The sequence below is a fragment of the Phocoena phocoena genome, chromosome 4, assembly GCF_963924675.1.
Source record: "Phocoena phocoena chromosome 4, mPhoPho1.1, whole genome shotgun sequence".
NCBI lineage: Eukaryota > Metazoa > Chordata > Mammalia > Artiodactyla > Phocoenidae > Phocoena > Phocoena phocoena.
The window spans coordinates 62,418,597-62,532,643 of NC_089222.1; the positions used below are offsets into that span (position 1 = coordinate 62,418,597).

At 39.3% G+C, this 114,047-nt stretch overlaps 1 protein-coding gene and 1 pseudogene across 2 annotated transcripts; both read left to right on the forward strand.

Annotated features, from left to right (window-relative positions):
- The first annotated feature begins 23,566 nt into the window (after positions 1-23,566).
- LOC136122763 (large ribosomal subunit protein eL29 pseudogene) lies at positions 23,567-24,044 on the forward strand (annotated as a pseudogene).
- A 4,153-nt stretch (positions 24,045-28,197) lies between these two features.
- YEATS2 (YEATS domain containing 2) lies at positions 28,198-109,617 on the forward strand. 2 transcript variants are annotated; one of them, XM_065876484.1, is made up of 30 exons: positions 28,198-28,297; positions 32,467-32,564; positions 33,085-33,177; positions 36,883-37,128; positions 38,696-38,811; positions 51,190-51,351; positions 60,197-60,308; positions 63,974-64,018; positions 66,497-66,677; positions 67,657-67,899; positions 69,383-69,541; positions 71,083-71,186; positions 72,536-72,643; positions 73,113-73,295; positions 80,671-80,929; positions 83,080-83,241; positions 85,188-85,333; positions 86,109-86,267; positions 89,089-89,265; positions 90,344-90,527; positions 95,731-95,859; positions 96,351-96,449; positions 100,880-100,982; positions 102,141-102,214; positions 103,283-103,362; positions 104,311-104,512; positions 106,167-106,393; positions 107,278-107,352; positions 108,051-108,124; positions 109,509-109,617. In XM_065876484.1, exons 1-30 carry the CDS (start codon positions 28,198-28,200, stop codon positions 109,615-109,617), a joined length of 4,209 nt encoding a protein of 1,402 aa, XP_065732556.1. The 2 variants fall into 2 exon arrangements, with proteins under 2 accessions (XP_065732556.1, XP_065732557.1); XM_065876485.1 differs by having other exon boundaries at positions 67,660-67,899.
- The last annotated feature ends 4,430 nt before the right edge of the window (positions 109,618-114,047 follow it).

Here is a 114,047-nt window from a genome sequence, read left to right on the forward strand (position 1 = left end):
CCCATGTTACTTTCTGCTTGCCTGGCAGAAGGCATAAGAGAGGTCTGGGTTTCTGGCACACCATCTGAAAATTGTGGAGACCCAGCAGCACTATCTCAGATTCCTCTTTCTCACTAATGCTGCTGTCTGCTCCTAAGCCCTGATCAATGTGAGACTTCTGCCAGAATTGGGCAGCCTTCCAAGCTGGGCCAGGAGAAGTGGGCTTCTAGCCTCCTCCACACTCAGCTGGATATTTCTAAGCCCCTGCCTCAGGGTTAGACCCCCAAAGTAGGAGAATACAGACATGCCCATGCTGACCACTTACCCTACCTCTTTCTCCATGAAATTTATTTTTATCTCCGCGATTCCCATTCTCTCTTTGGGTTTTAGCTTAAAGCTAAGAGAGTCCTTTCCTGGCCTTTCAGATTAGATTGACGGTAAATTTCACAAGGGCAGAAACTGTTTTGTTCATTTCTGATCCTCAGTATCTAACATAGTGCTGGGCACACAGTGCCAGGACATAGAATGGAAACACGCAAAAAATTTGTTGAACAAATATTGTTAATCTGCCTTTACCCTTAATAGACATTAAGGTCAGGAGGCCAACAGTGACATTTTATAAATCCCTCTATTCCCTTATCATGCAGGGCTTTGGAGTAAGTTCCTGGCCCTACTATTCATTTATTCAACAAATACTTCTTGAGTGCATACTATGTGCAATGCACTGGGCTTGCAATTGGAGATATACGAGTAAATCCTTTAAAACATTTTTATTAAACACACCCAAAAAATTGATAACATATACGTAAAGTGAAAAACAAATTATAAAGTGAACCCCCTCTAGACCTTGGTAATTCCAATGGTAAATCTTTACGTAGTGAGGAAAACAGATTGGAGAGGGACAGAAACAGATACCTGGAGACCACATGGGAGGCTACAGTGTCCTTGGGCAGAGAGATGATGGGGTCTACTCTAGGGTGGTACAGGGAGAAGGAAAGGGAAGGTTGGGCTCAAGAGATATTTAGGTGGAAAACAGTACTTGAGGGGTTGTTACTCACTAGTTGTATGACCTAGATAACCTTTCCGAGCCCCAGTTTCTGCATCTGTAAAATAGGTTAGTAATAACTATAGTTATTTGTATCCCTAGCACAGAGCACAAAGCTTGGTACAAGATGACACATACAAAAATCATAGCTACTGTGGTCCTTGCTGTAGAAGCTTCATAAATGCCGGCAGAATGAATATTCTGTCTTTGGGCTGGAACTCGCCATCTTTCTCTAAGGAGGAAAATAATATATGATGGTGCCTTTACCAGAACCGGCGCCCATGCTCCCCAGGTAGCGGGGCAGTGCTGGGCAGTGCGGGCCAGCGCGTCCCGGCCCGGGGTGAGAGTCTAGGACAGCCTCAACCCCGCCCCGGCCCCGCCCACAACCTTGCGAACTCCGCCCCCGGAACCGCGCGCGTCGCCACCGCCCTTGCTGGTGACGTCCGGGCCGGACGGGTCGGGCGGGCTCTGCCGAGCAGTGTGCTTCCGCGGGCTCCGGGGTCGCTGGGGCCTCGTGGCGGGGCGGCTCCACGGGGCTTGGCCCGCTGCCTCCCCTCCCCCGTACCCTCTCGCGGCGCCCGGCGGGGCCTGCGCTTCAGCCGGAGACCCGGAAAAAGGGTGAGTGTTGGCGGGAGCGGGATGGGACCGCCGGGCGCGCGCTCCGTTCTCCGGGCATTGTCTGGGCGGGGGCGGCGCGGGCACGTGCGCGCCCTTCCCCCACCCCGCCGGACGCGCTGGCACCCTGGCTGAGGGGAGGGAGGGAGGGGGCGGGTGACTGACGAGAGGAGAGGATCCGAAGGAGGAGGCTGTGTCCGGGGTGAGTGTGTGTGCCGGGGGAGTCTCCGCAGCGGGAACCCGGAATTTGGGTGTGTGAGGGGTGTCATTTTTTAAGGGACACCGCGCTCTCTGAGGGGATGGGGGTCCCCTGGGCCCCACTGGCGGGAGCTTTTAGCACGTTAAACCTGGTGGCCTGCGATGGGATTGGAGACGAGATTTGGCCCCAGCACCGGCAAGTTGTGGATTTATCAGCAAGAATCCTGGAATCTTTCTCCAACCTGTCGGCTTCCCTACTGTCTCCTTCCACCGTGAAGGATGAGTAGGATTTAGAAAGGTTGGAGGATACTTTAGAGATGGTGCCCCGAGTTAGAGCACCAGAGGTGTGAGACAGTGCGGGGTGGGAGTGAAAGGCTGCTTTGGTGGGTTGCGGCCAGATTGCAGAAGACAATGAGGTTTATCTCATAACCTTTTTTTTTTTTTCTATTGTGAATGTAATTATGTTGCGGGAAAATATCACCAGTAATTCTACAGCCCTGACACCTCATTCTTAGAATTTTGATATTTGTTTGCTACTGTTTTCTTTTAAGCTTGTAACAGTTACGGAGTTGTAACTACAATTTTCCATTCCCTTTTCTACTTAACATGTAAGAATATAATATTATGTAGTATTCAGCAATATAATTTCCTCTTTCTTAATAAGCAAGTAGTAGGTATTCATCATAGAAAAATTTAAAAATACAAGAAAAATGAGGAAAAGTACCCATAGTTTTACTGTCCAGAGATATTATCATGGAGTGTATATTTTTGGTTTTGTATGTTCTTTCAAAGATAGGAGCAGGTGAAGCCATTCTTAGGAATTTAGTTTTTTTTGTTTTTTTGCGGTACGCGGGCCTCTCACTGTTGTGGCCTCTCCCGTTGCGGGGCACAGGCTAAGGACGCGCAGGCTCAGTGGCCATGGCTCACGGGTCCAGCCGCTCCGCGGCATGTGGGATCTTCCCGGGCCGGGGCACGAACCCGTGTTCCCTGCATTGGCAGGCGGACTCTCAACCACTGCGCCACCAGGGAAGCCTGGAATTTAGTTTTTATGAGAACTCTTTTGAAGGCTGTAAGAAGGAAAGTAGCATAATCTGGGCGGAGGAAGAGGGCAAGAGCGGAAGCTAGAAGATCGGTTAGTTTACAGTACCTTGGACTAGGTCCATGATTGTGGAGATGGAGAAGAGTAAGTAGAAAGATTAACAAATATTTTGGGGGTAGAATGAACAAGACTTGGAAATGGATTGGTGAAAGGGAGAACTCTTTGTTTTTTGATACTTGTTTTGAGCAACTTTGAGTAGATGGCAGCATTCGCTGAGAAGAATGGAAGAGAGAAATTTGAGGTGGGAAAAATCATGAGTTCTGTTTTGGGTGTATTAAATTTGAAATGTATATTAGATATGAAGTTGGTATGTTGAGGAAGCAGTTGGATGTACAGGTTTGGAGCTTCCAGAAGAGAAGCTAGAGCTGGAGATAAAAATTTGGGAGTACTCAGTATATAGATGATATTCAAAGTTATAGGACTCCCTGTGATCACTTAGGGAAAGAGTGTAGATAAGTGAAAATTGAGTGAGCCTCAGGCACTATAATGCTTGGAAATCTTATAGAGGAAAAAGATTGGGCACAGGACAGAAGAAACAGCCAGCGAGGTAAGAGAAAAAAGCAGGAGACTGGTGTCATGGAAACCACAAGAGAGAAGTTTCTGGATGATGGAGGCTTGGTCCGTCAGTGCTTCTGAGATGTTTAATGAGTTGCTTACTTGGATTTGGCAACGCAGAGGTTATTAGTTTGGTCATTGGTATTATTATCCAGAGTACTAGAAGTAGGAGGTAGAAACAGATGGGAGTAATTGAATGGGAGTGGGGAAGTGAAGACAATGAGTGTGAATTAGAAACAAGTGCCCCTTGTTCAAGACACCCAATTTTCATCTCCCCCCAAACTAAATTTAATAGATGAAAAATTGTGTCTTTAATGTTTCATTTCTTGATTACTAGCATGTTTGAATATTTTTTCACATTTATTGGCCATTTGTGAATTTCTTTTCCTGCCCTTTGTGCGTCTTTTTATTTGTGTTTGTCTTTTCCTGATTGACTTTCTAATTGTCAAGAATTATGTAGATACTAAAAATATGTAGCCTGATACAAGCTTACAGAATTTTCCCCCTTATGTGTGTCGCCATTCCCCACCCCCTGGGAATAAATTGAGTTTATTACCTGTGCTCCATCAGGAAGGGCATAGTTAATAATGGAAAAAGCATACTTACCATTTAACTCCTATGTATACTTTTTTTCAGGTGTAGTAAAATACGCATAACGTAAAATTTACCACTGTGACCATTTTTAAGTGTACAGTTCAGTGGTATTAAATACATTTATATCATCGTGCAGCCATCACCACGATCCGTCTCCACAACTCTTTTCATCTTGTAAAACAGAAACTCTAAACTTCTCATTTTCCCTTACCCACAGCTATTGGCAATCACCATTCTGCTTTCTGTCTCTATGATTTTGACTAGTTTGAGTACCTCATATAAGTGGATTCAGTCAGCAGTTGTCTTTTTGTGACTGGTTTATTTTACTTAGCATAATGTACTGAAGGTTCATCCATGTTGTAGCATATGTCTCAATTTCCTTCCTTTTTAAAGGCTGGATAATATTCCAGTGTATGTATATATCACATTTTATCTTTTCATTCATCTGTTGATGAAAAATTGAGTTGTTTCCATCTTTTGGCTCATGTGAATAATGCTCCTAGGAATGTGGGTGCCCAGATATCGGTTTGAGTCCCAGCTTTCAGTTCTTTGGGGGTATTTACCCAGAAGTGGAATTGCTGGATCATACAGTAATTCTATTTTTAATTTTTTGAGGAAGTGCCACACTGTTTTCCATAGTGGCTGCACCATTTTATATTCCCACCACCAATGCACGAGGGTTCCAGTTTCTTCAGTCCTTGCCAACACTTTTCTGCTTTCTGTTTTTTCTAAAGTAGCCATGCTAATGGCTGTGAGATGATATCTCATTGTGTTTTTGATTTGTACTTCCCTAATATTAGTGATGTTGAATATCTCTTCATGTGCTTATTGACCATTTGTATATCTTTGGAGAAATATCAATTCAAATCCTTTGCCCATTTTGAATCGAGTTCTAAGTTTTGTGTTTAGGTCTTTGATCCATTTTGAGTTAATTTTTGTACCTGGCATTAGTTAAGGGTCCAAATTCATTTTTTTGCACATAGATATCCAGTTTTTCTAGCACTATTTGTTGAAAAGACTGTTTTTTTCCCCATTAAATGGTCTTGGCACCCTTGCCAAAGATCATTTGAGCATATATGCAAGAGTTAATTTTTGGGCTATTTTATTCCATTGGTCTATATATCTGTGTTATGCCGGTACCATGCTGTTTTGATTACTGTAGCTTCTAGTAAGTTTTGAAATCAGGAAGTGTGAGTACTCCAGTTTTGTTCTTTTTCAAGATTGTTTTGGTTATTCAGGGTCCCTTGAGATTCTATATGAATTTTGGGATGGGTTTTTCTTTTTCTGCAAAAAATGTCATTGAGATTTCAGTCAATTTGCATTGACTTTGTAGATGGCTTCGGGTACTATTGACTTTTTAACAGTATTAGGTCTTCCAGTCCATGAAAACGGGATGTGTTACCATTTATTGGTCTTCTTTAATTTCTTTCAGCAATATTTTGTAGTTTTCATTGTATATATCTTTTACCTTCTTGGTTAGTTCCTAAGTATTTTATTCTTTTTGATGCTATTATAAATGGAAATATTTTTGTAATTTCCTTTTCAGATTGTTCATTGTTTGTGTATAGAAATGTAACTGATTTTTATGTGATGACTTGGTATCCTGCTACTTTGCTGAATTAATTTATTCTACCAGTTTTTTGGTGGAATCTTTAGGGTTTTCTACATATCTTCCCATATTAAAATTCCTTTATAGTCATTCAATGGATACACTGTAATTTGCTATGGACTATTTCCAGTTTTTTATTATGAAGTTTTTTATTCTAAATATATAGAAAGTGGAGAACTAATATTTAAGTTGTAGATCTGTTAAGTACAACCCATATATGATGTATATCACCAGTCTTGAGAGTATTTCCTTAGTATAGATTCCAAGAAATACTTGATCCTCCTCTCTTCTCATTTGCTCATGCAGAATAGAATTCTTCATTGCCATCTCCTTAAATTGGCCCCCACCTCCTTGCTTTTAACTAAACCTGCCCCCCTTTCAGTCTGTTTTCTACACTGCCACTGAATGGAGGGTGAGGGTCAGCATTGGTGCACTTTTCCCTCATAGAAAACAAGACTTATGAAGCAGATTGTTTCTATAGCATCTGTTCTGTGGGAGTTAGAAAAAAAATTTTTGAAGGCTGGGGTGCACTTCATGGATGAATTGGGATTTATTTTGATTCTTGAAGGATGAATAGCATTTCAGTAAGCAGAGAGAAGTTAGGGATGAAATGTGAACCCGTTGGAAGGTAATTAGGAGAAGTTCAAGCATGTGAACTTTGATGACTGTAGGCAGGGAGAGGTAGAAGAACTAGTTCTCCTAACCAAGGATTGTTTATTCTGTTTATCTGAAGAGTGAGCTTGGGGTAAGTGTGGGGTGAGACCTGTTATGTGGTGGTAATGAAGGCTGGTGGTGACCAGAATGCCAGGGAGCAGGAGCTTCAACTTTATTCATAATGTTTTTACTTACAGAGTTGTGGATATGTTGGTGATTGTTATTTATTTTGTTTTTTTAAACTAATTTAGTTTATTTGAGTGTATACTTATTCGTTGAGACATAATTCACATAAGACAGAATTCACCATTTTAAAGTGTATATAATTCAGTGTTTTTTTTAGTATATTCACAAGGTTGTACAACCATTACTACCATCTAATTCCATAACATTTTCATGATTCCAGAAAGAAACCCCATACATATTTGCAGTCAGTCCCAGTTCCCTCCTCCCCTCATCCCCTGGCAGCCACTTTCTGTGTCTATGGATTTGCCTGTTTCTGGACATTTCATAGAAATATAATCATGTAACATGTGGCCTTTTGTGTCTGGCTTCTTTCACTTAATTAGTATGATATATTCAAAGTTGATCGGTGTTGTAGCATGTGTTGGTACTTTATTCTTTTTATTGCTTAATAATACGTTGTATGATTATATCACATTTTGTTTATCCAATCATCAATTGACATTTGAGTTGCTTCCATTTTTTTCACTATTGTGAATAATGTTGTTATGAACATTCACATACATACAAGTTTTTTTGTGGACATATGTTTTTAGTTCTTTTGAATGTATACCTAGGTGTGGAATTGCTAGGTCACATAGTAATTCTGTGTTTAACTTTTTGAGGAACTGCCAAACTGTTTTCCACAGCAGTTGCACCATTTTACATTTCCACCAACAATGTGTGAGGGCTCCAATTGTGTATTCTTTTTATATTTTTAAATTTATTTTATTTATATATTTTTGGCTGCATTGGGTCTTCGTTGCTGCACACGGGCTTCCTCTAGTTGGGACGAGCGGGGGCTACTCTTCATTGTGGTACCTGGGCTTCTCATCGTGGTGGCTTCTCTTGTTGCGGAGCAAGGGCTCTAGGCCTATAGGCTCAGTAGTTGTGGCTCGCGGTCTCTAGAGCACAGGCTCAGTAGTTGTGGCGTACTGGCTTAGTTGCTCCGTGGCATGTGGGAGCTTCCCAGATGAGGGCTCAAACCCATGTGCCCTGCATTGGCAGGCGGATTCTTAACCACAGCGCCACCAGGGGAGCCCACCATTGTGTATTCTTTATACATTTTTTGACAGTCTGTATTTAATAGCTGTGTGTGTTTAAATTGCTTCATTGAGGTACAATTGGCATACCACAATCTGCACATATATAAAGTGTATAATTTGATAAGTTTTGACATATTTATGTATCTGAAAACATCACCACAATCAAGATAGTAAACATATGCATCATCCCCCCAATTTTTCTAATGCCCCTTTGTGATCCTTCTCTCTCCCTTCCCCATCGTTGCCCCATACCACAACAACCACTGATCAGGTTTCTGTCACTATAGACTAGTTTGCATTTTGTATAAATGTTACCATTGTAGTATATACTTTTTTCTTAAGCTGGCTTCTTTCACTCAGCATCATTTTGAAATTAATTCATGTTGCTGCATGTATTGGTTAATTCTTTTTTATTTTATTTTTTAAGTTTATTTATTTATTTATTTATGGCTGCCTTGGGTCTTTGTTGCTACGCGCGGGCTTTCTCTAATTGCGTTGAGCGGGGCTACTCTTTGCTGCAGTGCACGGGCTTCTTAATGCAGTGGCTTCTCTTGTTGTGGAGCACGGGCTTCAGTAGTTGTGGCACGTGGGCTCAGTAGTTGTGGCACACAGGCTTCAGTAGTTGTGGCTCGCAGGCTCTAGAGCGCAGGCTCAGTAGTTGTGGTTCACGGGCTTTGTTACTCTGTGGCGTGTGGGATCTTCCCGCACCAGGGCTTGAACCCATCTCCCCTGCATTGGCAGGCAGATTCTTAACCACTGTACCACCAGGGAAGTCCCTGGTTAATTCTTTTTTATTGAAGAGTATGTTCTATTGTATGGATATATCGCAATTTGTTTATCCATTTGCCTACTAATGGACATTTGGGTTGTTTTTAGTTTTTGACTATTACAAATAACATTGCTGTGAACATTTGTGTTTCTGTATGGACATAGGCTTTTTTTTTTTTTTTAAACCATCTTTATTGGGGTATAATTGCTCTACAATGGTATGTTAGTTTCTGCTTTATAACAAAGTGAATCAGCTATACATATACATATGTTCCCAAATGTCTTCCCTCTTGCGTCTCCCTCCCTCCCACTCTCCCCATCCCACCCCTCCAGGCTGTCCCAAAGCCCCGAGCTAATATCCCTGTGCCTTGCGGCTGCTTCCCCCTAGCTATCTACCTTACTACGTTTGTTAGTGTGTATATGGACGTAGGCTTTTATTTCTCTTGGGTAATACCTAGGAGTGGAATGGCTGGGTCATATGGTAGGGAATGTTTAATTTTTTTTAAGAAACTCCCAAGCTGTTTTCCAAAGTGGTTGTACCATTTTGCATTCCCACCACCAATGCATGAAAGTTCCAGTTGTTTCACATTCTCTGTAGTTGTGTCTTTTAAACATATAGAGAAGTAAGAAGAAAACAGAAAGAGACATAAACCCTTTTGGCATTTTCCTCCCCCAAATAATGCATGTACATGGTTAGAAAATTCAAACATTGTAGTCAGGAATAAAATGAAATGCAAAACCACTACCCAGAGGCAACTGTTGTTAAATCATTTTTTATCCTTTCTTCCAGAAAAACCTACACAGGCATCTACGCTCATATTTTTGGGTTTCTCTGCTCTTTCCCCTAGTTTACACAGAAAGAATCAAAGTATACACACCATCTGCACCTTGGCTTTTGTTCACTTTACGATTTATTTTAGAGGTATTTCCATATCAACACATTCTTTTTAATGGCTACATTGCAGAACATTTTTGCTATATGAAAACATGAATATGTTCCAGTGCAATTGATATAATAGGGAACTATTTTGAGTATAACGTGAATTTCACATTCGCTCATGCGTGATTTCATCTGCAAGAAATGCTAGGTGAATGCAGAAAACGGCACCTGCTGAATTGAGCCATGGCAAAAATACACAAGCCACATGCAGGCACACACCTCAGACATCCTCTAGCAACCTCAGTTTGCTGTGTTATGAGCCACACCCATCCACATCTGGTGTTAAACTTTTCTGTTGATTTCAGATTAGCCTCATTACCACTTCAAGGTAACTCAACAAGCTGTAACTTTTCAATGCCCACTTCCACAAGCAAACTTGAGATCTTTTTCAAGGCAAACTGCCAAGTTTATTGTCGCACGTAGGTATTTCTTAACCATTTAATGTGTAGAACTGTGCTGCCATTTTTACAATATTAGATTCCTTTTTTTATTTGATTCCCTTTTTTTCTTAATGTCACTGATAAAATTTTTGAGTGTTGGGCCCAAACCCATTTTTCCTATAAGCCTTGTGGTTTTTGTTATGCAATTTTATACAGCGTGGTGATTTTTAGGAATGCATATGTCACATTACAGTGGAACTGATTTATTCCATACTATGAATGTACATAATTTCTTTTTTGTTTTAAAAAATTATGAATTACATCATATGTATATTAAAGAGCACATATAATAAGGAGGTATGTTTTAAAGAATAATAATAAAGTAACAAATACCTACTTAGCTATCACCCAGCTTAAGACATAAATCAGTCGGACTTCGCTGGTGGTACAGTGGTTAGGAATCTGCCTGCCGACACAGGGGACATGGGTTTCGAGCCCTGGTCCGGGAATATCCCACATGTTGCCGAGCAACTAAGCCAGTGCGTCACAATGAAGTGTAGACCCCGCTCTCCACAACTAGAGAAAGCCTGTGCGCAGCAACGAAGACACAACACAGCCATAAATAAATAAATGAATTAGTTAATTAATTAAAAGGAGATCACTAATACTTTTGAACCTCCTTGTGTTCCTCTCGCTGATCATTTTATACCTTTTTTGAATATCTGAAACATTTGATTAGAAAACTAAATTAGGAAGTGTTAACAGTCCGTGCCTCTGGTCTTCCAAATGTTGATTAGGAACTGGTCTTCCTAAGGTTGATTCCCCAGGTGACTGCCTTGCCCTCCTGCAAGTGTACACATAGCATGTACACGCATACTTGGGGAAGGATAATCTGTAAATAGATTTCTGTTTAAGGTTAATGTATAGTGGGTTTGTCATTGTTATTATTTATAATGCCTTTACTAAGTTCTAATTCACATACCATAAAATTCACTCCTTTAAGCTCATGCAGCTCAATATCAAAAAAAACAAGCAACCCAATCCAAAAATGGGCAGAAGACCTAAATAGACATTTCTCCAAAGAAGATATACAGATGGCCATCAAACACATGAAAGAATGCTCAACATCATTAATCATTAGAGAAATGCAAATCACAACTACAATGAGGTATCACCTCACACCAGTCAGAATGGCCATCATCAAAAAATCTACAAACAACAAATGCTGGAGAGGGTGTGGAGAAAAGGGAACCCTTTTGCACTATTGGTGGGAATGTAAGTTGATGCAGCCAATATGGAGAACAGATGAAGTTTCCTTAAAAAACTAAAAATAGAACTACCGTACGACCCAGCAATCCCACTACTGGGCATATACCCTGAGAAAACCATAATTCAAAAAGAGTCAGGTACCACAATGTTCATTGCAGCTTTGTTTACAATACCCAGGACATGGAAGCAACTGAAGTGCCCATCAACAGATGAATGGATAAAGAAGATGTGGCACATATATACAATGGAATATTACTCAGTCATAAAAAGAAACAAAATTGAGTTATTTGTAGTGAGGTGGGTGGTCCTAGAGTCTGTCATACAGAGTGAAGTAAGTCAAAGAGAAAAACAAATACCGTATGCTAACACATATATATGGAATCTAAAAAAAAAAAAAGGTTCTGCAGAACCTAGGGGCAGGACAGGAATAAAGACACAGATGTAGAGAACAGACTTGAGGACACGGGGAGGGGGAAGGGTAAGCTGGGACGAAGTGAGAGAGTGACGTGGACATATATACACTACCAAATGTAAAATAGATAGCTAGTGGGAAGCAGCTGCATAGCACATGGAGGTCAGCTCAGTGCTTTGTGACCACCTAGAGGGGTGGGATAGGGAGGGTGGAAGGGAGACGGAAGAGGGAGGAGATATGGGGATATATGTATATGTATAGCTGATTCACTTTGTTATACAGCAGAAACTAACACACCATTGTAAAGCAATTATATTACAATAAAGATGTTAAAAAATAAATAAATAGAGTAAACAATGTAAAAAACCAATTCACTCCTTTAGAGTGTAATACTTGGGGGGTTTTTTGGTTTGTTGTTTTTAGTATATTTACAAAGTTGCACAACCATCACTGTGTCTAATTCCAGAAAAATTTCATCAATAGGTAGATTTTTGTAAATAGGTAGATTTTCTAGATTAGGCAGTGCTAAAGAAAAACCAATTTTCTGAAAAATGTCTTATGTTTTAAGGTACTTGTTTTCTTTCTAGAATCTCAGCTCTTAATAGAAAGGCATGAGACTTATCCCCATAGGATTGACTGTCAGTTTGAAAGCTCCAGTGAAAAAATCCCTATTTAGTGAAGTGTGCAAAATTTGGCTTAATTTGTATATTCTCAGTGACTGTGGCCAAGAGTTTGACACAATCTTGATCTGGTCCAGTTCCTTTCTTTCCTTTTCAGCCCTTATTTGTAGACAAGTCTTTTTTTTTTTTTCCTCTTTTTGCTTCTCTTGGAAAGAAAACTTTTATGGCTTCACAACTGAAACAACAAGATTGTCATATGAGTCAGAATTGTCACTTTAGATAATTCCAGTGATTTTTGTCTGAAAGTGGCTCTAAGGAAGTTACTGGAATGTTATATGGCCTACCTTCTGTCAACTTAAGAAGAATTTACCGTAAATATATCAAAACCTGTAAACTTCCCAGATAGCTCAGTCTGTCTACAAAGAGTATGTTTAAGAGGTCGGGTAAAGGAAGGGTAAACCTACCTAAAGCCAGCTCTCCAGTTGTTGCACTAATGGATAGAAGCAGGGCGTTCATAATTTAGAAGAGCTGTTTGATCCTAAACTCTTTTTCTTGTTACTTTGTAAGACTGGAGACAGAATACTGTCCTGAATGGATCCTGGGACAGACCTTATATAGCAACTTTTGTAGTCTTAAGCAGTTTTATTTATAATAGGAAAGTAGGTGTTTTTGACCTGGAGATATATAATACTTAAATAATGAAACAATTTTTTTGAGCTCAGCTGTCTAACTGTCCCATTTTGCTCACCTCTTAACATGTCACACTGGGGACGGCTAGATCAACCGAGTGGATCACATCAGTTTGATGCAAATGACCAACGTCTATCAGCTTCCCACCATTCTGGTCCAGTGTAAAATTGTGGCTATTTTTATTTAAAAGACCTATTTTTTCCCATACCAGGTGAGTTGAAGAAACAGTGATTGTGTTGGCCGACACAGGGCTCAAACCTGTGTCCCCTGCATTGGCAGGTGGATTCTTAGCCACTGCGCTGCCAGGGAAGTCCCAGCATACAGTATTTGTTTTTCTCTTTCTGAGTTACTTCACTCTGTATGACAGACTCTAGCCCTATGCATCTCACTACAAATAACTCAACTTTGTTTCTTTTTATGGCTAAGTAATACTCCATTGTATATATGTGCCACATCTTCTTTATCCATTCATCTGTCGATGGACACTTAGGTTGCTTCCATGTCCTGGCTATTGTAAATAGTGCTGCAGTGAACATTGTACATGTCTCTTTTTGAATTATGGTTTTCTCAGGGTATATGCCCAGTAGCGGGATTGCTGGGTCATATGGTAGTTCTATTTTTAGTTTTTTAAGGAACCTCCTTACTGTTCTCGTAATGGCTGTATCAATTTACATTCCCACCAGCAGTGCAAGAGGGTTCTCTTTTCTCCACACCCTCTCTAGCATTTATTGTTTGTAAATTTTTTGATGATGGCCATTTTCTGACCAGTGAGAGGTGATACCTCATTGTAGTTTCGATTTGCACTTCTCTAATGATTAGTGACATTGAGTATCTTTTCATGAGTTTGTTGGCAATCTGTGTATCTTCTTTGGAGAAATGTTTAGGTTTTCTGCCCATTTTTGGATTGGGTTGTTTTTCTGGTATTGAGCTGCTTGTAAATTTTGGAGATTAATCCCTTGTCAGTTGCTTAGTTGGCAAATATTGTCTCCCATTCTGAGGGTTGTCTTTTCGTCTTGTTTATGGTTTCCTTTGCTGTGCAAAAGCTTTTAAATTTCATTAGGTCTCATTTGTTTGTTTTTATTTCCATTTCTCTAGGAGGTGGGTCAAAAAGGATGTTTCTGTGATTTATGTCATAGAGTGTTCTGCCTATGTTTTCCTCTAAGAGTTTTATAGTGTCTGGCCTTACACTTATAGTGTCTTGTCTTTAATCCATTTTGAGTTTATTTTTGTGTATGGTGTTAGGGAGCTAATTTCATTCTTTTACATGTAGCTGTCCAGTTTTCCCAGTCCCACTTACTGAAGAGGCTGTCTTTTCTCTATTGTATATTCTTGCCTCCTTTATTAAAGATAAGGTGACAATATGTGGGTGGGTTTATCTTTGGGCTTTCCATCCTGTTCCATTGATCTGTCTTTCTGTTTTCGTGCCAGTACCATACTGTCTTGATTACTGTAGGTTTGTAGTATAGTCTGAAGTCCGAGAGCCTGATTCCTCCAGCTCCGTTTTTCTTTCTCAAGGTTGTTTTGGCTATTTGGGGCCTTTTGTGTTTCCATACAAATTGTGAAATTTTTTGTTCTAGTTCTGTGAAAAATGCCATTGGTAGTTTGTTGGGGGTTACATTGAATTTGTAGATTGCTTTGGGTAGTAGAGTCATTTTCACAGTGTTGATTTTTTCAATCCAAGAACATAGTATCTCTCTCCATCAGTTTGTATCATCTTTAATTTTTTTCATCAGTGTCCTATAGTTTTCCGCATACAGGTCTTTTGTCTCCTAAAGTAGGTTTATTCCTAGATATTTTATTCTTTTTGCTGCAGTGGTAAATGGGAGTGTTTCCTTAATTTCTCTTTCAGATTTGTCATCATTAGTGTATATGAATGCAAGAGATTGCTGTGCATTTTGTATCCTGCTACTCTACCAAATTCATTGATTAGCTCTAGCAGTTTTCTGGTAGCATCTTTAGGATTCTCTATGTATAGTATCATGTCATCTGCAAACAGTGACAGTTTTACTCCTTTACCTATTTGGATTCTTCTTATTTCTTTTTCTTCTCTGATTGCTGTGGCTAAAACTTCCAAAACTATGTTGAATAATAGTGGTGAGAGTGGGCAACCTTGTCTTGTTCCTGATCTTAGAAGAAATGGTTTCATGTTTTCACCATTGAGAATGATGTTAGCTGTGGGTTTGTCATATATGGCCTTTATTATGTTGAGGTAGTTTCCCTCTATGCCTACTTTCTGGAGAGATTTTATCATAAATGGGTATTGATTTTTGTTAAAAGCTTTTTCTGCATCTATTGAGATTATCATATGGTTTTTATCCTTCAATTTGTTAATATGGTGTATCACATTGATTGATTTGCATATATTGAAGAATCTTGCATTACTGGGATAAATCCCACTTCATCGTGGTGTATGATCCTTTTAATGTGCTGTTGGATTCTGCTTGCTAGTATTTTGTTGAGGATTTTTGCATCTATATTCATCAGAGATATTGGCCTATAGTTTTTTTGTGACATCTTTGTCTGGTTTTGGTATCAGGATGATGGTGGCCTCGTAGAATGAGTTTGGGAGTATTCCTCCCTCTGCTGTATTTTGGAAGAGTTTGAGAAGGATAGGTGTTAGCTCTTCTCTGAATGTTTGATAGAATTCGCCTGTGAAGCCATCTGGTCCTGGGCTTTTGTTTGTTGGAAGATTTTTAATCACAGTTTCAATTTCAGTGCTTGTGATTGGTCTGTTTATATTTTCTATTTTTTCCTGGTTCAGTCTTGGAAGGTTGTGCTTTTCTAAGAATTTGTCCATTTTTTCCAGGTTGTCCATTTTATAGGCATAGAGTTGCTTGTAGTAATCTCTCATGATCCTTTGTATTTCTGCAGTGTCAGTTTACTTCTTTTTCATTTTTAATTCTGTTGATTTATGTCTTCTCCCTTTTTCTCTTGATGAGTCTGGCTAATGGTGTATCAATTTTGTTTATCTTCTCAAAGAACCAGCTTTTCGTTTTATTGATCTTTGCTATTGTTTCTTTCATTTCTTTTTCATTTATTTTTGATCTATCTTTATGATTTCTTTCCTTCTGCTAACTTTGGGGTTTTTTTTGTTCTTTCTCTAATTGCTTTAGGTGTAAGGTTAGGTTGTTTATTTGAGATGTTTCTTGTTTCTTGAGGTAGGATTGTATTGCTATAAACTTCCCTCTTAGAACTGCTTTTGCTGCATCCCATAGATTTTGGGTCATCGTGTTTTCCTTGTCATTTGTTTCTAGGTATTTTTTGCTTTCCTCTTTGATTTCTTCAGTGATCTCTTAGTTATTTAGTAGCGTATTATCTAGCCTCCATGTATTTGTATTTTTTACTGTGTTTTTCCTGTAATTGATATTTAGTCTCACAGCGGTTTGGTCTGAAAAGATACTTGCTATGATTTCAGTTTTCTTAAATTTACCAAGCCTTGATTTGTGACCCAAGATATGGTCTGTCCTGGAAAATGTTCCATGAGCACTTGAGAAGAAAGTGTATTCTGTTGTTTTTGGATGGAATGTCCTATAATATCAATTAAGTCCATCTTGTTTAGTGTGTCATTTAAAGCTTGTGTTTCCTTATTTATTTTCATTTTGGATGATCTGTCCTTTGGTGAAAGTGGGGTGTTAAAGTCCCCTACTATTATTGTGTTACTGTCGATTTCCCCTTTTATGGCTGTTAGCATTTGCCTTATGTATTGAGGTGCTCCTATGTTGGGTGCCTAAATATTTACAGTTGTTTTATCTCCTTCGTGTATTGATCGCTTGATCATTACATAGTGTCCTTCTTTGTCTCTTATAATAGTCTTTATTTTAAAGTCTATTTTGTCTGATATTAGAATTGCTACTCCAGCTTTCTTTTGATTTCTATTTGCATGGAATATATTTTTCCATCCCCTCACTTTCAATCTGTATGTGTCCCTAGCTAGGTCTGAAGTGGGTCTCTTGTAGACAGCATGTGTATGGATCTTGTTTTTGTATCTGTTCAGCCAGTCTACGTCTTTTGGTTGGAGCATTTAACCCATTTACATTTAAGGAAATTATTGATATGTGTGTTCCTATTACCGTTTTCTAATTGTTTTTGGTTTGTTTTTGTAGGTCTTTTCCTTCTCATGTGTTTCCTACCTAGAGAAGTTCCTTTAGCATTTGCTGTAAAGCTGGTTTGGTGGTGCTGAATTCTCTTAACTTTTGCTTATCTGTAAAGATTTTAATTTCTCCATCAGATCTGAATGAGATCCTTGCTGGGTAGAGTAATCTTGGTTGTAGGTTTTTCCCATTCAGCACTTTAAATATGTCCTGCCACTCCCTTCTGGCTTGCAGAGTTTCTGCTGAAAAATCAGCTGTGAACCTTATGGATATTCCCTTACATGTTATTTGTTGCTTTTCCTTTGCTGCTCTTAATATTTTTTCTTTGTATTTAATTTTTGATAGCTTGATTAATATGTGTCTTGGTGTGTTTCTTTTTGAGTTTATCCTGTATGGGACTCTCTGTGTTTTCTGGTCTTGACTGACTGTTTCCTTTCCCATGTTAGGGAAGTTTTCAACTGTAATCTCTTCAAATATTTTCTCACACCCCTTCTTTTTCTCTTCTTCTGGGACCCCTATAATTCGAATGTTGTTGCATTTAATATTGTCACAGAGGTCTCTGAGACTGTCCTCAATTCTTTTCATTCGTTTTTCTTTATTCTGCTCCCTGGCAGTTATTTCCACCATTTTATCTTCCAGCTCACTTACCTGTTCTTCTGCCCCAGTTATTCTGTTATTCTTTCTAGAGTATTTTTAATTTCGGTAATTGTGTTGTTCATCACTGTTTGCTCTTTAGTTCTTCTAGATCCTTGTTAAATGTTTCTTGTATTTTCTCTGTTCTGTTTCCGAGATTTTGGATCATCTTTACTATCATTACTTTGAATTCTTTTTCGGGTATGTTGCCTATTTTGTCTTCATTTATTTGGTCTCGTAGGTTTTTATCTTCTTCGTCTGTAATGTGTTTTTTTGTTTCATGTTTTTTTTTTTTTTTGTTGGGTGGTGCTGTATTCCTGTCTACTGGTCATTTGGCCTGAGTCGTCCAGCCCTGGAGTTTGCAGGCAGTTGGATAGAGCTGGGTCTTGGTGCTGAGGTGAGGACCTCTGGGAGGGCTCACTCCGATTGATATTCCCTGGGGTCTGAGGTTCTCTGTTAGTCCAGCGGTTTGGACTCAGAACTCCCACCACAGGAGCTCAGGCCCGACTTCCAGACTGGGAACCAAGATCCCACAAGCTTTGTGGCATGGTTAAAAAAAAAAAGGGAAGAGAGAAAGAAGAAGAGGAGCAGTACAATATCAAGAATAAAAAACAAAATAAAATTCAAAAGATAAAAAATGTATTAGTAGAAATAAAACTATAATTGAGACAACTGCAACAAGGTAAAAGAAAACCACAACAGAAAAAAGAAAAGGGGGGGAACAAGTCAAAAGGAGGGATCACTAACAAAATATAAAGAATAAAATAAAGTCAGAGAAATAAAAGATTTATTAGGAAAAATAAAACTATAAAAGGATCAAGAACAATGAATCAACAAGGTAAAACAGAAACCCAATCTAAAAGAGGAAAACAGAAAAGAAAACAGAAAAAAAAAAGAAAAAAAGCCTTGGCTTTGGGGGCGGAGTTTAGGTGGGGGTGGAACTTAGGCAGGGGCAGGGTTTAGGGTGGGGCGGGACCTAGGCCAGTGGGGCGGTGACATTTGAGCGTGGGGCGGGGCCTAGGCAAGGCACCGTTCAAGCCTGGGTCCAGTTCTCTGCTCAGGACCTGTGCAGAAGGGGAGAGGCAGCTCGTGGAAAGAAGGGCCTCTGGAATGTGGAGTTCCCTGGAGTTTGGAGGTAGGGCACTGAGTGAGGGTGTGTGGGTGGGATTTAGGCCCCGAGTGTTGGAGAGGGACTCCGAGTGTAGAGGTGGGGTCCAGGGTGGGGGTGTGGGGTGGGGCTTGGGTTCTGCACAGCGGGAAGGAGGCTCTGAGGACAGAGGATTAGGCCCAGGAGCCCAACAGGCTTCCTGGTGCCTAAGTGGACAGGGAAAGCACTGGCCCCGTTCCCTTCTGTTCCTCCGTGCCCCTCCCCAACCCTCTCCCCCAGGGCCTCCCCTGTCACTGCTGGCCCCCTAACTGTGGGTGGGTCCCGCTGGGTGTAGGAACTCCTCCCCTATCCCAGCCGCTTCTCAGGGGTGCCAGTCCTGGAGGTCTGGCCTTACCTTTGCTCCCCTTTCCGTCCCTCCCACTCCCTCAGGACCTGCACGGCTGGAGGGGGCCTAGGTGGGCAGAGGATCAGGCCCAGGATCTCAACAGGTTCCTGGGGGTCCAAGTGGACAGGGGAAACCTGGCCACACTCCCTTTTGATCCTCTGCCCTTCCAGTACTTCCCCAATTTCCCCCTTCTGGCGTGGGATCCCTTCCCCTCCCCTAGCCTCCCCTCTGGGGAGCCAGTCCGCTCCTGCCTCCATTTCTCCTCTCCCTTCACTCCCCCCCCCATGCCACATGTCCTACCCGGTTGCTGGGGGTTCCTCCTGTCCCCTTTGGTGTCTGTGGTCCCCCACTGGTGCCTGGTAGGTGCCCTAGTTGTGAGGAGGCAGGCATTCTGCGTCCTCCTAGTACACCATCTTGACTCCACCTCTCCTGATCTCTTTTTTAAAATTTATTTTATTGAAGTTTAGTTGATTTGCAAGTTGTGTTAATTTCTGCTGTACAGCAAATTGATTCAGTTATACGTATATATACATTCTTCTTTTTCATATTCTTTTCCGTTATGATTTATCACAGGATATTGAATATAGTTCGCTGTGCTATACAGTAGGACCTTGTTGTTTATCCAGACAAAAGTTTTAAATTTCTCACCATTCTGAGTTAACATGATGAAATCTTGTGCCATCCCAGTTCTGTCCCACCTGGGATGTGAATCATCCCTTTGTCCTGTGTATTCTGCCCATTAGTCACTTAGTAGCCATCTTGGTATCACATCAACTGTTGAGGTATCAGTGCTCATGTTCAAGTCATCCTTATTTTACTTAATAATGGCACCACAGTGAAAGAGTGGTTATGCTGGCAATTCAGATATGCCAAAGAGAAGCCGTAAAGTGCTTCCTTTAGGTGAAAAGGTGAAAGTTAATAAGGAAAGAAAAAAGTTGTATGCTGAGGTTGCTAAGATCTGCCTTACAAATGAATCTTCCATCTGTGAAATTGTCAAGAAGGAAAAACAAATTCGTGCTAGTTTTTTTTTTTTCACACCTCATATTGCAAAATTTATGGCTACAGTGTGTGAAGAGTACCTAGTTAAGATGGAAAAGGCATTAAATTTGTGGTGAAAGAGATGAACAGAAGACAAGGTTCATTACTGTTCTTTGTTTCAGGCATCCACTGGGGTCTTGGAACGTATCCCCCACAGATAAGGGGGTGACTATGGTAGACTGGGTTTTGTGTATAAGACCTGGCTTAGAATAACTAGGATGGAGTTGTTTTTTTTTTTTTTAACATCTTTATTGGAGTATAATTGCTTTACAATGGTGTGTTAGTTTCTGCTTCATAACAAAGTGAATCAGCTATACATATATCCCCATATCTCTTCCCTCCTGCATCTCCCTCCCTCCCACCCTCCCTATCCCACCCCTCTAGGTGGTCACAAAGCACCGAGCTGATCTCCCTGTGCTATGCGGCTGCTTCCCACTAGCTTTCTATTTTACATTTGGTAGTGTATATATGTCCATGCCACTCTCTCACTTCGTCCCAGCTTACCCTTCCCCCTCCCCGTGTCCTCAAGTCCATTCTCTACATCTGTGTCTTTATTCCTGCCTGCCCCTAGGTTCTTCAGGACCACTTTTTTTTTTTTTTTTTTTAAGATTCCTTATATATGTGTTAGCATACGGTATTTGTTTTTCTCTTTCTGACTTACTTCACTCTGTATGACAGAGTCTAGGTCCATCCACTTCATTACGAATAACTCAGTTTCATTTAGGATAGAGTTTTTGTTGCTACCAACCTAAATGAAAATCAGAACAAAATCTTCTCTTCTCCCTTTTAGATTTCCCTTGATCTGAGTCTTTCCTATAAATAGGCTACTTCAGATTGCTTGTATTGTGAAAAATAAGCATAATTTTGGGAAGAAGATTTTCAGTTATCAGTATCAATGGGAGATGACAGCTCTATGAGTAATCTTCAAATAGAGGAAAAATTTAAATTGACACTGAAATATATATTTTGATTTTTTTGAAAGGACTTCTTCATGCCTAATGATTTTTGTCAGTATGATATTAAAATGGTTATTCTTTCTCAGCATGCACATTGGGCAGTCTTTGAGAAGCCTGGATGGTGTTGGAGTAAAAGCTGCTGCTATTTTTAGTTTGCAAGGTAAGGTATAATTCATGAAATGGATCATATGTATTTGGATTACTGAAAGTCAGTCGCATTTATGTATTTCTAAAGGTCCAATGTTAGACCTATGCAGTTCAAATCACCTTGCTTCTGGAGCTCCCCAATGCTTTATTTATTGCTGGTAATAAAACCTTCTAGTCACGATGCATAGTTCTTTTAATACCCTGCTGGACTGGATTTGTATCTGCTTATATTCACAAATGAAAACTGGTTTCTCGTTTTCCTCTGAGGATGCCTTTTGACCACATCTCCATAGGTTTAGATATATTGTTTCCTTTTTGCTGATTTTTTTTTCTTTTTTTTTTTTTTTGTTGTGTGTGGGCCTCTCACTGTTGTGGCCTCTCCCGTTGCGGAGCACAGGCTCCGGACGCACAGGCTCAGCGGCCATGGGTCACGGGCCCAGCCGCTCTGCGGCATGTGGGATCTTACTGGACCGGGGCACGAACCTGTGTCGCCTGCATCAGCAGGCGGACTCTCAACCACTGCGCCACCAGGGAAGCCCTGCTGATAATTTTTAAATAGTCTTATTGAAATTTCCTTCTTTCGTATCATAGTGAGTTTTTGTTAATAATTTCATATTTAATTTTATCAAAATCAGAGAATAAAGCTGTAACATTTCCTAATTTTGCAGTAATTGAGACTTTCTTCATATAACTTATATAATTTAATTTAATGAATTTTTCTAGCTATTTAAAATATTTTTTGTTGGGTTCAGAGTTGTATGTATATATTAAATCTGGCTTGTAAATTATATTATCTATATCATCTGTATTTTAATCTGTTGTCTTCTTGATCTTTTAAATTTCTGAGAGACATATGTTCAAATTCTTCTCTTATGATTTTCTTAAATTCTTGTAGTTCTGGTTTTGTGTTTTGTATGTCTTGACATGATGCTGTTTGATTTATAGTTTATGACATATCTTTATGATTGTGTCTTTTAATAGTAACAAACTTTTTTGTATTAAATGGTTTTTGCCTTAAATTATTCTCTCTGCCAATAATCTTGCCATGTGTGCTTTTTGTTTGCATGTGTCTGTGTGTAATTTCTTTGCATATCCCTTTATCTTAAACATTTAGCTATAATACCTTTGAAGGTATAGCAATATCAACAAATAGATTTGTAAGTATTATAGGAAGAATGATGAAAGCTAGTAGTTCCCTGTGGGTATTTATATTTTGGCATGTATTTTAGTTATCCCTTCACTTATTTATTCAGTAAATAATTTATTGAGACCTTCCAGGAACTTTGGAGAGGGAATATGGGGAGAGCTGTGTTCGGTAGTATGATCAGGGAAGGCCTTCTCTGATAAGGTGGGCATTTGAGCTAGCATCTGGTAAAGCTAACCTGGGGGAAGAGCATTCCAGGCAGAAGGAACCATAAGTCCAAAAACCCTAGGGAATGATTGAGGTGTTTTTGAGGAATAGAAGGAAAACCAAGGCTTACTTGATGGTGCAGTAGTTAAGAATCTGCCTGCCAATGCAGGGGACACGGGTTCGAGCCCTGGTCTGGGAAGATCCCACATGCCGTGGAACAACTAAGCCCCTGTGCCACAACTACTGAGCCTGAGCTCTAGAGCCCGCGAGCCACAACTGCTGAGCCCACGTGCCACAGCTACTGAAGCCAGCACGCCTAGAGCCCGTGCTCTGCAACAAGAGAAGCCACTGTGATGAGAAGCCCGTGCACCGCAACGAAGAGTAGCCCCCGCTCACAGCAGCTAGAGAAAGCCCACACACAGCAAAAAAGACCCAATGCAGCCAAAAATAAATAAATGAAATAAATAAATTTTAAAAAGAACAAAAATAAAAAACATTTAAAAAAGAAAGAAAATCAGTGTGTCTGGATCTTAATGATTAAGGATGGAGAAGCAGGCAGGGCCCAATTCATATAACATTTTGTAGGTCATGTTAGGGAGTATGATTTTATTCTAAGAGATATGGGAAGCCACTGGAAGATTTCATGCAGGAGAGGGCATGTTCAGATACATTTGTATAGTCCTTTTCTGAGATGAGCTACAGTTTACATACAGTGAAATACACAGATTTTAAGTGTACAGTTGGAATGAGTTTTTAACGATTACATGTACCCGTGTAACCCACACCTTTAAGACAAAAAATGTTTCGGGGCTTCCCTGGTGGCTCAGTGGTTAAGAATCCGCCTGCCAGTGCAGGGGACATGGGTTCAGGCCCTGGCCCAGGAAGATCCCACATGCTGTGGAACAACTAAGCCCCTGTGCCACAACTACTGAGCCTGAGCTCTAGAGCCTGCAAGCCACAACTACTGAGCCTGCATGCCACAACTACTAAAGCCTGCACGCCTAGAGCCCGTGCTCTGCAACAAGAGAAGCCACGACAATGAGAAGCCCGCACACTGCAACAAAGAGTAGCCCCTGCTCACCGCAACTAGAGGAAGCCCGAGCACAGCAACGAAGACCCAACACAGCCAAAAAAAAAAAATTTGGTGGGCCCCGGTGCAGACATGGCCAAGTCCGAAAACCACACCATGCACAACCAGTCCTGAAAATGGCACAGAAATGGCATCAAGAAACCCCAATCACAATGATATGAATCTCTTAAGGGGGTGGACCCCAAGATCCTGAAAAATATGTGTTTTGCCAAGAAGCACAAGAAGGGCCTAAAGAAGATGCACGCTAACAACACCAAGGTCATGAGTGCACATGCTGAGGCTATCAAGGCCCTCGTAAAGCCCAAGGAGGTCAAGCCCAAGATCCCAAAGGGCAGCAGCCACAACCTCAGTCAGCTTGCCTACATCGCTCACCCCGAGTTTGGGAAACAGGCTTGTGCCCGTATTGCTAAGGGTCTAAAGCTTTAAGGCTCTGCTGGCCAAAGGCCAAGGCCAAGGCCAAGGCCGCAGTTGCAGGTACAGCTGCAGCTCCAACTCTAGTCCAGCTCAGGCTCCCAAAGCTGCCTAGGCCCCCACAAAGGCTCCAGAGTAGAGGCCTTTATCTACCAATGTGAGGACAGAAGGACTGGTGTGACCCCTGGGCTGCTGTCTGCATGGGACTGGTGTCCTCCTGTGCTATTTGTACAAATAAATAGGGGGAAAAAAGATATAAAATATTTCTGTCACCCCAGAAAGTCTTTATTCCTCTTCTCAGTCCGTCTCCACTGCCAGCACCCCAACTACTATTCTGTTTTCTTTCACCATAGATTAATTTGTGTGTTCTTGAACTTCATGTAAATAGGATCATTCAGTATGTGCTCCTATTATGTGTCTGGCTTCTTTTACTTACCATAATGAAGATTTATTCCTGTTGTTGGTTGGATCAGGAGTTCATTGGTTATACTACAATTTGTTTACCCATTCTCCTGTTTTGTTTTTTGTAGACATTTTTGAAATGTCTATCTGGCTAATAGAGGAGAATGGATTCTCTATTTCACATGTTTAATAATGGAGCACTAGTTGTCTTATTTATAGAGGGGAAAATATTTTGTTTGAAATGAAAATTACAGAAAGGACAGGGCTAAAGAATTATAAAATCATTATTAACATGTTAGGAGCATCTGTCTGTATGGAAGCAGATGGAAAATGATTGTACTGTTGCTCCCCATCCCCCTTCTTAAATCAGATAGGAAAAGTCATCTTGAGTGAAAGCGCGAAATACAGTGGTTCTGGTGAGATTCAAATGCCATGAGGATCACAGAATTTTATATTGAGAAGGTACCTCACTTAGTAAAGTTTCCAGGAACCTTATTTATCAGATTTTATTCCTTTACCCAAGAGTTGGCCATATCTTGTATGATGTGGTGTTTGCAAGACAGGTTCCAGGACTAGATTCTAGAGATTCTAGGTCTTCTCTAACATGAGAACTAAGACCTTTTACTAATAATTTCTAGTGACTATATTACATAATTTTTGGTTTAAACTGTACAATTTTCCTTTAAAAATTATTTTTCTTTTCAAAGTATAAGAGCATTAAAAAGTTTTGTTTTTGGTATTTAACCTTTCTCAAAAACTTAGACTTGTTTATGTTATTTGAATGGGTGTGATACAGGGTGGTTTTGCTTTCTTACATTGTATTACAGTACATGGGGGGAGGAGAATGTGTCTTTTTAAAGTTTAAATTGCCAGTGTTTACTTTTTATAAAGAAGCTATTTCAATGAGAGAAAAATTTTAAATTAGAGGAATCAGCATTACATACATTTCTGTATTTGGATTTGGTCCCATGGTATGGAGAAAATCCTTTCTCACAGACAAATTATGAACAGTAACTGATTTTCTTTTTTAACAGTTTACCACATCAGTATTCTTTTCAATTTCATTTGATTCAAACCCTTAAGAGGATTAGTAGGACATTTTGTTTCAAAGTTGAACCTGACAATATCTAACAACTGTTCATATTTCCTTTTCATAAATCTCAAAGACAGACAAGAAGAATCCAAAACTTACTATTACATGGATCATTTGTTACACATTCCACATACTTATTACATCATGGTGAGAGCATGCCTTGGCAGATGTGCCTAGCCTTAGGTAGCATATACTTGAATGTGGCATGTATGTCCTTTAGTATTGTTCTTGGTAGAACAGAAGCAGACCTCAATTACTAAAAATGCTCAGTACAGACCTAAATCTTCCTCAGCATGTTTATCGGGAGGAGCTCAAACCTATGCCCAAAGATGACAGGAAAGACTTTATTACAGGGGCTGCATGAAAATGTGAATTACTTTGGCAGCATAAGTTAATTCATTGGTGGTTTCTTCCTTACCCACCCCACCTCCTTGCACCTCCAAAATCTTCTCTTTTTTCCCTTCTATTCTCTCAGTTTTAGAGCAGAAGTCAAAAGAGAATTTTGCTTTATCCCTTAAGTGAGGGTAAAACAAAATACTGTTTTCTTCAAGAATCCCCAACGTTTTGGGGGGAGGAGCCACCGTTACTCCTGAGAGTACTCGGGGAGAGAGGGGGTGTGGGAGGAGAATATGGAGATTATGAAGTCCGCTGAATGGATGAGTGAAGGTGATGCTGGACTCACTCATTTTTACAGATAATCCAGTAAGAGTCTTGGTAAACTGTAGAAGACAGGTGGTCACTGAGGAAATGGTATGGTGCAAAACAGATTGGAGATCTGCTGTGATGTATCTACTTCTGATACCAGGTTTATCTTGATAGTAGGAGGTTTTGTTGTTCTTCTTTTTCTATCTGCATTAGGGAAAAAGGAGTGAGGTTTATTGATTTTTAAGAAAGTATTATTTATGTAATTGCCCAAGATTTTTTCAGGTTGTCTATAACTAGTTGCCGACCAAATGGAGAAGGCTAAAAGAACAATACCCTACTCTCACTTTTTATAAGCTTTAAAAACAGAAAATAATAGTTGGATTCAGGACTTCTCCAAAAATATTCATTTATATTCTAAATTAGAGCAGGTAGGTAATGATTGTGAACAAACATTAAATGGCTTGATTTAGAATGTTTATAAATGCTTGGGGGGGGGTGGGCAGGTAGGACATTTTAAAGTTTAGGGCCATTATACAAAATAACAATTATAGGAAAAATGTTCTAGATCCAGGATTTACATACATATCATTACATAATGAGTCTCTCCCAGCTGAATCAAGTGAGTCTACCTCAGAGATTGGTGAAAGAACTGGACTAAGAGCTGAGAGGCTTTTAAATTGTTATTTCTGTCTTAACTTTGAGTGAACAAAAAAATAATTATTTTTGAGTTATATTTTATTTTCATTAATTTTATTTTAAAACTGTTTATTACCTCAATAAATACATTTTGTGTATTTTTGCCTTTGGTTAGGTAAATAATCTCCATCAGTGGTAGAGGAGAGGTTTGGAAATTAGGGAGCTCTTCTTGCCTTTTCTGTCATAGATCAGTCTTCTAAGGGGCAACTCATCTAACCTCCCTGGACCTGTTTTCTTATCTGTCAGTAGACCCTCGCTGCCCAGTAAGGGACCCACCAGCCACAGGTTGTTATTGAACCTTTGTAATGTGGCTAGTCCAAATTAAGGTGTACTCTAGGTGTAAAAGACTTAGTACAAAGGTAAGAATGTAGAATATCTTATTGTTAATATGTTTATATTGATTATATCATTGGAATGATAATATTTTGGGTACATAGGTTAAATAAAATATATTATTAAAATTAATTTCACGCATTTCTTTTTCCTTTTTTAAATGTGGGCACTAGAAAATGTTTATTTCCATTTGTGGCTCACATTATGTTTCTTCTGGATAGTGCTGATCTGTACAGCATTTCCTAAACTGACTCATGAAATAATAAGTGCTCAGTGAAACACAGTTTGGAAGAGGAGCAGTGTCCAGTGGAACTTTCTGCAGTGATAAAATGGTCTGCATCTCTGTTGTCCAATTTAGTAGCTACTGGCCCTGATGGCTATTGAGCACTTGAAATATGGCTAGTGTTCTGAAATATAGGAAAAGGAACTGAATTTTAACTATTATTTAATTTTAATTAACTTTAAGGAGCCACATATGGCTAGTGGCTAATGTATTGGGACAGTGCAGATCTAAAGATTTATGGGATGGTTTTATTTAAAGCCTTGTATACCTAGGACGTGTTTACCATATTGCAAGCTTGTTAGTTTAATATAAGTCTACACAGTTTCTGTTTATTATGAATACTAATAAATGTTCAGTAACAATATTTATTAAGTACTTGTTATATAGCATGTACTATGTAAGTACCAGAGGGAGGATTTGTATAATAAATTATTTACTGAGCTATATTCTGTAATATATTTGATGCCTTGTGGTTTCCAGGATATTGTGGGCTTACCATGTTTTCATGAAAATTTGGTTTTCTTTTCTTTCTATATGAGGTCCCTTCTGTTGAAAGCCTGGCTCCTTTTGGAAGGTCTGAACAGTGTGCTGCCTTGTTAAAGGATTTTCTTTTGAAAGGGAGACACATGCTTTGTAACAGATGATGATTTTTTTAAGTGAACTTTTGAAGTTAGTTATGTTTTTAGCTTTAAAGGGGATGTGTGTGTGTATTTACACAGACTTATAAATATCAGTATTATATAATATTCCTTTTGTATGTGTGTACACATATATGTATTGATATCAAGCAGTGTTATTAATTAATGTATTATTGCTTCACAGTGAAGAACGAATGTCATCATGTCTGGAATCAAGCGAACAGTCAAAGAAACTGACCCTGATTATGAGGATGTATCTGTGGCCCTTCCAAATAAGCGGCATAAAGCAATTGAGAATTCAGGTAGAAATTCACTTGCCTTAGGAAATTATTTCTTTGTTGACATATGCCTCCCTATAAGATTTATAGGAACTAAAATGAAATGCATGTCCACTATTGTGTATATTTTGAAGAGGTTTGTGAGAGGGATTAGCTAAGTGCTCTGTTTAATAGTAATATACCATGTGTGGCATAAAAGGCTGGAACATAATCAGGTAGACTGTGAAAGCATCAGTAATGAGACAGGCTCTAAGTTTTAGCTATCATTGTGTGTTAGGTGTAATCATAAAGTCTTAGCAATGTGTGTACTACAATGTGGTATCATGTGAGATGATTATAGGTAGTACATGAATTAAAGTTTTTTATTTTAATCATTAATGTTAATGTCTATAGAAAAGAATGGTCTTATCAGACTTGCAGTTTCATGGCTACTGCTTAGGATAAGGCTTTTTTTTTTTTTAATTTTAATTCTATTGGAGTATAGTTGATTTACAATGTTGTGTTAGTTTCAGGTGTACAGCAAAGTGATTCAGTTATACACATACATATATTCATTCTTTTTTAGATTCTTTTCTCATATAGGTTATCACAGAATGTCGAGTAGAGTTCCCTGTGCTATACATATATGTCCTTGTTGGTTATCTATCTTATGTATAGGAGTGTGTATATCTTCATCCCAAGTGTGTGTATCTTCATCCCAAGCTCCTTATTTATCCCTCCCCCCAAGGGCTAACACTTTTTAAAAATACTATTTAATGGCGTTAATTAGATGTTTCACATGGTTCTCAGATGTGGTAGGTAACTTGAAGGTGGTATATGAATGATGGAAATTGGGGAAACACTGATCTCTGCACTTAGCTGGTGGTGGCTTAGTTAAGGCTCAGAGGCATTAAATTACTTGCCCAAGATCATTTAATTAGTTGAAGACCAGATCATCTGTAGTTACCCAGAATGTTTTAAGCTGTCTCAAAAAAAGTGGCTGTATTTGAGTTTCTAAATCAAAATACTGCTAAAATTCATTACTGTTTATTTAAAAAATAAATCTATGTAAGTTATTACAGCTAGATGAAGAAGGTCTCAAAGTCATCGATAAGGTGCTGCAGCTCCACAGAGATCAGGCCTCCAAGGTTTAGTGGTGAAGGAAATTCCTGTCTGTGTCAGTGCAGTCAAGTCATATGCACCCCACAAAAGTCTCTGTGTACCGGAAGTGATTAAATCCAGTTCCAAACAATATAAACATTTCACTGCAACTTTTCTCTCCATTCAGTTGTAATTTTATTTACAAGGATACGTCATTTGCTTTCAATAACAAGCCAGATAAATATGAAAGTATCATGAAACTTAAATTCATTATTCAAATGCATCACATGGCATATCTTTTTTGTAATAAAAATAAGAAAAGGGAAAACTTATTGTTTTAGGAAACATCGTAATTTCAATTTAAATCTAATGTAAGTTCGCAAATACATAGCCTAAGCAGGGACAGTTTTTTGTTACTAAGTGCCAGTTTGCTGTTCTTCTTGGTGGCCATTCTCAACCTAGTTCCTAATAAAGATTTTATTTTTATTCTTCAGAATTTTTCTCAAAGTAGGTTTGGTAGGATGCTTCCCTTTTTTTTTAAATATAAATTTATTTGTCCATCCACCTCACTGCAAATAACTCAGTTTTGTTTCTTTCTATGGCTGAGTAATATTCCATTGTATATATGTGCCACATCTTCTTTATCCATTCATCTGTCGATGGACACTTAGGTTGCTTCCATGTCCTGACTATTGTAAATAGAGCTGCAGTGAACATTGTGGTACATGTCTCTTTTTGAATTATGGTTTTCTCAGAGTATATATCCAGTATTGGTATTGCTGGGTCATATGGTAGTTCTCTTTTTAGGTTTTTAAGGAACCACTATACTGTTCTCCATAGTGGCTGTATTAATTACATTCCCACCAACAGTGTAAGAGGGTTCCCTTTTCTCCACGCCCTCTCCAGCATTTATTGTTTGTAGATTTTTTGATGATGGCCATTCTAGTGGTGTGAGGTGATACCTCATTGTGGTTTTTTTTTTTTTTTTTTTTTTTTTTTTTTTATGCGTTACGCGGGCCTCTCACTGTTGTGGCCTCTCCCGTTGCGGAGGACAGGCTCCGGACACGCAGGCTCAGCGGCCATGGCTCACGGGCCCAGCCGCTCCGCGGCATGTGGGATCTTCCCAGACCGGGGCACGAACCCGTGTCCCCTGCATCGGCAGGCGGACTCTCAACCACTGCGCCACCAGGGAAGCCCCTCATTGTGGTTTTGATTTGCATTTCTCTAATGATTAGTGAAGTTGAGCATCATTTCATGTGTTTGTTGGCAACCTGTATATCTTCTTTGGAGAAATGTCTGTTTAGGTCTTCTGCCCATTCTTGGACTGGGCTGTTTGTTTTTTTGATATTGAGCTGCATGAGCTGCTTGTAAATTTTGGAGATTAACCCTTTGTAAATTGCTTCATTTGCAAATATTTTCTCCCATTCTGAGGGTTGTCTTTTTGTCTTGTTTATGTTTTCCTTTGCTGTGCAAAAGCTTTTAAGTTTCATTAGGTCCCATTTGTTTATTTTTATTTCCATTTCTCTAGGAGGTGGGTCAAAAAGGATGTTGCTGCGATTTATGTCGTAGACTGTTCTGCCTATGTTTTCCTCTAAGAGTTTTATAGTGTTTGGCCTTACATTTAGGTCTTTAATCCATTTTGAGTTTATTTTTGTGTATGGTGTTAGGGAGTGTTCTAATTTTATTCTTTTACGTGTAGCTGTCCAGTTTTCCCAGCACCATTTATTGAAGAGGCTGTTTTTTCTCCATTGTATATTCTTGCCTCCATTATCAAAAATAAGGTGACCATATGTCAGCACTAGTTTTAAATTGGCAGTCTAGTGGCATATTTTACGGGGAGAAAATGACATGGGTGATTAAGGGTCCAAATTTTGTCTGCAATTTTTTTACACCCCAAAGCATGGGTGGTGATTTTTTCATATTACAAACAGAGGATCATTATGCAAAATCCCAGGTTTTTCAAGCAGTCATTCGACTCTTCTTTTTTTATTCTCTTGTAATCAAACTACATTTCATATCTGATGTTTTTAACTCTTTGAATTGCATATTACTTTGAGTAGTCATTATCTGAATTGAATTGCCTTCAGAGACATTTTCTGTCCTTTTGAATTCTTTCTTTGCTGGTTCCTTCAGGTAGTTGTAATCAGAAACTGCTGAATTGCATGCTAGATCCTAACTTCCTGCCTTCTTATGAACTGCTCTTGTGTCACAGACTACCTCTTCCTCTAGCTAATTCTTTACTTTCTTTTTCCTTGGGGTTATGGTTTTTCAGAAGTCACCACGTATTTCTCTCGGAATCTTCATGGGTTTCTTTTTCTTTTTTGGTAATTTTATTTTGATGTGATTTCAAACAGAAAAATTGCAAGGAGAATTTATATGTCTTTTGTCCAGATTAATTCACCGATTATTTACATTTTGTCTCATTTGGTTTATCATTCTTTTCCCCCATCCCCAATCCACACACACACATACTACACAAATGCATGTATGCATGCAGGTATATATGCACATCATTTTTTCAGAATCATCAGAAGATACATTAGACACTTGTAAACACGTGTATTTCCTAAGGACAAATTTCTTATGTAACCACAGTACAATTATCAGAAGCAGGAAATTTTAACATGTTACATTACATTATCTAATCTGCTGTCCATATTCAAGTTTTACCAGTTGTCCCAGTATTTTATGACTATTCCCCCTCTCCAGGATCACACAATGCATTTAGTTGTTATATCTCTTTAGTCTCTTTTAATCTCCTCAACTTTTCTTTGTCTTTCTTGATTTTAGTATTTGAATGTATAGGCCAGTTATTTTGTACAGTGTCCTTCAATTTAGGTTTGTCTGATGTTCGCTGTGATTAGATTCAGCGTTTTTAGCAGGAATGCCACAGAGTGGTGGAGTCTTTATCAGTACATCATATCAGAAAACATGCGAGGTCAGTTTGCTTGAATATTTGGTGATGTTAACGTTTCATTATTGATTAAGGTGATGACCATTAGGTTTCTCCACTTCAGAGTTACTGTTCCTGGGTTTCTTTTGTTGCTTGCTGACTTGAATCAAGGCGGCAGCTGATTAATTAGACCTTGGATTATTGTATGTTCTTTGTGCAGCTCGAGATGCTGCTGTGCAGAAGATTGAGACTATTATCAAGGAACAATTTGCACTTGAAATGAAGAATAAGGAACATGAAATTGAGGTCATTGACCAGGTATAATGATGTTAAATTAAAAATAAAGGAACAGAACTATTGAAAAAAACTATGTATGATGAATTGTTTTAAATCTGTTGAGATGGAATTATGGTATATTTTTCCCCTTTGCTGTTCTTTTAAAAGTAGCTTTCTCGTTTTTGGAAAAAAAGACCTGCGCCTTTTTTTTTTCTTTAAATGACATTGCAGAAAAAGATAAAGAAAAAAATCACTTGAAATTCCATCCCAAAAGATAATTCCTCTTTGCTTTTGTGCTCAATATCTTTGTGGACATTTCTCAATGAATATGCATATATACATACAAATACATATTAATATGTCTATATACTCTTGCAAACATCGTATTTTGTCATTTTTTAAAATATTTTGCCAATCTGATAGGTGGAAAATGGTCATTTCTATTTGTCTTTCTTTGATTATTAGACAAATTGAACCTTTGGGTTCATTTACATTTCTTATAAATTGTATATCTCTTCTGTCATTTCCATTTTTTTAAGTAATTAAGTAATATTTATTTTAGCGACTAATTGAGGCAAGAAGGATGATGGATAAACTTCGTGCCTGCATTGTCGCAAACTACTATGCTTCTGCAGGACTTCTGAAAGTTTCTGAGGTAAGTTTTCCTCATATGCAGTCATTTCTGACCACCCATATTGTTCTGTGAAGAGAAATTAGTCTTGATGTGAAATCCCTGCCTTCAAAACATTTCTTATATTGACCTTTCGAATTCAAGAAGCCTAGCCTGCCTTCCTGGGAATATACATAAATTTATCATTGTGTTCAACCATATCCTTTAATTATACTCTCTACATTGTTATTAATCGTTAAGTAACATTTTTTTCTTTTTACTTAATTGTTCTGTAACTAATAGTTATCACTGTTGCTAGGCTTTGCAGATACAAAGATGAGTGTGACCCTGTTCTAACTTGCCTTATTCCTCTTCATTTGATTATGGATGGCTTTGGAATAAATTATAGATCGATTGATTTTTCTCTGACCTTTTACTGCTATTGAATGGCAATTGTTAGTTTCAGTAGATTTATTCTATTCAAGAAGCCCTGATATTTCCCCCTACTTTTTGTGAAAATTTTCAAATATATAGAGAAGGTGAAATAAGCACTTGTTTATGCATCACTTTGCTTCAACAGTTTTAACGTTTTGCCATGTTTGCTTTATCTATCTTATTTTTGTCTAAAACATTAAAAAGTTAAGTTCCAAGCATCGTGACGCTTCATCCCTAAGTATTTAATCCTAAACGTTCGTCTTCTGTGTAGTCACAATACCTAAGAGAATGAGTTTCTAATATTATTTGATAACTAGTCCATATTCAGATTTTCCCAGTTGTCCCCAAAATATCTTTAAAGTTGGGTTTTTTGTTTTTTTTTGGACAGGATCCAATCAGGGTTCATGGGTTACATTTGGCTGTTTTGTTTCTCTTGTCTCATTTTATCTAGAACAGTTCTCCCACCTTTTTTTCCCCGGTGATATTGACTTATTTGAAGAGACCAGGCCATTTATGTTGTAGAATGTCCCACATTTTGGACTTTTTTCCCCTTGGGTTGTTCCTTCATTCTTTCTATTTTTCTGTAAAATAAGAGTCAAGTCTAAAGATTTGATTAGATTAAGGTTGAGTCTTTTTGGAGATAGTACTTCATAGGTAATGTTGTATACTTCATATTGTATCACATTAGGAGACATAGTATCAGGTTGTGCTACTGTTAGTGATACTAAGTTTAGTCATGGTTAATGTGATTACCACTAGATTGCTCCAGTTATAAAGGATGGGGATAGGATTGAACTGATACAGAAGTATTTCTTCTTGTTTGACGTTTTGATAATTTCTGCGTAAGTTTTGTTTTTTCTTAAGTTTTTTCCAGTTAGAATTAGATAATTCTCCTCTTGGACAGTACTGGCTCAATGAGAATAGTGGAAGGGCTGCAGGGAGCATAGTAGCATGCTGCTTTGCATCATTCCCTGTGGTTTTTACAGATAAGAGGTACCTGCCATGTATAGGCTTTTGTGTTATCCTGTGGAGCTTTAAGGTATTAGGTATTGGTGATACTCCTGATGTTATCTTAGAGAAATCTGAAGCATTATTTGAGTTTAATCTTAGATGGTAGATAGTTGTTTCTTCTACTGCAGTAGTTTCCATATTACATTTTAGAGTCTGAATTACTTTGCTCAAGCTACCATAACAAATTACCACAAGCTTGGTGGCTTAAAACAACAGGAATTTGGGACTTCTTGGTGGCGCAGTGGATAAGACTCTGCGCTCCCAATGCAGGGGGCCCAGGTTCGATCCCTGGTCAGGGAACTATATCCCACATGCATGATGCAACTAAGAGTTTGCGCATGCCACAACTAAGGAGCCCATGAGCCACAACTAAGGAGCCCGTGTTCTGCAACTAAGGAGCCCACCTGCCGCAACTAAGACCCTGCGCAACCAAATAAATTAAAAAAAATAAATAAATAAAGGAACCAGACTTTAAAAACAAAACAAAACAGGAATTTATTATTTCATGATTCTAGAGGCTAGCAGTCCAAAACCAAGTATGTTGGTGGCTAGGCCATGCTCCCTCTGAAGACTCTAGGGAAGAATTCTTCCTTGTCTTCTCCTAGCTTCTGGTGGTTGCTAGCAGTACTTGGCATTCCTTGGCTTGTAGCTGTATCGCTCCAATTTCTGCCTTTAACTTCACATGGACTTTTCCCTTTGTGTGTCTTCTCTGTTTCTTTCTGTATGCAACTTTACCTCTTTTAAGAATACTAGTCAATTGAAGTAAGGCCTACCCAAATCCAGTATGACATCATCTTAACTTGATTACATCTGAAAAGACTGTATTTTCAAGTAGCCACATTCATAGGTCTAGGTGGACATGAATTTTTGGGAGACAGTGTTAACCCAGGGCAGATTCTAAAGTCATCTGTCATATGGCTTGATATTAGACTCTACAAGATGGACATTGTGAGCTAGCAGCTGCCTGACATAGGACTGTAGCTACTCTGAAGAGCTGGTTATTCATTTAATGTTTTGATGCCTTTTTTTTTTAAACCATTAGCAGTACTGAACTGTGCTATTTGATAGTCTAGAAATGTACTGGTTTTTATCTTGTATATTCTGATTGGGATTTATTTAAGGATATTTAGGTATATTTTTATCTTTTAGGATCTGCCAATTAATTATTTTTAGTTTGCTCTAACAAAATACATTTATAGCTCTAAAATAAACCTTTATTATTGAAATACAACAGCTCTGTTGCTTTGACTCTGAAACACTAGTCTCTGGCTCCCTTTTACTTGCTAAAACAATTATTTTAAATTTCAATTAAGCAATTTCTAAAGCTGGGCTTCCTAGGAAGTAACTACATTATAACAACACAGTATTTTATATGCAAGTAACAAAACACAGAAAAATACCCTAGGCAGCCTTCAGTACTGGACTGAGGGCAAACTATATATCATTATTAATCATTTTAAACCATTCTATGCTACATTTTATTCCTACGTGGGAGCTATTTTACATACACATTTTTAAAAATCTTTATATTTCTTACAGGAATGTTTTATTTAGAGCAGTTGATGTATTTGTATCAAGCAATGTGAGGTTTATTTTTTTTAAGTCAAATCTGACTTTCCATGTGTTACTGTATATATATATATATATATATATATATATATATATATATATATATATATTTAAAATTTTTTTAATTAATTTATTTTTGGCTGTGTTGGGTCTTCGTTGCTCCCATGGGCTTTCTCTAGTTGCAGCGAGTGGAGGCTACTCTTCGTTGCGGTGCTTGGGCTTTTTATCTCAGTGGCTTCTCTTGTTGCAGAGCATGGGCTCTAGGCGTGTGGGCTTCAGTAGTTGTGGCACATGGGCTCAGTAGTTGTGGCTCACGGGCTCTAGAGCGCAGGCTCAGGAGTTGTGGCGCATGGGCTTAGTTGCTCCATGGCATGTGGGATCTTCCTGGACCAGGGCTCGAACCCATGTCCCCTGCATTGGCAGGCGGATTCTTAACCACTGTGCCACCAGGGAAGTCCCTATATATTTATCTTTACTTTTCACTTACCTTCTGAGGACTTGCATCTTTAGCTTTTAGTGTTAGGACCTTTGCATAATTATTTATCATTCTCTAGTTTTTGTTTTGTTGATTTGGGCCACATTAAGGAGTTTGGACTTCATTTTATGGGAGTGGGGTGATTTTGAAGGATTTTAAGCATGACTGGAAATAGATAAGCGTTTTTGGGAAGATCAGACTTTTGCCTACTTTTGGTGGATGTGATTAAAAGTTTGTTTTGCTTACCCTCATTTTTGCAGGGATCAAAGACATGTGATACAATGGTTTTTAATCATCCTGCTGTCAAGAAATTTTTGGAATCACCATCTAGGTCATCATCTCCTGCCAATCAGAGATCAGAAACACCATCAGCCAATCATTCAGAAAGTGATTCTTTATCTCAACACAATGACTTCTTATCTGACAAAGACACTAACAGCAATGTGGACATAGAGGAAAGACTCTCAGGCAACGCAGAGCAGAGACCAAGCCGAAATACTGGAAGGGTATAGTTGGATGGATGGGAGGGAGCCAAAAGAGAAGGGAACCAGTATTTATTAAGAATGCACATATTATTTCATTTAACCTTCATAGGAACCATAGGATATAAGTTAATTATATCCCTTTTAGAGATGGAGAAACTGAGTCTCTATGAGGTTTAAGTTATATTTGTTCACAGGTATCAGAACTGAGAATTAAACTTTTGTCTTTTTATATTTGTCCACAGTATCAGAACTGAGAATCAAACCTGTGTCTTTTTGATTTTACAGTTCAAGGCTCCTGTGTACCGCACAACTCCTAGATGCCATTCATGTAGATTTGAAAGAAACTTAGAGGAGTTGGCAGTACTGTGTCCACTCTATCATGTTTATTCTCTCAAGAGCAGTGGCTCTTCTTCAGTTTCCTCTTTGAAATTTTATGTTCTAAGATGCTTTAATAACTGGAGGAAATTTGAAAAACAATAAGTAGAATTGAAAACTGTTTATCGCTCTTTGATCCTGTCAGTTTGTAATTTGAATTCCCATCTCAAGCTGCTCTGATCTTCTTGGTGTAATACTTGGCTATAGAATCCTTACTGGATAAGACCAGTGGTTTTTCTCAGCCAGATGTTCTGTGATAGAGGAAATTCCCAGGCTGCTTTCCACATACTCAGACATCAAGGATTTGATTATTTTGATAAAATTAAAAATGTTTCTGATTATAAATTCGTATATGTTCATTTTTGAAAATTAAACTGCAGAAAAATAAGAGAGAGTAGAAAAGTCATTCATAATGCCACCACCCAAAATCAGAACTCTTAGTGTTTGGATTTAGTTGTCTCCTTCTCATGTACTTTCTGGGGAAATACTGCATATGTTTTTCTTTTTTTAATTAAAATGAATTTAGGTCACACTAGTCATAGGATTTAGAAACCTACTATCTTTTATGTAATATGCATGCTCATGTTTATGTAACAGATATTTAGTGTTTACTGTGTACCAAGCATTTTTCCAAAAACTGTACAAAACCATCATCTGAGATAGATACTATTATCATCCTTATATTATAGATGAGGAAATAGAGACAGAAAAGTTAAGTAATTACCCAAGCTGACACATCTAGTAAATGTAAGGGCCAAGGCTTAAACACTGGCTGTCTATCTCCATAGTCAAACTTTAAATTAATCATTATGTTTATGTTACATCTTATTGAAAAATTTGTAATAGTACAGAAGATTGAAAAGGAAGTAAATTCCATTGACCCCTTCCCCCATTTCCATATCCCAGAGGTAACTGTTGTAGTAGTTTCTTGTGTATCCTTCCACATCCTATTTGCATATACAAAGCAGCTGTTTATGACGATTATAAACACACACACATATGTGGAATTACAGTGTACAAACTTTTTCTATAAACTAATGCAAAAATTATAGTAAAATTATTCTTTCATGCTCTGAGAGCAGCCACAAAGCCAGAGAATTTTGTAATTGAAAAAAAATTGAGTTAGTCCATCCATACCTTTTATGATTTTGTGGTTTCTGCCTATTGAAAATTGTCTAAATTGAAAATGAAACTTGATTATGATTTTTTCTAGGACACTTCTGGTATTACTGGCTCCCATAAAACAGAGCAGCGGAATACTGATCTTACAGGAGATGAGACTTCACGACTTTTTGTAAAGAAAACAATAGTAGTGGGCAATGTGTCCAAGTGAGTATTCAGTTGAATTGTCTCATTTTCAGTCATCCATTTTTGGTAATACTCTGGCATACTCTTATTATCACAGTATTACAGTAAGTATAGGCCTCAAGGATTCTTTTTCCCAAACTCTTAGTTGTTTTAAAAGTGAATGAAAGTCCAGAGACTTGAGACTGCTCCAGTGTGTCTGCTAATCTTTGATGTAGGATAAAATTGTGCTTGGTAAAAATTTTGTAGATGTGAACTTTTATGCAAATGGTGTGTTTTATTAAGCATGTAACTGTGGATAACTTTGGAGGAACTTTTGACTTCTTCTGACCTAGTTCTATCCTTAGGGGCCTTACCTATTCCTAAAAATGTTTATTTGGTTGCCCAAATTGAAATGTTTTAAATATATAACAAAAGGTTGTAGCTCAGGTCTTGAAGACAGAATTCCTTCAAGCTAAAGGGCTATCTCTTTAACAGTATTATCTCATGCTGTCTTGTGGTAACATCATCATTTTTGCCGAGTATCTAGGAATGGATAAAGACATCATAAATCTTCAAACAGCATAAGAATGTTATTTCCTCACAAAGCCTTATTTGCCCTTCTCCTCACTAGGCATATTTATTTCCTCTATGCTCTCTTGCCATTTTTATCATATAGTTATTTCCTATTTTCATATATTTTTTCAAATCAGGCTGAATCTCTTTTGGGTAGACAGTATATCTTGTTTGTTTTTGTATCTTGTAGTAGTTGGTGTTCAGTAAATATTTGACTGATGAATGAATCAGTATATTTATGAAAATTGTAATTAGATTCAATTACTGAAAATAAAGGATTCAGAATTACAGTAAATATCTGGGGAGGGGGAGTCAGATCTCGGGGGAGTCTTCCAAGTCCCAATTGATGGACCACTGATAACAAATAACAAGTACATTAAAAATCTCAGGATAATAAAAACAAAGATTCTCAATGGTCTGTGTCGTAGTATTTAAATAGAAGCATGAAATATGACTAAGGCAATTAGGTTTCTGTTTCATGGATTATTTTATTTTATTTTTATTTGTTTTGCGGTACGTGGGCCTCTCACTGTTGTGGCCTCTCCCGTTGCGGAGCACAGGCTCCGAACGCACAGGCTCAGCAGCCATGGCTCATGGGCCCAGCCGCTCCGTAGCATGTGGGATCTTCCCGGACTGGGGCATGAACCCGTGTCCCCTGTATCGGCAGGCGGACTCTCAACCACTGCACCACCAGGGAAGCCCCTCACGGATTATTTTAGAATTAGCATGCATTCAGCTAAGGGGACTAATATGAAGTGTTGAGGTCTCAACTATAGTACAAGACAGGTCAGCCCAGAAAAGGCCAAAACTAGAAATTCATGAGGACTCACCAGGCCACCAGAAGATTGGGGAGAAACAGTTACTGACATTTTTAAACAATTATGTCTGATTTGTAGGTTTTGGGGTTTAAGACCAGCTAGAACTTAAAATACTGGTTAACCATGAATTTTAAGTAGAGAGGAATGATTGGCATGAGAATTATAAAGTCCTTGTTTGTTCTGGAAGAGGATAAAAATATCGATTTACTTTGGACTTTGTTAAGAATGCTCATTGACATATCTAAGATAACAGTGAAAAGAACAGACATAGAGATTTAAACTTTAAAGGTAGTAAGGGGTTGGACTTCCCTGGTGGTGCAGTGGTTAAGAATCTGCCTGCTGATGCAGGGGACATGGGTTCGTGCCCCGGTCCGGGAGGATCCAACATGCCATAGAGCGGCTGGGCCTGTGAGCCATGGCCGCTAAGCCTGCGTGTCCGGAGCCTGTGCTCTGCAATGGGAGAGGCCACAACAGTGAGAGGCCCACGTACTGTAAAAAAAAAAAAAAAAAAAAAATCCGCCTGCCAAATCAGGGGACAGGGGTTCGAGCCCTGGTCCAGGAAGATCCCACATACTGTGTGCCACAACTACAGAGCCTGTGCTCTAGAGTCCGTGAGCTGCCCACAAGCCACAACTACTGAAGCCCGCGTGCTGTAACTACTGAACCCCGCGCACCTAGAGCGCGTGCTCCGCAACAGGAGAAGCCACCACAATGAGAAGCCTGCGCACCGCAACGAAGAGTAGCTCCTGCTTGCTGCAGCTAGAGAAAGCCTGCGTGCAGCAATGAAGACTCAACGTAGCCAAAAAGAAAAATGTAGTAAGGTGTGAGGAGAATTGAATGAAGAAAAGGGGAAAACCCCCCTGATTCCAAAGGAAGGCAAGCAGGAGCAGGAGAAGGGATGTGGAAAAGAAGAAAAAAAGAAAAAGACAAATAGTATAAAATAATTTAGTAGCAATAAATCTAAATGTATCAACAATCATAAAAAATGCATATGGATTTAATTATCTAATGAAAACAAATAGTTATACTGAGATAAAATAACATCTTTATGCTAATGCATTTGAAAATTTAGATGAAATAGAGAATTCCTAGAAAAACACAACTTAAAATGACTCAAAAAAGGAAAAACCTTGAATAGTTTTAGAACTACTAAGTAAGTTTAATTATTGATTTTTAAAACATTTTCTTCATAAAACCAAATTAAACCATGAGGCTTAGATTGCTTTAAAGGCTGAGTGAACAGCTAATTCCAATTGTGTAGAAAATCTTATGGGGAAAAAGAGAACATTTGTCAGTTTACATTATGAAGATAGCATAAGTTTGTTAACAGAGCCAAACAGGGAGTTCATAAGAAAAGGAAAATTATAGGACATCGACACTGATAAATATAGAGGTGAAAGGGCTGAACAAAATCGTTAGCAAACTGAAGTCAGTAACTATAGAAATGATAGTACTTCATGATCAGGAAATGCAAGTTTGGATTAACATTAGAAATTAATAAATATGATAAAGGGCATAAAACATGACCACCTCAAAAGATGCAGAAACATTTGACAAAATTCAAGTCTATTTGTGGTGAATCCTCATGGCAGACTTGGAGTTTAGTTAATCAGATAAAAAATATCTCAAAACACCTTCAACAAATATACTCAATGGTAAACAATTAAACACCTTCCCCTTTAGGTTCAGAACAAGACAAGAGATGCTCAGTATTACTACTCCTATTCACCACTGCACTTGGAGATACTAATAGAGTCATAATACATTAGTAAATATGAGGATTAGAAAAGAAGAAACAAAGTGTCATTATTAATAGATGATATAATTGTCTACACAGAAAAATCTAAAACAATTCTTGATAGTTTTAGAGTTACTAAGAGAGCTTGGCAAGACTATTGAATTACAGTATCAATACACAGAAGTTGATTGTGTTTCTGTATGACAGACTTAGAAAACAGTTCTAAAAAGATGCATTTACGGGTTTCCCTGGTGGCGCAGTGGTTGAGAGTCCGCCTGCTGATGCAGGGGACACGGGTTCGTGCCCTGGTCCGGGAAGATCCCACATGCTGCGGAGTGGCTGGGCTCGTAAGCCATGGCCGCTGATCCTGCACGTCTGGAGCCTGTGCTCCGCAACAGGAGAAAAGATGCATTTACTATAGCAATAAAAAATACAACATAAATCAAACAAAAGATATGCTAGCCTTTCATGAAAATGAATAAAATTTTATTAAAACACATCTGAAAGAACTAAGTAATTAGGAACTTCTCTGGTGGTCCAGTGGTTAAGACTCCATGTTCTCAATGCAGGGGGCACAGGTTCAATTCCTGGTCAGGGAACTAGGGTCCCACATGCCACAGGGTGTGATCAATCAATAAATAAATAGATCACTATACCATGTTCAGGATAGGAAGGCTCAATATTGTAAAAGATACCACTTCCCCCTAAGTTGATATGTAAATATTCTGATTAAAATCCCAGTAGCGTTCAGGAAATTCACAGGCTGGCTTTTATTTGTGAAAAACCAAAGGGTCAAGGTGGGACATGAATACTCCTAAAGAAAAACTAGATTAGGCAACTTGGCCCACTGCATTGCTAAGGATAACCTAGACATAGATGAAAGTATAGAAGTCCATGACCATATTTTACAACAAAATGTAATAAGGGGGCCTTGTGAAATAAAGACAGAGCTTCAAAAGGGAGGGCTAAGGATTCTAGTTTTACCATGGTCAGGACTTCAGGGAATGGCTTGTTTTGGCTTTTAAAAGGCAAGAGACCAGTTGCATCCTTCTTGGCAGCAATGGGTAGGAAACTGAAGAGTTCAAAGTTCTAGCACTTTGAAACCTGAATGAAATCAACCCAAAGGCTAGAGGTTTCCTAACCCAGGAATAAAGTATGCCAGTTTATTTCTACCTAATGTACCCACTTAGCAGGAAAAGCAAGATTGATTTTTTTTAATTGCATGGTGATAATCAGAAAACAAAACAAACTTTAAGGGAATGCCCCTTAGGCCAAAAAAAAAAGTTTAAAAGAAAAGGGTTAACTGCAAAGATTCACTTTGGTTAGCTGATATAGCTGTTAAATATTGAATGAATTTCAGGGTTTTTTTAAATTGAAAAGTTTCTCCCACCCTTATCCCCTGGCAACCATTTTTCTACTCTGCTTCTATGAGTTCGACTTTTTTTTAGATTCCACATCAAAGTGATACCAAGCAGTATTTGTGTTTGTCTGACTTATGTCACTTAGCATAATGCCTTCAGGCTCCATCCATTTTGTCACAAATGGCAGGATTTACCTTTTATCTCAGAACTGAATATTCCCGTGTGTGTGTGTGTGTGTGTGTGTGTGTGTGTGTGTGTAGTGTGTATGGTGTGTGTATGTGGTCATATCTTTATCCATCCCTTTTAAAACATTTTTTTAAACTGAAGTATAATTGACCTAACAACATTATATTAGTTTTAGGTATGCAACATAGTGATTTGATATTTTTATACATTGCAAAATGATCACCACGATAAGTCTAGTTACCATCTGTCACCATAGCTATACATTATCTGTATATTACATGACTTATTTATTTTATAACTGGAAGTTTATGTCTCTTTATCTCCCTCATCTATTTCCTTCATCCACCAACCCCCTCCCCTCTGGCAAACAGCAGTTTATTCTCTGTATCTATCAATCTGTTTCTGTTTTGTTATGTTAGTTTTGTTTAGATTCCACATAAAAGTGAAATCATAGTGTTTTTTTTTAAATTTTATTTATTTATTTACTTATTTTTGTCTGTTGGGTCTTCGTTTCTGTGCATGGGCTTTCTCTAGTTACGGCGAGAGGGGGCCGCTCTTCATCATGGTGCGCGGGCCTCTCACTGTCGCGGCCTCTCTTGTTGCGGAGCACAAGCTCCAGACGCGCAGGCTCAGTAGTTGTGGCTCACAGGCCTAGTTGCTCCGCGGCATGTGGGACCTTCCCAGACCAGGGCTCAAACCCGTGTCTGCTGCATTGGCAGGCAGGTTCTCAACCACTGCGCCACCAGGGAAGCCCATAGTGTTTGTTTTTCTCTGACTTATTTCACTTAGCATAATACCCTCTAGGTCCATCCATATTCTCACAAATGGCGAGATTTCATTCCTTTTTATGGCTGAATAATATTCTATTGTATGTATATACCGCATCTTGATTCCATTCATCTGTTGATGTATGCTTAGGTTGCTTTCATATCTTGGCTATTGTAAATAATGCTGCGGTGAACATAAGGGTATATTTATCTTTTTGAATTAGTGTTTTGAATATGGTTGGAATTTCCAGAAGTAGAACTGCTGGATCATGATAGCCATTCTGACAGTTGTGAGGTGATATCTCATTGTGGTTTTGATTTGAATTTCCCTGATGATTAGTGATGTTGAGCATCATTTCATGTGTCTGTTGACCATCTCTGTGTCTTCTTTGGAAAAATGTCACCGTTGTGGCCTCTCCCGTTGCAGAGCACAGGCTCCAGACACACAGGCTCAGAAGCCATGGCTCACGGGCCTAGCTGCTCCGTGGCATGTGGGATCTTCCTGGACCAGGGCACGAATCCGTCTCCCCTGCATTGGCAGGCGGACTCTCAACCACTGCGCCACCAGGGAAGCCCTCTCTGCCCATTTTTTAATCGGGTTGTTTGTTTTTTTGATGTTGAGTTCTATGAGTTCTTGGTATGTTTTGGATATTAACCCCTTATCACAGATATGTCATTTGCAAATATCTTCTCCCATTTATTAGGCTGCTTATTTGTTTTGTTCATAGTTCCCATCAATGTGTAAAAGCTTTTTAGTTTAATGTGGTCCCATTTGTTTATTTTGGCTTTTGTTGCTCTTGCCTGAGAAGACATATTCAAAAAGATATTGCGAAGACTAATATCAAAGGGCATACTGCCTATGTTTTCTTCTAGGATTTTTATGGTTTCAGGTCTTACATTTAAGTCTTTAATCCATTTTGAGTTTATTTTTGTATATGGTTTGAGAAAGTAGTCCAGTTTGATTCTTTTGCATGTTGCTGTCTGGTTTTCCCAACACCATTTATTGAAGATGCTATTTTTTACCCATTGTATATTCTTGCCTCCTTTGTTGTAGGTTAATGGACCAATAAGTGTGGGTTTGTATCTGGGCTCTCTGTTCTGTTCCGTTAATCTATGTGTCTGTTTTTATGTTAGTACCATACTGTTTTGATGACTGTAGCTTTATAGTGTATATCCATTCATCTCTTGACAGACACTTGTTTCCTTGTCTTAGCTATTGTAAATAATGCTGCAGTGAACATGGGAGTACAGATATCTCTTTGATATCCTTTTTTATTGTCTTTGCCTATATACACAGAAATGGGGTAGTTTTTAATTTTTTGTGGACCCTTCATACTGTTTTCCATAGTGGCTGCATTTACATTCCCACCAACAGTGCATAAGCGTTCTCTTTTCTCCATATTCTCACCAACACTTGTTATCTCTTATATTTTTGATGATAGCCATTCTAACAGATGTGAGATGATAACTCATTGTGGTTTTGATTTGCATTTGCCGGATGATTAGTGATGTTGATCACCTTTTCATGTACCTTTTGACCATTTGTACGTCTTCCTTGGAAAAATATTTACTTCCTTTGCCTATTTCCAAGTCAGGTTTTTGTTTTGTTTTTTTGCTATTATGTGAGTTCCTCATATGTTTTGAATATTAACCCTTTATCAGGTTTATGATTTACAAATATTTTTTCCCATTCCATAGGTTGCCTTTTCATTTTGTTGGTGGTTTCCTATCCTGTGCAAAAGCTTTTTAGTTTGTTGTTGTTCCACTTGTTTATTTTTGCTTTTGTTTCCTCTGTTTTTGGTGTCAAATCCAAAAATTCATTGCCCAGACCAATATCAAAAAGCTTACCCCTTATACTTTCTTTTAGGAGTTTTATGGTTTCAGGTCTTAAATTTAACTTGTTAATCCATTTTGAGTTATTTTTGTGTGTGGTGTGGATAGAGGTTCATTTTCATTCTTTTGCACATGGCTTTACAGTTTTCCCAATACCATTTATTGAAGAAACTGTCCTTCCCCCATTGTATATCTTATCTCCTTTGTCGGAAACTAATTGACCAGTCAGTGTGGGTTTATTTCTGGCCTCTCTATTCTGTTTCATTGCTTTATGTGTTTTTATGCCAAAACAACACTTTTGATTACTGCAGTTTTGTAATATAGTTTGAAATCAGGAAGTGTGATGATGCCTGCAGCTTTGTTTTTCTTTCTCAAGACTGATCAGGGTATTCAGAATCTTCTCTGGTTCCATACAGATTTTAGGATTGTTTTTCTATTTCTGTGAAAAATGCCATTGGAATTTTATAGGGATTGTATTGAATCTAAATTGCTTTGGATAGTATGAACATCTTAACTATTAATTCTTCCAATACATGAGCACAGAATATATATTTATTTGTGCCTTGTTCAGTTTCTTTCATCATTGTCTTATAGTTTTCAGTGTACAGGTCTTTTACCTCTTTGGTTAAATTTATTGCTAAGTATGTTATTGTATTTGATGCTCTTGTAAATGAAATTATTGTCTTAATTTCTCTTTCTGATAGTTTGTTGTTAGTGTATAGAAACACAACTGATTTTTTATGTTGATTTTATATCCTGTAACTTTACTGAATTCATTTATTAGTTTTAACAGTTTTGTGGTGGAATCTTTAGGTTTTTCTATATGATATTATGTTGTGTGCAAATAGAGACCATTTTACTTCTTCCTTTCCAGTTTGGTTGCCTTTTATTTCTTTTTCTTGTCTAATTGCTCTGGCTGGGACTTACAGTACTGTGTAGAAAGACGTGGCAAGAGTGGACATCCTTGTCTTGTTCCTGATCTTAGAGGAAAAGCTTCCAGTGTTCACCATTGAATATGATGTTAGCTGTAGGCTTGTCATATGTGACCTTTATTATGTTGAGTTATGCTTCCTCTATACCCAGTTTGTTGAGTTTTTATCATGAATGGGTATTGAATTTTGTCAGATGCTTTTTCTGCATCTATTGAGATGATCATATGATTTTTAGCCTTCATTTTATTAATGTGGTGTGTTGCATTGGTTGATTTGTGGATGTCAAACCATCATTGCATGCCTGGAATAAATCCCACTTGATCATGTTGTTGATACTTTTAACACATTATTGACCAGGGGATTTTTGCAGAAACTAACACCTGTGGCTGATGGTCTGTTATGTAAGTGAATATTGAAACACCTGTGTTTGAGTAAATATCAGCAACGTTTTTTTACTTAATGTATTTATTTGAAACTTTGTACATGTCTTACTAAAGCATTCTGATATTTCGTTAGAGTGTGATAGGCAGTATAGCAGGCACCTCTGTGCAGGGGAACAGAGCATCTATTACAAATATACCATGTTTCAATGCACATTCCCCTGGAGTAGCAGACTCTACACTTTCTGGTGGCATTTTTTTTTGGTCCTGTGGGTATTATTTTCTCTAGAATATATTCTTTTATTTTACCTGATAGTTGACAAGGTGGATCTTTGCGGCGCACTGTTCTAGAAACGCCACAAGAAGGACCAGGTGTGGGACTACCGCTATATTACCAGAATGGTCAATTCCCCATTCTCTAGCTACTGCTAACAAAAATTGCTTGTAAGTCATTTTATTCTGTGCATTAAGGCTGCAATAAATTTTAAACACATTGAATAAAACTGCAATTACTCAAATATAAACCTACTTTCTTATACCATTTTCGAGTTCTCCGGAGGATATTGAAGTTTGCCAGATATTGATTGGATCGATCAACTCCCTTCATGTATTTATTATACTCTAATATACAGGTGGGCTTAGTTATCTGATGGCCAGTCCTCCGTCTTCTTTTCCTGTAGTTGCTATGGAGGTGGCATGAATAGTTGTCACCATGAGGACTAGCCTCTTGTCTTTCCATATAAGAAGAGTCACTTCTCCCTTCCATAAGAATGTCATTTCGCCCCTCTGTAGATTTTTAGATTTCTCCTTTAATTGGTTTGGTGGACCACGATCCTCTCTTATAGTCCCACAAACTCTGGTTTTATTTTTCAACAATATTTCAGATGTGGACACACTGTTGTAATAATTGTCTTGGTAAATATGGTGCCATGAACCGAGATAAGGTTGTAGGACCAAAATATTGTTTCTTGCAGTTTCTTTCCTTCACCCATGTAAATCTCAAAGTTGCCTGTATATCCGGTTTCACTTTCACTCACCATCCTGACCAAAATTCCATATTTTGTAAGTTTTCTGGGATTATAGGTTTTGTTTTCTTTTTTTTTGGATTATAGGTTTTGAATCTGAGTTGTCCCCTCCACTTTATCATTGCCTCCTCAAGTGATAGCTCTTGTTTGGGTATATAGATCGATTGAAATTTTGGTAGAAAATAATCCAAAAGAGGTTTTTGAAATTCTGTCTGTAGCAAGTGGAGTTTCTGAGTTATCGGTAAAGTGAAGAAATACCATTATTTGTTCAAACCTTCTCGTCATAATCTTTGGAAAGATTGGTGTTTCGGGATCAGTCAACCAGTATTCTTTCCAGTGTGACTTTCTTAATTGTCCCATCAAAATTATTTTTATTTTATTTTATTTTTTTTTGCGGTATGCGGGCCTCTCACTGTTGTGGCTTCTCCTGTTGCGGAGCGCAGGCTACAGACACACAGGCTTAGCGGCCATGACTCACAGGCCCAGCCGCTCCGTGGCATGTGGGATCTTCCCAGACCGGGGCATGAACCCGTGTCCCCTGCATCGGCAGGCGGACTCTCAACCACTGCGCCACCAGGGAAGTCCCCATCAAAATTATTAATCCAAGAAACTTCTTCATGTCACTGTTGGTTACATCAGTCCATTTTAAAGCCTTATCATACTTTTTATTTATTTATTTTGTGGTACGCGGGCCTCTCACTGTTGTGGCCTCTCCTGTTGCGGAGCACAGGCTCCAGACGCGCAGGCTCAGCGGCCATGGCTCACGGGCCCAGCCGCTCTGCGGCATGTGGGATCCTCCCGGACCGGGGCACGAACCCATGTCCCCTGCATCGGCAGGCAGACTCTCAACCACTGTGCCACCAGGGAAGCCCCTTATCATACTTTTTATATGATTTTTCATTCTGTTGGTAATACAGGTTTGTTTGAGAACCGACCAACTTGAAAAAGTCGTTACCAAAAATTAATTCTGTTATTTCACTAACACTTTGTGGGTTATTACATTCAGTAGTTACACTTGATACACCTGTAAAGTCTTCTAATTTTCGTGAAGCGTTGTCTTCAAACCACTCTTCCGTAGAAGCAAAGGAGCATTCTCCAGCACCATGAGTTTCATTTTCACTTTCCGTATCAGAATCAATCACTAAGGTTTTTTGTCTTTATGTTGGTCTAATAATTCACATCGTCTGAATCAGAACTATATTCTGAAGAACTGTCATCTTCTGAGGCACTAGTGTATGTGTTACTGGGACAGTCAGAGAAAGTATCTGTATAAAATTCACCGAAAAATTCTTCTTCACTCAAAATTTGCGATGCATCATTTTTGAAAATTTTATGGTAATAAACTTGCATTTATAATATACACAAGATTGGGACAAAAACCTAACAGAGCAAAATGTGAATGATAATGACAGTTATAAGTTGTATAATGAACCCTTGATCAATTTTAAGCTGTAACAACTTCGCACTGTGATGTTAATTGTATCACTCTCTATTGATACGTCTCCAGTCAATAACGTTCGGGTAACAAAAGATGCATTATTACCTCTCAGGTCAGTAATGTGTCAATGTACTGTTGAATTCTGTTTACTAATGTTGTGTTGAAGAATTTTGCATCTACTTTTATCAGGGATAGTGGCTTGTAATTTCCTTGTAGAATCCTTATTTGGCTTTGATATCAGGGTAATTTTGGCTTTGTTAAATGAGTTTGTTGGGCTTCCCTGGTGGCGCAGCAGTTGAGAGTCCGCCTGCCGATGCAGGGGACACGGGTTCGTGCCCCGGTCTGGGAAGATCCCACATGCTGCTGAGCGGCTAGGCCCGTGAGCCATGGCCGCTGAGCCTGTGCGTCCGGAGCCTGTGCTCCGCAACGGGAGAGGCCACAATAGTGAGAGGCCCGCCAACCACAAAAAAAAATTTAAAAAAAAGTTTGTTGAGTGTTCCCTCCTTTTCTGTTTTTTGGAAGAGATTGAGGATTGATACCAATTCTTTAAATGTTTGGTAGAATTCACCCTTTAAAGCCATCTGGTCCTGGAATGTACTTTTTTGGGATGTTTTTACGAATTCAGTCTCCTTATTAGTAATTGTTCTGTTCAGATTTTCTATTTCTTCATGATTCAGTCTGGGTGAGCTGTGTATTTTTAGGATTTATTCACTACTTCTAAGTTGTCTGGTTCGTTGGTGTTTAATTGTTCTCCGTCTCTTATGATCCTTTGTATTTGTGTAGTATGAGTTGTAACATCTCCATTTTCATTTATAATTTTATTTATTTGAGTCTGTTGTCCCCCCCCCTTTTCTTGGTAAGTCTGGGTAAAGGTTTTTGTCTATTTTGTTTATCTTTTCAAAAAACAAGCTCTTAGTTTGTTTGATCTTTTCTACTGTGTTTTTGGTCTCAATTTATTTCCACTCTGATCTTGGTTATTTCCTTCCTTCTACTAACTTTGGGCTTAGTCTGTTTTTTTCTTTCTAGTTCCTTACAGTGTAAAGTTAGATTGTGTATAGGAACTCTTTCTTTTTTCTTAATGTAGGCATTTATCACTGTAAACTTCTTTCTTAGAACTGTTTTTGCTGCATCACTTAGGTTTTGGTGTGCTCTATTTCCATTTTCAGTTGTCTCAAGATATTTTTTGATTTCTCTTTTGATTTTTTTTCACCTATTTGTTGGTAAGTAGCATGTTGCTTAATCTTCACATATATGTAAATTTTCCTATTTTTGTCTTGTAATTGATTTTTAATCTTGTTTCAAGTAGTAGTTAATTGGTTTGTTAGGAAAAAAGAATTCGAGTAGTTTTTTTTTTTTTTCTCTACTCTAGGTACATACCTCCTGATAAGAGAGAAGAAAACGACCAATCAACCCACAAGTGGATGGTATATGTCCGAGGGTCTCGTAGAGAACCCAGCATTAATCATTTTGTCAAGAAAGTTTGGTTCTTTCTTCATCCCAGCTATAAACCAAATGACCTTGTGGAAGTTAGGTGAGCACACTTGAGTTATTAAACCTGAGAAGTACAGATTTACTGAAGTGGAAGGAAAGTGATTTAACTTGAGAACACTCCCTTGAAATTCTTGTGTCATTAATAATTTACTCAGTTTCGGCTTTTAGTCACAGTATAGTTTTAGCTGTGGTTCCCTCTTGCAGATTTCTGTCTCACTGAACAGGTACCATCCCCTTCTGTCAGGTTGTTACCATATGAATTATATTAGCTGATTCTCCTCTCCTCTGGAAATAGCTTAACTTGTTTATATAGATACAATGTTACTGTTTTTTATGATTATCAGAATATAATAGAATTAAATAAAGGTTTCTGAAATTACAGAAATATTTAACGTTGAAAGTTCTCCATGATCTCACCTTCTCAGAAGTAACCCTTAATGATATTTTTCCTGTGTATATAAACCTAGTATAGTTGTTGAGGAGAACCTTCTTTGTTGTCATTATTTCACAAAGATGGAATGATAATATATATATTGTTCTGAAACTTGTTTCATTTAGGTGTATTCTTTACATCTTTATGTGATGTTACATATCACATATATATTCATTATATGACTGTATTGTGGAAGTGGTTGTGGGTCTTTATCAGTGAAATCTCCTGTATCCTCAGCTTTCTTCAGAACATTCCCTCCACTCCTGACTCTTAAGTAAAACATGGCTATCTCCTGAGAACACCACTTCTCCCAAGAAAACTTTCAAGTGGCAGCTGTTTTTTCTCTCACACAGCATGTACCACTGGGTCTAAAAATGGGGTGCATGTCTTTCTTGCTCATATTTGTGGCTTCTAGACCACCTTTTCCCTTTTTCTCTCTAAAAACCTCAGCTCCTTAGAAACTTCGTAAGATCTGCTGCTCCTCCTTGTCACAGGCATCTACTGATTTCCCAGTCAATCCTCTCTTTCAAAAACAGTTTTAGCACCTGGTGTACTGATTTTCTGTCTAGCAGTGCTCGTTTTTTTTAATATTTATTTATTTTTGGCTGCGTTGGGTCTTCATTGCTACTCACGGGCTTTCTCTAGTTGCGGTGAGTGGGGCTACTCTTCGTTGCGGTGCGCAGGCTTCTCATTGTGGTGGCTTCTCTTGTTGTGGAGCACAGGCTCTAGACACATGAGCTTCAGTAGTTGTGGCATGTGGTCTTCAGTAGTTGTGGCTCGCAGGCTGTAGAGCGCAGGCTCAGTAGTTGTGGCGCACAGGCTTAGCTGCTCTGCAGCATGTGGGATCTTCCTGGACCAGGGCTTGATCCCGTGTCCCCTGCATTGACAGACGGATTCTTAAGCACTGCACCACCAGGGAAGTCCCTCTAGCAGTACTCTTGCCCTCATTCTTAAGGGCTTTGGCATGCAGATAGACAGTTCGTCCAAAACCCTGGTCTCCCAGTTCATTGATAACCTCACTTTAATAATAAGGTTATGGTAGTGATATACCATAGAATCTAAGCTGAGTAAGGAGAGAAGGAGGTTACATAAGAGCAGTGATGGGTAGTGCACACTGGTGTGGGCAAGAAATGGAAATCTCTGTGGGGGTCAAAGGAATGGAGTCAGAAGATAGGAGTTGTTGGTCAGAAAGTCAGATACCTGGAAATGAGATTTTTTTGTAGCTAATACAGAACATTTATCTTCTTCATATGGATAGTTATGTGTTTATCAGTTACCAGCTGATCTGTCCTTTAATACACACTAAATTCTTACATAAACATGGATCTGATGCTAGATTCTGTTAATGATTTTGATTCCTGTACTAATATTATACTTTTTAAAAAATTAATTAATTAATTAATTTTTGGCTGTGTTGGGTCTTTGTTTCCGTGTGCGGGCTTTCTCTAGTTGTGGTGAGCTGGGGCCACTCTTCATTGTGGAGCAATGTGTGGGCTTCTCATTTTGGTGGCTTCTCTTGTCGCGGAGCATGGGCTCTAGGCGCAGGGGCTCAGTAGTTGTGGCTCGTGGGCTCTAGAGCGCAGGCTAGTAGTTGTGACGCACAGGCTTAGTTGCTCTGCGGCATGTGGGATCTTCCCGGACCAGGGGTGAAACCTGTGTCCCCTGCATTTGCAGGCGGTTCTTAACCACTGTGCCACCAGGGAAGTCCCTATACTATTTTAATTGTTTTGCTTTATAGTATATTCTGATGTCTGGTAGAGTATGTTCTCCTGATTATTATTATTCTACAGTTTTTGTCTTGGTCATTCTTGAGTATATATGTTGTTCCAGATTAGTTTAGAATCTCTGTCAAGTTATGGATTGAAATTGCATTGAATTAATGATTAATTTTCACACTTTTTATGATATTGAATCTTTTTGTCTTGTCTATCCTGGAGGATCAGTCAGTGTAAACAAGATTTTTTTCTTTTAATGTTTATAAAACTTCCTGTATTTTCTTGGCATATTTCACTGGATAGAACCTCAGAAAAGTGTTGATAGTCTGTTTTTTTCTAATGGTAGAGTTTGATAGAGGAGCAATTACATTCTTAGGCTCTCAAACATTAGTATTGAGAAAGCCTTGTCTGTGATTTTGTTTCAGTCTATATCTGATTCATGAAATCTTTCAGAAATACCCGATACAGCTCATCTAGCCTCACCTGGAATTCCACTGGTGACTTAGACTTGTTTTCTTTGCTGGGAATACCATCTTCCTATTGTCTGTCTTCTTCACTTACACACACATGCACATATGCATATGTACATGCACATATGCATATGTACATGCACACACTGTCTTTCTTAAGGTCTGCTGTTTATGCTTCAAGACATAACTCAGGTTACTTTCTCAGTGAATCCTTCTTTGCTCTACTTTCTTACAGGGGTTAAAATACAGTAAATGATTGTTTACTTGAATTCTTGGGATAGTAACAATATTTTATAGTTTAAGATAGCTTACAGAGTAACAGTATTTTCTGAGTTTAGATATACTGACTCCAGATAAGTCCAGTATTTTAATACACATATTTTAGTGAGTTTGGTAAGAAATAGTAGATGAGTTTAAAAAGTACTTTGTCTATAAAAATATAAATATTAAAAAGAATATATGGGGGCTTCCCTGGTGGTGCAGTGGTTGAGAGTCCGCCTGCCGATGTAGGGGACACGGGTTTGTGCCCTGGTCTGGGAAGATCCCACATGCCGTAGAGCGGTTGGGCCCGTGAGCCATGGCCGCTGAGCCTGCGCGTCTGGAGCCTGTGCTCTGCAATGAGAGAGGCCACAACGGTGAGAGGCCCGCATACCGCAAAAAAAAAAAAAAAAATATATATATATGTGTTTTAATGTCCAGACCAGCAAGAAATTCCTTTATATAGTAAAAACAGCAACAAAAATACTGTTTTAGGGAAACATTTTATTTAATATAAAGCATGTGAATCAGTTAAAATGTATTAATCATATTTTGTATTGATGATAAACATCTGATTTACCAAAAATGGGATTAAAAACTCATTACATAAAACCCTAATACTTAATGATGCAAATCAATGCCTATTTTATCTCTCAGTTCTCATCCCAGGAATTGGAATTTGTGAAACACACTGAGTTCCTTTAAGTTTTAGAATATATCATGCAGTAATATATGAAGTTGTATTTATTAAGAAGTCTTTACTAATCTGCAGGTAAAGGTGGCAAATCACACTTATCAGGTTGTATTGTAATGGTCTGAGGAAATCCAAGGAAAAGATCATACATATAGCTCCTCTTCAAATTTCTCTCTCATCTTATACATCTGTAGTATCTTCTGTTAATAGTAAATGAACTTTGTTTTCTGAAATTTATGAGGCTTCACATCATGGAAATAGCCTCTGACAATTATTTTCTGTCTGGTCCATGCCACTCTGACAGTATTGCATAACTGGCTGTGGTGGTATATCTGACCCGTTAGTTTTTCACAGCTTGTGAATTGCACCATTACTACATACCTTTCCCAAGAGCATACTTTCCCATACTTTATTAACTACTGGGTTATGATTTCTAAATAGTATTTTAAAAGAGATCCTTGCTTGTGTGCTTCTGGTGTTTAAAACTCCTGAGAAATAATTTGTTAATGATCAACCACATCTCTGTGTTTTTATAGCAAGTAATGTATATAAGTTTATTATTACACTTATTAATTTACATGTATGTCTCCCTTACTAGATTTAGAACTTCTCGATGTTTGGGACCTTTTCTTAATTCTTTCCCTGTGATCTAGCACAGTGTCCAGCATGTAGTAAATGTCATTTCTTGTTGAGTGAATTATTGAATTCATGATGTGAGCCATTCCATTTGTAGGTGGCTGTGTTTGTTTGGAAGTTTTTAATTATATTGAGCAGAGACCTAACTTCCTTTAATTTCTAAACAGTACACTTCCCGTTTATTTTGTAACACCACACAGAATCAGTGTAGTCCCTTTTCCATGTAGTTGTTGTTCAAATATTTTGAAAGCAACTGTTAGGTCTCTTCTATTCTCCTCCAAGCCAAATATCCACATTTGTTTCAGTTGTCATTCGTGTGACTTTGTTTTATGTTCCTCTGCCATCCAGGTTATATTCTCTGACACACTCTGGTTTGTCTGTATTCTTTTTTTTTTTTTTTTTTTTTTTGCGGTACACGGGCCTCTCACTGCTGTGGCCTCTCCCGTTGCGGAGCACAGGCTCCGGACGCGCAGACTCAGCGGCCATGGCTCGTGGGCCCAGCCACTCTGCGGCATGTGGGATCCTCCTGGACCTGGGCACGAACCTGCATCCCCTGCATTGGCAGGTGGACTCTCAACCACTGCGCCACCAGGGAAGCCCTGTCTGTATTCTTAAAATATTCTTCTTAGAGCTGAACTTTAAATTTCAGGTAGGACAGAACATTAACATGTGTCATAGATTTAATTATAAATCTGTGTTCTTTACAAGGCTTTTAAGGTGGTTCTTGTGTCAAGTATCTAAAGTAACGTGATGAGTAGGCGAAATCTTTTCAGCTGCCTTGAAACTTGGGGATAATCTTTATCTTTGGACCAAAGCACATGTATGTTCATCGTGCACTCTGAATCTCCTCATCAGAGCACATTACTTGATGAAGAGCATGAGTAGATTCTGTTCCTATAGACCATCTGTTTTCCATTTGGTTCAGTTATTTCTTAGCCAACTTCTAAAAAGCTGTGACTCTAAACTTTGCTTTTAGGCACAAGATACTAAGTGTGTGCTAGGCTCAGGACTTGATACAGCGTTTGCAGAGATGAAGAACACTTGGTTACTGTGTCAGTAGAGTATTCCTGCCCTTGGTGCGTGAGAGACTAGAGTGTGCTCAGCCCCCAAGGGAACGTCCTAGTGAGCCTCTTCAAAACGTTTGTATCGTTAAAAAAAATAAGCATGGGCCCTGGAGTTTAAATCTCAGATCCACTACTTATTTGCTGCATGACCTTGGGCTAGTTATTTAGCCTCACTGTGTCTCAGAGGGGATATTTCATATTGTGATTTAAAAATTAGATAAGTTAATAGATATAAAGGGCTTAGAACAGTGGTAGGATCATAGTAAACAATATAAGTGTTTGCTTCTGCTGCTGTTATAAGGAACAGAATGTGTTTACCCTGAAAAGAAGAGAACTTAGTGGAATGTTTTAGTTTTTTTGAAGGTCATGTGGAGGAGGAATTTGTGATTGTAGAAGGCATACTAGAAATAACATGCAGGAGGAAGATGAAATATTTTTATAACAGAGCTCTTTAGAAATGTGATAGAGAGTGTTACTAAAGTAATGAAGTCTGGGTCAGTAGAAGTGATCCTAAAAGACTGGTTGCCCATTTGAATTATTTGGGTGAGGAATTGTGCTTCATTCTGTATTTTTAGGAAAGCCATTTTTAAAGCCTAGTATTCTGTGGGTTGTCTTCTTGGTTATTGATACATTTCACCCTCTTTGAGGAATCTAGAAATATAGAAGTCTTTTTAGGGGAAGCAGTCCCCTTTTTGTGTGAAATATGTCTTTTGAAGTATAACATTTCTGTAGCTGTCTTATCTGTTGGTAGGTCTTGGATTCCTTTTTTGTTTCCAAAAATACGGTTAGGGAGGAATTTCCTGTTAAAAAGCATTGTTCCTTTTTCCTGATTTGTCTGTCTTCTGTCTTCCCTGGCAGCAGTCCTTCCTGTCCATTCACTAGAGTTTAGCCTATGTACACAAATTGAGGAGCACAGCTGATTTACTATATCCTTTGTAAGAGAAATTCAGCATACAAACCATGAGATTGACGAATATTGCAAAGTGAATTTGGGCCTTCCACTTAGCTTTACTGGAATTTAAATGACTAAACTTGTCATCAGTAGAATTTCCCTTAATTATTCTTCTTAAGTCCACCATGTCTGTAGGCCCCACTGTATCTCTGGCTTTGGATTCCTTTTCAAGCTGCTGTCTCAAGTCAGCATTCTCATTTGACCCCAAGCCTGTCTTTATTGCTGTCTGAACCTATGCTGACATCATGGCTACTTCTCTTACTAACTCAGCTGGTTCCTTCCATCCAGGGCACTGTGTTTCTTTGCTTTCTTTTCTCTAGTTTATAATACAGCTGTTGCTTCCTCTACTTTCCAGGCTTCTCTCACACTCAGGGATTTTTCCTGCTTTGGGCTCTCCAGGTAGCCTCTGGTTTTGTGCCTGATGATTCATATCTGTTCCTAGACTCCTCTCAGGTTGTGTTCTTGGACTCTGCCCTTACTGAATTCGTGTCCCTCCTTAGTTTTCCAAAAGCACATCCCACTGAAAGTTCCTTTCTCCCTGCAATCTTGGCATTCTCTCTCATTAGAGGAATTCCAAGCCATTGATTCATAATGAACATTTTAATTTTAAAGCATTCTCTCTTTCCTCCATTAACTTAAACCATATTATTCTTGAGTACATGAAGGTCTCAATTAAATTTTTAAACTTTTTATTCTGGAAAATTCCAGACATATATTGGGTTGGCTAAAAAGGTCCTTTGGTTTTTAAGTAAAATAAAAGACACATTTTTCATTTTCACCAAGAACTTTATTGAACAGTGGATCCACCGTTTTGTTCCACTACCTTCTGCCAGTTTTCAGGCGACTTCATAATTCCATCTTGCCAAAACTTTTTATCATTTTGAGCAAAGAACTGTTCTAGGTGCCTTTTACAGTCTTACAGGGAATTGAAATTTTTTCCATTTAAGAGAATTATGTAAAGACTGAAGTAAATGGAAATCCAAAGGTGCAACGTCTCTTGAATACAGCAGATGAATCAGAACTTCCCAGCCAAGCTGTAACAGTTTTTGCCTGGTCATCAAAGAAACATGCGGTCCTGTGGTATCCTGATGGAAGAAGGTTATGCGTTTTCTTTTGACTAATTCCGGATGCTTTTGGTCGAGTGCTGCTTTCAGTTGGTCTAATTGTGAGCAGTACTTGTTGGAAATAATCATTTTGTTTTCCAGAAGGTGCTCATAATAGAGGACTCCCTTCCAGTCCAACCATGTACACAACATCACCTTCTTTGGATGAAGACCGGCCTTTGGTGTGGTTGGTGGTGGTTCATTTCGCTTGCCCCACAGACAAAGCTTCCATTCCACATTACTGTACAGTATCCACTTATCATCGCCCGTCACAATTTGTTTTAAAAACAGACTGTTTTCATTATGTTTCAGTAGAGAATCGCATGGGGAAATATATGGTCAAGAAGGTTTTTTTGCTTATGTGGAACCCAAACATCAAAGCGATTAACATAACCAAGCTGGTGCAAATGATTTTCAGTGCTTGATTTGGATATTTTGAGTATGTTGGCTATCTCCCGCGTGGTATAACATTGGTTGTTCTCAATTAATGTCTCGATTTGATTCCTATCAACTTCAACTGGTCTGCGCAACCGTGGAGCATCGTCCAGCGAGAAATCTCCAGCATAAAACTTCACAAACCAGTTCTGACACATTTTGATCAGTCATAGCACCTTCTCCATACACTGCACAAATCTTTTTTTGCATTTCAGTTGCATTTTTATCTTTCTTGAAATAATAAAGCATAATATGCCAAAAATATTGCTTTTTTCTTCCATCTTCAATATTAAAATGGCTACACAAAAATTCACCAATTTTGATAAGTTCTTTTTTAAACGCACGCTGATATGACAGCTGTCACAATACAGTCTAATAAAATTGTTTCAAATGAAGTTAAAGACAACTAAGTGCTACTAGGAGCCATCTTACTGAAAAAAATGAACGTACCTTTTGGCCCACCCAGTACAAAGTAGAGTATATTGAATCCTCACGTACCCAACACCAATTATCAACAGCATGCCAGTCTTTTTCTCATCAATCTTCCTTTTTATTGTCTTCACAAATTACATTTTGACTGCTGAAAATTCTCTAGTCCAATTAGCATTCACACACATTCCTCTCTATTCACTAAAATTATATAAAGTCATATATAATTTAAGTCTTCTTAGTAGATAGTTTCAAATAAATTGTCACTTTCAGATTGAGCATTCATGATTTATCTTGTTTTTGCCAGAGTGGAGGAATAAATGATTGTCTTGGGGTAGGGAACATACCTCACAGCCTATGTCTATCAAGTAGCAATCAAGGATTCTGGCTTTAATACTGCGACATCCATCAAATCACCTTAGTTCCCTGTCTGTGAAAATAATGACATTGGATTGTATGGTATAAGTGTCTTAGCTCTAAGTATTCAGTAGTTGAAAGCTTAAGGTAGATTTGAGTTGAATTTTTTATGATTTAGCATTTTAGCAAAATTCAGCATATTGATTTAGCATCAAGTGAGGAAATCTAAATAATTATTAGAAACATGTGAAGTTCTAACTTAGCCATTATGGGAAAACTATTCTTTCTAGAATGAGAGAGTGGACATGGACTAATACATTAATATCTGCTTTTCCCTAGAGAGCCTCCTTTTCACTTGACCAGAAGAGGCTGGGGTGAGTTTCCTGTCAGAGTTCAAGTACACTTTAAGGACAGCCAGAACAAGCGGATAGATATCATACATAATCTGAAGGTATTGTAACAAAACATTGCTCCCCAGAAATGAAGTATCTTTTTTGTGTGTGTGGTACATGGGCCTCTCACCGTTGTGGCCTCTCCCGTTGTGGGGCATAGGCTCCAGACACGCAGGTTCAGCAGCCATGGCTCACGGGCCCAGCCGCCCCACGGCATGTGGGATCTTCCCAGACCAGGGCACGAACCTGTGTCCCCTGCATTGGCAGACACACTCTTGACCACTGCGCCACCAGGGAAGCCCTGAAGTATCTTTGTTCACCTCCACTTAAAGTGGTGGGTTAGCCCTCTGAGAGAAGTGGCCACGGATAGTGGGAGCAGGATAAATCTTTTTGAGTGTGTTTTGCTTACTGCTACAACACTTGCCTTCTGAAGGCTGGGGAAGGGGTCACTTTACAGCAGAATGTATATTCTTTAAAAAGATGAACTGGTCAGATAATCAGAAGACTTGAATCTCTGATCAGAGCTCATTTGTACTGTGCTACCTGGGGCTAACAAGTAAATGAAATCTTTTTCTGTTTAATCTGTATTTTACTCTTTACATTTTAATTTTCTGTAAAAAGAGGCACAAATAATAAGCCTTGTCTATTTATCTCTTAAGGATAAAGATAGAAGTGAACATATTTTAGGAAATATTAAGTACTGTGGAAGGTTGTAATACTTTTGAAATCCTTAGCTGATATATCCACATGGTTTATTATGTAACCATTACAAATTTTATTTTAAAAAGTGTTTTTTATACATGGGAAAAACTACCATTATAGTAAATGAAAAGCATAGAGTATAAAACTGTATATAGTATGAGGTCAACCTAGATTTTAAGTAGGTGGAAAAAACACAAAAGAAATACCCTAAAAAGTTGGAGTAATTGAAGTAATGACATTGTGGGAGGTTTCTCCTGCCCCTTTTTTCTGTGTGTGCATGTGTGTGTTTTTCTTTTCCAGTTTTGTATAATAAACATTTAACTTTCATAGTTGGAAGACAGACCATTTTTTTAATGTGCCCCACATCCCTCGCTGTCGTAACCTCGTGTACATTTTCTCTCCGTAAAATATAATCCCAATATTGAACTTCTCCCAAAACACCCTTACTTTGTGATTTACCACATTATTCTCATTAATTGCCCCCAAGTGAATCTGAGTACATTTTCATAATTCCTGTTTTGTTCCCTTTGTTTCACAAATGTACCCTTTTCAACCTTAAGGCCGCCTGAGATTTGTCCTCCATTGTTGGTAAACAGCACTACTTAACTTCATGTTTAAGTTATTTTCTAGAGATTACTGTAAAACAAGATTGCCTTATAACCTCAGAGAAGAACTGAAACCAAATAAAGAACATATAGCCACTTTGTTCGGAGGGGCAGGATATGTTCCCACTTACTTAGAGGAAGGTCTGAAATAGTTTTGCTTTCCTCTTAACTTATTTTAAGCACTGTACATACCATCTTATATTGCACTGGGCCCAACCCTAATCCCTAAAATAAAGGGAATTGTTTACATAGTTTTTATACATATTTTATTGTCCTTAGAGTTCCTGGTGAATGATTGAGACAGTTTTTAAAGTATTTCTTACCAAATTTTCCTTAATTTTACTATATATTACATGTTGATTGGCCTTGAGAACTTAAGCACCTCTGTTGTGACCACTGATCTTTATTTATTCTGGAGTATCATTTTTCCTGCAATTTCTTTGTTAATTCTCAGAACCATCTTTGATTCTTCCCTCTGTGTTCTAAATATTTGTTCACTTGCAGACCATTAATTTTTCTTTTAGACTACCCTTCGCCCTTTCCACTCTTACTAGGCTATTCTTATACTCTGTCTCCTGATTAGCTTCTTTAATGCCGATCTGTCTTTTTTCCCTCAGTCCATTCTGTACACCGCCATCAGATTAGTCTTCCTAAAACAGGAGAACCATTATGTTGTTCCTCTCTGAGAAGCTTTGATTGAATTCCTGTTATTCAGGTTCAGACTCCCCTGCCTACTATTCCAGGCTCTTCACATTTTGACTTGACATACTTTATCCTAAATTATCTCACACTAATCCCCTGCATGAACATCCTACTCCAGCCAGGTCAGTCTGGTCATGTCCCAGAAATGCCTTAGGCCATCTCTTAAGTCTTTTATGCTCTTCCCTCCTCGAATGCCTTTGTGTATTCTTTCCATTCTTCACGTTCCTGTGTAGCTTTTCCTGGCTATTAAAGTCCATAGCAATCCCTCTGTATTCTGAAATTCTGTAGTACATAACAATCTATATTTGATACTGTAATAATTACATTATATACTAAATACTCTAAGTGTTAAGAGTTCAATAAAATTTAAAGTTTCTGGGATGAAATTCGCATACCTGCATCCCTGACAGGTAGTCATCTAACCTCTCCTCAACCATCACTGGAGCACAGTAATTCCCAAAACAATCCATTTATCCATTTAGTAAATAAACTTTTAGAAGCTTCTTTCATAAATTTACCTAAAACTGTTACCTGTTTCTCCCCTGCCCCCCCTTCTAACCTTGATCTCATTTATCCTAGTTTGATTTCTGCAATAGTACAGAACAGGACTTTGTTTTCTTTTGTAAGAACTCTAAAAATGTTTAATGATAGCGTTTGTGTCTCTCCTTAAATCATTTCTTCCTCAGCCAAAACCTGTTCTTGTAACGTTTCTTGTATGCTGTGCTTTCTTTCCAGTTTCTCTTGTCATTTTGATAATAGTTCTGTTTTATCAGTGTCTCTCTCAAAATGTGGTCCCAAGAATAAAACATAGGCCAGTGCAGATTACAGAGACTATTATATCTGTGCTCTGGAGAATATGCAGAATGGATGTAGCCTTAAAATTGCCCGTATCTTTTTAACAGTCAACCTGTTGGCGAAGGTTTAAAACTCCAGATGTCTTCCATGGTGCTACTATAAATCTACCCTCTATTGCCTTTTCTGTTATGAACACTAGGTCTCATGACTGAGTTGTCTTCTCTGTGTTGCCTGCTAAGGAACTCAGCCAGACTGAAATCTACTTCTTGCAAGCCTTTAGAATTTTCTATTTACTAACCTATCCCTGGCTTCATTTTTTCCTCCATCTCTCCTTTCCTTTTCTTTCCTTTCTACCCAACTTAACCATTTTTACCTATTGATCTTACTGTATAAGATTTATATGGTAAGCTGCCACAAATCCTTTTTTTAAATTTTAATTTTAAATATAAAGTATAAGAATAAGAACCTAACCTCTTTGTATGTAATTGTAAACTTTTTTATTTATATTATTGACATTCCCTCAATTTATACTCCTTTCTCTCCTCTAAAATAAATCATCCATGAAGTTAATATACTGGTAGTTATTAGTATTGCCTATATTGCCTAAATTTTCATTCATTTTTTGCACAAGTGCTTAGTAAATATACCCTAAGTATATAATTGTGTCATCACATTGCATGTATATTTTTATAGCCTGTTTTTATAATAACTACCTATATGTCTGAGGTTGTTTTTATTTATTTTACTCAGTTTTTCTGTTAGAAAATTGAGGGTTTTTATTGACATGATGAATTTATACATTATGAAAAAGTAGAGCCTATGATATGAAGACTTGCAGTGAAAGGGGTTTTAGATAAGACTGTATCCTAAGCTTTATAAGTAAGCATAGTGAAACTTAATACTCTTCTGTCTTTCAATAGCTGGACAGAACTTATACTGGCTTGCAGACTCTTGGAGCAGAGACGGTAGGTTATTTTCCTACAGTATTATTTGGGAACAAGTAGAATGAAAATTGATCTTCATTTTTAATTAGGAAAAAAAATGAATGCTTAATTTTATAAAAAGTTTCTCTCCCCCCTTATTTACTTATTTATTTTTAAATTGTGATAAAATACACATAAAATTTACCATTTAATCATTTTAAAGTGTTAGGTGGTATTAAATATATTCACATTTTCACGCAGCTGTCACTACCATTCATCTCCAGAGAACTCTTCATCTTGGAAAACTGAAACTACCCATTTATAATAACTCACCCTCTTCCCGCAACCCCTAAACCACTCTTCTATTTTCTGTCTCTATGGATTTGACTACTCTAGGTAACACATAAGTGGAATCATACGGTATTCTTTTTTTTATGTGACTGCCATATTTCACTTAGCATAATGTTCTCAAGATTCATCCATGTTGTAGCATGAATAAAAATTTCCTTCCTTTTTAAAGGCTGAGTAACATTCTGTTGTATGTATGCATCCCATTTTGTTCAACCACTTATCTGTCAATGAGCACTTGTGTTGCTTCCATCTTTTGGCTATTGTGAATAATGCTGCTAAGAATGTGGGTCTCTCTGTTCGTGTCCCTGTGTTCAGTACTTTTGGGTGTATACCCAGAAGTGGAATTGCTGGATCATACAGTAATTCTATTTTTAATTTTTTGAGAAACCACCACACTGTTTACCATAGCAGCTGCATCATTTTACATTCCTACCAACAGTGTGTAAGGGTTTCGATTTCTCCACATCTTTGCCAGTGCTTGTTGTTTTCTGCTTTTTTGATACTATCCAGGGAGTGTAAGGTGGTATTTCTTTGTGGTTTTGGTATGCATTTCTGTAATAATTATTGATGTTGAGCATTTTTTCATGTGTTTATCAGCCATTTATATATCTTTTTTGGAGAAATGTGAATTCAAATCCTTTGTCCATTTTTGAATTGGGTTGTTTGGTTTTTTTGTAGCTGATTTTTAGGAGGTGTCTCTATATTCTTGAGATAGTCTCTTATCAGGTATATGATTTGCAGATATTTTCTCCCATTCTGTGGGTTGCCTTTTCACTCTGTTATCGTGTCCTTTGATGCACAGAAGTTTTAAATGTTGATGTAGTCTAATTTATCTGTTTTTTCTTCTATCTGTACGTTTTGTATCATATCCAAGAAATCATTTCCAAATTCAGTGTTATGACACTTTGCCCCTATATTTTCTTCTAAGTTTTAGGTGTTATGTTTAGGTCTTTGATCCATTTTGAGTTAATTTTTGTATATGGTGTAAAGTAAACTTCCACTTTCATTCTAATGCATGTGGATCTCCAGTTTCCCCAGCACTATTTGTTGAAAAGATTGTCCTTTTCCCAATCAGTGGTCTTGGCACCCTTGTCAAAAATAATTTGACCATGTATGTGAGAGTGTATTCTATTCTGATGGTCTGTTTGTCTGTCTTTATGCCAGTACCACAGTGTTTTTTTTTTGTTTGTTTTTGTTTTTTTTTTTTATGCGTTACGCGGGCCTCTCACTGTTGTGGCCTCTCCCGTTGCGGAGGACAGGCTCCGGACGCGCAGGCTCAGCGGCCATGGCTCACGGGCCCAGCCGCTCCGTGGCATGTGGGATCTTCCCAGACCAGGGCACGAACCCGTGTCCCCTGCATCGGCAGGCGGACTCTCAACCACTGCGCCACCAGGGAAGCCCATACCACAGTGTTTTGATTACTATAGTTTTGTAATAATAAATTTTGAAATCAGGAAGTATTAGATCTTCAACTTTGTTTTCCCACCCCATCCTCCCCCTCCTTTTTTGGTATTCATGATATATCAGCAGTAGCCATTATGATTAGAATTAGCTAAGTTAAACCTTACTCTCTTCAGGGAAATGTGCTGTGTTATGCCAGAAGTTATTTATTGAGCACATACTATATGCTAAGCACTGGTTCAGGTACTGAGGATACAAAAATGAACAAATGAGAGTAGCTACTACTCTCAAGGAGTTTTATTCTTGGTTGTATTGAGAGTAGGGAGAAGGTATATGGTAAATATAAAAGCAAATAAGATAATTTCACTTACAAATAAGTGCTATAAAGAAGAGAGTAGCCGGAGGACAAGTTGGGTGCTTTAGCTAGGTTGGTTAGGGAAGGCCTCTCTGAGAAGGTGACATTTGATTGAGACCTAATGGTGAGAAAGAGGCAGCCATGCTGAGATTGGGGGAAAGAATGTTCTAAGGTGCAGAAACACTAAATGGAAGTTCCCTAATTTTATGATTGGTTTCATTGAGTGATCTATTAAGCCAGATTAGATTACATTCTGGGATAAATCCTTTAGTTATTGAGATTGAAATTGCCTTTGAAGTATGAATAGAAATCATTTGCAACGTCTGTTAGAGCACCATGTTTTGAGACAGGTTTGGGGCTTTCTGTGACATTGATGATGGATTCATGAGCCCAGTTGTTGCCCGATCGTGTAGGTAGTGGATGTTGAGCTCCATCGGCATTCTCTTGGAGAAGACACCGTTTATCCTCAGTCCTCTGAGTCAGACATCTCAGATGCCCCACCATCCTTGCCTTTGACCATTCCAGCCCCTGTGAAAGTGTCCTCACCAGTAAAGCAGTCACATGAGCCAGTACCTGATACCTCTGTGGAGAAAGGTAGTATATATTTTTCCTTGTATGGAAATGCATTTTTACCTTGTATAGAGCAGTCATTATGGCGTGTTCCTTTCCATCACTTGATGTTGAACTGCTGTTTTCAGTGCCTTATGAGTGTATGGAAAATAAATTTTGCATAAGTAGGCATGCTACTCTTCTACACAGACCTATTATGAAAATAGCCAAGCCCTTACTCTTCTCAGAAAAAAATTTTAATGCAGTTTTGTTGACATTTTATAAAACACAAAACTCACTGAAAAGCATTACATTTTTATTCTTTGACGAATATAATGGTTTCCTCTAATATGTTACAGGAAGACTTTCTTGTTTGGTCCATAATTGTGTGAACAGGAAGTTCAAATATTAGTATCTAATCTTATTTAAAATACAATATAAGACTTATCATCAACAAATGTATTTTGACTATGGCATCTTTTTATTTAGTAAATATATAAGTATATAGTTAAATATTTAAGTGTTCACTTATATAACATATACAAATACGATATAAAATTGATTCTAAATGGTGTTAGTATGATCTGTAAGTCTACATTTAATGTGATGTTAATATTTTAGTTCTTTTATAAAAATCTCAACTTTATTTCTCTTAAGTTTCAGTTGCATCCTTTTTATGGGCATTTAATAAAACAGGACATCATTAGATTAAGCTAATGCTTTCTTTTGAGTTTTTCTTCTCTAAACAGTTTGTCAATTCATATATAAAGAATGGGAGAACATAATGAACTTATAAATTTTATTATATAGTGTTAGCTAATATGTTTTCTAATTTTTTGAAAGAAGCATTTTAATGAAACATGATTCTAGGCATGATATTTACATTTCACCAGAAAATACATAAAGCAGTGTTAAATACAAGTCAACTGTATTTATTTTACTACTGGTAAATGGCTTAAATGGTTCTTGAAATGGTGAGGGATTTCAAAGTGGTTGATGACTTATTTGCCTGTTTCATTTCAAGAAGGATTCCCAGCCAACACTGAAGCTGAGAGACACACTACATTTTATTCTTTGCCATCTTCATTGGAACGAACACCCACCAAAATGACAACATCCCAGAAAGTCACCTTTTGTTCTCATGGCAATTCAGCTTTTCAGCCAATAGCATCAAGTTGCAAAATTGTGCCACAAAGTCAGGTTCCTAATCCGGAGTCACCTGGAAAATCCTTCCAGCCTATCACCATGAGCTGCAAGATTGTCTCAGGTATACGTGGTATATATGAATTTGGTGTGTGTAAAAATTGTTAGAATGATAAAACAAAGTACTATGGCTCTTTTTTTTCTTTTTTTTTTTTTAGTTTTTCTAAGCAGGGTTTTTGTTTAGTTAACAAGCAAGCTCATCACTGTTGATTAGCAAAGCAAAAGTGTCACAAAACAAAAACAAAAGTCATTCATATGGAAACAATTTTTGAATGAGGAAAGAAATAAAATTCAAAGTAGCCAAATTTTCATCTAGAATCAGCACAGGTAAATTGTTTGCTAGGATGTATGGAGGAAACTAAGGTAGGAATTAAGTTTGGGAGTTATATATGGAAACCAGAGTGACTAGTAATAGAAAAAAATTAGATGCCTTTTGGTTTGTAGTTAAGCTTCAGGGGTTGGTTTGGGATTGAGATATCTTTTATACTCTATAACCACACTACAAATTTACTCATTCCTATGATCAGTAGGTCGTTCTGAGGTTTCATTTTCACTGAGGTTGAATTGTCCATTGCCGCGCAACAGTTTATGTTAGGTAAACTTCTAGTAGAAATATGCTTTATAGTTTTGACTGTGCCACCTCAGAAAAGACATGAAAGTGAGTCAATAGAAATACGTAGGCAGTGGGAGACTTCTATATAATTCTTAAATGAAGGGGGTGGGGGGAGTGTTCAGTGCTAAAAATAGCTAAGCAGAAATGTGATCCAAGTCCTTGAAATTGATAAAAGGTAAAGAATGTATAATTTTACCTACCAGTTAGAAGTGTTTTGGAGCTTGCTGCTTCAGAGGTGGAATAGGCTGAACGTATAAATTGTTTTGAAGGTTAGAGAAATTCATGGATAACAGGTTTGATCAATAACTGTTGAGGATGTTTAATGATGTATCTGTCGGTAACTTCTGAGAGCTATGGGAACACGAATCTCTGGATTGTGGCTGTGACATGGTATTGAGAGAGACTTTTGTTTTGGTGGATGAATTTCATATTTTCCTATTGGAAATTCATTGCAAATCAAGACTTGGTTCCTAAGTCTAGCTGTTCACTTGCCTCCCTAACTTCAGTTTCTTCAAGTGTAACCAGTATTATAACAACCTGACCAAGTTGTTGTTACCTGGGGATGCAGCAGTTCCACACTTGTGTAAAGCACTGTGTTTTGAACTTTAATGTGCCTGCTGGAGTCTCTTGTTAAAATACTGATTTATTGATATATTTGGTAGATCTGGGGTAGGACCTGAGTATCTGTTTTAACAGGCTGACTGCTGCTGCTGCTACGTGGATAAGGATGTAGAGAGTAAAATGCACTAACCCCTGGCCTCAGCTGCTGCGGCTGCTCTCAGTACCTGAAACTTACAGCCCCATTCTCTTTTCCCAACTTGTCGCCTTTGTACTGGTGGCCCTGCCCCTTTTCCATTTTCTTTAGCGTCCTCTTAGATGGGCTGAATATATCTATTTTGTTTAGTTTATTTTGTTTCTCTTTTTATTAATAAAGGTTCCCCTATATCAACCCCAAGTCCATCGCCATTGCCTCGAACCCCAACTTCCACTCCAGTCCATGTGAAGCAAGGCACTGCCAGTTCTGTTATTAATAATCCTTATGTTATCGTGGACAAGCCAGGGCAGGTTATTGGAGCCACCACTCCTACTGCAGGTGTGTGTTTGAATGGAACAATATTCATGCAATCCCCAAGATTTTATCTTTTTTAAAGGTGGAATCCTAATGTGACTTAGTAGCCATATAATGGGAGAATGAAATCTTCAACCATGAACAAGAGGAGGGAATACATAAGAGTGTGTGTGTGTGTGTGTGTGTATATATATATATATATATATATATATATATTCTTTTTTGTTTTCCAGTGCTATTTGAGGGAAGATTTACTTCTTGTAAAAGTTATATTTTTAGGAATTAAGTTTTATTTTTTAATTTCTTAAGATTCATAGTGAACCATAATTAATTTTCTAAAAAAGGGAAAAAGAAGAGTGGATTTTATTCTCATTTAGAAGACATTCTTTTTAGGCAATGTGTGATTAACTTTTCCAAATTAAGCTTTAGAGCAAGAATAGCTTTGTGAACCGTACATATTTTTCCCCAGTGAAATAAAAAAGTGATCTTTACTTTTCAGTGAATAAGATAAAACTTGCATGTGGGAGGGAAGCTGAACCCTGTAGTTATTTAAAACAAAAAAACAACTCTAATAGGAAGCATAAGAAGTCTTTGGATTCTCCGTGTTTATCATCATAACCTCATATAAATACAGAGAGCTTTTCAGGTTTCTTTGAGGTACTTTCACTAACATTTTATTTATTCCCTTCAATTAAACTGTTTAAACACGTGCACCTCTGTGTAAACTTTCCTGTAGCTTTCACTTCTAATAGAAATATCGAAAAGAGAAATAAGAGAAATAAGAGAAATAGCTATAAAATAATGAGACTGATTTTTTTCTAACATGTTTGATTTTAACACAGATTAATGTGTGTTGGGCCTTTCCAACTATTTTTTTAGAAAGTTATGTTATTTAACAATGATTATAATTGGGGGACTCCTTTAAAAAATGCTACTTTCAGAGATTCCCTTTTGAGTACACCTAAGGGTGCCAAGTAGGTGTCTTTTGAGGATGTTTAGTTTTAGAAATCAGCCAAAGTCTCTGCAGGCAAGTTTGGTAAATGGAGGAGGTGACCAAGTACCATTTTTAGTCTTGACTTACTGTTGACTATAGATAATGTGACTTATTTTGATCAGACCCTAAAGCCAATTGTACTGATGGAGTATAAAGTGTTTAATGTCAGCATTTTGGAGTAGGTATAACCTTCTAGTGAAACTACTTTGAAGGAACTAGCATTCAGTTGAATGCATACATTTTGGCACATTGTGAAATAGCCAACACCATTATGTTACAGTATCTCTTTCTATATAAGTGCAGAATATATAATGTCTACTTACTTTACTTATTCTTCTACACTTCCTTACTAGCTTCTTGCCCTTTTTAGGTTGATGAAGCGGTCAGCTTCACAGGATGAATCCTTAAGTGTTTTTTCCTATAATAATATCATGGTTGTGAGTTTTCAGCCCTTCAAAATGAACAATAAATAGTGGGGAGAAGACAAGGGTGGTGGAAAATGGCTTTAAAATTCCATTTTGTAAATTTTACTTTGTTTATACTTTATTTTTAAATCTACCTTGCTTATCAGGAAGTCCTACCAGCAAGCTCTCTACTGCCTCTCAGGCCTCCCAAGGAACAGGTTCCCCGATTCCTAAAATTCATGGAAGTAGTTTTGTAACATCTGCTGTCAAGGTAACACTCTTATTGCGCTTTGCTAGTTTCTAAACGTGGTACATTCAAGTTGAGCCAGAATTTGCAAGTGATAATGCAGATTTCATAAAGTAGAATCTTCAAGCTAAGAAGTATCATAAAGATCAAGTACTTCAGACTCCCCTACCTTACCTATGATTTTTTTTTGACAGCTTTGTTATACATTTTTCTTTACAAAGTAATAATTCGTATCTTTCCACAGTGTATTTTCCCCTTCCCCCACCTTCTTCAGGATAAGAAGTCCTTTGAAATTCAGAATTCCAAATATGATCTGACTTGTTCAGATCATAGTGCTAGATATCTGCTCACTGTTCCGCAGTGACAGTCACTGCTGTTGACTTAGTTATTCAGCTTATTTGTTATTGTCTTGGCTACCTTAAGGCTAGAGCCTCTGAGGTATAAACTCCTGTTTGAGAATTCCTGAGAATTCAAAGATCATCTCTTACATGACTGGTGCTAACACAGCATTTCTTATATCTAGGCACTTAATTGTGATGAAATTGAATAGTTTCCTGATCCAAGGCAAGGTTTTTCTCTAATGCAGTGTAATCTGTGAGCACTGTGTTCTATGAATGCCTGAATTGTAAGAATTCCTTGAAGGTCTTAATTTTCTACCAGTGTATTTTTGCATGTTTGTTGATGATATTTTCATTGCATAGTTAAACAGTGTTCTTAACTTTGTTTCTTGCCCCCAACGTTTATTTATGGAAAATTGCCTCTGAGACTTGCCTTTCGTATTTGAGAATTAGAGACAAATGACAGTAATTTTGAATTTTGACCTTTGCTGTCTTTGTATTTGCTAATTGTTCAAGTTCTTTTTGTTGTATTGTTTTTAAAATTTTTAGTGAAAAATTTCCCCCTGCGTCCTGGGTATTTATTCCATAGTAACAGATCCAGTTGCAGGTACTGTTAGAAGTGTGTGGTACACTGAAACACTGTCACTGCCTGTTACATTCATTTGTTTATTTAGTGCGTAGACCTTAGGGATAGAAAAGAAATAGAATACAGTACCTATCCTTTAGTAGCATCTGGCAGGGGACTGGACATGAAACCAATGAGTCAGCCAAATATTACAGGTAGTATGATAGGAGTCTTTCCAGTTTACAGTGGGCACAGATGAGTAGGTTCTTGCCAATTTATAGCCTTACTTTGAATTGTCTTTTCAAGCAATATTAAAATGCAGGTGTAGGGGCTCGGAAGCCCGCAAAGAGTTTTGGGCTTTTTGTTTGTTTTTGTTGCTAGGGAATGTCACAGGTTTGTATTAAATATGTGACTAGAGTGAAATCACTCACTTTATCCTAATTGTACAATACGTATTTTTATAAACACAGCAGGAGGATTCTTTGTTCGCATCTATGCCACCTCTTTGCCCAATTGGGAGTCACCCTAAGGTTCAAAGCCCCAAACCTATAACTGGAGGACTGGGAGCTTTCACAAAAGTAAGTATTCATGAGAGGATTATCCCACAAGTGGATAAGCTCTTGTTACAGAATCTTTCTGTGGCATGTTGGAGTTGATTGATGCTACTACCCCACATCATGGAACTTTTTAGTATGTCTCATCTCTAAGACTGGATCCTACTTCTGAGACATGCTTCCATTTATTTAGTGGTGTTCACAGGGCAGCCCTTGGAGTCTAGCAAGATGGGAACTTCCTGGTGCCGTTTTGCCACAATGTCTAAAACAAATGACGAGGTTGGTTTGCAGATACACTGGATCAAGTCCACATCCTACTTTTGGTCCCTTTAATAGCTATTATGGGCTATACTTAAGCAGTATTTTTACCCTTCTAGTGGAGTCATTGTTTACATACAGGGCTTCATTAATTCCTGCAGACAGAATAAATTCAAATATTAGTAGCATTTTTCATGGGCTGTTTATTCATTGTCATTATCATGTTTGTTGCAAGGTAATCATCAAACAGGAACCTGGAGAAGCCTCTCATGTACCAACAACAGGAGCTGCCAGCCAGTCACCACTCCCTCAGTATGTGACTGTGAAAGGGGGTCACATGATAGCTGTGTCCCCTCAAAAACAAGTCCTAACTGCTGGAGAAGGGACTGCCCAGTCACCAAAGATTCAGCCCTCTAAGGTTTGTGTTGGGTAAGGATGGGGAAGTCAACATGTCAGTGAACGTTGTTTGCCTAAGTAATGGACAAGTGCTGAAAAGGGTGACGGTGTTGATGGTCCCAGGAAAACATGTGGATGAAAGCCCTGTAGGAAAAGCAGATAAGTTGGTGTTTAACCCACCTGTCCTTTTCATAGTTATTAACAAGAGCAGGGACATGGTTTATAGACGGCCCAGGGACAGTTCAAGAGGTGAAGGGATGCCGTGTTATCTCTCTGGCAGTGAAGATGATTGACGTCATGGACACAACTTTACACTTGATTCAAGTCTAACTGACAGGATCGAGGTCCACTGTTTTACCTGTTTATTTCTGATAGGAGACTGCTATAGTTTGCACCTCTGATGTCTTGACTGTGTGATCTGTTAAATGATTCTTGGCTCTTTAGAGAGTTTATTTTCTTTATAATTTGGAGGTTTGGGGAATTTACATATTGGGAGAACTCTAAAACAGAGATACATGTTTCCCTGCATCCGTTGTACTTAGGAGTGCCAAAGTGTATCATGCTCTTATTTGCATATTATCTGTAATCCTCAGACAACCTTGCAAGGTGGATATTTTCACTGCTGTTTTACAAATGAGGAAATTGTGGTTCTGAGAGGTTAAGCAACATCCTTGAGAGCATACAGCTAATAAGCGACAGAGAATTTGAACCCAGGTCTAGTTGACTCCAAAATTCCCCATTCCAGAACTATTAAAATTTGTGAGCCATTGTCTGTAACCTAAGCATGCTTTTAGAACATCCAGAATTAAATAATCTTACTTTTAGGGCAGATATATCCTAAAGCTATTAAGAGTACTATGTGAAGCGCTTGCTTTTCAACTTTAAAATAGGTTTTAGATATTTTGGTTAGTCTAGATGGCTGCATATAGATTGAGTTAAAAATTCATAGTCTTATAGGTGGTTCTAAAATCTGTAAGAGTTCATTAACCACTTTCCCAAACTTTTCTGCTCATAAGACTCAACTGATGATTAAAAATATCAGAACTTCTTGGTGACCCCGGGAATCTGGATTTTTAACAAACTCTCCTACTGACTCGTATGATTAGGTAAATTTAGGAACCATGGAACTTCAGCATCAAATTTGACTTTGGGGGGCTTCCCTGGTGGTGCGGATGGTTGAGAGTCCGCCTGCCGATGCAGGGGACACTGGTTCATGCCCTGGTCCGGGAAGATCCCACATGCCACGGAGCGGCTGGGCCCATGAGCCATGGCCGCTGAGCCTGCACGTCCGGAGCCTGTGCTCCGCAACGGGAGAGGCCACAGCAGTGAGAGGCCCGTGTACTGCAAAAAAAAAAATTTGACTTTGGGGATTCCATAGCCAGAATCACTAAAACAGGCAACCCCCAACTACTTCCTGATGCTCCCTCTGTTGTTTTGGCTTCAGGGATAAGCATTTTGTTCAAGTCCTTTCGTGAATCGGTTATTGTCATCTGGTCTTCGTACTCAGACACATCCTGTATGTTGTTTAAAATCTATTTTGCTTCACCTAGAAATACATGGTATTACTGATTTAGGCTTTTGAATCGTGATAGCATTGCTATTTATGCTCAGAAGCTCTGAAAAGTTTCTGCTTTTTGCCACTTTTGCATTTTGCAGATCTCCTCACCCAGTAATACTGAACAACTGTATTGGCTTTCTTGTCACATTCCCACCTACCTAATGGCAAGGTAGGACCAAGAGAAAATGGCTGGGTTTGTGCTAGAATGCCTTAAGTGTAAAGGTACCTGATAAGAAAAGCCACAGACAAGTGTGAAAAAACTACAGAGAAGCAGAACATGAAACAAGACATCTATCCCAGAAATTTAGTACAAGCTTTAGACTTGAGATAAAGAGCTGTCTGCAAGTACAGGGTGTCCCTGGTTATTGCTGAGGTGTAGTCAGAGAAAATGTGCCAGAAAACAGGAGGGTGAACAGAATGGTACTGTTTCACTTTCCACACAACTTTGGCACAATAGAAACACAGTTTATCTTTTTCATAAAAGTAGAGAGCGGTGCTGCTTTCGACATGAAAAGAGACAGTTGAGGAATTGGTGGTTCATATGGGAAGGAAGCAGTGTGGTGTAGTTAAGAGAGCATGAGCTTGTTACACATCTCAGATCTCAGCCACTCATTACTTGTGTGAGCTGGGCAAATTTATCTCTCTCAGCCTTGTTTTTTCATCTAGTAAAAGGAAATAATACCCTTTGCCTTTCAGTGCTGTAGGAGAATTAGAGATCATTGTATATAGAGGGCCTAGCACAGAGCAGGTGCTAAATAAGTGATAGCAGCTAAAGTTATGTGAGGATGAGTCCTGTGTATATATGTGTGAGTACCATGTAATAATTACTGTCATTGAGAACTGAATCGTAAGTGGCTGTATTTTTCAGCATCCAGGGAAAAATCACATATACAGAATCCTCACCTTCAGGTTGCTAAAGTAGATTCTGACTTGCAAAGGTCTGTACAGGGCACAGGGAGGGCAGGAATAGAAACACCAAATCAAAGCATGAATCAAAATTAAGTATTTATAACAGTACAGAACAAAGGTGAAACTAAGGAAATTCGGAATGCGGAGAGCAGTGCTGTGGGAGGGGAAGAGGAGAACAGTTGGTAGGTGATTTCAGGTTCTAGGCCAAAATGTTGTATTAAAAAGAAAAACAAAACTAATTTGGGGTTATAGTGTCCTACTCAAGAGACTTGCTTGTGGTGTCATAGACAGCTGTGCATAGGGTTTTCCCCAGTAGAATGCCAGACTTCCTTATTCTCCTCAGTGTTTTAGAATAAAGGGGGGTTGTTTATCTTGTGAGCAGTTTGCTCTTGGTGGACAAGCTCTGCTAGTAAAAACTGCCCTCCTGTGGCCAGCATGGTTATGTTTTATTTGGCTCTCGGAGGGATTAGGTGTGTCATATTCTGGACATTTTGAAGCAGTTGAGTGTGAGGATAGATGTTGGCACAAGGAGGGAAAAGCAAGTCAGATGCATGGGATTGGAGGAAAGAAATTAAAATAGGTACATGTATGTATTATTTTCCTTTTTTTAAATTGAAGTATAGTTTATATATAATATTATATGTTACCAGTGTACTGTATAGTGATTCACAATTTTTAAAGGTTAAATTCCATTTCTACTTATAAAATATTGACTGTATTCCCTGTGTTGTACAGTATACCCTTGTAACTTATTTTATACCTAATAGTTTGTACCTCTTAATCCCCTACCCCTATATTGCCCCTCCTCCCTTTCTGTTCCCCACTGGTAACCACTAGTTTGTTCTCTGTATCTGTGAGTCTGCTTCTTTTCTGTTATATTCACTAGTTTGTTGTATTTTTTTTTAGATTCCACATATAAGTGATATCACATGTATATTTTATTTTCCTTTAAGATCTTTGCTTTCTTTGTTAATTTAGGAACATGAAAATAGATTATGTGTAATTTAGCTTATACAAGGGATTATTAAGTGTGATATATTTAGGAAATGTAAAGACAGACGTCTTAGAAAAAAATTCAACTACTATAACAAATTCCCAAACCAGGAGCTTAAATAAGTTTACTTCTCTCACACATGAAAGTCTGGTAGGCGACCCTGGTGTGTTGGTTCCACAATCATCAAGAATCTAGACTCCATCTCATTGCTCTGTCATTTTCAAAATTTGTTTTTCAGCTTGTGGTCTATGATAGCCACTTCATCTCATGCCACCGTGTTCACATTTCTGGCCAGCAGGAAAAGGGAAGGGAAGAGGGTTTGGGGAGAGCAGAACCAAAAATTTGCACTCATCACTTCTGTTCACATCCCTTTAGCCAGAAATGAGATGTCAGACCTAGGTGTGAAGGAGTTGGGAAATATAGTAGGTATTCTGTGTGGCCATGTCCCTCGCTGAAAATCGGGGGTTCTGTTACTATGAGAGAGAAACAAAGAATACATATTGGGGTTCAGCTGGCAGTTTCTGCCATACCTTAAAAATAATTTTCTGGATTAAGAAGCTTTTTTTTATCAATGCAGAAAAAAGTTCTTAATTAGTAGGAAGAGTTTGTATATCTCCACATCTCTAGGGGGAATGAGTGTGCCCAGCTCTATAGCTACAGTAACACTCCATGTTGCCTATATAATGAGGCTCATACAGTCAGAATGGAGAGATTTGGATAATCATCAGGGATAGTTTTAACCAAGCCAGGATAGCTGGGAGTTTTCTCTTCTCCATTCTAGATGAACTTATTTCTCCCCCCCACTCATTGGTTCTTTGATTTTTTTTTTTTTTTTTGTGGTACGCGGGCCTCTCACTGCCGTGGCCTCTCCCGTTGCGGAGCACAGGCTCCGGACGCGCAGGCTCAGCAGCCATGGCTCACGGGCCCAGCCACTCCGTGGCATGTGGGATCCTCCCGGACCGGGGCACGAACCCCTGTGGCCTGCATTGGCAGGCGGACTCCCAACCACTGCGCCACCAGGGAAGCCCTCTTTGATTGTTTTGTTTCTTCCTTTCTTTCCCTCCTTCCTTAAACTTACATAAAAGTGCAGAGACTATTGTAATGAATCCTACATGCCCATTATTCCATTTCAGCAGTTACCAGCATTTTGCTGATCTTCTCCTCCTAGAATATTTTAAGGCAGATACGAGATGTTATCTATATATTTTGATTTCTGTTTGATTAACTGAACCTTAAGATCAAGGTCCTCTGCCCTGGCCACATGCTGAAGATAGTGACAGGTGTTTATCCTTTGGCTTTCTGTCCTGAGTCTCTACATAGTCTCATAGATCACCAGTCTTCAGTTCATAGTAACAAGTGTTGTGCTGGCTGCAGCTGTCATTTACTGTGTACATCATGCTGGCTAGGCACTTTATAAACTTATTTTCATTTATGCCTCATGACCTTACGAGATATTTTATAGATGAGATATCTAAAGCTAAAACTCAAAGAGGTTAAATAACTGTGCAGCTGCTAACTGATGGAACAAAACTGGGAAAGCAGGTCTGACTGCTTATAAAAACCTATACTCTTTCCTCTGTGATACACTGGTTTATAACAATTGGTTAGGGGACCATTTTCTTTACGTCAGCCATATTGTCCAAGCACATGACAAGTGTATTTTACTATATTCACATTCTTTGAAAAGGAGCCATGTATGATGTAGTGATTATTTAACTTAAAAATCCCATTCATCAGTTGTTATATGGTTTGTCATTTTGTTCTACCTTAAGTAATGCTATTATTTTTTAATTTGGGAAGATTCTAAAATTGCAGTAAATACAGAGAATAATATAATCAATATCCACATATCCTCCACTGTGAATTAACATGTTCATATTTAATTCAACAGTTTTTTTCTCCAAATAAAATAATGACTGATAAAGTTGCAGTCCACTTTGTTCTTCCCCAAAACAACAGTCATGAATTTGGATGTGTAGCTTGACAGTCCATACTTTTTATTACATACGTAATAGCCGTAAGTAACATGTAGTGTTGTGAATTTTGAAGATTTACATAAAAGATATTTATACTCATATTTTTCTGCAACTCCCCTTTCACTCAATATTTGTACTTGCAAAGTCTGTTGATGTTGATATATATATAGTTCCAGTTCATTCATTGTAACTAACGAATGCTGTTCTGTCAGTCTGTCTTATACCACATTTTATCCATTCCTCTATCTATAGACATTAAGCATATTTCATTTTGTAGACATTAAGATTACTTACAATTTTTTGTAATTACAAATAATGCTACCTTGGACTTTCTGTGTATGTTCCCTTGAGCACATGTCTAAGATTTCTCTGGGATATATCCCTACCAGTAGAGGGTGAATTTTCAATTTTAGTAGATATCCTAGTACTTCTCTGGAGTGGCTGTACAAATTTACTTTTCTGCCAGCAGTGAACAAAAGTTCCTGTTTCCCCATATCCTCTAGCCAATTCTTGGTATTATCAGGCTTTAAAATTTTCCCCTCCAATCTGATGGTTGAAAAGTACTTTCTTCTTTATCTTTTTTGCCTTTAGAAGACAGATCTTTTCCCATTCTTAAAAAAGAATGTAAAAGTCTTTTAATCTAGTTTCTGGTGAGAAGTTCTTTTTATGAAATAAAGAATTAGGGACTGTGAAACACTGCCCCAATTTTCCATTAATTGTTTCTTCTAATTGAAAATTGTACTATTGACCTTGTTTTAAAAGAGCTCTGAAGTGTTCTTTTACTTGAAAAAATTTACGGTATTTTTAGAACTAGGTACTTCTAACTTTCATTCTTTGGGTGCTGGGATCTTTTTTTTTTTTAAATTGAATTAAATGTTTTTCTAGCTTACACTTTTTTAATGAAATGTCTACCTTTAAGGAAAGGAGAGATTAGAAAGTATAGAAAAAGATAACTTTTTAAAAAAATAAGTTGGAAGAGGTGTCACATGTTATACCATATAATAAATGACGTGAATTGTTAGATGTTCTAGTGATGGAGAAATATTGCTTCAGATGGGGATAACACAGAAGAGGTTACTGAAGAGGTGATATTTAAAAGTATGTAGTGGAGTTTATAGTTCATATATGAGAATGTTTATTGCAGTTTTTTCATAATGTGAAGTTTAAAATTATCTAAATAGTCACACAGTAGTGAAATATTTACTTAGATTATGGTATATCTATTCTAATACATTCTTTTTTGGTCCTCTCAAAATGTTTTTGAAAAATAACAACAGTGGAAATGGTTGTAACATGATGTTAAATTTAAAAATTATAAAACTATATGCATCCTAATCTTTGTTTCAAAATGTACATTTAAAAGAATCAGAAGTAAATACTACATTAAAAATATTAAGAGGGCGTCCCTGGTGGTGCAGTGGTTGAGAGTCCGCGTGCCGATGCAGGGGACATGGGTTCGTGCCCTGGTCCGGGAAGATCCCACATGCCGCGGAGTGGCTAGGCCCGTGAGCCATGGCCGCTGGGCCTGCGCGTCCGGAGCCTGTGCTCCACAATGGGAGAGGCCGCAACAGTGAGATGCCCGCATACTGCAAAAAAAAAAAAAAAAAAAATTAAGAGATTATTTCTGATGAGTAGAGTTTTTTTCTTTATATCTCTGTATTTCCTGTGTTTTTTTTTTTTTAAAAAAACACACATATTACTTTTTATAATTAAAATAGGTTATAGATAGTAGCTGGGGTTAAGACAAAAGCTGTAACATTTTATTGTAATAACATCCAGACTGAGAAATACTGCTGTTCACATCATAGGTAGAATTCCTAGATGATTGAATTAGACTCCATGTGTTGTTATCTAGGGGTTTGCTTTTGTTCTTTGCTGGAACAGAGTGACTGTGCTGCTTTAAGACCCCTCAAGGGACTATGAGAAGAAGCACTTCTGGGTTCTCCTTTGTTTTGAACAGGTTGTTGGGGTTCCAGTTGGGTCTACCCTACCTTCGGCAGTGAAGCAGGCAGTGGCAATCAGTGGTGGCCAGATCCTCGTAGCCAAGGCCAGCTCGTCTGTCGCCAAAGCAGTTGGTCCAAAGCAAGTTGTGACCCAAGGAGTTGCCAAGGCAATTGTGAGTGGAGGTGGAGGAACCATTGTCGCTCAGCCGATGCAAGCCTTAACCAAGGCTCAGGTCACTGCTGCTGGCCCTCAGAAGAGTGGATCCCAGGGTTCAGGTAACTGATACTAATCGGGGGCCCTTTCAGCAGCAGCCCCTTCCAAAACGCTCTGTGCTAGTGATTTTATTTGCTATTTGGTTCTCTCTAGAAAAACCTAGTATGTTGATGTTTTAAGGAGTATATAAAAACATGTTCATCTTTTTCATGTAACATTTTACATAGAGGCCTGTAAGGCTTTTGCCCTAAGTTGTGTGTGCGCATGTGTGGGTATGAGCAAGAATAGTCAAACTAGAGGGTGTTTCTTGATGCCGCTCTCAAGTCTGAAGAATAATTCTCATTTGTCCTTATTTCCACGTTGCGTTCTATTTCAGACTTATAGTCTTGGTATGGTCATTTGCCAGCAGCATTTTGAGATACTTGACTAAGGCATTCTCTACTAAACAAAAGTTTAAATACTTTGAATGTGTTTTAGTCCTTAATGTGTTGTTTCTGTGAGTGCATGAAGAAATATACCTCAGGTATTTGATATTTACTAATTTTTAAAGGTCTTGATGAGGCTAAAGAATGGTAGCATTGAGTTGGGAGGGTAGTGGAGGTCCAAAATAAAGATTTCAGAGGTGAAGAATTGCTGCTGATGACAAAGTTCTTTTGTGGCATTAAAAATGAGTGTTTGAGATGGGCCAGAAGAAGTGACCTTTGGAGTTTGGAAGATATAGCACTGAGAAGGCAGAGAATTAAATAAGTCATCTATAGTATTGTCACTGAGAATGAGCCTTTAGCACAGAGCACAATACTTTGAGTCCGGAGTCCGCCTTCAGCTAATGAGGGGAAGTGACTTGGGAGTTCAGTAAATGAGAGCAGAAAAGAGAGGGAGTTGGTATAGCTAAGTAGGAGCCTCAAAAGAGGCAGGGCTTTTTTTTTTCCCCCTCTGGAATGAGCCGTGATAATGGTCTGAAAGTCTAACTGGAGAGCAAAAATGTTCCTTTCTTGGTCCTAGCCCTCTGATATTGAGGTAAGACAGAAAACAGCCCGTAGCTAGGGGATTTCTGGGGAAGTCTTATCTTCAGAGGACTGATGAGTTTAATTACCACAAAAAGAGATAATGTTCAAGGAGGTTGATGTTCTAGAGGGTGTAGTGATCACAGCAGGAATTCCTGGAGTGGGGTGCCTGGTGAAAGAGTCAGGGAAGGAAGAAAGCATGAGGAGATGGGTTCAGATCAGGGACCGTGAGCCGTGTGGAGATGGGACTCCGGGTGCGGGTGGCAGAGAGGTCTGCAGTCCTGGCGTGGCTGCGATGCACAGTGGTGTAAGATGAGATTAGTTCTGGTCATAGTGAAGAGGGATGGCCCTCAGTTTAATATCAGTCCCTGATATTGGGTGCAGCTTCCAGGGTTCCTGCCTCCCAAAGCTTTGCACAGTGAAGTGGTCCTGAGAGGGACTACTCTAGCAGGAGGCAGGAGGCTGAGAGTCCTTTCCCTGTGGGACTCACGTGGTCCTGTAGGCTTCAGTTCCTGGAGATTCCAATACAAAGTAACTGCAGAAAGTTTTCATGTTTAGAGGTTTCACAGCCATGTGCATCGAGAAGTAAATTCTAAGGGGTAAGTGAAAGCTGTTTGACATAGGTGAGACTTTTAAAAGATGAATTATAGTTTCATAGTGTATGTGCCAATTGTTGACTGTAGCATTTTTTAGTTCTTAGAAAGTGAGGGAGACTAGAAGTCTTGTTTCAAATCAGTAGATTCATCGTTACTAGAAATTGACTATAAAGGGGCTTTAAACAAATGAGAAGCAAATGTGTATTCATCCATAGAGAGGGTGATTATTTTATTGACTGTCTAAACAACAGTACTTTTGAGAGTTTAGAGTCACTATTAATTATAGTGGGACGTAGGTATAAATTGTAACGGCTTTGGGCAAACCAGGACGTATGGTCACTCTATATACAGATATAAATTTCTTTATAGTTTGTAGCAGGCTCTTCTAGTATGTAAATATTTTAATTAGCAAGATAATGAAAAATGTCACCCTTTAAAGCACTGTGCATTTAGGAAGCAAACTGTAGAGTTTATTGTTTGTTAGTGTTTTTGAATAAGTATTTTATTACTCTGTGTATGTTTTAATTTTAGAGATAGCATTGCCCTCAGTTCCAATTTATCGTAATGTTTTTCCTCTTTCTTTTTTTCCCTCTATTCCCTTCACCATTTTAGTAATGGCGACATTGCAGCTGCCAGCCACTAATTTGGCCAACTTGGCAAATTTGCCTCCTGGCACTAAACTCTACCTTACAACGAATAGCAAGAACCCTTCAGGAAAAGGAAAGCTGCTGCTGATCCCTCAAGGAGCCATCCTGCGGGCTACCAACAATTCTAGTTAGTCCATCATTAAATCATTTGGTTCTTGGGTCTCTGGGTACGTTCATCTCATCCACCTGAGGGGCAGTTCTTACCTGTTTCAGGAAGCGTTTTCATAGCTCTGTTTGCTCAAATGGACTTAAAACATGCACACATTTTTAACTAGAAGTGGGTTTAAATAATCATAGTCTTAGGAGGTGACACTGTTGTCTTGGATTTATCTGCTCAGAGTCTGGGTTTGGGAACAAATTACAGTGAAGAGGTATGGCTACTGAGCCTGTGTTGGGAGAAAGCTGTATATGTGAGCTGGAAATAAAGAAGACTTCTTCCTGTCAGTGGTATCTGAAAACTGGTGACACCTGAGAAGATTGCTGGAAGCCTGTTTTTATTTTGAAGGGGATGGGAGTAGGATTGGAATCAAGTGTCTCTGCTTGCCATTATTTAGATGTGCGTCTTAAGTTTGCTAGGTTTGGAGATGGCAAGAGAAATACAGGCTCAGCCTTAGTGTGTAAGATGTAAAGCCCCAAGGAAATCAGGTGGTTTATCTAGGCTTATATAAACTTTTGCTTTGACATATAGAGAAAAACAATTTGGGTAGTGTTGAAAAGGAAGGAGTAAGAGGAATTATTTCCATCTGAGTCAGAAGTATAGTTGGTACAGCAGTTAGGTTCATTTGAAATTAGTCACTTGCCAAAGTGCAGTGTTGTAATTGTAATCGAGCAAGAGCTCGTGTGCCCGTGGTACGGAAAACCATTTCTGACGGTGGGAGTTTGCAGCAAAGTTAGTGTTAATTGCAGGGCACCAAGCAAGGGAGTGGGAAACAAGTCTCAGATCCACTCCAACTTGGTCTTTGAGTTCAGGGTCTTTAAAGGGGAGGAACAAAGAAGCCGGTGTTAATCATCATCTTGTGATTTTCTTAATCATAGTTCTGGGTGTCAGGATGTCTCTGGTTCACATTTCTCTGGCCAGGTGGTCCATGGCTTGGGGGTCTATTAGCTCATCTTGCCCTAGGGAAACAATCTGAGTTTTTACCTTAGCGGTGTTATCTACAACAGCACTTTTAGTACATTAATGATGTTGTTAACAACGGCAGGTTTAGTCATCTGACTCTGGTTGATTAATGTTCAGTTAGCACAGAATTGAGGTCAGAGGGGACAAGAAAGGGAATAAAGTTTTGGATAGAGAGATTAATCATAAACTCAGCAGGGGAATTTGGTTTTAGGGGGACTCAGTTTCAAAAGCTAATTAGCCATTTTGTTTACTGACTGTAATGGGTGATTTCCACTCTTACCCTGGTGTTTTTTTCCTCATACCTAAGTAGTGGTATATCAAAAATTTAGATATGTAAGAGAAAGACAATGTAAGTCTTCCAAAATTCATCCAGAGAGCTACTTAGAGTGTAGTTTACATATATAATGTCACCAAAAGGGAAGTAAAAAGGGTACAAAGGCTTTAAAGTGGAATTTGAAAAGCAAAAAAGACCTGGAGTCGTTATAAATATGAAGAAAGTCTTGGTTTTTTCCAGAGCAGGGGGGGAGACGGAAAAGAGAGAGTATTGCAAAATTACACTAAATTCCAGCAGTTTCACTGAAATTGAATCAGATGCCAGAAAGTTGGGGAGCACTTCTCTGAGCACATTTAAGTGTTGGTTAAAAACACTTGGTTAGAAAATGAATCTGACTCTCGATCTCTCACAACTAAGCTAAAACACTTGCAAAGATAAGTTCTTCATTGTAGTACAGTACTCAGAACTGAACTAGTCGACCATCATTCAGTCAAACGTAAATATATTTCAGTCTTCAGCGTTAGAAAGTTCTCACTCTTGTCACGAACCTGTATATTACAAAAAAAGGAGGAAAGAAGGAAAGGGAGGGAGTGGAGCCCTAAGGGAAACATCTCTCTGGGCTCATCTGTTTTTTCTCTTAAGCCTTCTCTTAATACTTTGTCATTGGTTGTGTTTTCAGACCTCCAGTCTGGCTCAGCTGCCAGTAGCGGTGGTGGTGGCAGTGGCAGTGGAGGAGGAACCGGAGGAGCCCAGAGCCCTGCCGGCCCTGGAGGGATATCCCAGCACCTGACGTACACATCTTACATCCTCAAGCAAACCCCTCAGGTCTGCTCATTTGTGACTGGTATCTTTTAAATCAGTTATTTAATGACTGCCTTTAATTATAGTGGATTTACCTTTACGGCTCTGGGATCAGGTGTCAATACTAACATTTTAGTCATGTTATAAATCTGTATTATTTTGGGTTTGCTTTGTTTTGAGAGAAAAGCGAGTGGAGATTCAGAAGGACCTATGTAACTTATCCAAGATCTCTCCGCTAAGCCTAGTGGTCGGGTTTGGATTTAAACCCAGATCTTTCTGAAAGATTTTTGCTATGCTGTTGCCTCTCGTGGATTTGGAATAGTATTAATGTGCAGTTGAAAATTTTCTCCTAGACGTAACCAGAGAGATAGTAGCAAGTTATGGTTTGGAGTTCCATTGGATTCAAGATTAGGAACAGGCTTCTGCCTCCTTTCTTTCCCCTTGTCGCTGGTCTTGGCTCCTCTCTAAGGAAGGGAATGGAATTTTGGTTCTAGATGTTCTTAGTGAGAGTAGATAGTTATCAGTCTGAAGGATTAAATCCAGCTATGAGGGGACTAGATTGTAAAACTTGAGCTTCCAACAGCCTGCTCTGTGACTCCAGTGCAAAGTTTGAGAAGTGGGGATAACTGTTGGTAGTGACACTGAGAGCAGAGCTATTCTTTTTAATCATTTTGATGAGTTGTAGAATTGAAGGGTAGCATTGTCGCTTATAATATGGGACCTTGTGATTTAAAGAATCAGAGCAAGTCATTTGAACTTAACAAATTACTGATCAGGTCTTTATTTGTTTGTAATTTAGGGCACGTTTTTAGTTGGCCAGCCATCACCCCAGACATCTGGAAAACAGCTGACTACGGGGTCAGTGGTGCAAGGAACACTGGGAGTCAGCACATCCTCTGCACAAGGACAGCAAACGTTAAAAGTCATCTCTGGACAAAAAACCACTTTGTTTACCCAGGTAAATACACACACACACACACACACACACACACACACACACACAAATATTTACAGCTTGTCTCTTTCCACAAAGAAATTATTGTTACCTAAGAAAATAAGCAATAAAATAGTATAGAAAAATAAGAATAAAATCATAAGATTTGGGAAAATATAAGTAGAATGAGAAGATAAGACCAGAGAGTTGTTTAGATATGCAAATAGTAATGTCCTGTATATTTAATAAAATTTGCCAAAGCAAAATGAGAACAATGATAAGTTATAAAATTCACACTATTTGTGAGAGGAAAAAAAATAACCACACAATATTTTCTTAGAAGAAACAAAGATTTTCTAGACACTTCATTCTAAAATTTCTCTGGAGGGACTTCATATAGGAGATTCTGAATAGTGTTATAGGTGATTTCAGCCATGATATCTATATCGTAAGTAAATGCTATAGGGAGTTTGGTGTGTTTCTACAGCATCTTTAGCATAGATGGAAGAATAATGACAGGGAATTTTAACTGGGCAAGGGATATCATAATCATCTATAGCTAAATCTCAAAAACTTACCAAATGAAACAAAGTGTAGAAGGATATAGACTGGATATCAACAAATAATGCACTTTTTATGACTGAATGTAGATCAGCAGTTCTCAAAGCATGAAATGATATTGGATTTTTGTCAAATGCTTTTACTGTGTCTATTGAGAGGATCCTATGGTTTTTCTTTTTTAGTTTGTTAATAAGGTAAATTACATTGATTGTTCAAATGTTAAACCAACCCTGCGTTCCTAGAATAAACCCTACTTCGTTGTGATATGTTATCCTCTTTTTAATGTATTGTTGAATTGAATTTGAATTTTTGCAAGGGATATTGGTCAGTAGTTTTCATTGTAATTTCTGTCTGGTTGTTTTTCGTTTTTTTTTTTTTGTGTGGTACGCGGGCTTCTCACTGTTGTGGCCTCTCCCATTGCGGAGCGCAGGCTCAGCGGCCATGGCTCACGGGCCCAGCCGCTCCGCGGCATGTGGGATCTTCCCAGACCTGGACACAAACCCGTTTCCCCTGCATTGGCAGGCGGACTCTCAACCACTGCACCACCAGGGAAGCCCTCTGTCTGGTTTTGGTATCAGAGTAATGCTGGCCTCATAAAATGAGTTGGAAACTTCTCCCTCCTCTTCACTTTTTGGGGAAGAGTTTGTGTCAACTTGGTATTATTTCTTCCTTAACCGTTCAGAATACACCAGTGAAGCCGTAATGGCTTGCAGTTTTCCTAATTGGGAAGGTTTTTAACTACAATTTCAATTTATTTAATAGATATATTGATAAGACTGACTATTCACATTATTTTGTCTTAAGGAGGTTTGGTAGTTTATATCTTTAAAGGAATTTTTTTTTATTATATCTAAGTAGTCGAATTTCTTGGAACAAACTTGTTCATAATTTTCCCTTATCCTTTAATGTCTGTAGAATCTTTGGTAATGTCCCCTTTTTCATTCTTGACTTTGATAATTATGTATCTTCTCTTTTTTTCTTGATCAGTCTAGCTAGAAGGTTTATCAATTTTGTTGATCTTTTCAAATTGCCAGCATTTGGTTTCCTTGAGTACTAAATTCCCTTTGGTCAGATGCTCTTTGCTGTTTTAAACAGGTATGAGGCCCCAGAATTCTTTAGGCAGTTCTTTAAAATCTTAGCTAATTTCTTCTAATCCGCTCATGTTGCAGCAAGTGCAGTGACTTTCTTTCTGTTCTGCCACAGCTAAGGTGTTTGCTGTTGCCTTTTATTAAGGTATAATTTACACAGAATAATGCACAGATCACAAATATACTGCTCAGGGAATTTGGACAAATGGGTATGCTCTTGCAAGCACTATCCCAGTCATGATATAGAGCATTTCCATTACTCTAAAGCATACCCTCATTTCTCTTTCCAGTTTTTTTCTATCACCATTTTTCTGTCACCATAGATTAGATGTTTTAAAAAATTATTTATTTTATTTATTTATTGTTGGCTGAGTTGGGTCTTCGTGGCTGCACACGGGCTTTCTCTAGTTGTGGTGAGCAGGGGCTACTCTTCGTTGTGGTGCGCAGGCCTCTTATTGCGGTGGCTTCTCTTGTTGTGGAGCACGGGCTCTAGGTGCGCGGGCTTCAGTAGTTGCGGCGCACAGGCTTAGTTGCTCCGCAGTATGTGGGATCTTTCCAGACCAGGGATCGAACCCGTGTCCCCTGCATTGGCAGGCGGATTCTCAACCACTGCGCCACCAGGGAAGCCCCATAGATTAGCTTTTGCCTGTTCTTGAACTTCATATCAACAAAATTATATAGTATATAGTCTTTTATGTTAGCTTCTATTGTTGAACAGAATGTTTCTGAGATTTACTCATGTGTGTATTGATTATTCTTTATTTTAGTTATTTTTCTTTATTTTTGGCTGTGTTGGGTCTTTGTTGCTGTGCGCGGGCTTTCTCTAGTTGCAGCAGGCGGGGGCTACTCTTTTTTGCGGTGCACGGGCTTCTCATTGCAGTGGCTTCTCATTGCAGAGCACAGGCTCTAGGTGTGCGGGTTTCAGTAGTTGTGGCATGTAGGCTTGGTAGTTGTGGCGCACAGGCTTAGTTGCTCTGCGGCATGTGGGATCTTCCCGGACCAGGGCTCAAACCCGTGTCCCCTGCATTAGCAGGCAGATTCTTAACCACTGTTCCACTGGGGAAGTCCCCTTCATATAGTTCTAATTAGCAAGACTTTCTTGGGGATGCAGTATTTGGGGGGTGTATGTAGGTAAGGATTAAATTGTGCCTATTAACCAGGGTAACTTATTACTCCAATCCATTTTATTTCTGCAGGCGGCCCCGGGGGCACAGGCATCTCTAATGAAAATATCTGATAGCACATTGAAGTCTGTGCCAGCCACCTCACAACTCTCAAAGCCTGGAACCACAATGCTGAGGGTAGCAGGAGGAGTTATTACAACTGCCAGTTCCCCAGCTGTAGCCCTCTCAGCAAATGGTCCTGCGCAACAGGTGAGAAGTAGCATGATAGTGGAAAACCATAATGAAGCATAGAAGCAGTAAAAATGTAAGATAGTCATCAGGCACACTATTGGGCCATATTACTTTTTTAAAAATTCAAATATAATTCACATACCATAAAATTCACCATTTTATTTTAATTTATTTATTTTATTTATTTATTTTTGGCTGCGTTGTGTCTTCGTTGCTGCTCTCGGGCTTTCTCTAGTTGCGGCGAGCGGGGGCTACTCTTCGTTGCGGTGCACGGGCTTCTCATTGCAGTGGCTTCTCTTGTTGCAGAGCACGGGCTCTAGGCAACTGGGCTTCAGTAATTGCAGCATGCGGGCCAGTAGTTGTGGCTCCATGGGCTCTAGAGCACAGGCTCAGTAGTTGTGGCGCACGGGCTTAGTTGCTCCGCGGCATGTGGGATCTTCCCGGACCAGGGCTTGAACCCATGTACCCTGTATTGGTAGGCGGATTCTTAACCACTGCACCACCAGGGAAGCCCTATAGTGAGTTTTTAATAAAGTTCATATTGTTCCACTTTTACACTCTGAGATTATGTCCTCTTATGGGGGGGGGTGTTGAAATATCCTTTTATAAAGTGATATAATAAGTGGTGAATTTTTTTAATGTGGTAATACTATGATACCTCCTTGCTTTAAAATTTAAAAAATTTCCTGGTCCGTGAAATCTGAAACTGTAGGAACCACCAAACTAGAGAAGCAGTCTTTTTGAATGGCATGACATTGAATGGGTAGCTAATAGCTAATAGCTAATTTTTTTTTTTTTTTTGCGGTACGCGGGGCTCTCACTGTTGTGGCCTCTCCCGTTGCGGAGCACAGGCTCTGGATGCGCAAGCTCAGTGGCCACGGCTCACGGACCCAGCCGCTCCGCGGCCTGTAGGATCTTCCCAGACCGGGGCACGAACCCGTGTCCCCTGCATCGGCAGGTGGACTCTCAACCACTGCGCCACCAGGGAAGCCCGCTAATAGCTAATATTTATTGGGTATGCTACATGGCAGTCACTGTTCTAAGTTATAGTACTTTCTTCTTAATATCTATTATTTCTGGTCCTGTGGGTTAGCAGTCGGAAGGAACAGCTCCCAGTTCATCATCTACTATGACTTCTGTAATGAAAACTTCTGGGCAGCAGCAAGTGTGTGTGAGCCCAGCCACCATGGGACCCTGCAAGGCTGCTACCTCCTCTGTCATCAGTGCTACGTCCCTGGTGTCCACACCAAACCCCATCTCTGGAAAGGCCACAGTATCAGGTCAGTTGTACCATAATATTATTTCTTGCTCCCTTCTTTGGGCTAGAGTATTTGTGGAAGGTCTTACATAATAACAGTTTTTAATAATAAATTGTTAAAAATCATTAATTCGGTAGCATTTTCCATATAGCTGCCTTTTGGATGAATTACTCTTATTTAAAATCTAGGTATAAATTTTCAAGTCTGAAATGTTTTTATGGATTGAATAACAATTCTTAACTGATATAATAAAACATTAGCCATCTGGAACTCTTCTGGGTATTTATCAGCAGTTTTGCATGGAACTCATGGTAAAACATCATACATCTCTTTTTGCTTTCATAAAGTACATAAAATTAAATTAGCATTGTTGACTCCAAGACATGATTTTTTTTTAATAAATTAATTTTATTTATTTTTGGCTGTGTTGGGTCTTCGTTGCTGTGCACGGGCTTTCTCTAGTTGCGGCGAGTGGGGGCTACTCTTCGTTGTGGTGCGCAGGCTTCTCATTGCGGTGGCTTCTCTTGTTGCGGAGCACGAGCTCTAGATGCGAGTGCTTCAGTAGTTGTGGCACGCAGGCTCAGTAGTTGTGGTGCACGGGCTTAGTTGCTCTGTGGCATGTGGGATCTTCCTGGACCAGGGCTCGAACCTGTGTCCCGTGCATTGGCAGGCGTATTCTCAACCACTGTGCCACCAGGGAAGCCCCAAGATATGATTTTTAACAGTAGTTATTATATTGGGTAGTGTTAGAATGACATGCTTGAGCTTTGGTAAGATGTATCGTTTCTCTGTGCCCACCCTGCATGGCCCCGGAAGAGTGTGCCTTTTACTTCTTTGGGTAACATAGAGCACAAATCCTGGAGCCAGATTGCCTAATACCTACCTCATAAAGTTGAGACGATTAAATGAGTTAATATAAAAATGCTTAGGATACCGTCTGACATGTAGTTGCTATTATATAAATAATTGCTGCTGTTATCATTTTTAGTGTCATCATTGTTGTTAGTCCACGTTCCCTTATCTGCAATTCTGAAATCCAAAAAGCTGTGAAAACCAAAGGTTTATTTATTGTTGTTTTTCCCCATAATGAATTTTAGGGCAAAATCTGACCTCCATTGACAGGCTGTTTATACTACTTAATATGAATATTCATCTTTTGCCACAAATATTAATGTGTTTGATTACATTGTACTGTCCCAGATGCCAGGGGCTGATATAATCTACAGCATTACTTCTCAAACTTGAAAGGTCAACTTTGTTTTACTTTAATCTAGTACAGACAGATACTTCTGTAAAATACAATAAAAATATCACAACAAAGTCAAACTGTTACAAAACTTTTGAACACTCAGTATCTGTATTGCCTTGTTGCAGATTAATAATAGTTTACCAACTGGCACTGGTATACAGAAAAATAACTGAGTATTGCTAATATATATATGATATATATTCATACACACATGTATATACACACACAAACATAAATACATACACACACATACCTTACTATCTCTGCATAAAGATTGTGGGTATTCTTCACTGTTACTGCATGTAGTTTGCTAAAATAAAAGCATAGGCTTGTGAGCTTTTTGGTCTATAAATAAATCATCTTAACGACTCTTGGGTATTAAAAAAAAAAAGATTGTGGATATTCTTGTTGTTCTTCTTCTTATTATCACTAGATTCCATACATGAGTCTAAATCAAGCCCCTATGTTTTGTTTGCCTTTTGGGTAGAGACCAAAAGATTAAGGCTGGTTTATTTTTCCCATGATTTCTACCTCCTGGTTAAAATCGACCAAGTTTTTATGTGGGGAGTGCTTGTTCTCTGCTAACTGAATGTTTAGAGGTACTGGGTTAGCACTGGAGTAGAGATTGTAGAAATAGAAGGAATTACTAGTCTAAGAATTGAATGCCCTCCTTTCTTCTGATTTTTAAATGAAGTCTCTTGCTTTAAGTTCTAGTTTCCTGAGATAGTGCTGATGAAACTTTATATTATTTTCATAAGAGAATCAAACTGTTTTCTACTGACCATTTTGTGTGTGTGTGTGTGTGTGTGTGTATGTATCCTTTTTTTTTTAATTGAGGTACAACCTTTAATTTTTCAATTAAATTTTTTGTGTGCGTTACAAACTTTTGAACAAGATTGCCATTGTGACAAGAGCAGAGTAAGCAGGGGAAAGAGAACTAGGAGATAAAGTCAGAGTGGTGGGGGCCGAATCACATAGGGCCTTTGTAGGTCACTGTAAGAACATTGATTTTTACTTCAAGAGAACCCATTGGGGGGTCTTCAGCTAAGGAGTAACACGAGCTGCCTTTTCCTTTTAACAGGTCACTGGCTACAGCATTTAGACTAAACTATGGGGCACAAGGTGGAAGCAGGGTATAGACCAAGAAGTAGACACTAAGAAAGAAACTTGATGATGTATTAGGGAGCCCTGGCAACACAAAACTAAATGGAGTTCCAGAAAGAAAACAGAAAATAATGGGAAAGAAATGATCCAAGAAATGAAACAGTTTATCCCCAAATTGAAGGGCATGAACTTCCAGGTTCAAGAGGCACAGTGTCCAGCACAATGAGTGAAAGATGGCTCACATGAAGGCACAGTTTGTTCATGAAATCTGAACACCAGTGACAAGGAGAAGATCTGAAAAGCTGTCAGAAAAATAAACAGAAAAGTTTAGAAATTACATTATCATTGGGCTTCTCAGTAGCAGTGCTGGAAGCTAAAATATTGCTTTTCAAAGTTCTAGGGGGGAATTCTTGTAGTCTAGAATTCTGTAGTTGGCCAGATCTTTACTGAGTATGAGGGTAGAAATATTTTCTGACAGACAACGTTTCAAATGTATTTTCTATGACCTTGTCTCAAAACATAACTAAAATACATGTTTCACCAGAGTGAAGAGGTGTAGACCAAGAAAGAGGACAAAAATAGAGAGGAAGGCAAAGGGAATTCCCAGGGTAACTGTGAAAGGGCGCTCCCTGAATGAAGGCTTTGCAGCAGGCCTAGAAAGCAACAGTCCAAATTAGAGCATATCAGAGTCCCAGGAAGGATATCTCTTATTTTAAAAATGGAACTGTAAATTATTTAGGAGGTTTGACCATGTGGAGAGCTGTATAAAGGGTGATTTATAGCGTTTTTGAAGGACATGGGAAGACTTTAGTAAGATGTTGAAGGAGAACTAAATAAGCAAATGAAAAAAATTATTAACTCCAGAAAATGAGATCGAGTCATAGCATCATGCTATTCTTTGGATCAATAGAGACCAATATTGGAGGAGAGGGAAGAGCAGGTATAAATGCCTTACAGTGCTTATCTACCTTAATAGTAAGTCAGTGTGTAACATCAAAATGAATCAAGGCCTACAATATACACATTCTCTTAAAAAATGCTGAGATAAATATTAAAACACCAAAGGGTTAAAAGTGTATGCTACTGGGGAACCAGATGAAGACAGGGAGTTGGAGCAAAGGATGGCTATTTTTAGTTATATGCCTTTTAGCACTTTTTAACTTTTCAACTGATGAGCATGTAATGTTTTGATAGAAATAAGAATTTTAAAAATACGAAGAAACCAGGTCATTGTTGTACTCTTGGAGGGCACATCTCAGTTAAGTAATTACTACTTGACTGATCTAACACTTATCTATTCCAAAGAACGATTTTCTTGTTTATTTAAGGCTTTGTTCTTGAAAGTATTTAAGACTATTCCTGTTCTCTTTTTTTTTTTTTTTTTTTTTTTTGCAGTACGTGGTGGGCCTCTCACTGTCGTGGCCTCTCCCGTTGCGGAGCACAGGCTCCGGACGCTCAGGCTCAGCGGCCATGGCTCACGGGCCTAGCCGCTCCGCGGCATGTGGGATCTTCCCTGCCCCCGTGTCCCCTGCATCGGCAGGCAGACTCTCAACCACTGCGCCGCCAGGGAAGCCCAAGACTATTCCTTTTCTTAGCTCAAGCTAACTGCATTCCAGTGCCTTAAAGTATCTTTAGCCTCTGTCGCTGTTTTTTTAAAAAAATATTTAATTAATTTATTTGTTTGGCTGCGTCAGGTCTTAGTTGCAGCAGGTAGGCTCCTTGGTTGCATAATGCAAAATCCTAGCTGCAGCATACATGTGGGATCTAGCTCCCCAACCAGGGATCGAACCCGGGCCCCCTGCATTGGGAGCTCGGAATCTTAACCACTGCGCCACCAGGGAAGTCCTGTCTGTCGCTGTTTTTAAGTAGTTGTTATAATATGTGTTTGTGTTGTATCTTGTGTACTCTCTTTTTGTCACTTTTTTACTGGCCCTCTGAATGTCTAGAATAGTTTTATAATGGAAATGGGAGTATGGAAATTCTTTTAAAGCAAAGTGGGAGAGGATGAACCTTTCTAAAATAAGTGGAGAATATCTGGTTTGAAAAATAAAGGCTGCACAGAGATAGGAAATTATAAGATATGGTGAGTAGACAGACTAAAGTATTAGATATGTAAAGGTTGTTGTAAAGAAGATGCAGATAAATTAGGACCAGATTAAAATGGACACTGGGGGCTTCCCTGGTGGCGCAGTGGTTGAGAGTCCACCTGCCGATGCAGGGGACATGGGTTCGTGCCCCGGTCCGGGAAGATCCCACATGCTGCGGAGCAGCTGGGCCCGTGAGCCATGGCCGCTGAGCCTGCGCGTCTGGAGCCTGTGCTCCGCAATGGGAGAGGCCACAACAGTGAGAGGCCTGCGTACCGCAAAAAAAAAAAAAGGACTCTGAATGCTTTGACTAATTTTGGAAACATTCTCTAGACAATCCAGAGCCAGAGAAGGTTTTTAAGTAGGAAAATGACAGTTATCCAAATCAAAATACAAAATTTTACATCCAGTTTGTACGTATCACAGCTATATACAAAACAAATTGTCATATAAAACAAACATGGAAAAGAACTATCTCAAAATGATGATACTGGTTGTCTCTGCAGTAGGACTCTTGGTGACTTTTCTCTTTTCTATTATTCCCACTTTTCCAAAAGTTTTTGTATTACTTCATGATAGCAGGGTAAAAGTAAATTATTATTGTTGCATCATTGCTTCATTGAGAAATCAGCTGCATCCATTGCCTCGTGCTTCCAGCTCTTTCTTTATTGAAAGGGTAAATGTCCTAAGAATGTCCTCCTGTGAGAAAATATGAATGCTGAAGAGGGCATGAACTTCAAGGAAGCATGTGATCTTCAGCTTGGCTTTATCTTCCAACTTATTTTAGGATTGTTAAAGATTCATTCCAGTCAGTCCAATCCCCAGCAGGCTGTTCTGACAATCCCCAGCCAGCTCAAACCACTCAGTGTAAACACATCTGGAGGTGTGCAGACTATACTGATGCCTGTGAATAAAGGTGAGTTCTTCACCTGTGGGTGTGGTGGTCTCTGGGTCTGTCTGGTGGGAAAGTCTGTATTCCGTCACTTGGTGGCCGTTCCTCCCTCTTTTAGCCTGCCCTTGAGCTGTTACCATACTCCCTGGCACCACCTCTAGGACTGAAAGTAAAACCCAAATGATCCACTGACTTCTAAATAACTGCCCATTTCTTAAGTTGAGCAGAGGGGTTACATTTTAAGCATTTATGAGTGCAGGTTAATTGGATATTTATTTTCTGAGTTTAGTGACAAGCTCCCATTTCCACAGTTGAAGATACCAGCTCATTTACCCTGGTACTAATAGTAAACAGCCACCTTGTCAATCACTGTATTAAAAAAGGACCATATCTGTTGTACTGAAATTGTTTTTGTGCTAGTAGCCTAGAGAGGGGCTACCACCTGGGAGTTAGATCGTTTTCATTAAAATAATGTCTATATTTCTTATATCCTCCCCTCCTTTTTTGCCTGTTAGTGGTTCAGTCATTTCCTGCCAACAAATCGCCTGCCATTCTGCCTGTAGCTGCCCCAACTCCAGTTGTCCCCAGCTCTGCTCCAGCAACTGTTACAAAAGGTATGTAGTTTCCCACAGTATATTTACCCAGAAGTTTTGTGCAAGACATTACTGTAATATGACTCCCTTGAATTTCAGCATCCATGAATCAGTCACTTCAAAAATATGTAGAGTGTTTATATATAGACTTGACATTAAGGGAAATAGCATCATTTCTGCCCTCCAAGAACTTATAATCAGGTTGAAGAGAGTTGCAGTAGACAGCAAGCAATGATTGATACATGCAGGGTAAGTGATCTGGAAAATGAATGCTGAAGTATTTCAATCTAGGATGTCTGGTCAGGGAAGCTGGGGGTGTTTAGGTGGGTAGCACTTTTGTGTAGCACTTTGTATGGGACACGGATTATAACCTGGACTTTAGAGTGAAGCATTTTTAGCTGTGGAGGGGTCAAGGGGCATGCCAGATTAAGGGAACAGTAGAGACAAAGACTCAGAGGGTTTGTTTGGGGGAGTAGACCAATTAAAGGGACTCATCTGGGGTATGTAGTTGCGGTAAAGGAGCTGTAGGTAGGGCCAGACCTTGGCAGCTGGCAGTGGGGACATTTCTGACTGTTGAGTAGATGGAGATAGTGCAGTGGGTTAACACATTTTGACATTTGTAACATCTACAATAATGATAGCTACCATGTGTCAGAGCCTAAAGTATACTAGGCACTATGCTAGCTGCTTTATATATATATCATTAATTATCACAGTACTTTAGGACAGCTATTACGCCCATTTTGCAAATGAGGAAACTGAAGTTTGGAGATACTAAGTCCATACTTCCCAAGTTAGAAAACTAGAAAGCAGTACAGTCAGAATTTGAAATACTTTCCAGGCATGCCAGGATGTCTCATAATAGTCTTGTGAAGAGATGGATTTGGAACTTAGAGCATGACCATCCAAAGCAAGGGTTGGCTGACTGCAGTCTGCTGCTCATTTTTTAATGAGCACATGGCCATGCCCATTCATTTACATATTGTCCATAGGTGCACTGCAACCTCAAGAGTTGAGTAGTTCCAGCTGAGATCATATGACCCACAAAACCTAAAATATTTACTGATTAGTTCCTTATAGGAAAAGTTAGCTAGTCCTGATGAAAGAATCGATACTAATCTAGACCAGCGTTTCTTCTCAGCAGTAGGTATATATCATAGGCCTTCCTCATACAGATTCTGATTCAATTAATTTTGGACTGGGGCCAGAGCATCTCTGTTTTGATTTTAATTGAGGAAAATTTTGTGTAGTAAAGTGCAAAGATACTAAGCATACCATTTGATGAGTTTTGACAAATGCATAAACCCAAGTAACCAATATTGCATTCAAGCTATAGAAATTTCCATCACCTTGTGCCCCCTTCCAGTCAATTCCCATCCCGTATAGGCAACCACTGTTCTGATTTCTATTATGATAGATTAGTTGTGTCTATTTTTAAACTTTATGAGAATGGAAGAACATACATTCTTTTGTGTCTGATTTCATTCACTCACTGCAATGTTTTTGAGATTCAACCATGTTGTTGGTGAGTAGTATTCCACATTGTAGGGATGGATGGATATACCATAATTTGTTTATCCTTTCTCCTGTTAGTGGAGATTAGGGTTATTTTCAGTTTGGGGCTATTATATGTAAGTCTCAGCATATGTTTTCATTTCTCCAGTAGAATAGCTATCTCAACCTGAATATGCTGATTATATAATTTTGTAATTGTTTGCGTGCCAGATTAAAGTGAGTATACTTGCGGGAATTCCCTGGATGTCCAGTGGTTAGGGCTAGGCGCTTTCACTGCCATGGCCTGGGTTTAATCCCTGGCTGGGAAACTAGGAACCTGCAAGCCATGCAGTGTGGCCAAACAATAAGTAAATAAAGTGACTATACTTGCACCTATAGAACTGGAGTATCTGAACTTTTTCTGAGGCCTTCCTTTTGTTTTTTGAAGTCTTGGAATCACTAGGGGTTGGGGGAAGATGTATTGCTAACAGTGAGATTAGCGAGGTCACTCAGTACAAGTCTGTATACATACAAAAGCCATTCTGATTTCTATATAGAAATTAACTGCTAACAGCCCACTAAACATTTCTGAGAGAAATTTAGAAGATCTAAATAAATGGAAGGATATACCATTATAAATATAATAAATTATAAATAATTATAAATATATTATTTAATTATATTAATTTACTGAAAGCCCTGATATGTTATTAATCCTTCCCCCAAATGGCATAGATTCAATACAGTCCCAGTCAGAACCCCTACATTGTTGTTGTTTTTGTGCTTGTGCAGAAATTGACAAGCTAAATCTAAAATGTATATGGGAACGCAGGGCCTAGAGTAGCTAAGACAGTCTTGAAGAACAAAAAGCCAGGGGACTTGGGCCACCAGATATATATATACTGTAAAGCTACAGTAATTGAGATAGTGTAGTATTGGTTCAAGAATAGACAGAATATAGTGGTGGGGTAGTGGGAGGTACAAACTATTGGTTGTAAGATAAGCTCAAAGGATGTATTGTACAACACAGGGAATATAGCCAATATTTTGTAATAACTGCAAATGGAAGATAACCTTTAAAAATTGTTTAAAAATAAAAATTTTTTAAAAAGAAACAAAAAGAATAATTGAACAGAAAAAAGAGCCCAGAAATAGACTCACGCATATATAGTCAGCAAACTCAGTAGGGAAAGGATGTTCTTTTCAATAAATAGAGCTGAGTTAACTGGATATATCCATTTGGGGAAACAAAACTTGGCCCCTGCCTTACACCATAATAAACAGAAATTAATTTGAATTGGATCATAGACTAAATGTGAAGGTAAAACAATAAAGCTTCTAAAAGAATATGAGAATATCTTCATGACCTTGGGCAAAGAGCACACAAGAAGGCTAGCCATAAAAGAAAAGACTGATAAATTAGACTTTATTAACACTAGGAACCTCATTTTATTAGAGGGACAAAATTAAGAGTGAAAGTCAAGCCACATCCTGGAAGATAATTTGCAATTGATATATTTGACAAAGGAGTTCTGTTCAGAATATACACAGACCTAAAAATCAATATGAAAAAGACTGACACTGATTTTTTTTAAAGAGCAAGAAATGTAAACAGGTACTTCACAGAAGAGGATATTGAAATATCTCATAAGGAAATGAAAAGTTGTTCAACCTCATCAGGCATCAAGGGAATGCAAGTTAAAACCGTAGTGAGATACTATTCTATCACCAAAATGAAAAGAACTGACATTACTAAGTGTTGGCAAAGATGTGAAGCAACTGGAACTCACATACACTGCTCATGGGACTACAAATGGATATAATTACTTTGGAAATCAGTTTGGCAGTTTCTAATAAAGTTAAACATATATCTGACCTATCAGCAGATACAGTGCTAGGAAACGCATGTGTATGTCCACCCAAAGGTCCGTTACATTGTTATTTTTAATAGCTAAAAAGATGCTGACACAAAAGGGTAGCACAGTATGATTCCAGTTATATGAAATTTAAAGTGGACAAAAGGTGGTTATCTTTGTCAGGAAAGAATGCCAAAAGCGTAAGGGAGCCAGGTTGAGGACTGGAAATACTCTATTTTGATTGGAGTGATGGGTACATGGATGAATACTTAGGTAAAATTTATCAAACTGTACCCTTAGTATTTGTGCATTTTATACAAGTTATGCATCAAAAAAAAGGAAAGATGCACTAGTAGATCTCATTTGTAGACGCTTGCTTTTATGAAACTATTGAAGGATGTTGAGTAGGAAAATGACACTAACACGGTCCTTTAGGAAAATTTTCTGGTGCTCATGTACAAAATGGGTTGTTAGGGAAGAGACTGAAGGCGGGGACGCTGATACAGAAGCAGCGAGTGTGTATTCACAGTATTTTGATCAAAGAAGACTGTGAAAGTAAAGGAAGACAGTGCTCCTGAGACACTGCTCTCTTCCATCAGTAGATGTGGTGATATTAAAAGCTGCGTGTGATTAGCTTGGATTTTTCCAAGCACAACATATCTGATTTTTGCTTTTTGCCCTGTGTCTTAGAACACTAAGATAATGCTAAAAGTTGATAAACTTAGCTGGAGAGATGACAAGCAAAAGGATATTAGAACTTAGAACAGGCCAGCATTATATTTTAATGTGGCATTGTTCAAGTGTGTGTGTGTGAGAGAGAGAGAGAGAGATCTCACATAGCACTGTGGTTGGCCCTCTAAGAAATATCTAAAAAGCCACTTTATTGCCCCACCTTGTCATGAGACCCAGGCTAACAGTTCTCCCCTTGTCTGCTGATCCTGTGATGATAGGCGCCGTCTCAGCGCCCTGGCCATGTCTCTGCAGCAGCTGCTGTGGCAGTGTCCTCACTGAGTTTCCATGGAAGAGCTTTTGTTTCTGCCCGCACGTGTCCTTCCATCATTGAACCCTAACAGTTCTCTCATTGTTGCTCTTCCCTTGTAGTGAAGACTGAACCAGAAACACCTGTGCCCAGCTGCCCCTCTCAGGATGGTCACACAGCAGTGAAAACAGAAGAAAGTTCTGAGCTGGGAAACTATGTCATTAAGTAATTATTTCAGTCCTCTCTAAGGGAGTTGTGCTTTCGGTGTGTTTATGGTACTTTTAAAAAACCATCCCTGAGACAGCTGCATTATGTGTAGAGTTGTGTGTATGAGTTAAGCCCTTTGATGGGTGGAAACCTTCTGTCCGTGTGTGATGAACCAGTATTACCATTTGCTGCACAGCTCAGGAGTCTTCATTTAACCCCTTGACGTGACCTCTGAGCAGCACTTGATTTGTTGCCTCAAAAGCCTCCGCTGCTATTACAGATCTCCCTCCATTTGAGCTTACCAACACGAAGTTTCTTTGCTGAATCTTTGGGTATGAAAGTTTTCATGATGTAATTACTCAGGTGTGTATACATCTTGTGTCGGAGTATCCACCCACCTGCCTAATCTTAAACAACTGCCTTTTCATGGCCCATACAGACTCAGTGCTTCGTTTTTGTTTTTTGTTTTTGCGGTACGCGGGCCTCTCACTGTTGTGGCCTCTCCCGTCGTGGAGCACAGGCTCTGGACGCACAGGCTCAGTGGCCGTGGCTCACGGGCCTAGCTGTTCCGCGGCATGTGGGATCTTCCCAGACCGGGGCACGAACCTGTGTCCCCTGCATCGGCAGGCGGACTCTCAACCACTGCACGACCAGGGAAGCCCATCAGTGCTTCTTCTAAAAATACTCCCAGAGATTTTCTAATTTCCGAATTGGGAACCCACCTCTGACTGCATATTTTGAAGTATTTCAAACTGCTGGGAATGGTAGAAGCTTAGCTACTTGCACGTGACAGGTGACAGCACGAACTGTAATAGCCCTAAGGTAGGCATTGTATGATAGAATCCCTACTCTAGTGACAGTCACACTGCAGAGAGATTACGTGGCTCTTTAATTTTAAAATATAGATAAAATGAAATGTCAGGTTTGCATAATTTCTCATTCTTGGGGTTTCATCTTAGTGTTGACTTTTTAAGCATTGAATGCTCTTCATTTATGAAGAAGGCTATGCATAGAAGGAAGGACATACCAATATAGTTGGTTTAAATTTTAATTCCCTTGGAAAGGAGAAATATATACATAAATTCATATGTGTTATATGCACACACACGCACACACACAGTTAGAAACTGCTCTGTGTATTCCCTACCTTAATTTTCTTTTCTTTGTCCTTCTCAGGATAGACCATTTAGAGACTATCCAGCAACTCTTAACAGCAGTAGTAAAGAAGATCCCTTTAATCACTGCAAAAAGTAAGACAATACTGAATATATGGATGCATTTTTTTTAAAGCTGTGAAGTACTTGGGATATTAAGTCAACTTGAATCACTTGGTGTTGTAATTAATACTGACATGGTAGTTATCATAGAGGGTTTTAGCTACAGCTGTAGCTCATTTGCAGGGTTTTAGAATTAACAATATCTTGGTCAGTTAGTCTTACTATTTTCACGGTTTGATCTGCAGAAGGAATTTTTTTATCTTTCATCTAACACTCACTCTGTAGAAATAAAGGACTGTCAAGACCTCCTGCAGTGATGTCTCCTCTATCCCTGCCCATTGTCAGCAAGACTGAACAGTTTGCTTCTCAGCCCCACTTGCTCTGACAGAATCAACAGCCCTCACCAAGGGCATGACCGACAGCCTGTGGATACTTAGGCTTCGGCTCTCGGGCAAGATCACCCGCGAACATTTAGAGGGAAGGGATGAAGCAGATTATCATTTCACATTCATGGGAATATGAAAACAATAGGCCAAGTACAGACTACCTTGCTTATTTTTTCCAGCTGTAATAGCAAAGAAACTATTTTTTTTCCCCTCAAAGGGGTCATTTCGAGGTAGCTCAAAGTAAACTCAGTGATTTTTCTAGCCCAGCAGGAAAAAAATTTTTTTAAAAATTCAGATACAAATACAGAATATTAGAGCTGAAAGGCAGTTCTGGAACCGTCTTTCCCAGTGGTCTCATTTTACAGTTAAGAAAACTGAAGCCCAGAGAGATGATATAGGTTACCCAGGGCAGCTTAGTGAATGGCAAGGCCAAGGCTATATCTCAGGTCTCCTGTTCCCAGTGGAGTGCCATTTCCACTTATTTTAATAGGTAGTCTACTGCCATGATACTTTCTCTACCAGAGAAGCTGATTTCCCAGGGAGGGCTGTTGTTTTGAGAACACACGAATGAGTGTGTTATGTTGCGTCTGAACTTGCCTGTTAAGGAACATGGCCAATAAAGAGGTCTAAAGAAACTTTTGGACATGCTTCCAGCAAATAAGATTTTATTTAAATCATAACTTTATTCAGAGTTTGCTGGATATGTGCATTCTAGGTGAAGATGCCAGCTGTTTTTCTGCAAAATCTGTGGAGCAGTATTATGGCTGGAACATTGGGAAAAGGAGAGCTGCTGAGGTAATCCCATGTTTGCTGCAGGCCACCACTGAGAGCCTATTAGAGAAAATAACCAAAACACATGTGCATTCTGGCTGCTTCCATAAACCTCGTCACATGGAGCAATGATAAATTTTGCAGCATGTTTCGTTAAATTTTTTTTTTTTAACTTTATTTTTTGGCCGTGCCGGGTCTTCATTGCCGCACACTGGCTCTTCGTTGTGGCGCCAGGCTTCTCTCTAGTTGTGGCATGCGGGTTTTCTCTCTCTAGTTGTGGCGTGCAGGCTCTGTAGTTTGTGGTGCTCGAGCTCAGTAGTTGCGGCGTGAGGGCTTAGTTGCCCCGTGGCATGTGGGATCTTAGCTCCCCTACTAGGGATCGAACTTGCGTCCCCTGCGTTGGAAGGCAGATTGCTTTCCCAGTGGACCACCAGGGAAGTCCCTCGTTAAATATTTGATGGTAGAACTTTTTCCTTAGTTAAAAATCTCATTCTCCAAAGACATGTAGCTAGCCTTTGAAAGATCTACTTTTTCCTGCATTGGTAAAAATTTCTAAAAAATTTTAAAGAATTATATTAAAATTAAGTCAAGTATTTATTACTCAGTGTGGTAGCAACTATGCCAGACAGTAAGGTTATAAGAGGGAAGTAGCAGGTACAGAGGCATGCTTAGGAAGCTTTGAGAAAGTCAGTGTGATGAGTTTGGGGAAGGCTGGGAAGGCTGGGGAAGTGGGAGATCACAGGTTAAGACCAGGTGAAACACCTTGTAGGCCAAACCTAGGAATTTCAGTTTTATTTTATAAGCATTAGGTAAGAGTTTTTACTTTTTTTAAAAACTGAGGAGTAACACCATCAGATTTTATTTTCCTTAGGAAAAAATGATTCTAACAAGTTAGCATGGTAGTTTAGAGTTGGGTGATTTATTTGAACACGCTAAGTTGAATTCTCCCCCTCCCCCCTCAATTTTGTTAAGTGGCAAAGAGCGATGACAATGCGAAAAGTCTTACAAGAAATACTGGAAAAGAATCCAAGATTTCATCACCTGACCCCGCTTAAAACCAAGCACATTGCTCATTGGTGTCGCTGCCATGGCTACACCCCACCTGACCCCGAAAGCCTGAGGAGCGACGGGGACTCGATCGAGGATGTGCTGACCCAGATTGACAGCGAGCCAGGTAAGCACTGGTGGGACTCTGGCACCATCAGCAGCCGAGAAGTGTTTCCTTGGAGCACACGGTCACCTGTCAGCCTCTATGGTTTTCGGGCCATGTCAGCCCCAGCAGTTTTCCGTGCTCTTTCCTTCAGCTGAGGTGAAGGGACCTGAGGACTCCAAGAGCTGCCTTAGAGAACAGGAGCCCACCCTGGGTGTCCCGCCCACCCCCCAGGATGGTCCCTACAGAACTATTTGTGCCCAAGTGTCCCAAGTGGTGTGCCCCAGCCAGGAATGTTCTGGCCCATGACATGCAACAGGAACATACTGTTCATTCAGGAGCCCCCTTCCTCAGCATCATTTCTCCTTTGAAGACCTTCTTGATCTAACTCCTTTCCTTGTGGTAGAAGTGACTTCTTCCTTTGTGACCTTATAGCCACCCTCACACAGACGAGTCTTCTCCCTGAAGATGGGGACGATGTCTTATCTGTTACTTTATCTCCAGAACCTAGCCTGGAAGTGCACTGCCCAGTGCCAAAGGCACAGGTTTAAACAACTAATAATGTTGCAGATAAAATGAACTGTTTTATGATAAAGACACAAATAACTGAGCTATATGTGGGCAGGGGTGCAGGGGAGCTGGGTATAAAAGACATATGGGGAAAATATTTTGAGTTTCACCTTAATGAATAAGGAGTGTTTTCTCCTCTCAGCCCCATTTCTGTAGAAAAACAGATGCTCCACCTCCCAGTCTGAGGGAACCTGGAGCACAGGGAGGGTCTGGGGGGGTTCCTTTAAGACTCAGCACAAGTCCCATTTTCTCCATGAAGCTTTCCCCAGAGCCCTAACACAGGGTGGCCTCTCCTTTCTTTGATCTCCAGTGGTATTTAATATCAGAACCTTGAGGGTTTGTCAGATTTATATCTAAGCTCTTTGGAGAGCAGAGACCATGTCGATTACTTCTGTGCTTCACCGGTAGTGTATGTAAAGCACAATACTTTACCTGTACTAGGCTTTCTGTTAATATGACTGACTGATCTGTGAGCATCCTGCCAATAAAACAGAGAAAGCCAGGAGCTGGATGCTCTACCTCCATCCTGCTGGCTGCCCTTAACTCCATCTTGTCCCAGTCTGGACCTCACTTATTTATCTATAAAGTGGAAGGGATGCACTAGAAGATTCCCAGAGCCCCTGCTGGCTTTAAACTTCTAATACTCTTTGTTGGGCTTTGTATAAATCAACTTATTAAAGACTGGATGCATGGTATACACTAAAATGTTAGTAGTACTTATCTCTAAGCAGAGCATGGATGATTTTTAATTTCTTCATTGTGCATTCTAAATTCTCCAGATTTAAAATCTGAAAACAAATTACCAGTGGGAGTGGGAGGATGGCCTTGTTTTTGGTGGCATAAGTATGAATTATGTGCTGTTTTGACTTAGATTGTCCTTAACAGCACATACGTTTTAACACAAGATGCCTGTCTTGGTGCTTGTCTCCCTTATGAATTACTAGTTCTCATAATTATAGATTCATAGAATTGTAGAACCAGAAAGAAGGTCAGCTCCCTTGATAACTTACCCTTCTTCTCTGGGTCTCAGGCTATTGGTCCCTTGGAGATGGACAGTCCCTTTCTTTTGTCACCACAGCTGTCATAAGACTGATTACCTCTCATTTAGAGTGCCCGTCATCATTCTCCTCTGCTGACAACCTCTGCCGGAAACTGGAGGACCTGCAGCAGTTTCAGAAAAGAGAGCCGGAGAATGAGGAGGAGGTGGACATCCTCAACCTCTCAGAGCCGTTAAAGATAAACATCAAAAAAGAACAGGATGAGAAACAGGAAGAAATGAAATTCTACCTGCCACCGACACCAGGCTCTGAATTTATTGGTGACATCACACAGAAGGTAGGGGACTAAGGCCTGTGCTGCTGGATCCCTAACCAGGTGCAAGGTGCAAGGTGTTTAGCCTTAGAAACTGACACCAGACTTTCTGGTGAAGCAGGTGTATGATTTCCTTCTGCCTGGTAAACGTGGGCTCTGCTCTCTGGGCACCTGCCTTCCTACATCAGGGCCCTTGGGCAGGAAAATGAATTACCTGTATAGAGAGGCTGCTCGTTGCACATGAAATTGAAGCAAAGGCAGCTAGGTGTAGGCAGTGTTTTACTTTTCATCTGCTCTTTTCTCATTTGCCTCAGTAGAAGCACCCTTCCCTCATGAGGCATGTCATAATGAGCTCTCCCTGACACTAATAGCTCCCAAGTGCCCTGCCAGGGTGTGGACGTGGCACTCAGTGCCCTTATGGTACAGGAGAGAATTATCTACCTACCTCCAGTGGAACGCAGCCTCACTTCAGCATCTGCCTGCTGCACGGCTGCCTGGGACCCAAGTGCTGAAAGACTAGTTTTTTTTCACCTACAGAAGGAGATGACAAGTGGGGCCGTTTCCAAGTACATCTTTATCACCTATTGCAAATAGGGCCTGAGAGTCTGATTCCAGGCTTTCCAATATGTTGCTCCCACTGTCAGAATTCATGGCAAATGCTACGTTCTCTCATGAAGGAGATTTGGGGGTAAGAGCAGGATTATAATAGCATTTTTAACAATCCCTTAGAAACATGGAGTGGTAGGATAACAGATTTTCGGGTTGTTATAGTCTGTGTTACTTCTCCATGAGTTTTGTCCAGAACGTTTGTGAAGTTATTCTTCCACCCGGACATCATCTTGGGTATCAGAAGCGTGCTTGTTTTTCATGAAGACATAGGAACAAATGGCTTTCTTCTGCTCTTCCAGATTGGGATCACCCTGCAGCCTGTGGCACTGCATAGGAATGTGTATGCGTCGGTGGTGGAAGATATGATTTTGAAGGTGGGTGCCTGTGGGCAGCAGAGGGGCCGTGAGCTGCTGTCAGGGGCTGAAGCACTGAGGGGCCAGCCAGGCAGGACAGAAATGGAACAGAGATGACAGGCTTTACGATTTCTTAGCTTATTCGGGCTTAAAGTTTTCTCTTTTTTTTCCTTCTGATTTTTAAATGAATTAAATTGTAGTTCTACAAGAGTTTCTGTGCTGATGTCACTCTAATGATATCTTTCAGTGCCATTTCAAGTGCTTTTTAAGTAGCCTGAGGTGAGAGTCATAGGTCTCAGTGCTTAAAGAGGTGACTCACATGTCACAACAGTAGCCACAACTGTCCCATCCCTCGGTGAGAGGATCACGAAACCAGGTTCCTTACCCAGCCAGATCCTAGCTCAGCAGTTCCTTTCCTGGTAGATCTCCAGGAGCAGGGATACCTCACAAATAGCCCTCACCTGTCCTCCTTAAAAATAATGTCTGATTAATGAAAATTACCCCCTTCATAATTTCTCAGAATCATAGCCTCTGTAATTGTGGGCTATTATTTGTGGTCTATTATTCGAACCTTTAATTTTTCCTTAAGGACTTTTGATCCTTAGATATAGCTGTTTCCAAGTTTAGGGTATGGGATGGGGAGGGGGGGGTCAGCTCTGCATCCCTTCTTGCCAGCAAGCAGGTGGCCCTTTTGAGAGTAACAGCATCTTCTGTTGTAGGCTACAGAGCAGCTGGTCAGTGACATCCTGAGACAGGCTTTGGCGGTTGGATACCAGACAGCATCTCACAACAGGTACCGTTATCTCTTTAGTTGGTGGTATCAGGCTGACAGATATTTCCGCACAGTTTAGTTGCCCATCATGATGTTTTAGACCTAAGTCAGTTCAGTAGGAGGTGTCAGTGCTTGGGACATTCTCAGAGCCAGACAGACTTGGGGGTCTACTTGGTTGTTTTGAGACAGTCTCGTGGTTGTGAGAGGTCTGTATCTTCCCCATCTCTACTGCATAGACCCTGTTCAGTAGGACTCTCATATGTTACAGGGTTGAACAAATACCAGTTCGTTGCCATTGAAGATAAAAGCAGTGTTTCTTTTGTGTCAGGTTTAGGGCCAGGCACTGCATATATTACCTAATTTGTTGTTCATTTCAGAACTCATGCTCCCTTTTTAGAAATCAGGAAACCGGGCTCTGAAACGTAATCTTGCCTGGCTTTCCCAGCAAATACATGATAGAACCTAGATTTAAACTTAGATCTCACTGGCTCTATACCCACAGGCTCACCAGTGCTCTTTGCAGCCTCTCTAATTGTCATTGATTGGGACGCTGAATTTTGCTCTTTTCCTGGGCCCTGAAATAATGATAGACAGGCATTCCTTTCAAAGGAAACAAATTTATTTTATTCTGTTGTGCTTAAAGGCTGTCATAAATTTATATAACTTTAACAGAATACCTGAGGACATGAAGAGACCTAAATCAGAGGAATATGATTAGGTCAGACTTAACAGGAATGTAACACATCAGGCAGTGTAGAGAGGTCTTTACAAAAAGTGAGGAACAAAGGAGTTCTGGTAATGCTGCTTCTTGTCCTGCTGGAGATCCAGGAGTGGGCAGAGTGCCTCTGCAGCCCCTGCTCGCCTCTCTGGTCCCAAATGTGAAGACATAGAGTGACCTGAGTGCTTTTGATAAGAACACTGAACGTCACACTTGGCCTGCCATAACTCCATCTCCCATCTTTCCAAGAGATGGGCTCTGTGGTGCATTGACTCAGCTTTCACTTGGCTGAGACTGAATTACAGCAATAACATTCTGTTCCTCTTTACTTCCTTTCTCTTTTCTCAATCCCCAGTCTTTTTTTCTTCTTCTTAATCATTCAACCACCTTATTGAAATCCATCTCATGCCTGTGGTAGGAAGTCATATTTGAGCCCTAAATAGGGCTGACCGGGAAGAGGGTAGGCCACATCTCCACCAGAGTCAAAGGAATTAGTGGGAAAGAAGAGGGGGAGAGAGAAGGCACCTGCCCGCTCCCCATCCCCAGAGTGGCCCTAAACCATGCCTATCACTCATCATCATCCCCACCTACTAGAGCCTGTGCATGGGATGGTCCTTTCGGTAACTTAATTGCTTAAATTATTTAGATATTTGAGAGAATCACTAACATCTTTGTTTTTTGGACCAGGATTCCCAAAGAAATTACAGTGAGTAATATTCACCAGGCCATTTGCAACACTCCTTTTCTGGACTTCCTCACAAACAAACACATGGGGATATTGAATGAAGATCAGTGAACAGAATGAAGATGCCCCTAGGAAAGCAGGATTCGAAGTCTTGAACTGTGATGATTCTGCTATTTGGGAGAGAAGGTCGTTTTCTGTGTGCCTCGGAGTATGATGGCTACTAAACCATTGCCTCCACTTAGTAACACCAGTGTTCAGTCCCAGGTCAAATCCTTTTAGGAGAGAAGTTTGTTTTCGAAGCCATGAGTGGATGCATGCTCTGTCAGCTTGAATCTGTTCCCTCTCTGTGCAGGCTCCATCAGGGTCTCCATCAGAGCAGGGTCAGGCCCCATGTATCAGGCCCTTCTGTCCTCTGTGAGTTTTCCAGTGGGCACCTTGGGCCTGAGTCTCCCTCCAGGAGGCAGAAAATGAGTCTGGCAAGCTAGAGATTTCACCCATTCTGTGGGCTGGGGTTACAGGCACCACCACCACCCTCTAGTTACCCTGATAACATCTGGAGGAGGGCTGGGCTTCGGCACTCAGACCCCAGGCATCGGCTCAGGAAGCAGTGATGCTGTGTGGAAGACACACAAGCCTGGGAGGCTGCAGACTGAGAATGCTTCTTTCATGGGACACAGGAGCATTACTACAACCAGTCTCAGAGCATTGTCAAGGGATGGACAGATCCCAGCATAGGTCAGGAAAAGGTTTGACTACAACTGAGAAGCTCTTAGCCATAGACAGCACCCACAAAGCCCGGGCACTTGGCAGACTCAGGCCAGCTTTGAGTGGTGCCGGGCAGAGAGCTGGTTCCTCACCATTGGCGTGGTCTGCCGGAGCTTCTGCTGCTGAATCCACGTTGAGTGGCCAGTGGGGAGCAGCCCCTCAGACAGTTCAACCTATCCAGTGGATTTGGTGTCTTGTTCTTCTCTGTCAAGGAGTTTTTCCCAAGAAGAAAAGTGTTTTAAACACTTGTGAGTGCCTTAAAGGTAGAGAAAGGACTGTCAAAGGCAAGACACAGGGATGTCAGTGCTCAGAAGCAGTGAGAACAGATTGTGTCATAGGCAGAGGCCATCTCAGTGGAAGGCAGAAGTGGTCGGAAAAAGGAAAGTTAGCCGTGCCCTGCATGATGTCCAGTTTCATTATAGACACTTTACCCCAATCCTCCTGACAGTCTGTAGAAGTAAAGAATTTATTCTCAGCAGTTAGGAATCTGCTCCAAGAAAAACTGAAAGCTGTGAGTCAGAGCCAAAGAAACTTATCCAAGCAACATAATTCACGTTTTCATGAATTCTCTAGATGTTCGAGTCAGGAGAAGGCAGGGAGAGGCAACTACAAGAAATCTGCCCTTTATTCAGCATCTGAGGACAGCAGCTGCAGAGGGAAATTACTCTGTAAGGCATAGGGCATGTCCTGGCTTAGTAATAAAACAGTTCAGTAGTAAAGGCTCAGATATTCCATACATAAAATACTCCAAGCAAGGTTAATGGGCAAGTGTAGACTCATTCGGCAGTAGACTGTGACTCAGATCTAAAGGATGAAGATTTGATTCAAATGAGAACAGAGTCAGTTATTACAGGTGTGAAAGCCTCAAGAAATTATCTTTTTGCAAAAGAAATAGTAAGTGATTTAACAGTCCCCATATATGTTAATGTTGCAATGAAATGTATTTGTATCATAATATGTAACATAATTGTGTAACAAAAATATCTACAATAAATCTTTCAGTATTTGTGATGGGTTTTTCTGAGTTTGGAGCACTACACTTTGGTAGGGTTTTTCTTACATTAGGTCAAAAAGAGCTGGGATGAGGCAAAGGTATAGGTGTTTGTGTACTTGAATTAATTCTTCCACTTCTTTCCAAAAAGAATTTGCAGCTTCTTTAAATAAGGATTACAGTTATATAAAAATCTGAAGAAGTTTTGGAAAAATGCATGTTGGTCCTGGCCATAGTGGTTTCTTGACAGCTTGGAGCAAAGGAAAACTACCTCAAAGCCAAGGCAAAGATTAAAACAGCTCCTGTTGTCCAATCAAGAAGCACACTGGTTCGTCTGGCAAGAATGGGTCTGTGCTGAAGCCAGAAAGAAGTTACTCCTGTGACCCAGTCCTGCTGGGACCATCTGCTATCACAGTGGCTAAAAAATTACAGCAAGTACAGAAATATTTCAGAAATGACTATTATTTATATCCACCCTTAATAAGAACTAAAAGCTTTGAAAGCTTTGGTTCTTCAAAGGTAAGAAGTTCTTTGGGGAGGAGGCCCTATAATACAATCCAAGTATGTAGCTTTCCTGGGACCAGGCTTCACTTAGTATCAACCTTTAGGGAGTTGATGGTCTGGAGGAAGGAGAATAGGGGCATTGACTAGGCCCCCTTCTTGAATGTTATTTGTGTCAGCCACGGTTTTGACAGGAGCCACGGGACAGTGTCACAGTACCTTAATCGGGGACTCCCTCTTAACTGACTGAAGGCGCCTGTGTGAGTGAGGCCAGCGGAGCTGATCCTGCTCAAAGGGTCCCCCGTTGGCCCAGGGTGGGCTGCATGGCCAAGGTTCTCTCAAAAGCTGCTTTTTGGAGTTTGGCCAGAAATCCTGGAGTTATTACAAGGATGAAAGTATTAGTGTTTGTAATGGGTTTTTCTGAGTTCGACTCACTACGGAGCCATCAGTCTTGGTCTAAATGACTGTGGGTGACAGGACCCAGGGCCCTCCCTGTGGTTGGGCTCCTCACGGCTGGTCAATGCTGCTACTGCAGCGCTAACTTTGGTCATGGAATAATTAATTTGAACTCCTCTTTCCTTTGGCTAAAATTACCTAACAAGCAGATTAAACTGCTCTTTAATTTAATATAAAAATGCTAATTATATAGAAACTTTTAGCAAATATTGTAAGGTGTAAAAAATTTTTAATTATCCATAGTTCCCCTTCTCAAAGATAGCCACCATCAGTGTTCCAGTGCGTTCCTTTCGGTCTTCGTCTGTTTGTATCATAAATATGACCTAGGTGAGTTGGGACCACGTGGCTGAGGCTGCTATTATCTCAGTGTTAAGGCCTTATGAAGACCTAGTGGGAGGAAGCTGCTGTTTCAGAATCCAGATCTAATAATTAATGAAGTCTAGTAAGGAAGGCTGTTGGGTTGGGGTGTTTTTGAAAAGCTGTTTGTTTTGAAAAGCTGGGTGTGCAGGATGCCTTCCAGAGGTCAGGCCTCTCTCAGGCAGTGGTGCTCCCACGGCTGCTGCAGTGCCAACACTGCCAGCATGGGGCAGCCTGCTTTACCCCCAGCTCAGTGAATGGGCTCTTGGGACAGGCTCTGGGGGAGGGATGGGCATGGCTGGCTATGTGGTGTGACACAGGCAGGGGCTACTGAGAGGGCCTGTCAGTGGCATCAGATGGACCAAAGCTGCAGATGGGAGTAAAGCAGGCTCCCGGGAAGGGGTGCTTGGGCAGGAGAGAACAAGTACAGCAGCTGTGCTTTGTTGGCCATTTACTGTACTAAGCACGCTGCACATAAACACATTCTCTAGGGGGGGTGGGGAGGGGAGTGGCATTACCCATACTTTGCAGATGATAAGGAAACAGAAGCTTAAACTGCTCCCAGCTAGTGAATGGAAAAGCCAAGATTTGAGCCCAAGACTAGCTTCAAAGACAGTCCTTTTACCCTAGGCTCCTAGCGGGGTTGGGGGAAATGGGTAAGTGTAAAAGAGGAAGTTCGTGGGTTCTGTTAAATATTACTACATACGACAGCAGTACGACTGCAGCCCAGGGTCAGCGTTCCCAGAATCTACAAGCCTCCAAGGAAGAGCAGCAGTAGCCATGGCACATTAAAGTCCTCTTACTAAGAGGAGATAAAGGAAGACATGAGAAGGCGTTCGTGTTTATAATTAATTTAAAGAAATGTTAAATTGAAACAATATGTTTGCGTTTTAGTAAAATCTGAGATTGTACCATTAATCTGTTTGCTTCTCACAGAATGCCCAGCACGCAGTCTCTTTTTCCTTAGAAGCATCTAACATGCAAACCAATGAAGTCTGAAATAATAGGACCCTTTGTGTAAGCATATGGTTTTGCTTTTCCCTTTAAAATGATTCTCTCAACATTTCCTTTGCTGGAAATGTGCCAGAGCTGGGAGCTAGCACCTCTGAGGGGACTGATGGCCCCTCACAGCCTGAGCTGGAAACAGGGCTCCGCCTCCGCTCTGAGCTGCTTCTAAAACCTGAATGCCACCTCCTGTGGTCAAAGTAAATGCTCACCTGGCTAAGCCACCTGAGGGCTGGAAAGAGGTAAAGATCCAAAGGGAAATCCTTGAGCTTCCTTACCGAAACTGTCCTTAGCTTGTGCCTCTCATCTCTAAAAGGAACACAAACTCCTTCAAATGTTTCGAGGGCTGCTGTGCAAAGAGAGGAACAGGCTAGTTCCAGGTGGCTGCACTGGCTGGAATTTGTCAAGAAAGGAGAGGACCTTCCAAAAACAGAATGAGCTGCCTAAACAGCTAGTGAGCTCCCTG

What these genes read in the sequence shown, in the direction of transcription:
- YEATS2 (XM_065876484.1), top strand. Translation starts at nt 28,198, where the DNA reads ATGTCTGGAATCAAGCGAACAGTCAAAGAAACTGACCCTGATTATGAG. An exon ending in GAGCTGCAAGATTGTCTCAG is followed by an intron (nt 67,900 to 69,382) that starts GTATACGTGGTA and finishes TTATTAATAAAG; the next exon opens with GTTCCCCTATATCAACCCCA. An exon ending in TCCAGCAACTGTTACAAAAG is followed by an intron (nt 96,450 to 100,879) that starts GTATGTAGTTTC and finishes CTTCCCTTGTAG; the next exon opens with TGAAGACTGAACCAGAAACA.